The sequence below is a fragment of the Arvicanthis niloticus genome, chromosome 1 (genome assembly GCF_011762505.2).
Source record: "Arvicanthis niloticus isolate mArvNil1 chromosome 1, mArvNil1.pat.X, whole genome shotgun sequence".
Taxonomy (NCBI): Eukaryota; Metazoa; Chordata; class Mammalia; order Rodentia; family Muridae; genus Arvicanthis; species Arvicanthis niloticus.
Genome location: NC_047658.1, coordinates 109,908,196 through 110,036,144, shown reverse-complemented (window position 1 = coordinate 110,036,144; position 127,949 = coordinate 109,908,196). Strand labels below are relative to the sequence as shown.

The window sequence follows — 127,949 nt, the reverse complement described above, 5'->3', positions numbered from 1 at the left end:
ATATCTGATTCCCAAGTGATATTTTCAAATCCAACCTGCAGAGATGGCAGTAACAGGGCAACCCTGCCTGTGTAACATGATATAGAACATGATATAGTAACCACGCTTACTGCCAAAGTCTGCTTCTGGCATTGATCTCATGTTCTGGTCATGCAGGATGGAACATTGCGGTATAACTCTGTTACAGCTGGTATTGCTGGAAGAGAAGACACAGACACCCATACATGCAGAAATGGACATAGGAACACAGAGGCTCCTGGGGAGTGCTGGGCCCTGCCCCAACCCTGGTTCTACACAGCTGTTGAAAATTTGTTTCTGGTAATGCAAGCTCCTGGTTTGTGATACTTTCCTACAGCAGCCACAGGAAGCAGACAGACAACCATTTGCTATCCCTGCTCTCTGTAGCAGAAAAACAGACATGAACTAGTGTTTTATTTAACAAGCAGAGTTCAGAAATAATACAAGGGTCCAGCTAGTGTATGGAAAACAACCAGGTAGCGAAACGTAGGCTGGGGAAGGTCAGTATTTCCACATGCCTAGTAGGACTGGAGAGATGGCTCAGCAGTTAAGAACATAGTTTGGTCCTCCAGAGGGCCCACTTCAGGTGGCTTATAACCTCCTGTAACTCCAGCTCCAGGGCATCAGATGCTTCTGACTTCCATGGGCACCAGCACACAGGTACAATTAAAAAGTGTTTAAAACAGGAGACAGGATTGTCGGATGTTCCCAAAACAAATATGTGGGTAACAGATATGTTGGTCCAATTGCTACACAGTAAACATGCATAGAAATACCACTTTCCTTCCTGTGTACAATTACCATGTCCATTAAAAATGAAAACAATAAGCTGGGCAGTGGTGGCGAACGCCTTTAATCCCAGCACTTGGGAGGCAGAGGCAGGCGGATTTCTGAGTTCGAGGCCAGCCTGGTCTACAGAGTGAGTTCCAGGTCAGCCAGGGCTACACAGAGAAACCCTGTCTCGAAAAACCAAAAAAGGAAAAAAAAAAAAAAAATGAAAACACTATAAAGAGTATGGTTAAAACCAGGCATGGTAGCACACACCTTTAGGATCTCTGTAAGTTTCAGGCCAAGAGCTAAAAAATGGTCTTCCTATAGGCACGCGAGATTGTCACCTAATTTTGTTTGTTCTGAGACAGATCCTCACCCTGTAGCTCAAGCAGGCCTGGAACTCACGATGTAACCTCAACTTGTGGCGATTCTCTCACCTTGGCCTCCTGAGTTACAGGATTTCAGCCATGAGCCACCATACCCAGTTTGTTACCTAATTTCACAACAGGCCATTGCACGAATGACAGACTAGAGAGAGATCCCACCAAGTCTAGCTTAAGGAGTCAATGAGTTCACTGGGCTTGCAGCAGTGTGAGCAAAAGGAAACTAAAGAAGCATGGGCAGTCCCCAAACAGCTGCCATCACTGGCTCACTCCAGCATCACTTCTCCATACATGGAGGATATGGAATCACCCTCCACCCCATCATCAACGTTCTACTTTCTATAGAATAGCATCTGCCACTCTGTGCAGCCGAAGCACCGTTACATGAAGCAGGGAGGTAGGTGCAGGAAGAAGTGGTTGGACTTCCAACCATCATTAGACCTTCACCACATCTTATGAGGAAACAATAATCGACTCGCTCCATCTGAGGCTCTTGAAAATAACAGCCACTCTGTTGAAGATGGTTTTAGGCTGTATGTTGTAACTTGAGGCAGACATCTTGAGGGGTTCAAAGAACTGCCCTTCAGGGAGGTTGACGTTACAGGGTTCTTCAAATTCCTGCTGGGAAATTCCAGGCCAGACACTCAAGTTAGAAGATGCCAGAGCACCCAGAATCACTAGGTACCAGCATGATCCTTGCTATAGTTACAGCCCAACATTACCTTCACATCCTAATCCCTATCACATCAGTGGACCAGAAGCACCTACCCCTGAGGACACCTCCTTTGTGGGCTCCCCTGCATTGTGTAGGGACAAGAGCCAACCTGAGATAAGTCATAGGACCTATGGTATGTTACATTGCTGGCTACTGTACGGCCTTAGCCATTATCCACTCCGGAATCCTTTCCTCCAAAAGCCTGACACTCCCAGATGCAGGGGGTAAGGGCAAAGAGCAGGTGTTGAGAACTGCACAGTCCAATGACTTGAAGCAGACAGCAGCGATGGTGGGAGTTCTGGCTGGAAGTAAAGGCCACGGGAGGGGATTGTCAGCAAGACCTAATCACAGGAGAAGGGTCTGAGGCAGACAGAAGGGACTTTGACATTATTCTCAACTTTATTTGAAACTCTTAAGAGGCCTAGAGGGACAGCCAGGGCATGGACAGCTCCAGATGTAGACAAGTGAACTTCAGGTGGCATCTAAGTAGTTTTTTTGTTTTGGGGTTTTTTTTGTTTGGTTGGTTGGTTTTGGTTTTGGTTTTTTGGTTTTTCGAGACAGGGTTTCTCTGTGTAGCCCTCAGCTGGCCTTGAACTCAGAAATCTGCCTGCCTCTGCCTCCCAAGTGCTGGGATTAAAGGCATGCGCCACCACTGCCCGGCTTCTAACAGCCTTTAGAAGGACCTGTTGAGTTTATAGGTTTACTTAAGACTTAGATGCAAAAAAAAAAAAAGTTGAAGAGCCAGACAGTGGTGGCACACGCCTTTAATCCCAGCACTTGGGAGGCAGAGGCAGGCAGATTTCTGAGTTCGAGGCCAGCCTGGTCTACAGAATGATTTCCAGGACAGCCAGGGCTACACAGAGAAACCTTGTCTTGAAAAACCAAACAAAACAAGGCTGAAAAGGCTGTTAGAGATAGGTGTGGTGGGGGCAGTCAGGCTGTGTAATCCCCAGCTATTTGAGAGTCTAAGAGGATTATGAGTTCAAGGCCAGCTTGGGCACATTGATGAGGCTATTCAAAAATATAGCTCAGTGTTTGAGTGCTTGCTTAGCATGTGTCAAAGCTCTGGGTTTAACTGTATTGGGGAAAACGTTTCCAGAATCTTCAGCTCAGCTTATAAATTGCACAGTTGCATTCCTACTGGCTCCCCTCAACATTCGATTTCCTGAGCACAGGGCTTGTGTGGGACCAGATGTCCCCCGTGGGCTTGGTGTGGTCTGAGGGGCTGATTAAAGGGATCTGCTAGGCTGCAGTTTCTGACTACTGGGACATTGGGTGGTTGGACTTTTTCTCTCATTATTACTACATAAGTGGACAGGAGTCAATGAGAACAGCTAATACTGGCCTCAAGCTGACAATTCACCTGGTCCTGCTCTAAACCCACCCCCAAGCTTCTTGAGGTAGGCACATGGGGAAACAGGCACTTACAGGTTCACCAGCTAGTTAGGAGTCTCACCCAGGAGTCCCTACCCTTTAACTTCTGATGATAGCATCCGAACAGCCAGACAACTAGGACAACCACTAACACCTGCTTTAACATCAGGTGAAATGCACAGGAGCCCTCAAAGAAGAACCTCTTCCTGGTGCCTGTGCAGGTGACATCTGGAGATGGCCCTAGATAAGTAATCCCATCAGGGTGAAATCAGGAGGGTAGGGCTAGGATTTGGACCTAAGAGGAGGCCATGTACAGACAACAGTTAGGATTACAGTATTGCAATCACCAGCCAGGGAAAGCCTGGAGCACCAAGCGGTAGAAGATGCAAGGAGGGAAGCCCCATCCCAAACCTCACTGACGTACAGCTGCCACGTACTCACTTCACTCTTCTAATCTCCAAAGTACATTTCTGGTTAGTAAGCTACCAATTTGGGCTGCTTGGTTGTAGCAACTCAGGAAAGCAGTACAGCATTCTTTTAAGTCCTTGCAAACTGGCAGGTTTTGGGGGAATATTGCCTACCTGCTAGTTAATTCACTGCAGGGGAAGGCTTCACATACTTCCATTAAATTCAGGAGCCAGCACCACTTCCCATGGTGCCTCCCACCTTGTTGCCACCCACACTAGCCCCCAGGTGGGGTAGATGCCATGACAGAAAGTAGGCTTGGGACTATTAAATAGATGGGACTTGAATTTGAAAATGCTGGCCAAAGCAACCGTAACCAGACAAAAGGATTAATTCCTTTTTAAAATTTCATGTGCATTGGTGTTTTGCCTGCATGTATATCTGTGTTACGGTGCCAGATCCTCTGGAACTGGAGTTATAGACAGTTGTAAGTTGCCATGTGGGTGTTGACAATTGAACCTGGGTCCTCTGGAAAAGTGGCAGTGCTCTTAACCACTGAGCTATCTTGCCAGCCCTCCAAAAGACTCATTTCTAAGAAATGAAGACAATTTGTTCATTCATTCCAGTTTGGGAACCTTATTTGCTAGCCAAACTGACATGGCAAGGCTGGGCTGGTACCGCACTCCCTGCTCCATCCCTAGGCAACATAGAAGAAATACCTCTCTGGTACCCTGGTCAGCAGCAATGAAGGCACATAGCCCAGCATGATGCATTTCCTTCCTCCTTAGAGACCTCCACTCCGGTAAAACTGAATCCTTGACTATACCACAGTAAAGAATTTCAGGACAAGTCATAGTGAAGCAAAGTTAGCAAGCATATCAAGCAGAGATAAGAAATGGGATATGCTTTGGATTTAAGTGTAGGCATGGAGTAAGAGACAGTCTTAGATGAAAGACAGTCCGTATTTAAGACATGAGTGCATGCTGCTGATAGAAAGCTAGGCTAATCTACTAACCTTAAGATCAGCTGTTGATGTGTCCCTGTGGCTAAGTCAGATTGTTCAAAGGATGTAATTTACAGCAATAGTTAAAAATTAACTTTAAACTGGGTGATGGTGGCACCCTTTTAATCTTAGTTCTTGGGAGGCAAAAGTAGGTGCATCTCTGAGTTTGAGGCCAGCTTGGTCTACAGAGCAAGTTCCAGGACAACCAGAACTACACCAAGAAACCTGTAGATAAAAATAAACAAAAGACTAAACATTTTATTAACATTTAAAAATTAAGTTGTATCATGCTGTAGACAACACACACACACACACACACATACACACACACACCTTCTGAGCACCTCTCTTAACTCCTATGCTTCAGCCTGTATTCAAATAGCTTTATTAAGCCAAGCATGGTGGTGAACACCTTTAATCCCAGGAGGCAGAAGCAGGCAGATCTCTATGAGTTCACAACCTAGGGCTACATAGACTCTGTCTCAAAGATAAATAATGAAATATTGTTATTAAACTTATTACCAGTTGTTGGGGTCTGAGCATTTTATTCAAGGGATTGAAATAAAGATACACACAGATTGTAAGGTAGCAAGGAAATTGTATCCAAAGGTGAATAGTACTGATCAAAAATACTTTATGACAGGCCCAGAGGCTGCCCTTGAATTTAGAGATCTGCCTGCCTCTGCCTCCTGAGTGCTGGGATTAAAGGTGTCTGCCACCACTGCCTGGTGTCTTCTTTTCTTTTTTATTATTAAAAAAAATAAGTTGGGTGAACTTCTGCACTGCCCATAGCATTATTAGAAGAGGAGTTTTTGTGTAGTCCAAACCATATAGAGTCCCTGGCTGCCAAACTATTTTCTACACTTGTCTGATTTAACCACATCCACTCCCCAAATAAAAATGAAGTACAAACCCGGTGGTGGTGCTGCACAGTTTTAATCCCAGCACCTGGGAGGTAGAGGCAGGTGGATCTCTGTGTGTTCAAGGCCATCCTGGTCTACAGAGCAAGTTCCAGAACAGCCGGAACTTTTACACAGAGAAACCCTGTTTTGGAAAACCAGCCACCAACCAACCAAATTTTGTAATTTTAACTTTGTAAATGGAAAACAATGCTGTAAACCTTTTGGTGTTCAGTAACTGTAGAAACTTAAAATTAATTTTAAAAAAGCTCCGATTTTGGTTTTAAACCCAAACATTAACTTTCCCCAGGGACACATCCCAAGAAGAGCACATTCCAATGACTCAAACAGACATTCCAGGAAGAAAGACCCAAGATAAGAGTTTATTAGCCCTTAACACAGTAAAACCTGGGTAAATAGAAGCTACTTAAGCTGACCTTCTTTGTTAGGTGCAAATTTGGGTTACTTAGCAACTGGGCATGGGACCAGAAACTAAGCTTGGCAACAGCTGTTAAAGTCAGCCCTTGTAGTTACTGATTAAGAGGTAAAACTGCCTTTATGAGCCCTGTGAATATGGTATAAATACTGCCCCCAGGTCTAATTCGGGGCTCTTTTGCCTACAAACAAGGGAGCCCTGGTGTATCAGTATCAATAAACCTCATGTTATTACAGCGAGTCCTGTCTGTGAGTTCTCTGGGGGAGCATGTCCCTTGGTTTTGGATACCTAGAATCCAACATAACCATACTTCATTTTAAGTTTTGTTTCTTTTTGAGACAGGGTTGCATGTTGCTCAGACTGGCCCTAAAATGGCTACATATCTGAAAGTGACAAACTGCTCATTCTATCACCTGCATCTCTTATCTCACAAGTGTTGGGATTGAAGACATGCATGCTATACACCATACCCAGCTTTGTTTTCAACTAGCCAGTTCGTAGATTTTGTTAGGAAAACACACATTATCTGCAAGCAAGTTATTTATTTTATCAGATGGTGTCTATTGCTTCCATAAAAACACCATGACCAAAATGCAAGTTAGGGCAGAAAGGGTTTATTTGGCTTACATTTCTATATTGCTGTTCATTATTGGAGGAAGTCAGGATAGGAACTCAAGCAGTGTTGTTGTTTTAAGAAGAAGTCCGACCGCAGCTCAGAACAGACCACTCCAGACCATGCGGTTCCAAGGGGGAGAAAGTTTATTCAGGGGAAAGGGCAAAGGTGGGGAGAGAAGAGAAGTAGAGGCCGGCCATGACCACGTGGAGAGAGAGGGTGTAAGAGCGGGAGTAAGAGAGTAAGAGGGCAAGAGAAGAAGAGAGGGAGTAAGAGAGAGAGGAGGGGGCAAGCAGCCCCTTTTATAGTGGATCAGGCTACCTGGCGGTTGCCAGGTAACTGTGGGGAGGAGCATACCTGGCTGTTGCCAGGTAACTGGGGATGTGGAGTTTAGACGAAATACTAACAAGCAGGGCTGGAACCTGGAGGCAGATGCTGATGCATAGACCATGGAGAGGTGCTGCTTACTGGCTTGGGCAGCTTTCTTTCTTACAGAACCCACCATCAGCCCAGGGATCATATTACCCACAATGGGCTGGGCCTTCCTGCATCAATCATTTAGAAAATGTCTTATAGTTGGATCTTATGGAGACATTTTCTCAAAGTTCTCTCCTTTCAGATAACTCTAGTTTGTATCAAGTTGACACACAAAACAAGCCAGTACGGATGTGTTTAATTTTTCTATCAGAAGGGTAGTCCCAGGTCAGGCAGGCTTTGTGGACAGAGGGCCAGAAGGCCTTGGGAAGTAGGCGGTGCTTTCCCCAGGCCGGGGAGGGCAGGGGGTTGTAAGTAATCTGGGAAGAGCGCTGCAGACAAGGCCCAGGAAGCTCAAACCCTAGAGACTGTAACAGGTTCAAACTACAAGTCCAAAGTCTTACACACGCGCGCACAGCAGCCCCTTTAAAGAAGCACGGAACTGCGCGTGCGCCTGAACGCACGTCACTACTCTATTTACATATAGCTCGCGGGCTTAGGCTCGGCGCCGTGCCCCCTCAACAGATTTTGATTGGATGCTGCCTCTCCTAGCGCCTGGGTGCAGTTGATAAACAGTTCCATTGTCCATTCGACGCCCGTTTTGCTCGCAGAGGGTGGAGCCTGGAGATACGGCCAATGGCAGGTGGTTTTGTTGGCGACTACGGCGGCGCAGCCCGGGAGTGAGCTTAGGACGGGCGCCACTGCCGCAGGAGGCGCGAGGTGCGGTACTGGCGGGTAACGGCGCGGCGGGCGGCTAGCGAGGGACTGGGTCGGAGGAGGCGGAGGCGGGGGGTGGGCGGCGCGGGCAGGCCGAGGCGCCATGGCGGCGAGCAGAAGCGGGCGGCGGCGCGGTCAGTGGTCCGAGTGGCGGGTGGCAGCCGATGGCGGGCCCGTCCCTCCTCCGTGCAGCCCCGCCCCCGGCTGAAGGTCAGCGCGCTTTGTTCCCGCCGCCCGAGAGCCCACGCGAAGCCGCGCAGGCGGTTCCTTGAGGGGATAAGGCCTCCCCAGCGAGGCGGGCCTGAGTACGCCTTGTCTTAAACCGCGCCTGGGAAGGAAGGGGTCTATTAGGCCGCCGCCTCGCCCTTCCGGGCTTTGCATGCTCTCCGCACAGTGCCCTGGTCAGACCTCACTCTCTGAGCCTGCGGTGGAGGCGGAACCATCGTAGTGACACACACTGAGGCTTCAGACCCGTGCGCCCCTAACGGGTTCAAAGTTGCCAGCAGTACCCTTTCTCCCAGGGGTATCCTTGAGGCAAGTTGGCTTGCACTTCCTCCAACTCTGCTTTCCTGACTCTTGGAGGAATTTCCGCGGTAGCTTCCTGCGCGTACGCTGTCGTACCGAGCGTATGCATATTCCCCAGCAATAAGACTCAAGTTCAAGTTTTTGGTCCAAAAGTTATGTGCTTTTAAGTTACTGCCCCCTTCCTGTCATAGTGTTGCCTCCTCTCGGTGACTAATCTCTGCTTACTACACACCAGAGGCTCCTTTAAGCTCCTGACGTGTCTTAATTCCATTCACAATAATACGTGATGTAGGTGCAACAGGCTGAGTGTGCCTTAGCAAGAAACGGCTGAGTTCAGAAGTGGTTCGGTTTGTGGAATATTTGTAGGTTTGACAGATGAGCATCCCTAAACGGAAAGTCCAAAATGTGTCATAAAACTCTAAAAGAAATGGGGTTTGGGTGGTTCTGATTTTTTTGGTATAGGAGTGTTCGACCTGTATTGCAAATTAAGACCCTGTTAGGTTTAGTGTGATGGTAGCTTCTTGCATCTAAACTCAAATAGATTTAATCTGGCTCAGTTTTAATAATAAATATTTATTATTTTAAACTAAAGTAAATGCTGTAAAACTCAGTCTTTGTTGGTCTTCTTTTCCTTAGTTGACCAATGTTATTGGTTCACAATGTCATAACATCTAAACACATTTTGATGTTTTAGCTTTAAGTCCGGAACTGTTTTTCAGAGTTAATATAGAATCACTGGTGAAAATAATAATATCATTTTTTTTTAGAAATTCTGGAATTTTATCACCAAAGTTCTGGTATATATGTATATATTTTGGGATCTTCTCAGAAATCATGGCCATTATGGCTTGTGAGCTGGCCATTTGGCTTTGTGTAATTGAGTATATAGAGTTTACCAGTGGGCAATAAATAATACTCCTGCAGGGATGGTATTCGTAGGGATGAGATAGTTCACCACTTTGGTCTAACTTTGTACTTGAATCTTAAAATGTCCCAACTAAGATAGATGTGGCAGTATACACCTATATTCTCAACTGCTCTGGAACTCTTTAAAATCTGTCTTGATAACACAGCAAGATCCTATCTCACTTTTTTCCCCTATTTGCCTCTTGTTAGTGAAAGTATACTATGTCCCTGCTTGCTGTCTTCATGCTGGGTATAAAAGTTTGTGTTGTGTTTCTATAAAAATAAAATGGCCAGTACTTAAAATTTTGTTTTTGAAAGAAAAAAATTGCGGGCAAGAGAGTAATTTAGGGGTGGGAGAGATAGCTTAGCAGTTAAGGTCTGTTGGGTGCTCTTGCAGAGGGCCTATGTTTCGAGTCCTGTACTCATAGGGTGGCTCCTAATAGTCTATAACTTAAGTCCCAGGGTTCCAATACCCTCTTCTGGCCTCTGCAAGTAGTGCACAGACAAGCAGGGAAACCACCCATACTCATAAATAAGTTAAACATTTAAGAAAGAGTGGTTTAAATCTGTGAAGGTCTAAGTGCAGCTCTCAGTGTGAAATAGGCAGATAGATGAGTACTTTTGCTGCTTGGATCCAGGCCCAGGTGACCTGTTTTGGATTGGGGAAAAAAAGGCAGTAGTACTGAGCTGTTGGGGACCTCTAGCCAATGAGCACAAGGTTTTTTGTTTACTTAAAAGGAAGGGTAAGTGGATGTGCTGGCTTGTATCTGTATTCCAGCACTTCAGAGGTAGAAGCAGGAAGCTCGAGGCCAGCTAGCACTACTACAGCAAGAAAGATGAAGTGTGTTTAGGCATTTAGAATTGAAGCTGATGTCATTTTGCTGCACTTATTGCTGTAGTAGAGGTAGCACTTATTGCTAGGGAAGTAGCAGGGACTTCCTTCTACCCTCAGCCTTTGTTAGGGACTACCTGATAGTGGTAGCATGAAGGCTTCCTAGACCACACGGGAGACCTGTCATTGAGCATAGATCTGGTGGGTAAAAATGGATAAATAGCAGAGCCTTGGATTGGACTTTTAGGTATTTTGAAGACAAAGTTGATGATAGGGTAGATTTGTTCTCATTTAGCAGTCCGGTCTCCTCTGTCTTCTGTAGAGGAAGCTCACCTGCTTTATTTTGGTCTGCTATTGAATTTTACAGTAACAGGAGGCATATTGTATTTTTATAGTGTGAAGATTACAGAAACTAGCTTTGTGAACTTTACCTTTTGATTTTGACTGCTTGCTGCACAGCCTTAAATTCCTTTTTTCTGTGTTCTGTCAGCTGTTGTAACAGTGTGCTTCCATCTTGTGTCCAGGAAACTCAGTCTAGTGAGGTGAGATTAGCTCTGAGCATTTTTTTTTTTTTTTTTTGAGACAGGATTTCTCTGTGTAGCCCTGGCTATCCTGGAACTCTGTAGACCAGGCTGGCCTCAGAAATCCGCCTGCCTCTACTTCCCAGGTGCTGGGATTAAAGGCGTGCGCCACCACTGCCCGGAGCTTTGTGTACAAAAAGTCAATTATATTTATGATTTAAGTCACATTCAGTTACTTCAGAGAAGCTTTATGGCTTTGTGTCTTATTCATGCACGATCTCCAGCCCATGTCAGGGTCTCCAGTGTAAAGCAAATAGTGAGTAGTCTTGTCCTTCCTGTAGTGGTAACAGGTGAGAGTCAGATGTAGGAGGATACCAGAGTCTTGGGAGGTTGGTTGTAATTTCAGATTTGGGGGAAGAATATAAATGCCTCTTAACAAGAAGCAATAGCCAGTGCCGGATTAAGAAAACTGTTCTAATATCTGCTTGTTCATATTTTCATAACTTTCCCAAATGCTGCAGAGGTACCTCTTCTACCAGGGGAGCATTTTGCTTGTGGGAAAAAAAACAACATAATTTTTCCTTTCTTCCTGAAGCCTTGTGGTTTGGCCTCTAGAAATCTCTGATGAGATGACCTGCTGTTTTCTGATGGAGGTATTTCAGTACATGTAAGCAGGTGTGACTAAGGAAATGTCCTCATCTTGTGTCTCCCAAAATTGCATAGGATAGGCGAAGATGTTCAAAGGGAGATCAATACCATGGTGCTTACATCCAGGGATTAACTGGACTGAGGTATCTGGCTACCTGTTTCATGCCAAGTCCTTTGCTAAGCCCTGAACTCTGCATTGAGTCAGTGGATATGCTCTGCCCTCCTGGAAGTTTTCTTTCTTTGGTCCTTGGCCCCACTGATGAGAAGTTTCAAAAGCACGCAGAAAAGCGCCACCTAGCACCCGCAGTGACCACTCTAATGTACATCTGATTGCTTAAAAATATTATGGACTAACAAGACAGCTCAGCTGACAAAGGTGTCTGCTGCCAAACCTTAAGATCTCAGTGTGTTCCCTGGCTCCACATGGTTAAAAGGAGAGAACTGACTCCTGGAAATTGTCTTCTGACCTCTGTGTACATGGCACAAACAACCCCCTTGACCCCCAGGGGCCTTTTCTGATCCTAAGTTCCAAGTCAGTACTCCTGTAGGACCTGGTTACACATCCTTACCTTCTCTGGATCAGCCTGTCATCTTTCAGACTGTGACCCAAGTCACTGTGCTTTAGAGTTCCTTTATATTTGTACACATACATATGTGTTGGAAGTAGAAGTCAGGACAAATTCTGGGAGTCTCTTCTTTCCTACCATATGGGACCCAGTAATCAAACTCACATTATCAGGCTTAGTGGCAAGCACCTTTTATCCACTGACCCATCCCTCCAGGCCAGTTTAGGTTAATAGTACTCATTTGTTTATCTTGTATTAAGACCTTTGGCTTTTATGAAGACAGATAATATATAAAAGTGTAGTTTTTGTGAAGTGTGATGACACTCCACAGCTTATGCCTACAGGAGTGCCAGTTAGGTGTTCATGGTTAAGAGCACTGGCTGCTTTTGCAGAGGACATGGGTTTGGTTCTCATTACTTATGTGGTTGATCAAAACCACCTATGACTCCAGTTGCAGGAGGATCTGGTGCCCTCCTCTGGCCTCTTTGGTTATTACACATATATGCTACACATGCAGGCAGACATTCATATGCATAAAAGATTTGTTTGATTTCTTTTTTAATCTTTAAGAAGTGGCCAGTTTAAAATTTGCTATAAAGTTTAAAGTTTTTTTTCTGAAAAAAATTTTTTTTAATGTTTGGAGTAAGAAAAAGTAAATGAACCTAAACCTCTGTATTCTATTAACTTAGTATCCCCTGATGACTGTCATAATCTAACTTGATTGTTAGGGTTTTTATTTGTTTTGTGTTTTAAGACAGGTTCTTCTGTAGCCCAGGCTGTCCTCTAACTTGCCATGTAGCCAGCATAACCATACCTTTTAAGTCCTGGAATTACAGCCACTATATCTGGCTCTTGATGCCTTTTAAAAGTAGTTTGCCTACTGAGGCTTTGTGCTATGGCTTCATAAAGCCAGTATTAAACCTGTCATTTTAACCTTAAAAACAGAATGGATGTTTCTCTCAACACCTGCATAGCTCTTTATGACTTTCAGTGTTTGATAAACAGTAATGGATGGTGCTGGAGCATGTGCTGGCACTTTGCCTTGCCTTGGTCTGTGTTCAGAAGATAGAATCACGGGGCAGGATAGTCTGTATGAATATGTCATACAGATGGTCTGGCTTGCTGTACCACTGTGGTGAGACAATTGATCTTCACAATTGCTTCAAGTGGGTGTGGCTTCTCAGTCTTTGTTGGTGAGACTCCTGTGCTGAGGATTGCTGTACAGCTGGGAAAGGATGGTGGCTGGGAGTGTAGTCTAGAGAAGCTGCTGTTAGTCATAGGTAGGTAATGGGGTACTGTAATCGTGTAGCCAAAGTGTAAGGAGTACCAGTGTGTAACCACCTCAGTAACCCACAAATCTTATATGAAAATCTTGCCGTCTAAGTTAAGACTAGCAAGGGGTAGGAAACCACATTTGACTTAGGTGTTGAATGGAGATCATGAACAAAAGTATATAGTAGAAAAGCCTCGTTGGACATCTGGGCAGTAGTGTTTGCTGGCATTGAGAATGGTGAACTTTGTAGGGTAGCTATAGGAATGTAGATCTTGTGGCCAGTAAGTTTGGACTCCAAAGAAGATCTATGGTCTGAGGAAGGTTCTTTGGGGGGTGAAGCTGAGTGTGGAAAGCTGCTGTGTTGCTGTGGGTTTGGTCATCTGCAGTACTGTTGTTGCCTTACTCTTTTTGCTTCTATAAAATAACTTAATTTTTAAAAGACTAGTCATATTACTGGCTGGTTTTGTGTGTCATCTTGACGCAAGAGTTGACACAAGAGTTATCAGAGAGGAAGGAGCCCCAGTTGAGGAAATGCCTCTATGAGATCCAGCTGTAAGGCATTTTCTCAATTAGTGATCAATGGGGGAGAGCCCAGCTGATTGTGGGTGGGATCACAAGTGAGTTGGTGATCCTGAGTTCTATAAGAAAGCAGGCTGAGTAACCAGGGGAAGCAAGCCAGTAAGCAGCACCTCTCCATGGCCTCTGCATCAGCTTCTGCCTCCAGGTTCCAGCCCTGCTTGAATTCCCTGTTCTGACTTCCTTTGGTGGTAACAGCAGTGTGGATGTGTAAGCAGAATAAACCCTTTCCTCCCCAACTTGCTTTTTGGTCATGGTGTTTCGTTGTAGTGATAGAAACCCCAGCTAAGACATGTGGCGTGTTTTTTGTGCATTTTGAGTTTGTTTTGAGACAGGGTTTCTTGTGTATCCCTGGCTGTATGTAAACACTTGCCTGTGCCTACCAAATCCTGGGATTAAAAGCGTGAACCGCCTGCACACATTTTACTTTTAAACAATAAAAACCTAATAGAAGATTCAGCTAGTTAACTGTGAAACAGTTGCTCATCACTCTTGCTGGAACTGTTTTTCCTGTCTCCTGTTTTTCTAGAAGGAGCACAGCTTTCAGAAAGTCTCATATACACTTGGCAAGTATGAGGGGCTTTGTATGGTTCCCTCAATTCATACCCCTTTGAAGTAAGACAGTTGCTTTGAGATCAGGTATTCTTGCAGAGTGGTCATTTTGAGTGTCTCACGGTGTTTTTACAGTGCAGGTGGCATAAAAGCATCATTCCATGTATTTGAGAGACAGTTCAAACATGCTTTTGAATTGTTTGAGTAAGTTGCTGTGAGGATCTGTTGGGTTTACTGTAGAGAGAAGGCAGATTAAGATTCTGTTCTTGTGAGTCTGGTCACTTTAGTGTCAGTAAGAGTGATGTGAATCTAGCTCCGTTTGTAGCATGCATGAAGCCCTGGGTTTTATACTCAGCCCTGCGTAAGCCCAGCATGCTGGTGTATACTTGTCATCCTAGTACTGGGATGTGGAGGCTGAGGGTCAGACATGCAGGGTCATCAACACAAAGCAAATTGAAGGCCAGGCTGGGATACGTGAGACCTTGTCTCAAAAAAAATTTTTTTTAAGTAAAGCATGAAACCTAGATTCATTTCATTTTAATTTTATCTTTTGACATAGTCTCATTGTGTAGCCCTATTTGTCCAAGAACTCTCTATACCTTAAACTCATAATGATCTGTTTGTGCCTGCCTCCCAGTTGTTAAGATTAGAGACATGCACCACCATGTCCAGTGAAACCTAGATCTTAAGTGTACCTGTCTATGAGATTAGACATGCGCCTGCCTGCTCATATAACTTCAGGTCACATCAGGACATTTCCATTTCCTTCACCTGCAAAAAGGTCTCAACTGCCATGACTGGTGGAGTGCCATCATGGTGCTGGCAGAGTAATACAACATTTGTGTGTATGTATGTGTGTGTATGTGTGTGTGTGTGAATGTAATTGTGAACTTTCTCATTTGTAGGGGACAAAGGCATTCGTTCAGATGGCAGAAAACAGGTAAGCCAAAATGGACTTTGTTTACTAGACTTTAAAGTTTGGGTAGGGAGCTAGAGCCCACTGTATTTCAGAAATTGGAATTCAAAGTTAACTAGTTTAAACTTCAAGTGGTAATGTCCTTTTTACTCCCTTTTGTTGGCAAAGAAATTGATCTCAGACCCTAGCTGTCTCAGTTTCTGTACTCCCTAGCCTTTAATTCCTGTGTCCCCACCCTTGGTGCAGTCAGTCATAAATCTGACATACCTACCAGAGATCGGGAAGGGGTTTTTAGTGGGATAGTCAAGGTCAGTGTTGGTTGAGTGTTGTTTTGATTTTTTTTTTAAGTTGGCATATAAAATAGAAGATTTTATCATGGCATTTTCATACATGTATGTCATTAATTTTGCTCATAATTGCTCTTCATTTTCCTATAGCTCCCTCTGCTTTCACGTCACAGAGATGCACTGGATGAGCTTGTAGAACATTGTCTTCAGGAAGGGATGCAGGGCTCTTTGGTAGCCAGTCAGACCTGTGTTTGTGAAGCCATTGTTGTGGTGATGCTGCATAATTGGCAGAGCGCTGCTACCATTGCATCCACTGCACAAGGCCACTTGTGTGCGCTGCAGACCAGAGAGCAGCTTGTTGCCGTTCCAGTGGTGTGGTTTAATCACTACAGATCAGTTATACAAGCAAGAGGTTGACTGCCAAAATAAAAAGTAGTGGGCTTGAGAGATGGCTCGGTGGTTTAGAATGTGTACCACTTTGTTACAAAGACCTAACTTTTTGTTCCCATCACCCACATTAGGCTGCTCACAGACTCTAGTTTGGTGGATCTGATGTCCTCTTCTGGCCTCCATTGGCATTGCACATTCCCACATATGGGCATATTCATAAACATAATTTTTGTTGTTGGGTTTTGTTTTTGTTTTGTTTTTAAGACAGAGTCTCAATGTGTAGTAGCTCTAGGTGGCCTAGAACTCCCTGTGTGCACAAAGATGGCTCAAAATTCCTAGAAATCCACCTGCCTCTGTTCCCAGGTGTTAGGATTGAAGGTGTGTATCATCACATGGGACATACAAGTTCTTTTTTTCTTTTTTTTTTTTTTTTCCTTTTAATTTTAGAGATAAAAATGAGGCAAAGTATGGTAGTTCACAATTGTCATCCTAGGAAGCCAGGGCTACTGAGTTAGACCCTATCTCAAACAGAAAGGGAAATTTAAGAAGCTTTGACAAGGAAGGGTTACAGATTAGACCTATGCAGAGCAGCCTTTCTATTGGGTGTGAGGAAAGAGAGCTGGGTGGATGAGATCTTTTTAGATGGGAAGAAGTCTCCCTTAAATAACACATGCATGTCTGTGTTGTCTTTTTTGTTTGTTGTCTCCCTTACTCCTTGGGGGACAAGGTCTTATTATGTAGCTCTATCTGTTCTGGGACTTATTATGTAGACAAGGCTGGCCTTGAACTCACAGAGATAAATCTGCCTCTGCCTCCCAAGTGCTGGGATAAAAGGCATGGTGCAGCATCTTGGTCTTCACCTAACCTGGAGTCTCTTGCTGTACAGATCCCTAATACACTGGATAAACACTGAAAGTGCCAGTTGGTGCTAGCTCTGAAAGTCTGTTCATAATACTTTGTGAACTTGTTGTTTTAGTCTTTCAGATGGAGGCCCTGCAGATTCTGTGGAAGCTGCTAAAAATGCCAGTAATACAGGTCAGTGCAGTGGATGAAACAGTGATTATAGAGGGTTTCCTTGTGTGACTGGGAGTCTCTTCTCCAGAACCACCTTGTTACAATAATTATAGTAGCAGTAATGGATTTCTGTCTTAAGAGAAAAGTCAGCACTTCATTTAGTGATTCATTTAGAAATTTAGCTCCATGAAAGAGAACAACAGAACCTTATTCACTGGTTCTCACATGACCTGAGTGTCAGGATGTTAACCAGACTTGCATCCAACTTTCCAGCTCATTTTGAAGCAAAACCTGGATGTATTACTGTGTATGTAAATTCACATGCAGTCATGTACAGTGCACATCTGATTGAATACATACAATAATAATGATAAAATGGAAAAAAAAAATCTTAATCTGTCTCTGAGCCAGGTCTACAGACCATAATATAATTCCAGCCCTTGGGAATCCAAGCAAGAGGGTCTTAAGTTCCAGGTGGGCCTGGATTGTATAACAGGGGTATTGTTTGATTCTATTACCTAGTGAAAGACAGTTCCTACTCTCTTGGTGTCTCCTTTTTTTTTTTTTATTTGGGGAACAGGTTCTAAATTATAGCTCAGTATTACAAGTTCAGAACAAAGGCGTGTGAGAAGTAGGTCAGAGTACTTTTTTGCAGGTAGGTTTGGGTAGGGAAAGGGCTTTCCAGGAAGAGGGCAGTCTGGGAAGAGCCATCTCTTTGGATTAAGTGGTTGGATGCGTTAGAAGCTAATTTTGTCCTTGTCCTTGTCTTCCAAACACCAATGGGACTGGGGGACAAGGTGTATGTAACCAGAGTTAATTACCAGCCCCTGAAAGTTGATAGTCAATGATCTCAGGGGCCTAGGGTTTAGCTGGCTACAGGCAGGAACCTTTGACTATCACCAACCACCCACTGGGGTGATTAACAAAAATACTTTTTTGTTTTGTTTTGAGACAGGGTTTCTTTGTGTAACCCTGACTGTCCTGGAACTGGCTATGTAGACCAGGCTAGCCTCAAACTCAGAGATCCACCTGCCTCTGCCTCCTAAGGCCTCCCCACCCCCACCCCACCCCCAAACAAAGATACTTTAAAGATACAAGTCTCTAAACAAGTATTTTACTATATTTAGACATTAGGAGTAAAGATAAGTAGACATGTATTGGGGATTTATATATTTGTTTATTTTAAAGCAAATGTAGTCTGAGGTACTACTGTTTCTTATTATCTGGACCCAACACAGGCCTCTTTTCTTAAACTGAATACTAGCTTAAAAAGCACTAGGGGATGTGTACTACTTTTTTGTTTGTTTGTTTTCTGAGATAGCTCTGTGTAGATCTCTGTGTAGCCCTGGCTGTCCTGGGACTTACTATGTAGTCCAGGCTACCCCCAGAATTCAGATTGCCTGCCTTTCTCCTTCCTGAGTGGTGGGATTAGCATTCTGTGCCACTATACCCAGCTGGGAACATATTTCTAACAGACATTTGTGGTAATAAGGATTGAGCCCCAGGGCTTCATATGCTAGGCAAGTACTATATGGACTACTGAGTTATAGTTCAGCTCTTTCATGGTTTTTTATTTTGAGATAAGGTCTTGTCATGGCATTTCCTTGCTCAGCTTTTTAAGTAGCTTGGGTTGACAAGTCTGAGATCCATGTTGGTGTTTGAGTTCTTGGCTGCTAAATAACTCTGTTTTCATTTTCAACTCCTCATAGAAAAACTCACAGACCAGGTGATGCAGAACCCACAAGTGTTGGCAGCTTTGCAGGAACGTCTTGACAATGTCTCTCACACTCCTTCTAGTTACATAGAAACGTAAGTACATAGCCAGTCAGGCAACAGAACAAGAATCTTTTTGCCTTAGAGTAGGAACAAGTATGGTTTTCTTTTTTTCTCTCTCCTTTTTTTTTTTTTTTTGTTTTGTTTTGTTTTGTTTTGTTTTTTGGTTTTTCGAGACAGGGTTTCTCTGTGTAGCCCTGGCTGTCCTGGAACTTCCTCTGTAGACCAGGCTGGTTTCAGAACTCAGAGATCCGCCTGCCTCTGTCACCTGCATGCTGGGACTAAAGGCGTGTGCCACCACTGCCCTGAATGGTTTTTGTTTGGTTTGTTTTTTTCTTTTTCTTTTTTTTTTTTTTTCTTTTGATTTTACAAACAAAGAGAAAAAGAAACTCTGGAACCAAAGCAAAGACACTTTTAGCTGGTGTGATTAGAAGAGAGAATTCTATGTGGGTGTCTATAGACTTCATGTGTCTGTTCAGTTCTAGCAGGGCCCACATGCCTGAGTCCTTGTCAGCTAGCCTGTGCCTGGTCCTTGTGTGGGAGTTTTGCTTTTGCTCTTTATTATTTCATCCTACTGTGTGTATATAGAGGTCAGAAGACAGTTTAAAGGAGTTGGTTTTCTTGTTCTACCTTGTGATTCTCAGCGACCTAACTCTTCAGGTCATTAGGCTTGGTAGCCCTTAGACACTGAGCCATCTCTTTGGTGGTGAGCTTTTGTTTGTTTTAACTTATGAGTGTATATGTGTGTGCAAACATAACTTGCATGTAGATGCACATAGAAGCCAGAGGCATCTGATTTCCCCAGACCTAGTGTTTTAGGTAGTTCTAAGCCATTCAACATGATGCTAGGAACTGAACTCAGATCTTCTGTAAGAGCGGCAAGTACTATTGAGCCATCTCTCCAGCCCCAGTCTTTGTTTTTCTTTTGAAAGATAAAATCTCGTGTGGTGGCCTAGTCTTGGCTTGAATTTACTGTGTAGCTAAGGCTAGCCTTAAACATCTGATCCTTCTATATCCACTTCTCAAGTGTTGAGATTATAGGTGCATAACACCATGCCCAGACCCCTTCCTCTTTTGTTTTCTTGTGTGTGTGTGTCTGTGTGTGTGTGGTGTTTGTGAGTGTATGTGTCTGTGTGTGGTAGGAAATGGGCCAAACACTATCTGCATATTAGGTTAATGTTTTCACCTGTGACCTACATTTTTCCTCCTTGTTCTCTGTGTAGCCCAGAATAGTATTCAACTTTCATTACTCTTACTGTTGTAGCCTCCTGCATGGTGGGATTGCAAGTGTGCTCTTTGGTCTGTTTTTCATCACCAGTTAAGGCAGAACAATTTTATAAACTGATCCTCCATTTCTGCTTTTGATATATATTTTTTCTTTTTTTCCTTTTTTTGGGGGGTGGAGGGGTGGGGACATGGTGTTTGTACATATCCCTGGCTGTCTGAGAACTTAAGTAGACGGGGCTGGGCTTATGCTCACAGAGAATCCACCTGCCTCTGCTGGAATTAAAGGCTTGAACCACCTTGTCCAGCAAGCACTCTATTTTCTTTTGGCTTGATTGCAGGTAGGGTTTTAGCAGCTCTTTCTAGTGAGGGTGCTTATTGTCTGTGTATATGTAGCTGTTTGCTAGCACCAGGTGTTTATTTCCTGTTCTCTTATAGTTTACCCAAAGCTGTCAAAAGAAGAATTAATGCTCTGAAGCAGCTTCAGGTGAGGTGTGCACACATAGAAGCTAAGTTCTACGAGGAAGTTCATGACCTGGAGAGGAAGTATGCAGCCTTGTACCAGCCTCTATTTGACAAGGTGCGTACTGTTAATGTGCTTGCCTCATGCAGTAACTCCTGTGGGGTGAGACACGGTACCACCTAGAGAATTTGTGACTGTCTTTCCAGAGGCCTGTGTAAACATCTTAGCTTTTGAGTTTGCAGAGAGCCTAATGTGCTGATGGACTCTTGGCTTTTCATGTAGAGAAGAGAATTCATCACTGGTGACGTGGAGCCCACAGATGCAGAGTCAGCGTGGCACAGTGAGAATGAGGAGGATGACAAGTTGGCTGTAAGTTTCTGTTGTGTAGTATTGTTTAATCCTAGTTATTTGTGTGGTATTGGGAGATGAACTCAAGGTCTTGTTCTGCTTCATGGTTTCTGTCTGCAAAGCTTTGTAGAGTGGGACTACAGTAATTCCCTTCTCTTCACTGGGTACCTGGGTTTGTGGTGACACTATGGCATCTGAGGCAGTATGCTCAGTTACCATGACAAGTGAGTTGTGACCCTTTCTCAGTGGTCCATACAACATAGGATTGAAATACAGATCAGGCAGGCAATAATTGATTGTAGTGTGTGAAGCATGGTGGAACATGATTTTTACCCCAGCATTAGAGAGACAGGCAGACAGATTTCTTGAGTTCCAGACCCTCGTGGTCTACATAGTAAGACCCTGTCTCTAGAACAAAGCTAACCAGTTCAAGGCTGGAGGAGGTGGAGGTTATAATGGGTGGGACCTGCACATCTTGCTCCTCAGTGGGGAGGAAGGCACATGTAGAGATGGGCCATCTGGAGCCTCAGGCTGCTCATCCAGCAGGTAACTGAGTGACTAGCATCATGACATCCTATCCGTTTTCTGTGGCAGTCTCATCACATACCATGGAAAGTTCTATGTAGCATGGTACAAAGTTAATTGTAACTTGTATCCTGGTAGTTTGTTTGCCTTTTTTTTTTTTTTTTTTTTTTTTTTTTGGTAAAGGTACTAGGGATGTAACCCAGAGGCTCATAAGCAAAAGGCAAGTTTTCTACCACTGAGTTACACTGAGGCCCCTGTGTTTTGTGTTTAGATAACAGATAGCTTTGGTTCAGTAGAACTATCTTTCAGTGATCTTTTTGGAAATATGTTTAATTTTTATGGTTATATGTAATGCCTTTTTTGGAACAGGGTCTCATTATATAATGTTGGTTGACATAGAACTCACTATGTAAACTAGGATGGCCTTAAACTCACGTAGATGGCATATGCCATTGGCAGAACTTGATTGAAGCTGTGGTTTTGCATTAGTTTGTTCCTAGTGATCTAAGAAAAGCCCATTTAGATGGTTTAAAGATGTCTGCATGTTGTTCTGACATAACAGGCTGTCATTGACAAGCATTGAGAATTCATTGGGTTCAGCTTCCTTTAACCTACCTACCTTCTTCCTGAGCCTGTGTTACAAGTCTCCCTTCCATAGTATACTGCATGGCTTACCTGATCACAGTGCTGGTCTTTGTCCAGCATATCTACCCTCATGCTCTGTTTCTTGGGAACTGCATACCCAAGTTGCTGAACAGTTTGCTGATTACAGTGCTGCTGCAGCAAACAGGTTTTCTTGGGGTTTGTATGCTCCTTTTGTTTGTTTGTTTGTTTGTTTGTTTGTGAGACAGCCTTGGCTGGCCTGGAACTTGGTATATAAACAAGGCTGCCCTCAAATTTATGGCAGTCTTTATGCCTCTGCCTCTCAAGTGCTGGAATAACAAGTGTCAGCTACCATACCTGGCCCAAATTGGGGTTTTCTTCACATTTGTGGTAATGGATGTGACTCCATATATGTGTCTGCTAGAAGCTGTTGTATGATGATAGGAAGCTCACCAAGTCAGACTGAACACTCTTTCACAAGTCTGTGGCAATCTGTTTTCTCCCCTCGATAGGAAATTCATTGTGAAATTACATGTGGACATAATACCATGAATATGTTTTCCAAATCCATGGTTTGGAAGCACAGAAGGAAAAGGAAATTGTGTAATGGCCCTAAAATAATGTCTTACAGTAAGTCCTTGAACTGTGTTAAATTTTGATTTTATTTATTTTTTTGAATCTGTTTTATAGGGAGATATGAAGAATAAAGTAGTCATAGCTGAGAAAGAAGCAGCAACAGTGGAAGAGCTGAACCCCAAAGGCATCCCAGAGTTTTGGTTCACTATCTTCAGAAATGTGGACATGCTTAGCGAGCTGGTGCAGGTGAGGGGCTTCTGCCTGGTGAACAGGTGGGTTGGGGAAGATTGAGGTGATGCACAACTCTTGTATGTTGAGGGATTGGCTGGTGGTAGTTACACACGGCTTACTTGGGTGCTGCTGGGAGTTCCTTTAAAATGAATGAAAAGTCTCCCTTTGGGGACTGGCATTTAGGCAGCAACCCTGATCTAGGGGAGAGCTCTTTGTTGGAGGGGGCCCAATTTTCTTGGGCAATTCTTAGCAAGGCTGACAATTCTGCCAATACCAGAGCTTGAAAGACTGTCTCCTGTACATCCTATAGAGCCCAGCACTGGACACCAAGACCTTATTCACAAGGTTCTTCCTGTGAACACAGGGAATCTGGGGAGAGGTGTTTTCAAAAATCTCCTCACATGATCCATGTATGGCCCAGGGGGCTCATAGTCTTCTTTGGCTTTGTGGGATGGAAAGTATGTATAAAGGAAGGGAGTGAGTCAATAAGTATGTGCTTATTCTCACACCTCCATGTTGGTTCTCATTTGATGTTCAGACATCCCATTTGATGTGGCAATAGATGCATGATAGGCTGCTGGGCTGGCCATTCAGATCAGGTTCATAGCATGGCAGGCATATTGGTGTAGAGCTCCATGTACCTTTATCAGTGTCAGAGATGTGACTGCTTTTGGTGTGCCTGTTTCCAGAACTATCTTTTGATATCTTTTTTTCTGTTAAATTCCTAATAGGTATGGCTTGTTTTTATTCTGTGATGTCAAAAAAACCTCAAAATTGGGATGTGGCCTTTAGCGGGCTTAGTTCTTAGAGGTTTAGATCCTTAAATTCTGGAATCCAATGCCAACCTCAGGGTGAATGAATTAACAATCTAACCTGTAAGTCAAGTCTTCATTCCTTTAGCTTTTTCTCCTGAAGGTGGGACTGTGCCAACTGCAGTGTCAAGTGGTGGCAGGAGAGCATGGGACTTCCCTACAGCCAGCATTGATGACGACACTCTAGAGAGAGGAGCAGCTGATTCTTGGCATGCTGTTGCTGCCACCAGAGATACATAGTAAACAGATTTGCATTGTTTTCCAGAAGTTACACTGGACAAAGACAAGATGCCAATAGGGACAAGTACCCAGCATCTGGGACACATGCAGCTGTGACTGCCGTGAGGTGTGGACTGTTGTTCAGGGTTTTCTCTCTCTCTCTCTGTTAGGAATATGATGAACCGATCTTGAAACATCTGCAGGATATTAAAGTGAAGTTTTCAGACCCTGGACAGCCTATGGTGAGTAGTGACCAAGCTCCTTACCGATTGACTAAGGTGCAAAAGATCTGATTCTTGTCACTCAAAGTTGGGCAGCCCCGAGGAGGCCTGCTCATCAGACTTCTCTTGCATTTGGTAATGGGCACATCTCACCAGTATCACGGACCATATCATGTTCCAAGGCTGAACAGCCAGCTGGATACAGGCTAGTGCCAAGTTGACCTTGCCTTGACTGCTGGGCTGTGGTTATCACCTGGTCAGCCTCTGATTTAGTTGCTGGATTTTCTTGTTTGGTAGAGATGATTGACACACTATACTTTTATATAGGTGTCACATGGGAGGTAGCAGGATATGGTACATGAACTTGTAACCCCAGGAGGAAGGTGGGTTACTTGAGAATAGGAGTCAGGGTCAGCCTGAATCACAGCACAGTGAGATCCCTTCTTAAAAGAATGAGACCATACAAACATGAACAGCATTGGGTCAGAGATCCAGGTACTAAGAAAAGTAACCTGCCTGGGGTTAGCCTAAAATAACCAATGTAGATGTGATGGAAACTACCCCATAACAGCTTCAAACATGGGAGGTGGTCTGGCCTCTGGGAAAATGGGCTTCATCTAGGATGTGCAGGACTGATGCTTGCTGAGCCTCACCTTCTACTCAGGAGCACTGTTCGTAACCTGTTAGCCTTCCTGTGGCTGACGGGTTCCATTCCAGTGCTACAGGATTTCCAGTGACACATGACTGACTGATTGGCTAGTGGCATTCAGTTTCAGGTCTTGGAAACACGCACACACACTGTCTCTGTTCTCTCTCTCTCTCTCTCTCTCTCTCTCTCTCTCTCTCTCTCTCTCTCTCTCTCTCTGTTAAGAAGAGATAGGCAAGAAGTCTTGAAAGAGGAAGCTAGAGGTTTTTGTCTTCTCATTTCTACCCCAGGCCCTGGTTACCAGGTGAAGATAGGACAGTGGGTGGCATTTCTGTATCATCAGTCCTTGGGGCCAGCTGTATACATCTCATCCCTCTTTCCTTTATAAAAGTTAACATTTGTCTGTCAACTCTGAAGATTGGGCCAGTGTGTTTGCTGCCTCTCTTGGTCAGGGGCTATCGTCTTAATTCATGTGGACACAGAAGCTCCTTCCCACCCAAACAAAAAGAGAGATCTGGCTGTGCTGCCTGATCTCTCCCTTTTCTATACAGGCAGGTTTGAGATTCTCTGGTATTTTACTTTCAGTTCATCCAGATTAAATTGTACTTTTGCCTTCGTATGAATTATTTAATTGTTGTGAGATACAGTCTTGTTGTGTAGCCTGGGATAACCCAGAATGTAGACTAACCTGACTTCAAAGTTGTGGCCCTCTTGCCTCTGCTGCTCATGTTCTAGAATTACAGGCATATGCTACCTTGGCTGGTTGTTTTTGTTTGTTTTTGAGATAGACTATTCACATATATCTTAGGCAGACCTGAAAGTCATTGCAGTCTGTCTCTGCCTCAGCCTTCCAGGTGTTTAGAATATAAAGCATGAACCCACCTACTCTCAGCTAGATAAGATTTTGCCTGCCTGCCTGCCTGCCTGCCTGCCTGCCTGCCTGCCTGCCTCCCTCCCTCCCTCCCTCCCTCCCTCCCTCCCTCCCTCCCTCCCTTCCTTCCTTCCTTCATAGCCTGTTTGATTTCTGAGGACTGTTTCTATACATTCCCAGCCAATCTTAGCTTCCTCTGCATGTTAGTGGGGGCTGCACTCCCTGCTGAGGCAAGGGTTACTGTGAGCATGATCAGCTAGAGTGTGTTGAAGTTAGGCCCAGTTCTTCCTTCCAGCCCCATGCTCCCAGAAGTAAGACTCAGACACAAAATACATTTGGCTATATAGCTAGGTTCTTCTCTGACTAGATAAAACTTAAAATATCCCATTCATTTCATCATACGTTCTGCATGTGGCTGGTTACCTGTGCTCAAGTACCATGCATCTGTCTCATCACATTTTCCTGGGCAGTCTCCTATCTGGCTCTATCCCATAATCCTTTCTTTTTCGAATGTCCTACCTCTATTTCCTGTCTAAGCCATAGGCCATGGACCAGTGACAAGTTACGCATCCCTACAACACACGAGATATTCTCTCTGCCAGAGTGGACTGTTCCCCACCACCACCACCCCGGAAGTCACAGATAATTATTATGGAGAATGTTCAAAACATAAAACAGGCCAATGTAGAGAGCTTGCCTCTACATACATCAGATCTCTCACCTTCTGGTGCTGTTTCCTGTTTGAATTTTGGATAGAGTAAGCACAGTAAAGAAAGCAAAACTGCCTCTTCAGGGGCTCCTTATTCTGAGAGTCTGTAGGGGTGTCACATAGTCCTTCCCAGCTGGGAAAGTATATGTGTTTGTGCTCCAGTTCATGGGCAAGCACCAGTGAATCTGCTTTGTCTTGATAGCTGACTCTTACTCTTTGTGGGTCAGAGGAGGTATGTCTGTTTCTCTTTATGAATAAGTTGAGGGTGAATCATATCACCCTAAAATTTTTCTGGTGGAGTGAATTCCCAAAATCAAGCTGTTAGGTCAGGCACATTTAAGTTTTTTGGTTACACGAATAGGCATATGTCCCAGAGCACTGCCCAGTCCCACAGAGCTTTTTGTTTTGATGCATTGTGCCTCAGAAAATCATCTTGCTTGGTTTTGTTTCTATGTTTTTCTGGTTTTTTGTTTTTGTTTTTGTTTGTTTTGTTTTTGTTTGTTTGGTTTTGTTTTTGGTTTTTTTTGTTTGGTTTGGTTTGGTTTGGTTTTTGGTTTTTTGAGACAGGGTTTCTCTGTGTAGTTCTGGCTGTCCTGGAACTCATTATGTACACCAGGCTGTCCTCGAACTCAGAAATCCACCTGCCTCTGCCTCCCAAGTGCTGGGATTAAAGGCATGCCCCACCACTGCCCGGCTGTTTCTATGTTTTTTTTGAAACCAGGTTTCTCTATATAGCCCTGGCTGGCCTTGAACTCAGATCTGCCTGCTTCTGCCTCCCAAGTACTAGAATTAAAAGTGTGCTCCAACACTCCACATTTTATTTTTTGTTTACATATTTGTAAATTGGCTGCTTTTTTTCTTGTTGTCATTGGGCTTGATATACCTGTTTTTCTGCAAATATTGTCTCCCTGTATGCTCTCTGAAGTACTGTGCAACTTCAAGGGAGCAGTTGACTGTCCTCTCTACCTCCCATGAAGAATCCTGTTTTCACTCACTGCAAGTCACAGAATCTGATCCAGATTTCAACCAGAGAGGGACTGGAGAGGACTGTTGATTTTAGTAGGAGGGCTATGGCCTATGTGTTGTGAGTTGGTTCCTTAAGTTCTTTGTGCAGATGTTAGATAGTTCTTACTGTGGATTTTTGCTTCAGTCTTTTGTGCTAGAGTTTCACTTTGAACCTAACGACTACTTCACCAATCCTGTCCTGACGAAAACATACAAGATGAAATCAGAGCCAGACAAAGCCGACCCGTTTTCTTTCGAAGGTCCTGAAATTGTGGACTGTGATGGGTAAGAACATGCCTTTCTGCAATAAAAGCAGTAATGGTTTTTAATTTTAAAATGAAGAGTCAGGTGTAGGGGTATATGAGAGTTCAAGGCCAGGCTAGGCTACATAGAAAGATCTGTGTACAACAAAGAAAAAGATCAGAAATGGGAATGATGTAAAAAAGTCTTAGAGGCCAGAGAGATGGCTATGTAATTACAAGGCTCAGAATTCAAACTCCAGCACTTATATAACAAGCCATGTGTCTATAACCCCAGCTTTGAGGATGCAGAGGACAAAAAGATTGCTGGGGACTGAGCCCTGGGTTCAGGAAGACCCTTCGTCAAAGGTTTAGGTGGAAGAGTTAGGGGAGGACACGTGATACCCTCTTCTGCCTGGTCTCTTCTGTCTGGCATTTGGCCTGTGCATGTATGCAGAGGCGCGCGCACACACATACACACACACACACACACACACATACACACACATACACACATACGATTTATACTTAGAGCTATACAGAATTTTTTTGTTTTGTTTTTGAGACACGATTTCTCTGTCATGGAACTCCCTCTATGCTGGCCTCGAACACAGAGATCCACCAGTCTCTGCCTCCTGAGAGCTGGAATTAAAGGCGTGTGCCACCACTCAGCAATAATTGTTTTAAAAAATATATTTTAAAGTCTGGAACCACTTAAAAGCCCTTCAGAATTATATATAGTAGCTTATGGTTGGGAAGCTGCAATGTGGACATGGCCAAAACTGGAAGGTGTGTCATGTCTTAAGAGTCAGATATACTTGGAAGCCTGTCCTCGTTTCTCTTTGAATGGGACCATGTTTTGAATTCTTTAGGTAACCAGGAATTAAAGGTTTTTGATTGTTTTTTGTGGCATTGGAGATTAAACCCAGGACCTTTACATAGAAGACCAAGTGCTCTACCACTGGCTTGTGTCCTCAGCCTCAAGGTTTTTTAAGATTTATTTTTATTTAATGTGTGTGAGTGTTGTGTCTGATGTGTATCTGTACCGTGTGCATGTTGTGCCCACAGAGGTTGGGCATCAGATGCTCTGAAATTAGAGTTGAGGATAGTTATGATGCCACTGCATGGTTGCTGGGAAGCAAATACTGTTCTTTTGAGCCATTTCTCCAGCTCACCCTGAAGTGTTTTTGGATTGTTTTTGAGACGAGATGTCATTAGGTAGCTCTGGCTTGCCTAAGCTTGTTCTGTAGACTAGGCTAAACTTAGAGATCCACCTGCCTCTGCCTCCAGACTACTGGGATTAAAGGCTGTGCCACCATCATGTCCAGCAAAGCCCCAAACTCTTAAGAGAAAAAGTGTTTGTTGAGTGGTGAAGTTCACTGACAGCTTTGAAATATGGCACCGAATTTGCCACCTGATAAATGACAGTGTCAGTTTCTAAACCACTCAGTAGAGCTACAGCTTGAAGTTGACTCCTGTGGTTATGTCTCACTGTTTAGGAAACTGACTATTGAAGTAAAACATGAGAACCATTTCAGTGCTGTTAATGTCACTAAATGATTTTGGGATTCATTAAAGTCCTGCTTGATTCAGAGGCTTGGAGTATTCAGGGTTAGGTTAGGAGAGATCTTTTTCCAGGGCCAGTTTGTTATGTAGGAGAGGGTTTGGCCTTTCCATGTGTTCTGAGTAGACCTCATTCAGCTGCCACCAGAAGTGAGACAGTGGCCCCTGCTGTCCTGTTCACTTAGTTGATTTCTGAGTTGGAGTACATGAGTGGTAACCTTAGGTGTGCTCAGACGTAACAGGTGATGAGTTCTTGAGCGTTCTGTGGACTTGACAGGGCCTTCCACAGAAGACATTTCAGAGACCTTGTGGAAGAATGCTATTGTCATTTCAGAGCTTTTGGGCATTGGTTATCCAAGGATGACAGGACCAGGCCAACTCTTGTAAGCTGCCATACAGATGGACTTTGGGGTTCTTTTCCCTGATTTGCAGATGAGTGGTGTCAGATGTTCCATGGGCTCTGGCTTTCTTCCTAGATAGTAGTGGGATTTCTCTTGGGGCAAGTGTCTATAACAGCTGCCTTATCCCTGCAGGTGTACAATAGACTGGAAGAAAGGAAAAAATGTCACAGTCAAAACCATCAAGAAAAAGCAGAAGCACAAGGGCCGGGGTACCGTACGAACCATCACCAAGCAAGTGCCCAATGAATCCTTCTTCAACTTCTTCAGCCCCCTGAAAGGTAGGCAGGGGCAGCTCTGTGTGCTGTGTTCCCTCATATTTGGCTAGCTCCTAGAAGATGTGTGTGCACTTGAGGAGAAGAAAACCACTTTTCTGGGCATATGGAGGGAATAGGCCAGCTTCCTAGGCAAGGAGGCAGGCACAGATTCCCTAGGACCTTTCCTGGCTTAAGCTAGTCATAGTTACAAACCTTCTGAGTCACCAAGTCAACTCCTTTTTCTTTTCTTTTCTTTTCTTTTCTTTTCTTTTCTTTTCTTTCTTTTTTTTTTTTTTTTTTTTTTGTTTTTCGAGACAGGGTTTCTCTATGTAGCCCTGGCTGTCCTGGAACTCACTCTGTAGACCAGGCTGGCCTCGAACTCAGAAATCCGCCTGCCTCTGCCTCCCGAGTGCTGGGATTAAAGGCGTGCGCCACCACTGCCCGGCTCCTTTTTCTTTTCTTTTCTTTTTTTTTCTTTTTTTTTCCCCACGAGAACTTGGGAGGAGGCGGGCGGGAGCGAGCGGGATTCGAACGTGCGCAGAGAGAGAGGGCACAGACAGACCCGTACCCTCTGCAGGCGGACACCTTATGGGCTGAGCCACCGCCGGTTCGCTTCCTTTTTCTTATAAATTCAGTTTTCTCTAGTTTTATACAGTTTGACAGAGCACAGGGCTTTACTTGGAAATCTGTGTAATGAACATAAATAGATAGTTTTAAAGTTTGTAAAGGCTAGAAACAGAATTATAACAGTGAAGGTTTTTGTTAGTTTTCTGAGCTATGTAATGAAGATTGGACCTTGAGCCTAGTAATAATGACTGCAGTCTACTTGGGGACTCCCATCTTGGCTGTCCCACAGTAATTCTATAATTGGGAAGGTGTTTGGTCACACTCTTTCTTAGTGTTAAAGAATTGTCATTTTCCACGAAGGGACCATTATTGGACATAAATATTTATCCCTGCTGTGAAGGTTATCCAACATAGAGTTGTTTGGGGGACCTTAGGCAGTTTCATTCCTGGATCTGGGCACTTGACTTTGCTTTGTTCCAGAACTTGCTGCTGTTGTCCACCATGTGTTCCTCATGGGACACTTGGATGATGTTATTTTAATGGCCATTTTCTGTGATTTAACTTTGAACCCACAAAATACAAAGTATGTTATGTTGGTAAATAAGAATAAGCTTAGTGCTCACGTTTCCTGTGTGAGGAAATTCCATTAGAGCACACATCGACACATGTTCGGACTAGGCTGGCTATGTAGAGCCCAGGAGGGTCCTTGCCTTTAAGAGTCAGCTTCTCAGTGGGCATAGTGCACATGCCTTTAATCCCAGTATTCAGGAGGCAGAGACAGGCAGGCAGATGTCTACATAGTTCCAGAACAGCTAAAACTACATAGTGACACCCTGTATTAGGAAGTTTCCGTAAACTATTCTTTTTTTATTTTTTGTTTTTTCAAGATAGGGTTTCTCTGGGTAGCCCTGGCTGTCCTGGCACTCATTCTGTAGACCAGGCTGTTTGGGACTCATAGATCTGCCTGCCTCTACCTCCTGAGTGCTGGGATTAAAGGCAAGTACCACCATGCTCAGCTTCCTAAAACTGTTCCCAAAGGAACAGTGAAAGAACCCATTGATAAGCAGATGTGATTTTAGGGGTGATGTGTTTTAGTGGCACAACTCTGAAATGAGCTCATTCAGTTTCCAGCCTGCATTTTAAAGAGAAATGAATATAAAACTGTAAACAGTGCTTTCAGGAAGTTAAAAGGAAAAAAATGAGGAAGTGGCTACAGTTTAGCCAGGTAACATAGGATAGTATCAAGTGATGAGTTCTAGGAACAGGAAAGGAGGATGGTGGCCAAGGGTTACAGATTTGGGAATGGAGATACCATTAGTGTAGTCCTCATTGACGTTTAGCCTACAGAATTGGCCTAGAAGGCTTATGCTGTGGTGCTTGTCACTAGGGAGACCTGGTCCAACCCTCAGACCCTGTTCCTTGCCTACATGGTAACAGCCTCTTGTGGGTGGTGGTCATGCATTCAGTGCTGTGCTTTGTACTAGTGAATGCTGCCAGTCTGTAACACCAAATGACATGAGCCCTGTGAGAAATGCTGGCATCACAGGTTTAACAGAGATTAGATCTACATTAGATCTACTCCAGCACATTGCTAGTCGAGGTCCAAATCATCTGTCAGGTAATAGTTGCTTGGTTTCATGGGGGTGTGGTAAGAAGCCCACATCTTCTGTTTGACCTGGTGAATATCAGCACCACTTTGATGGTCTTGTATGTAGGCCCTCAGGGATACATCACCTTTGGGTGAAAGGCTGCAACCCCCTGCATGATCATCAGCAGAATGCACACTCTTCTCTTTCCCCAATAGCAGATAAACATGCACCATTCAGCATTGTACATTGTGCAGGGTCAGTCTCTGTATGGTGCCAATAGGGCAGCTGATTCACCTACCTCCTACTCATCCTTCAAACTCTCAGCTTTTTTGACCCTCTGCCTTATCTAGCTGAAATTATGGTAACAGATGGAGCTTGTGAAAAATGTTCACAAGGTGCCTCGGTGCCTCATTGGGGTCTGAAAGCTGCCAGCTGGGTTCTCTTCAGTGTGGATGTTAAAACATTGGTGTCACTGTAATATAACTGTGTTTTCTTTTCTTCTAGCTTCTGGAGATGGAGAATCTCTGGTAAGATGTATTGTCAAAAGCCCTGATTTTCTGTCAAGTATTTCTTGAATAAGCACTTGCTCTTTCTGACCCATTCTTCCTCCTTTAGTTTCTGTAGTTAAGTGAAGTCATTATACCTTGGGCCATGGGAGAATGCTTTTTTTCTATGCCTGCCCTTTAGTTCTCAGTAGAGACCCCAATCCCCAACTCTGAAGCATAGGACCTGTGGCAGAGCTGCAGCCCACCTGCTGTGTTGTTTTCATGGTATTTTGTAGTGTAATTTGAACATTGGCTTTAAGGTCATTTTAAGTGGCTTTGAATGTAGTGACTGTTACCCAGCAGTGCAGATCATTCAGAAGTAAGGGTTTGAGGGGAGGGAGGGTACTAAACACGTCTTTACCCCACTGAAATGAGTTAATTATTGGTTTTCCCTCTCAGGATGAAGATTCCGAGTTCACCTTAGCCTCTGACTTTGAAATTGGGCACTTTTTCCGTGAGCGCATCGTGCCACGGGCTGTCCTCTACTTCACTGGGGAGGCCATAGAGGATGATGACAATGTATGTGGGGCAGGGGGGTGGTCACCTCAGTGCTTAGACCTATGGGTGCTCAGACACTCTGAACTGTGGCCTGGAAAGCCTGGAGCTATATGTATTGCTTCATTATCTAGAGCCAGGGCCCTACAGCCCTCTTGTGACGATAGACTAAAGGGAGGAGAATCCTAGAAGCTGTAGTGAGAGAGGGGGTATCCCAGGAGGCTGTCAGTCCTCAGGCACCTGGGAAGCTAGCATGTGACTTGTTTAACCTTGCTGTCTTAAGACCCAGAGGATCAAACTGCTCTGTGGGAAGCCTGAGGACTTGAGCAGACTTGAGTATGAGGAAGCCCTTCCTTAGGGAGATTGGGCCACACCAGACAGTTACTAGCAGTGGATTTATACTGGCATATGTCATAGTGGTGCCCTGCAACAGAGGCTCCTACCCTGTGTGATGTGTTCCAGGTATTCCTTAGTAGGCCATGATTTTAATGTGACCTTCCTCAGGTTCTCTTGGTGGTTAAGGCTTGGATTGTCCCCAAGTTATCACAGTCTGTAGAGGTCAAGTTGTTAACCTTTATTTGAAGAGCTCATGAGTCTGTTTGAGCTTTAGGTGGGGAGTGAGGTGATCAGGCAGGTCCAGTGACCTGTCTCTGATACAGGGAGGGCTGCCTCTCCTGATTCTTCTGGCAGGTGTTAGCTTCAAGGTCTTGCTTGTTCCTTAGGCAGAGATAGTTGTGGATACTGTTTAGCATTGGTGGTTTTCTACAGAACGGAGGCATGGGTTTTAGGACAGTCTAGTTACACAGCAGTTCTAAGACAGCATTCTCAAGATGGTGGCAGTAGAGCTAACATTGCACCACTGACGTGTGCTGCTGTAAAGATAGAACTGATGTTGAAGTTAACCAGAGTCACTGGAAAGTTTGCCCCTAGTTCAGTGGTCTTCATACTTGACACAGGGTCTGAAAGGCCTAAGCATAAGTGTGAGACTGCATGTGTATATATGTGCAAGTGTAAGAAACACATTACTACTAAGAACCACAGACCAGAGGGTTGGGGGGGGGGGGGAGGTAGGGAGCAGCTGTCCCTGTCCTGCTGTGTACTGTGCACATGTGGGAGGTGAGCTTGGTGCAGACCTTTTTGACACCACTAGGTGATTTTTTTTTTTCCTCAAGATAGGCTCCTGAGAAAAGAAATGTACTTGAATCTTAAGATATTGACACTGGGCTAGTTCAAACATAACTTCCCTCTTGGATTCATGCAGTACAACTGTCATCCTGGCACTCAGGAGCTTGAGATAGAATTGAGTGTTTTGAGACTAATTTGGGCTATATAGGGAAGGCTTCACATCTGAAAAGCAAACAAAAGGCCTGTCTTTTAGAAACCTGCTTGGATGCCGTAGAGGAAGACACTCTTTGTGGCTGGCTTCTACTTTGTTGCTTTGTGGTGCCAGGAGGCCAGTGGGTTCTGGCTTTTTGAAGTTGTACTTTCATATTGTCTCAAAGGAATATGTGAGTGGTCTTATTTTATAAGTGGCAAATCAGCTGCCTTCTCATGTACCAGTAGCCAATGGTACTGGAGTGACCAGCCTTTAGGAACTTGCTCATGTTTGGAACTTGAAATTATCTGACAAAAACGTGTAAATATATAAAAAAGAAACCTAATAAAGGCTGTCCCACCCTGCTGAGGTGTAAAATGGCAAAATTTTTGTATGCAGTTAAACAGGTGATTAACTTAGTTTAGCCTTGGTTTTAGTTGGGTATTTGTTGCTGTGATGAAATACCATCACTGAAAGCAAGGTGGGGAGGAAAGGGTATGTTTGATATCACCTGGATCTTCCATCATCCAGGGAAGTAAGATTAGGAACCTAGAGGCAGAAACTGGTGCAGAGACCATAGAGGAATGCTGCTTACTGACTCGCTCAGCCTGTCTTCTTCTAGTACCAAGAACCACCAGCCTAGGGGTGACACCACATACAGTGAGCTAGGCCCTACTGCTTCAATCATTAATCAAAAAAATGTGCTGTTGGCTTGCCTATAGGCACATCTCATGGAGGCATTTTCTCAGTTGAGAGTCCCTTCTCCCAAATGAATCCAGTTGCCCCTGTTTCTGTCTGAAGATAGGGAGCTATCCAGCATGTTCAGCCCACAAGTCTTGTCACCCCTCCCCATCCTTAACTCTTGAGCCCCTTTCTGTCCTGGGAGGCCCCTCATACACACAGTGCTGATCTGGACCTGCAGCAAGAGCATGTGCCTCATGGGTACCTAGATGGAGCCATCACTGCTTCTGTAGCAGCACCAAGCTTCATGCTACCTTTAGCCTAGCAGGGTGCTTATCAGCTTGGTATTGGGGATACGTTATAGTTTAAAATTTTTAAGTTGTTTTTCTCTTTCCCTGCAGTTTGAAGAAGGCGAGGAGGGTGAAGAGGAGGTAAGGAAGAAGTCACATACAGTATTGTTACTCAAACCTTGTGTGGCTTTGCCTTGTCTGCTTGACGTTAGGAAGTCCAAGGGCCTCACTCTGGTTTCAGTTGCCATTTTGAAGTCATTTGGTTTTGGTGCCCATAGATTTTTGACCCTGTAATTGCTTATAAAGATGTATATTAGAGCTGGAGAGATGGCTTAGCACTTAAGAGCACTGGCTGCTCTTCCAGAAGTCCTGAGTTCAATTCCCAGCAACCACATGGTGACTCACAACCATTTATAATGGGATCTAATGTCCTCTTCTGGTGTGCCTAAAGACAGTGACAGTGTACTTATGTTATAATAAATCTTTTTTTTTTTAATGTATATTAGTAACCATTTAATAAGGAATGTCTAATTTTTTTGGAAATGTTTCAGAATTATTTGTGAAAATGAAAAGATACAGAGAGTAATTGTTAGTGATTGGCCTTAATGCAGGACTCTGCTGTGATTTGCTTGTGCAAAGGAGACACCATAGGAAGCTGAGGTTCTGGATTAGTCTATTCAACTAATTCTTTTTTCTTCCTTCTTTTTAAAGAAATATTTTTTTTTAAGATTATGCACATCTGTCTAGGCATGGGTGTGTGCTTATGTGCTCATTCCTGTGCAGAAGGCATCAGATAGATCTAAAGCAGAAGTTTGCAGTGGCTGTGAGCTGCCTGACATAGGTGCTAAGAACTGAATTCATTCTCTCTGCAAGGCCTGTTTGTGCTCTTAAGCATTGAGTGTCTCTAGTTGTGGCCTCTTTTGTAAGAAAAATTGGCGTGTGTTGTATAGACTAAGCTGTGTGTTACTTTGTACAGGTTCAGGTGATGCCCTTTGGTCACACTCTAGTCATCACTGTTTTGTCTCTTTAATACAGGAATTGGAAGGTGATGAAGAGGGAGAAGATGAGGATGATGCTGATGTTAACCCCAAGGTTAGTTATTTGGGGTCGTCCTGAGCCTACCAGTATTGCACAGTGGGGCTTTTGAAGCTGTTCCCACTTTGAGGCAGTGATGCTAAGAATACACATGTCAGAAAAATCCACAGTTGAGGAAGGCAACTTATGTGCCTGGAATATTAGGTGTCAGATTCAACCAGGTACTAACTCAGCTTTGTAGACTGGAACATGCTTCCTGCTCTTCCCTAGAGGGCTGTTGTGACAGGAGGCAGCCATGTGCACCTGCAGAGCACCTGATGTGGATTTTGTGCTGTAATAAGGAGACCATTAGATTATTATCAGAATTTCTGCTGAGAAGATTCGGAAAAAGCTTTGTATGTACATACACATATGCATAGTGATTGATTAAACAGGACAAGAAGACTGGCAAAAGAAAAGACAGTCTGCACTATCAATTTTACCTGGAAGTTTGGGGTTTTCTGTGTGGTCTCAGGGGACTGTTCATTAGGGGGCTATGGCACCCAATGCCAGGATGCCCTGAGCTGCTCTCGTGCAGCCATACATACTTCCCTGTGTTTGACTGTGGGGTCTGTTGGAGTGCATCCCTGCCTGGTGTCCCTGTGCTTTGTGTCTCTGACTGACTAGTTGCCCTTGTTTTCCTGTTGTGGAGTGTGTGCTAAGAGCTGTCAGTGCAGTGACTTGGTGTTGTGGCTACTGTGCTGCTGGGAATGCATGCACACACTGGGAAGTTCCCTGGGGGGAAATGATAGAGCTGTTGCCACCATCACCAATATACTCTCCTCTAAAGGTCACTCTTGGGTCATGGAGACTGTACTACCTGGTGAGCCTCGGGGTGTTGGCTGTTCATGCTCTGTGGGCAGTGGATGGACACATGGTCACAGTGCAGTTGGCAGGGACCAGGGCAGCTTGTCACGTGCATATTCCACCTTGGTGCACCTTTGCTGTGTTCTGCTTGTCTCACTTAGCCTCCATTGCATCCCCTCTCCTCCCATTTCTTTTTCCTGTTGGTTTCCCTTTGTCACGTTGCAGAGCCTTCTGTCTCCGCTCATGTCCCTGTATTTGAAGAGAGCCTCTCACCCAGGTTATCATATGATTAGTAGAAAACCCTACAGACACTTGGCCTTTTGCATTGTCTAGGGGTAGAAAGAAGCTTCAGTAGTAGTATAGGCAATGGGGTACAGTGGAGAGCTGTTGTTGCAGTCAGTCCAAGGGGTGGTCCTTCTGCCCTTAGGTCAAGGTTTGATTGTTCTGTGGCTTCATGTGCACCCTCCAAAGAGGAGGGTGACTGGAATCGTCACTAAAAACTGCACACAGTGTTGTCTGGGAGTTGTTTATTATAAGAGGGCATAAGGTTTGACCTCGGGAAGGCATGCAGCTCTGCTGTGCTGAAGCTGCTCCTGCCCCTACTGGAAGCCCTTGTATCATGAGAATGTGGCTGTTGCCTCCTGTATAATTTTGTGCATTTCATTTTCTTTCATGCTGACAGTTCCTTTCAATTTTTTTCCCCATTTAGGTGTAATTTTTGTGTTAATCATTCATGCGTTTCTAGGTAAGGTGGAATCTGTTCATACCTAACTTCCAAACTGCTGTCTGTACTTGATTCGTTGCATTACTTTGACTTCTGGGACATAGAAAGGTGTGATCCATTACATTGTATAGGAGCTAGGGCTGCCTTTGTGCCTTGTGAGTGGCACTTGTACTGGCTCCACAGTTAATGCATTTGTAAAACCAGCAGAACAGTGAGGCTTACTTAGCTCCTGCCTTCAGGGCCTGGTGTTTTTCAGTAACTGGGCAATGGGCTGTACTTTGGGGAACATTGTCACTGGTAACAGAACAAGAGGCTCTGGGGGTCAGCAGCTGACAGGATGGCAATAGGAACCACCCTGGACAAAAAGCCCTGACAGAAAAGTACCTGTTGTGTATACTGCACCAGACTTAAAGACACTGTAACTGTAGTTGCTCTGGATTTCTCTAGGTGTCTGGTGAGGGTTTATATACTCTACCAGGCATTGTGCAGACCAGTGAGTAAACAAAACGATCAGGTCTGGTGGCCTGGTGGCCCTGCCAGTATGGCCACTATAAAGATCCACCTTGGTTTGGAGGATGACAGAGCTAGTTGCAGACATGGTGTGGAGCACCTTGTTTTTCCTGTTTAGTTTGGAGAGCACACTCACCTATAAGTAACTAGCAGTGAGGGGAGGAGGCCCTTGCCAGTGACAAGGTCTTGTCTTCCCTGTGGAGTGCTCACATCTGTTACACATATCTAATGCAGTAAGAAAAGGAAGAAAGGCCAGGCAGAGTGGGAGGCACCACAAGGATCCCATGGGTAGGCCCCTACTTTTTTTTTTTTTTTTTTGTAGACAACAGTTTATAAGGAATTGTCCAGAATGACAGCAGTCCAACAGAGCCTTGGCCTGTTGTCTTTGATGGGCTCACTCTGGGACCTTCTTCACTGGAGCAGTTAGGTGTCGTTGACTGTCAGTGTTAAAATAGCCCTCTTTATCAAGGCCATAGTATAGTAGCAGTCCATGGTGGGTATCCACCTCCAGGTAGCTTTGCTGTGGGCCTTGCTCTCTAGTGCAGCTGACATAGTGGAGTATAAGTGGCCTCAGTTCCATCTTTCCCGAGTCCACTATGCTCTTGATAACCCCACCTATGTGGTCCTGTGGTGATCAGGGTTTTAGCCAACTTACACATTTTAAGTGCTAGTGCTGAGGGGCCAATTTGTCATTAAGATTTGTGATGTAGCAGATGCTGCAGTTCAGCTGTAATTTAGTGTCTGACTGTGTCCTTCAAGGAGTTATTATCCCAGCAGGAGTGTAGGTGGACACTACTGCCTGCTGCCTGACAGGAGTGGGGTCTGGGCCTGTGGTTTCCCTTTGTAAACCTGCTGCTTCACTGTTTGCCTTTCCAAAGTCCTCTTCTGCCACCTTAATAAAGATTATGCTCCTTGGCAGCTTCATTACCTAAACTGCTATGGTCTATGTTTTAGATTTTTACATCCTCAAGTTTTGGTTTTATTGAAAACAAAAATTTTACATTCCTGTGGTCAAAATGCCACTTAAGTAATGGGATAAAGGTCAGGATGCCTGTGTTCTGAGGCAGGGTAGGGAGGCACCTACTCCTTGCCCACCGGTTTTCTACCTGCAATGCCTTTATTTTTCTGTGCTGGGGGGAGACCCCAGTTGCACCCCAGCCCCTAGAGCTCCCACTCCTTCCCTTGTGTGCATTGCTTGCTTTCCTCTTTCCTATCCCTGCTGTACTCGCTTGGGACATCCTGCCTCTCTGCTGCTCTCTAGGTCAGTGGGTTTGACCTTGCCCACTGTGTTGACTACCTCTAGAACTAGCCTTGGCTGTCTTCTGACAGCTTTTGCTTGATTGGCATCTGTATTGTGCTTCTCTAGAGATCTCTAGATAGAATGAATCTCTCTATTATAACTGGGATTTACTAGAGTGGCTTATAGTCTGTGATTCAACTATTCTAGCAGTGGCTGTCTCCCAGCAGAAAGGTCAAACATCTGATCATTATTTGGTCCATAAAGCTGGGTATCTCAGCTGGTTTTGTATGTATGTTGGCATCACAAAGAAGTGGACTCTAATGCCAGTGAAGGAGTAGACTGGCCAGAGAGTGAGGGCAAGCAGGCAAAGAGAAGAAACTTTCTTTTTCCATGTCCTTTACATAAACTACCACTAGGCCTAGATTTAAGGTGGCTCTTTCCACCTAAATAATCCAATCAAAAAAAGCCCCCCACAAGAGTGCCCAGCAGCTTGGATTTGAGTTATTTCCACATACAGTCAAGTTGACTACTGAGAGCACAGCATCTCTGGGCTTGAGTTCCTTGTTGACTTACAAGGCCCCTGAGAGATAGGTAGGGGTGGGATCCCTAACCTCGAGGGCGCAGTATATCCCTGTTTTCTTCTCAGGCTGGAGAGATGTCTCAGTAGTGACGAGCACTAGTTGTTCTTTTTTTTTTTTTTTTTTTTTTTTTTTTTGGTTTTTCGAGACAAGGTTTCTCTGTGTAGTCCTGGCTGTCCTGGGACTCACTCTGTAGACCAGGCTGGCCTCGAACTCAGAAATCCGCCTGCCTCTGCCTCCCGAGTGCTGGGATTAAAGGCGTGCGTCACCACTGCCCGGCAGCACTAGTTGTTCTTACAGAAGCCCTGGGTTCAGTTTCTAGCATCCACACAATAGCTTACAACCATCTGTAATTCCAGTTATAGGGGATCTGATACCTACCCTCACACAGACATAAATATAAATACATTTTATAATTGTAAAAAGTAGAGGTCTAACCAAGCCAAGGTTCTCTCTTGTGTGCCTCAACACTACATTTTTGCCCCTGAAGTGTGATGTCTCGAGGTGGATTCTGGTTTCATCTTACACAATTCTGGTGTTAAGATACATGCTCACACAATACAGATTTTTCTTCAGAACCCCCTAGCCCATAGTCTCTCTCTCTTTTTTTGTGGTTCTTTGAAACAGGGTTTTTGGTTTGGTTTGGTTTGGTTTGTTTTTTGTATAAACAGGCCCTGTCTTTCCTGGAACTTGTTTTGTAGAGCAGGCTGGACTTGAATGTTCAGAGATGCCTGCCTTCACCTCCTGAGTGCTGGGATTAAAGGTGTGTGTACCACACAGAATAGCTTTTTAATAAATTTATTGGGGCTGGAGAGGTAGACTTAGCTTAAGAGCACAGGCTGTTCTCCCAAAGTTTAAGTGCTAGTGCTGAGGGGCCAATTTGTCATTAAGATTTGTGATGTAGCAGATGCTGCATGGCAGCTAACATACAGTTCTCTCATACTAGTCCCAAGTAATCTGACCACCCCCTCTTCTAACCTCTGATGACACTAGGAACATATATGGTGTGCAGACAAACATATAGGCAAAACACACATTTTATCTTAGCACTGAAGATGCAGGAACAGGCAGATCTCCCTGAGTTCAAGGCCACCTTGGTCTGCAGAGTTCCAGAACTGCCAGGGCTACATAAGTGAGACCCTGTCTCAAAACAAAAAAGTAATTTTTTTTCCCCAGCACTTGAGAGACCAGTGCAAGCAGATCTTTGTGGGTTCAAGGTCAGCTAGAGCTTCATACATAGTGAGTCCTCTAAAAATAATAGATTTTTTTATGTGGTGCCGAGGATCAAGCCCAGGGCCTTGGGCACACCAGACAAGCGCTACACTACTGAACTACATCACTAGCCTTTGTTACTTGGAGGCATGAGTCTCACTGTGTGGGATAGACTGGCCTTGAACATGAATTTCTCTGCCTCAGCCTACAGGTTACAATTACAGGTTATATAATAATAATATATATATATTTACAGGTTATACCACCATGATTTTTAGTTGTAGTTCCCAGGGATTCTGGGAAGCAGATGAGTTGAGTACATATCTTAACTCTGAGGCAGCAGTAAGTAAGGTCCTTATTTGTCCTCGGGCTTTTATTGTCCTCCATACAAAACTCCCAGATCTTGAATGTGTTTTAAAGACACCAGGTTTGTGTGTTAGGTTAGATTGAAGTCACCTTGCTCTTCAGACAGGTGTGGTTTGGACCCCTGTTCTGTGAGACTGATAGACATGGCTCTTCATAGGAGCTGGCCTCTGGCCATTTGCTCCTGTACTATGAACCACTGGAGTTGAATCTCTTCAGGTATTAATGGTAAGAACCAGCCTGCTGGGAAGGACTGACTTACCTGCATGAATGCCCAGGACAGGGCTGCCCTAGAGAGAGGTAATTGCTGGCACAGGCAAGTGTGATCTGTACCAGTCACAAAGCCTCTCATGTGGCTAGTTCCTTTTTGTGGCCCTAGCATGTCTCTGACTAGCACATTCCGAGTTAGACTTTACATTAGAACAGGAAAGCAGACATCTGGAACTCTTCTCTGGGGAGCTGACCTGTTTCTGTGTCGGCTCTTAAAGTCCATTTGGGGGAGCCATCTTTTTGGTAAGAAGAAATGGGCTCGTTGAATCTTGGTTCTTGTGTGATGGGGAGTGAGTGATACTGGTTTTATTCTCTTTAAATCCTGTATTCTCCTTGCAGAAAGAACCCATCCAGCCACCAGAGTGCAAGCAGCAGTGAGAAGCAGCGACCCTGTGGGGCCGCCTCGTGGATGGCTGTCAGGACCGCAGGCCACAGGCAGGGGCCTCAGTCCCTGCCAAAGCAGAATTTTGTTGACAGTGCTGTGACATCTAACCATTTCCAAGTGCATGATTCCTCTCCCCCTTCCCTTCTTACTTTGCTAAACTTGTACAGTGGAGACTGCTGCAGTTCAGAATAGGAGATTTAGTTGTAGCACCTGCAGCTTTGGTGCCTGAAGATCACTTGGGGTGGGCTGAGGTTGTGCCTGGGATTGACAGAGCCTGGTGATTGTGTGCACCCTGCCCTCCCCTACTGAAAAGCTCCCATGATTTCCAGCGGCTGACCTGCGTGGGAAGCTGCTCCAGCTGCTGTGCCCTAGTCATCTCCCAAGCACTGTAGAGGAAGCTGTGCTCGCCTTGGAGCATTTTTTTTCTTGCGTTTTGGTTTTAGGGGTGGGAGGGTTGTGGCACACACCTCTGAGGCCAGAGCTGTTGGGTTCACCCTCGTACTTATTTATTCACTTGTGCTTGGGGAGCTTTGAACTTCACTGTCCTCCTCCCACTTATGAGACCACATTGCTGACTTGATCAGGAGGCTGTGACACCCAAGTGGAGTGAGGCCCATGGAGGAAGCCCTGCTGCTTCCTGTCCCCAGCTGTGCTGTGCCATGCAGACTACATGTTGTTGTTGCCGCTGGAAGTTGGCAGGCTGTAGCCAGGGGGCAGAAGTCCTCCCTCACTACAGGTCTCTGGCCTGTAGAGTACAGCTTCAGCTTGTACTGTGCACACCAGAGCCACACCTGGGTTTTAGTGACCAGTTGGTGGTTGGTGTGTGTTGGGGGGGGGGGGGGGGTGGGGAGGGGGTGTTTCTGAGTGTGTGGTTGTGTCTCTGGTAGCCAGGACAGCCATGTCCACAGTGACCAGCCATGTAGAGCGTGCTCAGCCTTACCCAGTAACACATTTGTAACTGAATACGGTGTTTTCAATTTGTACAGAATAGTTAGAATATTCTATTAAAGTTGTGAAACACAAAGTGAGATTAGTTTTTGTTGTTACTGTTTGTTTTTTTTGACAGCCCACTTCCTCCTTCTGACTGCTCACAGTTGGCCACACCCTGCTGGACTGAGCTTGAATGGCCGGACCAAAGACTCCAGTCTGCAGACTTAACTCTTGGTTGATGAGCCTGTGAAAACTCATTCTTAGAAGAGAGCTGTTTGACTGGAACCAGCCTGGGGCTCTGGGAACATTTTGCTACTGTAAGAAAGGCCTTAGCAAATGACCCTGGGGCCTTGAGAGATGGCTCAGCAGTCAACAGCACTGGTTTCTTATCCAGAGGAACAGTTTAATTCACAAACCTACATGATGGCTATCTACCTTCTATCTTGTTAACTTCTAGGGGCTCCGACACCCTCTTCTGTCCTCTGTGGGTACTGCATGCATGTGGTGCACAAATCTACATGCTGGCACACATCCATACAATAACAAATTAGGAAAACCCCTCTGGATCTGGGACTGCACCTTGTAGATCAGGATCTAGGAGAGATACATTAAAAACAAACAAAAAAACCTACAAAAAGATCATAAGGAACTGTGATGCTTTTAAATTTGGTGGGGGAGGGATGGCTTCAAGATGATGTTGCTATATACACCCCTCCTGCTTTAGCCTCCCAAATGCTGGGAAGTCAGACTGGTGGCCATTTCTGACTGAGCTTAGTGGGGGAAGACCTCATCCCTGGAATGCCTGCTTTGCAGGCTCAAAGTTAGCTACAAAAGTGATTACCTTTCCCTACAAGCCCAGTGTCTGGCCTGCCTACATGGCTGCCCTGTCCGTATTCTCATAAGAGCTACAGGACAAGGCTGTAGGAGTAGTCAGGCTTGGAGGTGGGCATGCACCCTTCCTTCATCCCGTGTCCTTCCCTAGGGAATCCTGCCTCATCTGTGAGGCTGTGAGGCTGTGATGCTGCTCCTTATTATTCCCAGCCCAGCATAATGGAAATCACTGAACAATGGACACTTCCAGAGTCCATCTGAGCCAATTAAGTTTCATTTATAAGTGTGCATTTCACACATCATTAGATTAGGTAACTGTATTAAAAATGATGTGCTTGGGTAATTTTCAGGCATGTTAGCCTGCAACTCAGCTAGTGTCACAGCTACATAAAAGGGTCGCTTTCTGAGCTGGCCTTGCCTCTGGCTCCTGTTTTACCACTTCTGGGCAGTAGGTCTCAAAGAGAATCAACAATGGCTACCAGCAGTGTTTCATACCAGGGCATCTGCACTCAAGTGAGGTGAGTGCCCTTGGCAGACATCCACCAGGTGAAAAGTGCAGTTGTGCCCAGTATTGTGACAGACTTCTTAGTGATGAGCTGTGACAGTGTGAGGGCACAGCAGGAGAGCAGCTTGGGGGATGACCCAGAATAGATGTTGGTTTCTTTTCCTTTCTAGGGACCACCTGCTTGGGACTGAGCCTTGTAGCTCTGGTCAGAGGTTTCATGCTGTTGCTTGCCCTCTGGCGGGTCACAAGATTGGGAAGATGGCCCCTCAGCATGGAGCCCAAATCCCTGACTGGCTGGCCACTATTAGGTGTTCAGAGACCCCTCTAGTATGTATTTAATCTCAGCTGGAGGTTTCTACCCTGCCTTCATCCCAGATGAATACACATGACTTTTATAATAAACCTTTAAGGCACTCACTTGAGCTGGGCAGATACCTATCCTCTACACTGTTATGTCTACCTCCCTGCCAATAACTCCAAGATATGACATGTTCTGAATGGGCCCTCATCCTGACTGGCCAGTCCATGTGGCCAGTTTTATGATTCACCTGCCTCATTATGTCTTCTCCACCTCTCTCCCCTTATGTTCCTCAGACTTCCAGCCCTGGAATTGAAACCTCACCTAACTTTCTTCTGCTCAGCTCTTAGGCTGTCAGCATCTTTATTCAACCAATAATTTTAAATTAAGGAGGAAGGTCATATAGCATTACTTTGTGTACCTGCAGGTTCTCTCAAGGCCTTGGGAGTTAGTATTTAGCACTACAATGCATAGTAAAAGAACAGACCTCAAGGAGATTTGCCATCCACTAACCCCAGCAAGAGACCTGGGGTGGCTAAGCCTCCATCCCCCGGCACTGGGCTGTCAACTGGAGTATTCCAAATGAGACTTCTAAACAGCCAGCTGTGTCTTTTCCCTCCTGCACAGCAGCAACTCTCCCCAGGCTTCTGGGGTCAGGGGCAGAGCCAGAACCCTGACAGTTCTGTTAACTGGGAAGGCAGTGGCAGCATCTGTGTGATAGACCCTAGGCTATGAAGGGTAAGATGGCATTTAGCCACAGATAGCCCCTAGAGTCCCAGGCTTAGGGATGCTGTGTTGCCTAGCTGGTCTTTCTCACTGAAATGTCTAGCCTCAGCTCTTCCCTAGGTGGAGCTAGATAGTGTTATCTTGCCATGGTCTACACTTAGTGGTGAGGGTTGGGTGTTATGCCATGGAGGAGCTCTGGCTTCCCTACATGGGTCCACCTGCTACTTCTGTCCTCAAATGTTTGGCTATTGAAAACTGACTCAGGACTAAGCTCCCAGTGAGTGCCACCACCAGCTCCAGCCTACTGGAGATCTTGGCCTTCAGAGGGTTCCTGTTAGTGGGGCTAGGCCATCAAAACAGTCTCCAACATTGCCCCAGGCTTCCTGCCAGCTACCTACAAAATGGGAATGAGGCTCTTTGGCCCAGGCTTGCTCTAAGCCAGTGGTGACTCTGCAGGCAGAACCTACACATTCTTTCACCCCAGACTGGCCCTGACCCCACCCACAAGCTGGCACTGGCCTGGCAGGTGTCCTAGAGCCCTAGGGCTCATCTGGCCTGCTTTCTAGAGTGTGTGGAATGATTTTCAAACATGGACCTTGAAGTCCCAACAAGAAGTTGCTGCTCAGGGCACACAGGCCACCAACCTAGAGACAGTTCTTGGTCTCCAGTGGCTGAAGAATAAGGCCTGAGAACACCTGCCAAGTCCAAGTCACTTTTATGCTCCTGGGTGGAGCCTTTGTGGCAACAGTTGCCTGACGATGCTGACTCATCTCCCACAGGTGGAGACCGGATGTTGTCCATGACAACCTAATATGTGGTGCACAGGGCAGATCACACTCTCCCTATGGGTGCTTCAACTCCAGTGTCAGCTAACTCACTTCCCAGGACTCCACTGTCTAGGCACTGCCCCTTACCATACCAGCCTTCCCAGTCCACCACTGGAGGACAGACAGTGTCTACCCTCTGCAGGATGCCTGCCACTAGGAAGCCTGAGCACACCTTTGGGTCTCAACCTGCTTTAGTTCTGACTGGACTGTCACCTCCAGAGCCCATGTTCATCTGGGGAGCAGAGAGCAGGTGGCTCCTATGGCTATTTCATGCAGAGACTCAAACAAGCCCTACCCTGCTGGCCATACATTCCCAGTTTTGCTGTGATGCCAGGTAGAGGTCTGGTCTCTGGGGGTCACTCACCTCTGAGGGTAGAGCTAGGTGGGCAGCGAGGGGCTTGAACTCACTTATCAGGTCCATTCTGTGTAGGACAGGTGCTCTCAAGCTGGCCTCCAGGTATGTAGAGGTGGCAAGAGTCTGCATATGTACTCAGGTAAGGGAATGACCCTGGGTCAGGAGGCAGGCCCTTAGCCTGCCTTTGCTGAAACCTAGTGGCCTGCTATACTGACAGCCTTTCCAGCTGCTTCCTCAGCACAACTCAGGACTGAGACAGCCATGATCTGGATGCCAGGGCCATCAGGCACCTCCATATCCCACTTCACTGCTTCTACACAGGTTGTGAGTGGAGCCAGGAAAGCCTACCTCAGGCTTGCCCTTGGCCCTGACAGGGCTTCTATCAGAGCCCTCCACCAATATCTGAGGAACACCAGTGAGCCTTTGCCCATATCCCAGAGTGCAAATGACTGTAGACTTATGTCTACAGTAATTCCCCAAGTCCTGAGAAGAGTGGCCCTGTGAAATGCTGCTAGCTAGCTAGCTATTGCACCTGTGTGCCTCAGGATGGTTACTCAGACTGCCCTCAGACCTGCTGGTCATGTGACTTCCCACTGTGGAGCTTAAAACACAGTTCCACAAATATGGCAGGGCTTTGTCCCCTGCAGACTTCGGAGGGTCTTTCCATCTACTCTCAGCTCTGTGTCCTGTGTCCCTAGGTTGTAGCTCTGTCACTGGCATCTGCCCAGTCTTCACCTAGACTCTTCCTCTCCATGTGTCTTACAGGACAATAGAGATGTCCTGGTATTTCTAGCCACCTGGGAAATACATCTTTAGCCTATAAGGGCCACCACTCAGCCAGGTGAGGTGGGACCAGAAGTGCTCACAGAGACCCCAGTTTGGGAGTCTCAAACAGTTAAGTGCTATGGTGTGTGCTATATAGGGCTGCCCCTCGGACCTGTCTCAGTTCTGCTTCCACAGTGAGTTCTGTTTGCTCCTTCAGCTCTTTAACCAGAGGTCCTGAGAGGACAGGACTCATGAGACTCTGCCTCCCTTTTCTGTCGGGAAGGTAGGTCTGCTCAGCTACCCAGGCCTGGCCAGCAAGACCCCACTTCCCAGCCCTTTAGGCTCCATGCGAACAATCCCTGAGAAGAGTGAGTCTGTGCTCCACCTGCCAGTGTGGCTCAGGGCACCCAGGAGCTGCATCTTGCTCTTGCAGACCTTATATCTGGCCCATGCTATTGGGTAAAGAGTGGCTCACATGAGCTTTTGACTACCTGTCTTCAGAATCAGCTGAGTGCCTTGCCTGGTTCTGTCAGACATTTCTATGTGCTACCTTGCAGGGCTGACGACCTCTGAACAGGGCCTTGAGAACTTAAGCAGCAAGGTTACTGTAGGCGGCAGCGCTGACCTATGTTGTGAGCACCTGTGAGCCAGTACCACTCCAGAAAAATGAACCAGGGACAGCTCTGTGAGGCCAGGATGACAGCAAAAATCTGAAGCCAGGTAGGGCAGGTAGATGAACCTCTGCCCCAGACCTCTGGCTTTGCTTAGACTACAGCTTGGGAGAAGGAATGATCCAAGGCTGGCCTAACTCATAGGTCCTAGAGTAGGGGCTATGCAGGCCTAAGATAAGGTGGTATTAGGTGCTGATTCAGGCTCCTGCTGTGCACCCAAGCACCCATACTTGAGAGGGAAGCCTCAGACACCCTAGCAATCCTAGAGGAGGCGAGGTGAAAATCTTGAAAGCAGGAAAGCCATTCATGAGTGCATAGTACAGAGGAAGTGGGTGGCATTCAGTCCCAGCACCCCGCAACATGCCCATGATACACAGTTTCTTCACAAGCTGGTTGCTTCACCAGGCTGGTCCTGCTTCATGGGCTGGCTTGTCACCACAAGGAGGTGACCTCATATGGGGAGTTTCAAAGAGGTGCCTCCTTCTCCCAGCTGAGCCGGAGCCTCACCTAGTTCAGCTCCAGTGCCAAGGGTCCAGGCCAGAATGTTTAGTGACACATGGCCCACTGTGGCCTGCCTGGGTGGCTCATAATGTGTTAATTCAGATACTGTCCCAAAAAATATTAGTAAACTTGGCCAGGACTGACGGTGAGAGACTTAGCACCCCTCCCTGACCTTCTGATAGGTCCTAACCTAGCACGGTCCCACATCAAGTTAAGGGCACTGACTACAATAGAGCTAGGCTGTTTGTTTTTTTTTTTTTTTTAAACCTATTTGTTTGGTGCATGTGTGTGTTTGTGCGCACATACACTCGAGTCCATGTGATCAGAGGACAACCCACGGGAATCAGTTTTCTCCTTGTACCATGTGGATCCTTGGGATCCACAGGTTGTTGTCAGGTTTGATGACAAATACTTCAACTTGTTTAGGCATCTCACCAGCACCCTTCCCCCTTCTAAAAAGATTTGTTTTTGATAGGCATGGTGGACACATCTTAAATCTCAGCATCTGGAGCCAGAGGTTGGCAGATCTCTGAGTTCAAGGCCAACCTGGTCTAATAACGATTTCCAGGACAGCCATGGCTACACAATGGGACCCTGTTTCAAAATTAAACAAAGGAGGGTGTGTGTGGGGGGAGGTGGCTGGAGAGATGGCTGAGTGGGTAGGTTAGAGCACTGGCTGCTCTTCTAGAGAACTAGATTCTGTTCCCAGCACCCACATGGCGGTTTACAACTGTCTAAAACTCCAATCCCAGGGGAACTGACATCCTCTTCTGGCTTCTATGTGTACTGTGTGCGTCACACAGACATACATGTAGGGTACGCACCCATACATATAAAATAAAGGTAAAGGAAAAAACAAAAAAACAAAAAATTCATTTATGTATATTCATGTGACTTGATGCCACATGTATGCAGTACCTATGGAGACCAGAAGAGGGCATCCGATCCCCAGGCATTACTAGCAGTTGTAAGCAGCCTACTGGGTACTGTGAACAAATCAAATTCCTAGGTTCTCTGAATAGCAGCCAGTGCTTTAACTGCTGAGCCATCTCTTCAGCCTTTAGTTAGACTTTTTGTGTTTGAATCCTATGCACTTCTGTGTCTCACTAGTTGAGTCGTTTTGCCTCTCTGAGCTCGCTGTCTCAACCCCATGGCTACCTTGTAGTGTAATGATAACGGAAAGGAAAGGACCCCAGCTTGAGCATGGAGCAGGGCCACACTGGACCCTCCTTGGGTGTCAGCTGACCTAGAGCCCAGGTGCAGCATCCCTCCCAGGAACAAAGCCCGATCCACACCAAAACTTATCCTCGCAAGAAAGTGAGGCCTGGTCTTAGCACTAGGGTCGCTCTTTGCTGTTGGGAACCTGAGTGGTATAATTCAGTTGGTAGAGCACTTGTGTAGTGTGCGTGCTGGGTTCAATCCCTAGCCCTGCATAGGAACAGGAGTAGCACTGTGCAGCTGTAAGCCTAGCTCTTGGCAAGTGGAAGGGGGATGGAGGCGCAGTTGAAGGTTATGCCTCCTGAATCCCAGGCCAACCTGGTCTCCATGAGACCCTGTTTCAGAAAAGAGTAGCAGGGCATGAGGTATATCTCAGTAGTAGGTAGAGCTCTTGCCTGGCACACAGGGCCTAGGGTTTGATGTCCAGAATCATCTAATTAATTAAAATTTAACAGTTTTTTTTTAATGTTTATCTTGATTCTGTGATTTTATGAATGCTTGCTTGTATAGACATCCGTGCACCACATGTATGCAGTGCCTGAGGAGGCCAGAAGAGGGTGCTAGATCTCCTAGAACTGGAGTTAGCCAGTTGTGAGCTGCCAAGATCCCCAATCCTCTACAAAAGCAGTCTGTTCACTTAACCCTGACCCATCTCTCCAGCTCTTATTTTAAAGTTTTTTTTTTTTTTTTTTTTTTTTTTTTTTTTTTTTTTTTTTTTTTTTTTTTTTAAGAATTTATATAAAAGGAACTGGGGGGCTGGGTGAGACCTGCAAGACAGCTCAACAAGTAAAGGCAAGTAACAACCTGACGACCTGAATTGGGTCCCCAGAACGCATGGTGGAAGGAGAGAACAAACTCCTGAGACTCGTCCTTTTCCCTCCATGTGCTGTGGGACAGGCACACCTGTGCACATACGGAGACAAGTACAGATACTGTAAAAACAAATTAGCTCTTGCTCTCTTGTTCTTGCTGACACTCCTTACCCTCTCTCCCCCATTCCCCTCCCCCTCTCCACGTGCACATCAACTACCTCCTCCTCCTCCTCCTCCTCCTCCTCCTCCTCCTCCTCCTCCTCCTCTTCTTCTTCTTCTCTCTCTCTCTCTCTCTCTCTCTCTCTCTCTCTCTCTCTCTTTCTCTCTCTCTGCCTTTCTCTCTATGCCCTGAATAAACTCTATTCTATATTATACCGTCGTGTGGCTGGCAAAGGTACCCCTTCCCCCCCACCTTACCGCACTTCCACCAAACATATTCCTGGTTTCTCTTTCTTTTTATAAAATACAACACTGATTTTTTTTCTAATAAATAAAAAAGTAAAAAAGAAATGAAAAGAGGGTACTGGGTGCTGTAGCTCAGTTAGCAGAGCGTTTGGTCAAAGGTCTGTGTTTGGTGGGTCTGCACTGCATGAAACTAGGACGGCCAAACACCTGTAATACCAACACTTAACAGGTGGAGGCAGGAAGAGCAACGGTTTAGGGTTGTCCTCTGCTACACAGCAAGTTCAAGGCCAGCCTGGACTGCATAAGATCCTGTCTCAGCATACTAACAACAAAAAGGTCTGGGGTCCCAATGCCTCTCATCTGGGCTGTTTCCTGATGCCTAATCCAACAGCCTGAGAAGCAGGCATCTCAGTCCCCTTATCAACTAGATTCTTATTGACATGGCCATACCAGGCCACAGGAAGTCTAACAGCTGTCCGGTGACCAGCCACGGGACTCTCTGTTGACAGAGGGTCTAGTGTTGTTGGTCAGCTCTACCCATCTGGACAGCAGGTCAGCAGAAGCTGTCATGCCTCACACCCAGTTTGGACTTTGTCTGAGGGGCCTGGTGTTTGTGGACATAGAGATCTCAGGAGGAGGATGGACAGAGGGCTTTCTGTGTTCCGCGCACAGCCTCCCAGTTCCCTTCCCCACTTCCTCCCCAACTGCAGGGCCCTGCTCCTGGGTCAATCCTAACTTCCATAGAGTAGTGGGGCTTCCAGGTAAAGAGAGGAGTTGGGGTGCTAGGGATCAGCCCCAGTCACCTGCTCCCCGCTCTCTTCAAGTGCTCACCCTCCTCCCCTGCCCTTGGGGCTGGCCAGGCCCTCTGTCCCTTGTGCTTGTTCTCCAGTGACACAGGTTAGAATCTTCCGTCTGTATCTCTGGGATGGTGTTGTTAGCTAGGACAGTGCTTGGTGCTTAGATAGCAAACCCCACCCTCCATGATCTTCTGGGGACCCTTCCCAGATCCCCATAAGCACCAGATCTCTGTCCCCATTCCCATGGCCAGTGCCTCCACTGGGAAGTAGGGTTCCCTTTGCCACTCCAGCATGCAGAGGTGCCTGAGCAACCCCAGATGTCTGAGAGGCCTGAGCAAGAACTCCACTGAGCTGCACGGAGCATGGAGAACAGGCTGGAGTGCTGAGGAATGGGGACCCAGCTGGAGAGAGTCCCTGTTCCTTCCCCAAACTTTCAACTTTGTAGAGTGGCCTCTTAGCTTCACTCCTGGAAACAGATGAAAGGGAAGCACAGGCCATGGTGTGTCTAAGCAGCCTGGGGAAGGGACACTAGGGAGAGGTGGCCTTTTCCAGGAGTTTTTCTAGCCTGCCACTGGTCAGGTTTGGGATACCTCCAGTGTGAAGTCACTACCTATCTCACCCTAGGGCTCCCAGAACACTCTCCCATCTGCTCTCTGGCCTGCTCTCATCTGAGGCAGGTGGGGCTGGCTGGCTCTCTCTGTATTTTTGCTCTCTTCTTCCTCCGTAGGTATCCTGGACACGGCTGTTCTTCCACACACCCCTCAGGGCCCTGGGGAGAGCTTTCGAGGCTCATTTTTTCTCGGGGACCCTGAAAGTCAGGCCTCTGTGTGTAGTGGGATCAGGAGTGGGCTTGGGGCTGCTTGTGGAACACACAGTGAGAGCCAGCGGGAGGTCCATGACCGCTTTGTTCTTGATTTAAAAAGGTTTTTTTAAACAATACTTTGATCTCTCTCTCTCTCTCTCTCTCTTTCTCTCTCTCTCTCTCTCTCTCTCTCTCTCTCTCTCTCTCTCTCTGTGTGTGTGTGTGTGTGTGTGTGTGTGTGTGCACGCACATGCATATGCACAAAGATCAGAGGGACAATTTGAGGGACTCAGGTTCTCTCTTTCCATCATGTTGAAGCTGGCACAGTGGAAAGCACCTGCCTTTACCCACTGAACCATCTTGCCAGCTCTCTTTTTGGGGTTTATATTTACATTTTATTAAAAAAAACTAGCTCATTTTATGTGTTTGAGTGCTTTGCCTGTCTGCCTGCATGCATGCATGTGTGCCTAAGGACATCAGAAGAGGACGTCCTTTGGGGTCACAAATGACCCCTGTAGGGGCTGGGAACCCAACCCAGGCCCTCTGAAAAACCAACAAATACTCTTAACTCCGGAATCCATTGGTCAGTCTCAAGTTTCTTTCTTTCTTTCTTTCTTTCTTTCTTTCTTTCTTTCTTTCTTTCTTTTTTTTTTCTCTTGGTTTTTCGAGACAGGGTTTCTCTGTGTAGCCCTGGCTGTCCTGGAACTCACTCTGTAGACCAGGCTGGCCTCGAACTCAGAAATCCGCTCAAGTTTCTTTTTATTTTTAAGATTTATTTTTATTTTAATGCGTATGTATGTGTGTTCTGGGGGGAGGGGAGGGCAGGAGAGAGCTCCCTGGAGCTGGAGTTACAGATGGATGTGGTTGTGAGGTACCCAGCTGGAGCAGGAACCAGACTTCGGTCCTCTGCAGGGACAGCAAGCATTCCTAAGTGCCGGGCCCCCTCTCCAGCACCCTTTCAGTTTTGCTATGAGGCTTTGGTTAGTCTCGGCATCACTGTAAAACCTAGACTGACCTAGATTGGTCCTTCCTGCCTCAGCCTCATCATTTCTGTATAAACTTGCCTTAGAACAACCCCAGGCCACCGAACTGGAGTTTTAGGCTGCCAGTCTTACTGTTTAAATGGAGGAACCTGAGTTTTCACCGGGAGCCAGCCCGCCTAGAAGCATGGTGTCTGGTTTTCCAGCAGCCGGGGTGGGGGTAGGAGTGAGGGTGGGGGTGGAGGTAGGGGGTGGGGCTGAGAGTTTTCTTGCAGTGCCTCTGGCCTTATCCCACCCCAGCACCCCTGCCCCCATCCCACTGTAGCAGAGGACTCCTGGGGTCCCTCGGCCAGTCCCTCCCCCATCCCTGGGAACCCTGGAGGAGCAGCGTCTGCTTCCTGCTACTATTAAACCTTTAAAGGCAGAGGGTAAATAAAATCGTGTACTGAAAGGCGATGACTCAGCCACCCCCGCCGCCCCTGGCCCTTAGGTCGGTCCCCGAATTCCCCAAGTTAGCTTTGATAGCCTCCGTCCCCCGTGAGCTTCCAGCATGTCGGGGTTGTACCGTCGCAGCCCAAGGTGTCTGTTGCCTACATTGGGGCACACAAGGAAGGAGGCAGGTCTTTCTCTTCACGTGGCTGAACACTGCAGGGTGATGGTCCTCCTCCATTTCTTCACTGCCTAACTTACCAAAGGTCATTGTCCCATTTTAAAGAAGGGAAAAGAAAATCAGATAATTTCGAGGCACAATTCTGGGGAGCAAATTGGGTGATAAAGCCCGTTGGGGCAGAGCTACTTCCCAAGAAAGTCTAGTGGGTGGCCTTTGGATGCTCGCCCAAGGTGGGAGGAGACGGTGTCCAGGGCGTGGAAAAAACCCGTGGGTCCACGATCCTCGTACTCAGGAGTGTTGGGTCTCCCCGTGTTGGGATTCTGAACGTTGTCGTTCTGTCTAGGGGTCGGGACGCTTTCCCGGGCTTCCCGGCACGTGAGTCACAGCGGGCAGAGACCGCTGAGGTGCATTCCTCTGCAGGCAGGGCCGGAGCCGGGCGGGGAGGGGACTACAAGTCACTCCACCTGGCAGCTGGGACGTTGGGGCTGGAGGGAAGGCTCGGGGCTCCAGTCAGTGAGGCGCCAAGCAGTTCTCGCCCCCCACCCTCCGTCCTCCGATAAGCGGTAGCTTCTAGCAATGGGTAAGGGGCAGCCTGGGGCGGTTGGTGGGGGGCAGCTCCGAGAGGCTGCCTGGGTAGGAGAATGCCCGACTCCGGGGCGTGTCTGGGCCGCGGGGCGGAGTCCTTATAAAGACCACGCCGAGGCCACGGCCGCAGCAGTGCGAGCGCATTTGGTGCAACCTTTCGAAATGGCTTCGAACAAAACCGTGAAGACCTCCGATGAGATTCTTTGCGAGGGCGAGCTGGAGAAGCGAAGCGACAGCCTGTTCCAGGTCTGGAAGAAGAAGCGCTGCGTGCTCACCGCCGACCGCCTGCGTCTCTTCTCCGGGAACAGCGGGCGCGCCAAGGAGCTGTGCTTCAACACCATCCTCAAGGTGGACTGCGTGGAGCACACCTCCAAGTACGTGTACTTCACCATCGTCACCAACTTTTACAAGGAGATCGACTTCCGCTGCACAGGCCGGAGCTGCTGGAATGCGGCCATCACCATGGCGCTGATCGACTTCCAGAACCGTCGGGCGCTGGAAGACTTTCGCCGCTACCGATATCCGCGATCTGAGTCTGAAACGCAGTCCGAGGCGGAGAGCGGAGAGCTCTGGGTCCGTGGTGAGTACCGCCCTCGTCCGCGTCATCGGAGTATGGGGCATGGGGGTGAGTGGATGGAGGTCATGCCTCCCAGTAGGGAAAACTTCGATTTTAAAAGCCACGGGGGTGGGGGGAGGGTGTGGGGGAATCCCTTTGGAGACCCTTTGGAGAGGGGACCTGGGACGCGTGGCAGGAGCTCCTCACCCCACCTGGAGACTTAAAGGCTGCACCCGGGCAGCTCCTGACTCAGTCTTTTCCCTACAGAAACGCACAGGACCAGTTGAGCCGGGAACCAGCCCACGCTGCCGCATCAGACAGGAGCCCAGGAGCCCAGGGTATGGATGCCCCGGGTGACGCCGCCGCTGCTCTTCACCGAAGATATTCCCGTGCTTGCTGAGCCTTGCCCCGCTGTGCGGGTGCGCTAACTTATTGGACCGTATTTATATTGGTTACCTGCTTCCAACCCACCATTCCGTGTTAATATTTTTTATACCATATTTTCATTCCGAATAAACAATGCCATTTCTCTTTTTTTAAACAACTGTGTGGTCCGTGTAGTTCCTGCTGGGGCGTATTGTGGAAGGGTGGGACAGTGAAAGGGTCTCCTATCCTGTGTTATTCCCTCTCCACATCCCAGGAACCATTCAAAGTGCCTTTGAATGAACTGTCTTCTGGCAGTGGGGCTCACAGCCTTTCCAGGTCAGGAAGTACTCTGGGTGTGGTTCGGCCACCTTTTGTTCCTGGGTGTGGCTTGAGAGGATACCGCTGGTGGCCGGGATTGCTCAGAGTTCACTCACTAGTTAGCACCTCCTTGGACATCTGAGAGGTTGCTCTGTTCACTAGGGTGGCTGCCTTCGTTGTTCCCTCCAACCCACAGACGGTCAGTCCAGCAGTGGATTCAAAGGACCACTGATTGCTTTCATTGACAACCCTCATCACTGGACCACAGTGGCTTGAGACAGCCCTCCTGTCCAGAGCATAGGAACAGGGATAGCACACTGTGTACACCTTTTGTCATAGATGGGAGGCAGGCCTGGCTGTCTCCAGCGATGGGGCAGTGAGGCCCAAAGCTGTGGCCCTCGTGTGAAGTCTGAGAGTTCCCCAGACATCTGTCCTATCTCTACCCCACTTCTCCTGTCACCTGCCAGGTATCAACTCTGACTCCTCACCTGGCTGTGTTCCTGTAAAGAGGCTCAAGGTCTGTGTCAGGTAGGCAGGCAGCCTGTGACAGAAGTAAATCTCTTCCTCCAAGGTTTTACTGGAGGATAAGCCCCAAAAGGCAGAGCGACAGACACTGAGTCCCTGCCCAAGCAGGTATCAGCCATCCCAGGCCTCTCTGGCTATAGCAATGCCATGAAGATGGGGCTGCCACATGCCTTCCAGCTTGGCCTTGGAAACCAGCACTGGCAGAGGGAGAATCCCCCCTTTCTCCTTAAGAAGGAAGGCTTCGTACTAGAGTTGTTTTTTTTTTTTTCTTACAAGGAATTGTCTGTTAGAGCGAACGAGGGAGGGGCTTTCTAAGAGCAGAGTGATAGCAGGTCCCAGGACCCTTCCATTCCATTCGTCTAAGGACCTCCCCCACCACATCTTTATATGGTCAAAAGACCAAGCTCACCAGCCCCTGCTGCTGGCTTAAAGGAACACTGTGTCCTGAGGTGGCAGGTGAACAGTGGATGGGCCCCACGGTTTAGGGACTGTGGAGTTCTGATGTTTGAGGATTCTAAGGTTATTGGGCCTTTTGTTGCTTGTTTGTTTTTGTTTTTTAGAGACAAAGTTTCACTGTGTAGCCCTGGCTGTCCTGGAACTCACTTTGTAGACCAGGCTGGCCTCGAACTCAGAGACCTATCCACTTACCTTTGCCTTTGAAGTATTGGGGTATTAAAGGTGTGCACCTTTAATAAACAAGCCCAGCTTGTGTGCTTGTTTGTTTTTAATTACATTTTATTAATTATGTTTGTGTGTGTTTTGCTTGTTTGTTTAGTTTTCAAGACAGGATTTCTCTTGTGTAACCCTGGCTGTCCTGGGACTCTCTCTCTGTGGACCAGGCTTGATGGGCTAGGCCAGTGAGTGTCCCTGGTGCAGCTCTAAGGCTGGGGAAGGTGGTGGTGGAGTTATGTGCTTGGTTTTTAACAGCTCCCCCTCAAGCCTTGTTTCCCTCCTCCTTTTCTTTCTCCTCTTCCTCCTCCTCTTCCTCCTTTTCTTCCTCCTCTTCCCTTTAAAGACAAGGTCTCACTATGTAGCCCTGGCTGACTCAGAACTAACTAGTTAGTATACAGACCAGGCTGACCTTGAAGCCAGAGATCTGCCTGCCTCTGCCTCCTGATTTCTGGGATTAATGGCCTGCACTAACACAACTGGCTCCTGTCTTTTAAACCGACCTGGATTTATGACCTGGAAATGGCAGGTCTGTGCTCCCTAGAGCGAGCCTTGGGCCCAGCTGTAGTCCCTCCTCCACAAAGCCTTCTGGTTTGGCTCCATCCTTGACCCCCCAAGCTTGCTACCCACAGATCTAGGCAAAGCCCAACGAACTTAAGAGAAAGAGGTTCTTAAGTTTATTGCCTGACTGGGCCAGGTCACTGGGCTTTGTGGTCACCGGGCTTTGTCTCCCTTCTGGGTCAATGGCTTCTTCCAGAGGACCAATAGGACGAGCAAGTTCACCATGAGCTGCACATGGCCAAAGATGGAGACACCATAGCTACGGTACAGCAGGCCACCTAGGGTGGGTCCTAGAGTGCGGGTCAATGGATGCACAGATGCAGAGAGGCCCAGCATGGTCCCTGGGAGAAAGGGGGAATAGCAATCAGACCCTGGGCAAGTCTCTGGACAGGCTACCTACCTTCTGGCTATAGCCCAGCCTTCTGCCCATCCTGACCAGCTCTGCACATTGTTCACAAATGGCTTGAGACACTTTGCAGAGGACTTGTCCATCCTCCTCACAGCTGCCCCTCCACTGCAGCACCCTCCCACCCCAGTTAAGCAGATCATCCTCATCCCACAAGGTCAGTTTCTCTGTGTGGATGGGGCTGAGCCTCTTTCCTGCCCTAGCTATTTCCCAGGCAAGGGAGGAGTCTGGGAAAGGGGTCAAAGGTCAGGAATAGTCCACACCCTCCCAGACCTGTTAGTGTAGACCTGATCTGCATAGTTTGGGCTCCACCCAGGACATCCAGGGTGCTGGCTCTCACACTTTCCCCAAACGGTGACTGAGATGGCCAGTGAATTTGGCTAGGGAGCGTCCCCTGAGCCACTGTAGGGTTCTAGGACTGGCGTTCTAGCTGGGCATGGTGTCCCTACTACCCCTCATATGGCCCTTCCTCTTCTTGTCCCTCCATCGTCCTCCTGTGGATTCAATGGGTCTCAGAGGGCAGGGCCAGGGTTGCGGGCAGGCTAAAGAGATGTGTACAGGTCCCAAGCTAAGGACACCAGTGTCCTCGCCTGAGCACGTGAGCCCACATCTCACACCTCTGGTCAGCTTCTTAGGGTGGACATGCCTGCACAGGACCTTGTTAAAGCAGCTGTGAGCAGAGGACGGCCCTCACTAACAGAGTCCCCATCTCACCTTGCATCCCCAGATTCCGGGAGTCCCAGTCTACCCTGCCTCGTCCTGCTCCAGAAGGTGGCCGAGTTTTGCTGCTCACTTGGCAGGTGTGTGTGTGTGTGTGTGTGTGTGTGTGTGTGTGTCCTGAAACCAGGCTTTTCAACTCAGCCAAGACAAGGGCCTGTAAGGCTCCACCCACACCAGGGCTTGCTGTGGGGAAGCTCAGGTGCAGTTTCTCTCACTGCCCACACGCCTCCAGACATTAACTGACAGGGCAATTACTGCCTCCTCTGCACCTCCAGTTCCCAGGTAAACCAGGCTAGGCTCTTCCCAAGCTAAGGGGTGGTGCCACAGGCATGACGTGGCCTTGGTGGCTTGGCCTGCTCCTTCTGGTCAGCCCCACCCTCCACTCGCCTGGCCTTAACACCCCCTTCCTCCTTCCAGAGAGGCTTCTCTCCCAGTCCTTTGGAGCTGCTGCTCTGACAGCATGGAGTAACTACCCTAGACAGCCTTGAGGTCAGGCCCAGAAGATATCCCTAGCTGTGTGGATTTGAACCCTCTATTCAGAAAGCTTGAGCACTGTGTTGTCAAAGACTGGGAAGTCTCTCCTGCTGTTCTCCCTGTCTGGCCTCTTCACTACCCCAGCACCAGCTGACCTCCTAAGTGGCTTCTGTAGGTCCTGCAGGTCCATTTCTTTGCTCATCTGACCCCTGCCTGGACAAAGCCTTTGGACTCTCCTCTTTTTAGTGAAATTCTGGAATGGATCAGAGCCAAGCCAAATGCCTCCTCCAGGAAGCCCTCTACCTGTGCCCCGACTGACTATGGACTTGTCAGCAGCGCTGGGAAGGGGGCAGGATCTTTACCAGGACTCTTTTTTCTTGTCGCCCCCATCTTATCTGGCCCAGCCTATTGAGAGGAATCCTGAAAGTTGCTCCCCTCCCCCCTATGTACAGCTCACCTGTGTCTGAAGCGGACACAGCCTTGGTCAGCATGCTGTCTGTGACTACGTTGAGAGTACAGAGACTGAATACCAATCCAGGCATCAAAATGCAGAAGTGGAACACATTGGACATCAGCGCCTGGCAGAGCAATGGGCAGGGCCATGCTGAGTGGGGATGTTCCAGAGCTAGATAGCAACCCACCCTGAGGTCCCACCCACAATGCTCTACCTTGGAAGATGCCTGGGCTGGGGAGGAGGGACAGTGCCAGGTGGCAGGCCAGGGACTTGGGCACACAGAAGACATGTGTGGAGGATGGCCTGAGACCTGCTTCACAGGATAGCTGTGTGTGTACACATATGCTCGTGCATGCGTGCGTGTGTGTGTGTGTGTGTGTGTGTGTGTGTGTGTGTGCTCTCACCATGCCCAGTCCCACGACAGCAAAGACCAGCACACTGGATCGCAGCAGGGCTTCCTCTGGAAAACGGGTGCTCAGTCTCCCAATGACCAGGCCTTGGATCATCTAGGAGGGGGAATGAGGGGAAGGGAAGACAGTCTAAGTGAGCAGTTCTCAACCTGTGCATTTCAACCCCTTTGGGGGGTGTCAAATGACCCTTTTACATGGGGTCTCTTAAGACCATTGGAAAACACAGATACTTACATTACAATTCATAACAGTAACAAATTTACAGCTATGAAGTAACAAGAAAAAAATCATTATTATTTTTTGTTTGTTTGAAACAGGGTTTGTCTGTGTGGTCTTGCTATGCTGGAACATACTCTGTAGACCAGGTTAACCTTGAATTCAGCAATCAGCCTGTCTCTGCTTCCCAAGTGCCATGATTAAAGGTGTGTGTCACCACTGCCTGACTAACAATGAAAATGGTTTTATGGCTGGGGGTCACTACAACATGAGGAACTGAATTAAAGGGTCACAGCGTTAGGAAGGCTGAGAACCACTGGTATAGAAAGACCTTGACCTGGTCTTCTGAAAGAGTTCTGTCAGGAGAAAAGATATCCAGAAGACACACTCGTGAGCCTCTCTTTGGCAATCAGACCACTGAAACAACGGAACCCAAGGCATTGGAATTGCCCCAGGAGTCTCACGCTGGGGAGGGAAAGGCTGAAGTCTGGAACCAGACAGAGGGAGCTTGTCTCCCAGAGACCTCCCAGAGTTCTGAGAACTTGTCAGATCACCTTGCAGGAGAGAATGGAGCGGAGACAGTGATGGGTCAGTGACGGGCAGGACCACACCCTGACCAGGACTCTGCACTCTTCCTGCCCTCTGTTTAAGCCTGAGCCTCATCTCTGGACCCAAAGATAAACTGGAGGGTCGCTGAACCTCTTTGTTCCTCTTCCCATTGTGGTCACACTGAATGAATCTCCTCTCTCTGCTTTTAACTCTTTAGTTGACCTACTGAGAGGATAAGCAGCTGAGGCAAAGTTGTTAAGGCTACAGGGCCTTAGCTCAGATCCTGACAATTCCTTCAAGGGAAGGGGACTTCTGGACTGGTGGCTGGGTGACCCTCACCATCTGCATCCCTTGAGAGGCCCTCCACTCCAGCAGGCACTGCAATGCTGAGCCATGCAGTTCCCAGAAAGCCACAAGATCACAGAGCAAAGGTTCTTCTCAACAACAACAACAACAACAACATCATCATCATCATCAACAACAACAACAGAAAGAGAATCCAGCCAGGGAGACTCAGGGACACCAGAGACATGACTCAGCAGGCCAGGTAGCCCAGGGTGAGGCTCCCTATCTCCTTTCTCAGATAGGAAGTGCCTGTCTTTACCAGAGAAGGAAGTGTGTGGGACCAAAGGCCAGATTGAATAGAGTCAGAGCAAGGAGCTGTCAGGCTGCTGGAGCCAGTGGTTGTAAAGGTTCATAGAGGTTAGACCCAGGCTTCTGGAGCCCAAACCGGTCCAGCCACAATCCCTACTTATGCTGGGCAGACCCTGGTTGTTTCTTACAGAACCATCAATGTCTTAGAAAAACAAATCCTCTCTAGACTGGTTTTATGGGAGCATTTAATACTGGCTCAGCCACTTGGACCTACATCCTGACTAACCACCCCAGCCTCAACTTCCCTAGTAAGTTGAAAATAAGCTTCTAGACACCATGCAGACCTCACCGTTATCTGGAAAAAAACAGTGAGTTAGTCAGCCAGTCTAGAAGGCCACTTTCCCTCAGTTCTCCCAACTGTATCCTCTGGCTTCCCACATGCCTAGTCACCTAACCAAGGCAGTCACTGCTGCTGCCCCTCTACCTATCAGCTAAAGCCTATGGTTCTCCCCTCCTTTACTCAGTCTCCCTACTACTCCCAGTAGATTGGCAGGCTACTTTTCCCTGTGAATGTCACCAAAACCTTGTGTGGTGCTACCAGGATCTTTGTCCAAATGGAGCTCACATCCCCTGACCCTAACCCACCATCCACTCCTCCATTCCTTGCTTTTTCTTCTACCCATGTTCTTTCCCTTTTTACAGTGACTCTTTCTTACTCAGCGTCTTATTTGTTATCCTAGTAGCTCTGTACTGTCCCCACCTCAGTACCCTCTGAATGGCTAGTGTCCTAGAACATGTCTGGGTGACAATCAGGTATCAGGGCTACCATAGGAGTCTCTCTTGAGGAGTCCTTAAAAGACATGGTCTGCTAGCTGGGCGGTGGTGGCGCACGCCTTTAATGGGCACTTGGGAGGCAGGGGCAGGTGGATCTCTGAATTTGAGATCAGCCTGGTCTACAGAGTGAGTTCCAGGACAGCCAGGCCTACACACAGAGAAACCTGGGCTTAAAAAACCAAGGCAGGTGTGCGTATGCCTGCAAACCTGCAGGAGCCATGGTCCTGATCCCATATCTTAGGACTCCCTGCATTCCTCTCCCCAGAGTTCCCCAGACTCTGAGAATCTGTAGGAACATATGGAGTAGGCAGGATATGGCTTGAATGGAATCTTTCTTCTCTTCAGGGAATTTGGTAATATGGTTGGGACAGCCTGATGTAGTTGGGACATGCCTGGCCCTCAGTCTTACCCTCTTGCTTACCCCATTCCTTGCTTGTCTTGGGGCCCAGAGCTTTGACACCCGGTCTTCTGCTTCCCCTTCCCTGCCTTGTGCCAGGTTCCTAAGTCATACTCCTCTTTCTAAGCTTCTGTAGCAATCCCGGATTACCAAACTAATGTGTCACAGCCTCGGGGGACATTAACTATAGATCCTAGAAGAATCTGTCTCCAAGGGTCTCCAAGGACTTGGACTTCAAATGAGTACAGGCTTGTGTGGTCTGGATGCAAGCAAGTGGCAAGCAGCCCATTCATTCATTCGTTTTTGAGGAAGGGTATTTTGTAGCTCAATCTAGACTAAAAATTGCTCTGCAGTAAAGTAAAGGATGACTTTGAATTTCTGATCCTCCTGCCTCTGCCTCCTGAGTGTTGGGATCACAGGCTTGCACCACCATGCCTGGTTTATGAAGTGCTGAGGATAGAACCCAGGCTTTGTACAGGATAGACAGGCATTCTACCAACTGAGCTATATTCCCAGCAGACAATCTGTCTTGAATGAAGGTCTGCTTAGCCATGGGTCAGTATTGTGGGTTTTGTTTATTTCTTTTATCCCCAACAGTGTGACATTTCTTGCTGGTGCAGATTAGAGACTTTCCTTGTCCTTGGTGTGTGTGTGGGGGGGGGGTTTGGCCAGAGAGTAGGCCAGCTTTGGGCATGGATACTCAGGGAACAGATGTCCCAGAGGCTCCAGGAATGCCACCAAATTTCCAGAGTAATCTGGACCCTCCTCTGCTAGTCTCAGAAGAGCTACTTCTGTGCACCAGTGGTTAGACAGTCAAGTCATACTGTACATCACCACCTGCCATGGCTATACATCACCACCTGTCTCTGCCACCTAGGGTATGGTCAAATGCTAATAGGAACCAGGGAGCTGGTAGCTGGCTTTGACTAGGCTGGCCTTGGGTTTGGAGCTAAGGGGCCCTGAGGGGCTGGCTGAGAGGATGCTTGACCCCTACCTCAAACTGGCCCAAGGGTACCCCTGACCGCCCAGCAACCAGAAGCTCCTAGCTCCCAAAGGGATAGCATATTAGATGACTATGCCTTGCTCTTGAGGAGATTCGTGAGTGCCCAGGATCTTCCTATGACATCCCAGCCACTTCATGGAACATGCATTGTAGTTAGTATCACTTGACTAAGAAAGGAAATGGAGCCTGGAAACTTGCTATGTTACCCAGCTAGGGAGGACAGACGCTGACTCTAGACAGAACCCTATCATAACACGACCATTTCTGTATCTTCAGTCCCTCCAAGTCCTGTCTACTGGCCCTCATTGAGGCATGTACTAGATTGACATGTTGTACGATGGAAAGCCAGGAGGTAAGTGTTTTCTCTCTCTGTGTGTTTCTCCATGGGTACTCTGTGACTCAAGACAGGACCCCCTTTTTCCCAGGTGGTTAAGGAGGAAGCCAGGATGGCCACTCAGGCAGGTCTCCCAGAGAGTGATACTGGGAAAGCAAGTCCTCCCTGGCCTGCAGCACTCTCTACTCATGCCCACTTACCATCTGGAGGATCCCAAAGAAGGACATGAGGTAGCCAGCCTGTGCAGCCTCCAGCTGGAAGAATTCCATAGAGATGATGGAGAACGTCACCATGAAGAGTCCTGGGTAGAGGAGCAGATCAACTGTGGTGTGGTGCCAGGCCCCAGTGCAGCACACATCTCCCTCCTGTGTCCTGGCCAGGGACTTGCCTGACTAGAGAGGACATGTAACACCACCTGGGATTCTATAGAAGGTGACTCCCTGGGGGGCTGCTGGGAAGTAGTTCATGTGAGTTACAAGGTGCCAGGGGACCCAGAAAGTCATGGGAGCCCTCAGAGGCCCTTGACATGTAGGTGTGTGTGTGTGTGTGTGTGTGTGTGTGTGTGTGTGTGTGTGTGTAGGGGGTATGTTTCTCAGGTTCCAGTCACTAGAGCTGAAATACACAGCCTGGATGGATGGGTGGACCCTATTCCAGCTGGCAGGGGAGCAGCTTCTTTGTGGCCCCTTCCAGCCCTGCCAGGGGTTTCAGTCACAACCACAGAGCTTCTGGGTCAGGAAGGAGCTGAAGCTTTGGGATTTTTAGTACCCCTGAGGCCATAAGGAGAACAGATCAGTGGTAGGGCCCTTGCCTGGCTTTTGTGAAGCTCTGGATTCTATTACCAGTACCACAAACAAAACCTTCAGACTGTGGTGGTCTCTGAACAATAGTCTCACTATGGCACATTCAAAGCTGGGAAGACTGTATATGGGGTCCTGTGTTCCTTCATCATATGGTTAGAGAAAGAATCTCCAGCATCTGGGTGCCTCTCAGACCTATGTGGTACCTCACGAAGCCAGGCCTGAGTGGTGAGGCTTAAAGATGAGCAGGATTCTGTGGGCTGTGTGTGAGGTCCTGTGGTGGCAATTCAGAAAGGGACCCAGAGCACAGCAGGGACACAGAACACAGACTCCCTTCTCCTCCCTTTGTGCTAGCACACAGCTGAAATCTACTCTCACAGGGTGTGCTGGAGGCCCCCACAGGTGTAACTGGACAATAAGGACTCCTAGGCAGAACAGAGCATCACCTAGATCTGGGTCCCCAGCCTTGGTCATCTCAGACTGTAGACACGAGTGGGGGTTGGGGAGTGTGACTCACCTGAAGGGAAGCCAGAGATTACCTTGACCAGGAATACAGGCAGCACACTAGGTAGCAGCAGCAGGCGGGTGATGGCCTTCAGGTCAAATACACTGGCCTTGGTTCCACCTGGTCACCAGGGGGTATCAGTCAGAACACTGGTTGTGGGGCTCTGGCTTCTAGCCTTGTCCCCCATGCTTAGAGCTGACTACTCTCTTGGCAGCCTTCTCCCACAGCCTCTGAGGGACAATGGGCCACATGTTGGCCAACCAGGTGTTCAGGAAAAGATGCACCTGGCATCAGGTAGTTCTGCTAGAACATTCCTAGATCATCAGCCTTCTTGATAAGGGTGGTGGCTCCCAGTCCAGCTGGAAGGCAGTAGTAGCCAGAGAGGCATGCCTTCATACCCAGGACACTCTCAGCCATGGGCTCCCAGCTATGCCTAGGTGTCCCCTGGGGCCCTACACTTTCTTCTTGGATGATAACCTCTTGTCCTAAAGAGTCTCCAGGGTTAGTCTCCATGTTAGTCACTGGGCAGAGGCACAGAGGTGACCGACCCTTCTCAAGAGGCAGCCTGGCCTATATTTGCCTTCTCTGTACCTCACTTCCTTCCCATCCACTGAGCCAGTAACCTCACATGGCTCTGGACACTCAGCACCTCAGAGACTAGCAGCCACCCTGTACCCCTGTGTCCCGTATATTCTCTGGCTTTTCTAGACTTGTCTCCTTGCTCAGGGCCTTGGCTTGCCTGAGTCCTGTAAAGATGCCCAGCTTGTCCTACCAGGAATCTGCAGCAGGAAGTCCAGAGGAGATCCCATCCCCTCTTTGAGTCCCTTGAACCCCTTGTCTAAAAGGTCTTCCCTCCATCCCCAGTAGCAGGATTCTGGCTTCTTGGGCAAAGTGGTACCTATTGGCCCAGTTTGTGGGCAGGTGGGCTTACCCTGACGGGCTGACTGGACACTGGCCTCCTTGGTGGTAGCAGGGACAAAGGTAAAGCTGAGGACAGCTCCTAGGAGGGTGACCACAGAAGCCAGGATGGCAGGACACTGGATCCTAAGGACACAGCCTGGGTCATATGGTATGCTGTTGTATAGATACACGCTGAAGCAACCCCCACCCCCACCTTGCTCCTTCGGCTCCATCAAGACCTCACCTACTAAGGTCCCTGCTACTTGATCCCTTAGAGCACATTTAACAAATGACAGAATGCCTCAGCATGCCATCCCCTCCCCCCCCAGGCTCTGAGAGGTGGGGGTAGGGAGAGGGGTGGAGCAGAGCTGTCCCAGAGTCCGGAGGGAGGGTTGCACTGCTGAGGGAGGTAAGTGGCCTTTCTCAGGGTGCAGTTGGTTCCCAGGTTCCCCAGGGTCAGATAGGCTTGTGGGTATCTCTGAGGACAGCTTTAGAGACCAGAGACCAGGTGCAAGGTCCCCTCCCAGTGAGGACGGGCTGGGCACTTGGTAGTCTTTAAGAAATCAACTTTCTTCCTTCACAAGACCCTTGACTATACTCTAGGGAGCAGTGCATGCCAGGGCTGGGGGAGTTTGGGTTCTGTGTCTCAGGTCCCTAATGAGTGATTAGGAAACCCTCCTCCCTGCCAGAGACTCGCTGTCCCCTTGATGCCTTACAATGAGTCATGGAATAACCCAACTTATTCAGTGGAACCTGCCCCTCTGGGAAACACAGGCACGTGGGGACAGGTTGTTCAGACTTCAGAGTCTCCTCTAGCACCCAGCCCAACCTTTCCTCTGAGTGGAGATTTCTCTAAGCTAGCCAAGGACCCTAGCCTGTAACACTCTTTTCTTCTGATGCCTGCGCTCCTGAACACTACATGGGCTCTTTCCCCCAGCCAGCCCCCTGGTTTCAGCATGGTACTCTTTACTGTATGTTCAGAATCTGGATCTCACGAGCAGATAGACCTAGGCTGGACACTGCATTGAGGGTCCGGCAGGTAAATGTGAGCGGCTGTTCATGCGGACTGCCAAAGTATCGCTCCAGATCTCAGCAGCCCCAACCTGCTCAGGCTTCTGGATGGACGTGAGTGCAAGCTGGGGACTGAGAAAAGCCCTGAAGCCACCAAACAAGGCCAGTTCAAGCTGCCTGCACTCCTCCCCATCACAGCCACAGGTGTGCACATGCATACACAGACATGTGCTTACCATAAATACAGAGCATGTCTCCCTCACACAGAGGCACACCATATTCAAACACATAGGCACACACAGGTAGCTTTGCAATGATCCTTATGTACACTTGCAGGCAGGAGGTAACAAGGAAACTATCGGGGGCCGTCAACAGAGATTAGTTCTCAACAGCTCTCTTTGGTGTGGGGCTGGCGACTCCCCCTTGGTGTTTCCCTACCCACCCAGGGCAACTGGACATCTCGTTCTGGTTGCTGCGGTTCCTCAGTGGACACCTTCCTGGACCCCAGAGTGAGACCACCTCAGGCCCCATAGGATTGACAGGAAGTGATGGCTAACGTTTGGAGGAACACCCTCCTCAGTAGCTCCGCCTCAGAGTCCTTTCTTTTGGGGGCTGGTCTTTGAAGCCCCACCATCACTGCATGAGGCCTGGCCAGGTGGGGATAAAAACCTGCTTTTTAAATTAGATGCTCCAGGAAGCACTCATGTGGCCACCCATGATGGTATTTTAGTAGTCACTGACAAATGAGGGTCTGTAATAGGTGCTAAGCGCCTTCTCAGATCCCGTCTTCTGAGTGGTGACCGGCAAACCAAAAAGTCAGTATTTCCCTGAAAATACAAGTCCTGAGTCTGGAATACTCTGCGGAGTCCCAGGAGAACCTAAGCCCACAAGTCTCCCAGAGTCTGAATAGACTGCTGCCTATGAAAGCTGAGGTGCCACTCGCTCAGGGCTCAGGGCTCCACAAACACAAAACACTGAAAGGATAGGCAAGAAGGAAGGCCAACACTGGAGGTGAGGCTGTGCGGCTCAGTGTTGATGTTCTTGCCGAGTGTATGCTAGGCCCTAAGTTCAATCCCCAGTACTGGGGCCTAGGAGTGAAACTCTGAGCCAGTGAAATAGTTCAGAGAGTAAAGGAAGGCACCTGGAGTTTAAGCTCCAGACTCCACGTTAGAACAGGAGAATCAACTCCTGTGCACTGTCCTCTGACAAGCACACTGTAGCACATGGTCACTCTTGCGCTCTCTCTCTCTCTCTCTCTCTCTCTCTTTCTCTCTCTCTCACACACACACACACACACACACACACACACACACACATGATGTAATAGAAAAAAAAATCAGGGGACTGGAGAGATGGATCAGCAGTTAGGACTCCTCACTGCTCTTTCAGCGGTCCCAAGTATAATTCTGAGCTCGCAATTGCCTAGCACTCCAGTTCCAGGGGCTATGACACCTTTCTCTGATTTCTCTGCCCTCACACTCACATGTGGCATTAATACACAAATAAAAATAAATGTGCTTAGGGGGTAGAGGCAGGCATATTTCTGAGTTCCAGAGCTACACAGAAAAACCTTGTCTCAAAAAAAAAAAAAAAAACCCAACTAAAACTAAAAATAAATAAATAATAAATAAAAACAAGTAGGTAAAGAAAGAAATTACACACACACACACACACACACACACACACACACACACACACACACACACATTTAGTAATGGCTGTCTACAGAGCCTTGGCTGGTGTAATACTTGCTGTGTAGACCCAGCAGGCTTCAGACTTGCAGAGAAGCCACCTGCTTCTGACTCTCACCTGCTTAAGACACGCACCTTGCCTGGCTAAAATTATATCTTACATTTTTTTTTTTAACCTAAAAAGAAGTAAAATTGTAGGGCAGCTAAACCCTAGGGCTTTCAAGATCACGGGATATTGTGACATCTCTTCAGGGCCTTGAGGTTATCGCACCCCAGAATGTAATTCAAAGAGCTTTCCCCTCAGGGTCCCGCCTTTTGACTTGCACAGGTGCAAGGTCACACTGCACAGGTTCCTGGATTCATTTTGTGCCTCATTTTCTACCTCTTCTCTTTCTTTCTTATGTTCTGTCTTTTCTTCTTTCTCTTTTCTTTTTACTTTCCTTTCTTTTCTCTTCTCCTCCTCTTCCCTCTCCTCTTCTCCCTTCCCCTTCCCTCCCTTCCTCTCCTCTTCCCTCCCCTCCCCTCTCTTTTCCTTTCTCTTGTTTTGTTTTGTTTTGTTTTTCCGAGACAGGGTTTCTCTGTGTAGCCCTGGCTGTCCTGGAACTCACTCTGTAGACCAGGCTGGCCTCGAATTCAGAAATCCACCTGCCTCTGCCTCCCAAGTGCTGGGATTAAAGGCGTGCGCCACCACTGCCCAGCTCTTTTCTCTTTTTTAAGACAGGGTTTCTCTGTGTAGCCCTGGCTGTCCTGGAACTTACTCTGTAGACCAGGCTGGCCTCAAATGCAGAGATCTGTGGGTCTCTACTTCCAGAGTGCTGGGATTAAAGGCATGGGCTACCAGCCAGCTCTTTTTTTTTTTTTTTTAATGAATAATTTATTTTTATTTGATGTACATTGTTGTTTTGCCTGTATACATATCTGTGTGAGGGTGTTAGATTCCCTGGAACTGGAGTTACAGTTGTAAGCTGCCATGTGGTAGCTGGGAATTTAACCCAGGTCCTGCTTGTTTGTTTCTCTCTTTTCTCTCTCTCTCTCTCTCTCTCTCTCTCTCTCTCTCTCTCTCTCTCTTTCTTTTCTTTTATTTTGAGGCATGGACCTGCTATGTAGCCCTGGCTGGCCTAGAACTCACAGAGATCTACCTGCTTCTGCCTCCTAAGTGCTGGGATTAAAGGCATGTACCAGCTGGGCATAGTGGTGAAGAGGCAGAGACAGGCAGATCTCTGTGAGTTTGAGGCCAGCCAAGGCTACATAATAAGACCCTGTTTCAAAAACAAAACAAAAATCCAAAGGTAAAGAATAAAAATATAAAAGCATGTGTCACCATACTTAGTACATTTACTCTTCTTTCTAAGTTGAGCCAAGACTTCAAGGACATCAGCTCAGCCTCTCATTGTCCCTTGCCCCGTCTTTCCATCCACTGGATGAGTGGAAACTCAATGCGTAGGCACATGGTTACCTCTGTCAGAGAACTGGAGTCTTCCATGGACACTGTTCCTGTCTCTGCCCTGGCTACCCGACTGCATTTCCTCAGTTGCAAATGAGGGCTGGACCACAGCCCTGACTGTCTTCTTCCTACAGTTCTCCTGGCTGTCCTGGAGTCTGGCTGCCCACACTGGCAGCCACTGGGAGGCTTCTGGCACTGCAGCCATAGCTCATCAGACAGGAGTCGCTGCTCTTCTTCAGGGCCTGTTTGTACCACTGAGGGTGGCCCTGGCCCTCTGCCTGGCCTAGACTCTGCCCAACCCTATTTGGGCTCCTGCTGTGTTCTAGGATGGTAATTCCTTCCTCACCATTCTGGACTCCTGCCCAGTGTTTCCGCGGCTCTGAGAGGGGACTGTAGAGCCAAGGTTCTTGGTGCCAGGAGCTAGCGTGCAGGTGTGGCTTAAGGCCTTCAGCTACACATTTTGTCTTTCGTAACTCAAAGGCCAGTGTGCATGTGGTATCTTTCCTAAGAAGTGGGCCAGGGGACTCCAGAGCACCACTGAACACCCAGCCTGGGGCTCAGTGAGAAACTCACCTGCACCACCTGCTCCGTATGTGCCAAGCCCTCAAGCCCGGTGGCTAAGGTATATCTGAAAACAAAATCCTACAGGTGGGAGTCTCCTATAACCCCCAGACAAGTTTTGAGTCAGCTCAACCTAGTGCTTTCTAGCCCTGAGCGCCCTCCCAGCTCCTTTTCCCACCTCTCCATTGTGACATAGGACTCCAATCAAATGACCAGTTTCTCCTTGCCTGGAGCCTTTGAAGACTTGAGGGGCGAGGAGCCTTTGAAGACTTGAGGGGTGAGGAATAATTCCCCTCCTTCCTGGTTTTGAAAGGCCTGTGCGCTAAGGCCTCAGGGACCAGATAAGGTTTTGCAACCAATGTTTGGTATCTCCTGGGTATGAGCAGGGGTCACAAGCCATTTGGTATCCAGGAGGAGGGTTTGCAGGTGGCCACTGTTATCTCGGGCAACCTGACCCTCAGGGTCTGTGGGCTAGATACCTTGCAGCCCTACCAGACCTGGTGGCGACGGCTCAAACTCCTCCTCTTTGTGGGTGACTTAGAGCCCAGACTCTTAGGCTACAGGCCCAGCTGGGCCAGTGATAGGCTAGACGGCCTTACTGGGACAGGTGAAGAAAGTCTCTTTTTGCTGTGGCCCTGGGCCACCTCCCCTTGGGTTTGCTCTGCCCTCCCCAGGGCCTCCTTGTCTGAACCCCATGGGACCTGCAAGCTTGGGTTTGGAGAGGTGATACAGTTGAGGCTGGTAACCACCTCAGCTTTGCTTACGGCAGTGATTCTCAACCTGTGAAATGCGACCCCTTTGGGGGGGGGTCAAACAACTCTTTCAGATATTTACATTATGAATCCTAACAGTAGCAGTTTCAAAAGCTTCAAAATTTACAGTTATGCAGTAGCAACAAAATAATGTTATGGTTGGGGGTCACCACAATGTAAGGAACTGTATTAAAGGGTTGCAGCATTAGAAAAGTCGGATACTACTAGCTTACAGGGACCGTCTACAGGCTGACCCATTTGCCAGTCATTGCTGCCCCAGATCTTGGTCACTGACTTCACCTCCACAGCCCTCAGGATTGAACTTAGATGTCTCATTGTTTCCCAGGGTCTTCTCCTATCAGTAAACCTGATGGCTCTATCTTCAAAAGAATGAAATCTGTCCCTCTTGGGCAGCCCTCATCCCCAACCCCCAGGCCTGGTCTCCCTGAACCACCTAAAGCACTCACTGCTTATCTGCTTCCAAATGACCAGTACCCCAAATAGCAGGAATTTTACTATATGGCCACTGGGGACTACATAGGTCTTGTGCTCCATACTGAGACAATATTAAGGGTATCCTCAACACCCCCAAATGCCCCTTTGGACTTGCTCCCATCTTCCTGGCTCTGGCCACTTTTAACCCCTAGATCTTTTCAAATAACCAGGACATTCTGTTTACAGGACTATGCCTCCATTAACAGGCACCCCAGCTCCTCTCTGGCCCCATACCATGGCCCTAAATGTGCTTAGGTTAGAGCACATTCTTTTTTGTTTGTTTGTTTTTTGTTTTGTTTTTCGAGACAGGGTTTCTCTGTATAGCCTTGGCTGTCCTGGAACTCACTCTGTAGACCAGGCTGGCCTCGAACTCAGAAATCGGCCTGCCTCTGCCTCCCAAGTGCTGGGATTAAAGGTGTGTGCCACCACCGCCCGGCCATAGAGCACATTCTTAATATCTGAACTGGGCCCTGAGAGCCAATGGCTCAGGACCCTCCCCAAGTCCGACCCCAGGCTGTGAGATGTGGGGGTTCAGGGTGATAAGTCATAGGACCACCCTCAAATGCTGATGTGTGGGTAGTGGCTCTGGGCTCAGGACTCTCCTTGGGCAGCTCAGCTTCCTGGTCCTGAGCAGTAGGCTGTCCTAAACCAGTTACACCAGTGCCCGCCCCTGCAGGATCCAGTGCCAAATCCACTTCCTCCTCCCACCTGCTGCCCTGGGGTTCAGAGATGGGCATGGTTGGGATCTTCTAAGAGGACAGGCTCCCAGAAGACAGCCAGGGGACAGGGAGCCCCCTATGTGGGCTTGATTACCATCAAGGAAGAGGAGGGTAAGGTATAGGTAGGTGTCTCTTGCCTGAGGCAAAGTCAGGTGTCAGGTAGAGTAGGCTTAGGTGTGGAGGGGGGGGGGTGCTGGGAGGTGGGGTGGAAGGTAGAAGGCTAGGGAAGGAAGTCTGGGTCTTAGGGATGCCTCTTTGGCCTCTATGGAAATGAGAAGTGACTGCAAATGGGTTAAATATCTAGGCCTCCGTGCAAACAGGTGAGGGACAATCACACAGCTGTGTGAATCCTGGAGGGCTTCTTGGCTATGGGTGTGGCTGAATGGGACAAAGACAGACCCTTCAGCCATAAGCCACAAGAGAGAAATTTCCATGGACCTCCCACAACTTTGGACAGCTTGAGGTCTGATCATGAGGGTTTCGTCTTACATGAAACAACTTGAAGACCCCCACTGTCACTGTGCACTGCCCCCAGGTCTGGGCACTGGACTGCCTCTTTTCTTAGATCTCAGTTCCCCAACTCATTAAATTAAAATGCTGAGGTCGATCGCTTTCTATAGAAATGTCTTGGTTATAAAGGGATCTTGGGATAAAAGCAGCCAGTGTGGTTGATAGAATATCCTGGGCGGTGAAGCAGAGAAGAGCATCTTGGGAGCAGCTGAGAGGGAAAAGGGAGCCAGTGGTGTCCTCTGAGTCAGTGGCTGGGATATAGAAAATGCATGTGAGAACAAAGGGTATGAAAGGATCTGGATGGGCAGACTGCTGGTGGACAGTGTGTGGCTGGCAGTGACTGTACCCCAGCAGGGCTGCTCGGTACCTGAGGGTGAGGTCACCCCTGCAGCATCCACATCACTGGTAAGAAAACATGTAAGAGGGAATGTACCTCTGGCGGCAGGAGGGTGACCCCATGGATACTGCCTACCCCTGGATGCCTACATCTTCTTCTCCCCTGCACAACCATAGTCTTCCTTTTCTGACCCTCCTGTTCTTTCCTCCTTTCCTATGGCCCACCTATGAATTCCAACACAGAGGCCACAGGGACAAGTCTCTGTCCCCTTCTGGGACTTGCTATTGCAGCTTAGGTCCCTGTTCTCTGCAAGGCCCTCAACTTGAAAGGCCAGGAACATCCAGGGCACCCTGGAGGACGTGCCCATTACTGTCCACCACTGGAAGAGGTGCTCAGGTATAATCTCCTCAACAGTCCTTTGGCTTAACAGTTCCCAATGGGACCTTCAGCAGTTCAGACCCCACAGGACAAGCCCAGTTAGGAACGCATGATTAGTGTTGACACTTGAGTTTGCATTTCCCTCCCATCCATGGGCAGAAACCGGCAAGAATCTGTTCTTTGTCCCGACCCCATGGCCATCTCTGGTCCAGTCACTGTTCTTACTGGGACGGTGCTGAGTCTTCATTTCCACCCCACCCCCATCTCCCTGTGTGTGCTCTTCCTTTCTCCCTCCATGGCTTGACTCCTCCCCTTCCTTGGCCCCTGCAGCCACTAGGCTACCTCACTTCCCTGGACCCTGGGGTTTTTACACCCTGGGCTGACCTGCCTTACTCCTTTCTTGAACTGGGTCTCTGGTCAAAATTCACCTGCTTAGAAATTCTGACAATCACCTATCCCCTCCCCCACACCTCAATCCTGATTTCTTTCTTTCCGTATCTTCAATCCAACTTTATAACATCTGTGGAAAATGTACCGTCTTTTCTATCAACCCACTAAATAAGACAAAACGTTATTTAAAAAAAAAAAAAAAAACTGTAAAAGAGCTGGATGTGGTGGTGGATGCCTTTAATCCCAGCACTTAGGAGGCAGAGGCAAATAAATTTCTGTGGGGTTGAAGTTAGCCGGGCCCACATAGCAAGTTTCAGGCTAGCCAGGGCTCTCCATAGTGAGACCCCTGTGGGGGTTTTTTGTGGGTTCTTTTGTGTGTGTGTGTGTGTGTGTGTGTGTGTGTGTGTGTTGTGTGTTTCTTTGTTTTTTTTTTTTTTAGATAGAAAAGATAAAGAAAAAAGTAAAGAAGCTGCTTGGCCCAAACCCAAATTCCCCCAGGGCTATCACTTCTTGAAATCAAAATATGTGCTCAAGTTCAGGAATTCTACTCAGAATTGCATCGTGCTTATCAGCTACACTGCTTTAAATCAGCCAATCACGTATGAACACTGAGTTCAACATAAAAACACCAGACTGAGGAGCTCTGACCACTCACAGTGAGGCACAGGACCCCTCTGCATTAGGAGTAAAATCCTAGGAAGATCCCTAGCTGTGGGCTTGCCTGCTTGACTAGGTGTGACTATGCCCCCCTTCTGCAGAGGTGAAACCCTTTTTTTTTTTTTTTTTTTTTTTTTTTTTTATAGAGCACGGGGAGGGGAGTTGAGAGGATAGTAGAGACAGAGAAAGGCAGAGAGAGAAGGAGAGTAGAGAAGTAGAGGCTGGCCATGAGCATGTGGAGAGAGAGGGGGAGGGGAATAGGGAGGGGGAAGGGCTAGAGGAAAGGGCAGGAGCAAGAAAGCAAGAGCAGAAGCGAAACCTTTTGCCCTGCTGGTCATTTTCTTAGGACCCTAGACCCATTTCTCAGACATTCTAGAGACTTAGACTGTTTTATTTTCTACTGTGCCCCAGAATCTAACCCCACAGGGGGTACTTATTAGATGTTTAATTGACACTACTGAGCAGAGAACCTCAGGTTCCCATTCACGTGTTAAGAGGACATTCAGAGCCATGTCAATGGGCCCTGCCATGTGTCCCTGCAGACCTTCTTGCCGAGCTGTGTATGTCCCCACTGAAGGGACAGACAGAAAGGAGAGCCCACCACAGACCATCTTGGAACCACACTGTAATGGGGTCATGGTGTCAGCCCATGCCTGGATCTCTAAGCTCAGGCATTACCAGATTCCTCTACTGTAACTGGGGTTGGTCTGAGGACATTTGGGGAGCCCAGGTTACAAGCCCTCAGGAGGCCCTGGCTTGGGGAGTTAGTCGAAACTCTGAGAACCTATAACTGGCATTATTTATTCAAGAAAGCCTTGTCACAACAGAAGTGTCCCTCTAAAGCACAAAAATTTAGGCTCTAGGAAAGCTCTATCCAGGAGCACACACCCTTGACAGACACCTGTCCCAGCGCCACAGCTCATGTGGTTTTGGGGTGAATAACAGGCAGGTGCTGGTTGAATCTTAAGGTCTGACTGGAGTGGTGCAGGAGGTTTGGGGCAAGGTGCGAGGGAACGCCCTAAGTTCAGCGAGGCTTTTCTCCCAAGAGGCTCTCAGCTACTTAAAGATATCTGGGTCTGTCTCCTGCAGTGGGACAACCCACACAGACCATCCTAGAATCATGTATTGGGGTATCTTCCCAGGGAGGAAAAAGGAGCTGAGTTCTCAGGACAGGGCCAGGTGAGAAGCTCGAGGACAAAGCTAGGGTCCTACATAGTGAGCTTCTTTCCCCCCCCCCCCCACGCGGCACTTTTGGGCTCATGGACATCACTGTCGCGCCCCCTGGTGGCACTCCCTGGTGGCGATGCCACCTTAAGGCCCCATCCACCCTGCAGGCTGGCTGGTCCCCAAACGCTTGTGATTTAGGTGGGGAAACCAAGTCTCAAGAGAGGTGATGCTGCTGGTCCGATTGTCCGAGCTCGAGCAACCTGCCCAATGACTTCCCAGCTCCCCATCTTGCTAGGTCACTTACCCGTATGCAGTGCTAAGGGTCCCGCCAAGCAGGGAGCCTAAGATCATTCCAACGCCAAAGCAGAGACCCAGCCGGCCCAGTGCTGTGGGCCGCTCTGTGGGCGCTGTCATATCAGTGATGACCATCTGGGCAGCTGCGGGTGGGAAGGGGCTGAGCTGGATATGACCCCTCACTGTGGAGAGCCTACCCAGGGGTCCAGGCCACGTTCCCAAGCTCCTTCAACTTGGCCACGTCCCACAGCCCCTCCACCCAGACCATATTCCCAAAGCCCCTCCACAGTACCCTCCATCCAGGTCACATCTCTACAAACCTCTCCACTCTTAATCTGGCCCGCCCCAGACCATACATCATCTCTCCATCCTGAGACCACCACTCTTACCCCATTCACTGGCTACCTGCCCCCTACCTGAAGCCACAACCTCATCTCTCCCCTCTACCCACTTAGAGCTAGGTCTACCCACCAGTCCCTACCTGGAAGTGTGTGCATGAGAGCGGAGGGTAGGCGGGACGCGAAGAGCAGGAAGACACCAGGCAGGGCTGGGCTACAGGAGGCCACCAGGAGCAGGTACAGAGCAGAGGCAGCCAGGAAGGAGAGTGAGAGTGCTGCTCGTGCCCCATACTGGTCTGCGAACCTGGGGCCACAGGGCAGGTCAGTTCCCAGCAGCCAGGAGCCCCTTCCCTCACTCTCCACTCAGGTCTGATGATAGGCTGGGACACTGGTGAGGGACTACCCAGGGAGTATGTGGGCACGTGTGTGGGCTTCCACCAAGGTGGTAGGCCTACTAGTTAGAGTTCAGGGTGTCACTAATGTGGCACCAAGGATACTTGCAAGTCAACTAGGGGCTGGACCTCTCCTGCATCTGCCCTGTCATTGAACAGGGATGGTGAGGACCTGTTAGGACCCAGACTCTGAGGGGTGGTAAAGGGTCTTGTGGGTTGAGGGACCTGGATCCCTAACATACTGTACCTGCCAAACAGAGGCCCACCCAGCAGCTGAAGTACTCCAAAGGTCGTCTGTAGGTAGCCAAAGGAGATGGAATCTAAGCCCAGAGTCCGGGACAGATACTGAAAGACAAGGAGGGTCTGGAGTTAGGACTCCTTAGGCAGATAAGGGTGGGAGGAGCAGAGAATAATGTCATGGGAGAGGAGGCCTTCCAAGGGGACTCTGCTCTTCCTCCTTGGCCAAAGACTTCTGGCCTACCCCCCTCTGCAGGGCACACTTCAAGTGGGTCACAGAGCAACATCCATCCTCAATATTTTGTCTTCAAAGCTTTATAGTATTGTCCTCTGGCCAGCAAGCAAGTGCCCCCAAACTCCTTAATAACCTCTGGGATGTGGCCCACTGCCCAGCAAGACAGTCTGCTCTGTGAATTCCTTAGGACTCAGCCCCTCGTGTGTGTGTGTGTGTGTGTGTGTGTGTGTGTGTGTGTGTGTGTGTGTGTGACTATCTGATAGGAGAAGTGAGATGGCAGAGCCTTTATAGAGAACCCAAGCAGTCCTGGGACCCCAGGATATTATCCCCACCTCAACTGCATTTCAGAAGTCCGGGGTACTGTCTCCCTCCAAACCTGTGCCTCTTCCCTTTCTCTTCCCATCATCTTGGCCCACCATCTTTTCCCTGAGTTTTCAGCCCTATGCCAAGGATAGTACTCCTTCAGCTCCCCTTTCTTGTCTTGAGGCCTTCCTGGTAGGCCTCCATTCCAACAAGGTCATTCGACAAGGACTCTTCCTAGTGCCTTCTTGTTCAGCCCTCCTTAGAGCCTTGTGCCTGCTCCAGCTGCTCTCTCTCTCTCCCACCTTGCCTGAAGCAGCTACTTTTCCTCATTCCTCTCTCCTCACACAGTCAGTTCAGGACAACTCCAGCAGGGCCCTCTGATTGGCACCTGACTCAGGTGGCTTGCTTCTCTCTCCGTGACCCTGTGTCTAGACTGATCTGGGTCTCCTACCTAGACTGTCACTGGTCTCTGCTAGCTTCCTTTCAAGTTTGGAGAGTTTGTAGTCACCACCTCCTCCCCGCAGAGCCCCAGGCATCTTCCCACTGCCAGCATACCCCTCCTCTATTTTGTACCATGTCTGAAATCATCTCCAGCATAGTGTAGCAATCACCGAGCATCTGCCCATCTCAATCCTGATTGGCTCCTTGACCACTGTTTCTTACATTTTTTTTTCTCTTTCATTTTATTTTATGTGTATGGTTGTTTTGCAGGCACATAGTCTGTGCACCATATATGTTGTAGTGGTCACAGAGGGCATCATATCCTGAGGACTACAGTTCCAAGTGATTGTGGGCCACCATGTGGGTACTGGGAATCAAACCCCCATCATTTGTAAAAGTAGCCAGTGTTCTTAGTCAGTTAGCTCCCTAATGGTTTTGTTTTGTTTATTTGTTTTTTGTTTTTTGTTTTTTTTTCCACTGCTGGCAGCATCTCTGTCCTCCTGGGATTGGGTCCAAAGTCCCAGTGTCATCTCTGAATTCCTTTCTCTCACCCTCACCTGCTGTAGAACTGCCACCTTCTCACCTCTCCTCAGCTCTCCCTAACCATCGTGGAATCTTCAGCATCTGACGGGTGTGGTCCTGGGACCTCAATGCCTCCTCTGTAGCTGCAGGTTCAGCACTGCCCCAGTGCCCTTGCTTTTCTGTCTGCCTTCAGTCCTTCACTCTTACATTGCCTTCTCAACCAAAATTTCCTGACCCCACATCTGCCATGTACTCTCAAACTCCCAGTACCCTCAACCTTTCTCACTCCCAACCATTTCTTCCTGCACTGCACAGTGTAACTATTAAGCCATCACCACTTAAACCCCATCAGCCGCCAGCTCCGAGAACCAGCTGTTGGTCCTTTAAGGATAGGCTGACCAACCAAGGCCTCTCTCTGGGAGCCACTGCAGGTCCTGGTACCAACCCTCCTTTTATGAGAAGCAAGGCCCCCACATTTCAGGAAGGAGTCTTGGGCTGGGACCCGTGCTGTATGAGTAGAGCAGAGCTCTGCTCGACCTGGGAGGGATGACGAACAGTGGAGTCCTGAGCTGGAAGTGCCTGCCACTCCCAGAATGGTGACAAAGGCCAGAGCTACCTCTAACCCACATCCCAGCTGTCCACAAGGTCAGCTCTGCTTCTCTGGGCTCCAGGGAGCAGAGGAGTGGAGGACCAGAGAGCCAGGATTTAGATTATTCTTTTTGGTCTTATCGCCCTGAACCTTGGACTTTGGGGTATAATGTGAGCAGAGTTTGGTTTCAATCCAAATTCCAGTGTGCCTGGGCATCTCCCTTCTGCCTAGCTTGGCCCACTGACCATACTGAGGGCCAGGTCCATATGCTGAGTAGGGCCCAAGCCTAGCACAGAACCAACCTCAATCCGATACTCCAGCTAGCTTGGGCTTTGAGAATCTCTGAGGGATCATTTAAAGGTGGTCTGTGGATCCAGGTTAGACGGAAAGAGGAGATGGACAGTCAACCTCTGAGTTTTAAGCTCTCTCAGACGCTGCCACCTTGTGGGCCAACTCCATAAACGTTTGTTGAGTGACTAAATGATAGTGAAAAGTGGGAATGAACCCAAAAGGTGTGAGTGGGCGCTCTGTGGTCAATAGTGACTCTGCCTCACCCTTCCCTCATCCAGGTAGAGCTCAGCAAGGCTCTTGTGAGATCAAGTTCCTGTCCTCATATTTTGGTGGTGGGAGAGAAACCAGTGGAATGGGTAATTTGGGATAAGCTATCTAGTGTGGACATAAGAAAACAGAGAGGATGTCCAGCAGGACAAAGGGATGGACAGACATGATGTCAGAAAGAACTGGGACTGCATTCAGCTCTTTGGGACAGGAGCTGAGCAGGGGTCAGGCAGAGATGCTCTGAAAGAACAGGGCAGCAAGGGAGGATGGTTACAGGAGGAGGGTTCTTTTTTAAGAAGGGCAGAGTGGTGGTGATGGGGTGATCAATGGGTCCGGTTCCTGAGCTGATCCAGTATCAAATCCCACCTCGCTCCCTGCCATTGCCCAGCAGGAAGACAGTGTGCGGCTCCTGGTGAGGAGTGTGGGTGTTACTCACTGGTAAGATGGAGAACTGCATGAAGAGACACGTTAGCTCCAGGGCCGCCAGCACATAGGTGAGTATGATGATCCCCTGCCGGGGCAGAGCAGCCATGCTGCCAGGGAGCTGGCCAGACATCCTGGGCACGCGGTATCCAGAGCCCTGGAGGGACCTGAACCAGAGCAGGGCAAGCCTTGCAGCAGGCAAGGGGCAAAAGTCCTGTTGATTCTGGCAGGATGCTGACTCACCAGGTTGGAAGGGGTGTCTGTAGGAGAGGGAGAAGACAGTGGCGGACTGCAGAGCTCTCCAGCTTCTCCAGCTACCACGACCTTCAAGAATGGGTCAGCTACCCTTCCCACCTGCCAGCTACTGGTTTAGGTCATAGTCTCGATAGAAGAGAAGACAGGGCATCCGACCCTGCAGGGGGCACCTCAGCCTGAAAGGGGGCATTTAGCCAAGACCCAGGTGTCCTCCTCGGGGAGACCCTCATGCCTTATTTCTAGAGGAAATGCAGGCAGGTGTGGTTTCCGACTATTGCTTTTGGTGGGTACAGGGATGATGTAAAATCATGCAGGGGCCCGTTTGGCCCCACCTTCCTTTTTCAGGGACCTGTCTCCAGCTCCAGTGTCTGGAGTTGCAGTGGAGTACAGACTACGGGACAAAGCTCAGCTGTCTTCAGACCTCATCCTTGCAGAGCAGCTCAGCCTCACAGTAGGGTGTTTTCCTCCCTCCTAACTTCCTCCACGGGTGGGAACCGGATTTTGCAGCCAGTCTGAGCCCCTCTGAAAGTTTTGCCTGGTTCCACCGTTAGGGCCCCACTGCCTTTGCCCGACATCTCGTCAAGGGCCCCGAGCTGAGGCATCTTGGCTTCTGGAAGCTCAACAGGTGAGCTCGGGTACCTGCTTTCGCCGGGAGAGAGTGGGCTGTATTCCGGGTGGGTGAGCCCTCCCAGGAGCTTCTTGATACAGGCCCTTCCGTAAGTGAGCCGGAAAGGCCCCACCCGACAATAGTTGGATCCTCCCACTTCACCAGGGCTGGTCCTCCCGCCCGGGAGCTCGCTCCACCCACCCTGAGATCTGGGGTTGCCCGCAACACAATCTCTGAGTATTCATTGGCCAATCAAGACACGCCTCCCGAGGCTCCGTTTCACACACCACCCCCCTCCCCAGCGAGGCTTGAGAGATTCCCAGTGTTAGGCTTCGGCCCTGCACTGGACTATGGTTCCGAGGAAGTTGGAATTCGGACCCCTCATGCAGCACAGGGTGTCTGTCCATTTAGGGTTGGGGAGGGAAGACAAGAAGGAGGAGGAAGAAGAGGAGGGGGGATGGCTCTGGGATCCAGGAGAAGAAGGAAAAGCAGAAGCCAGGGAAGGCACAGTGATACTACACTTGTGTGGGCAGTTCTTGGGTGCCAAATCTCTCTCCACTGACCAAGAGGCTCCTGGAAGCTATAGAAATGCCCCCCCCCCCCCAGCCCCTCCATGTCATCCTGTCTGCACTGTTCATGCATTTCTGAAGGGGCAGCACTCTGGCCCTGATGACACCGCTGAGGGAACCCGGGGAACACACTCTTCTGATCTAGTTTGGCCCAGGCCAGTACTATCCATAATCATTCCTCTCCAGACAGATTGATCACTGCTAGGAGACACGACGCTCCATTACAGGCCCGCCCCCACCTCTCTACCTCGCAGCCGAGTAGGGGGTCAAGCCACAGGCCACAATATCAAAATCAGATCTCCTTTGCTGCGTGCTCACCCCAGCTCAGCAGATCAGAAACGGAGGAATTGTGACAGGGTGGGACAGACATGGGGTGCCCAGGGATGCCCAGTGAGAGCATGCCTCAAACTGGGCAGTCAGGGGCACGGCCATTGGCATTCTAACCAATGGGTCAGACCCAGGGCTCTGTTCCCAGGTATGTGCAGTATGTTTGGGGTAGATTCCAGTGGGAAAATTGGGATGGGAGACGTGCTTTGAGTGTGGACGCAAGTGTTGCCAAGTCCTCTGCCAAGAGGTTCTAGGAACCCATCACCGGTCTCTGAGGGTTGGAGGAGACCCAGTTAGCCAAGGCTTCCAGGAGGGATGAAAGGAAGGCTGATTACGGAAAGGAGAGAACTTGGGGGTCAGGAATCTCAGGACTCCTGGGGAAAGACCAGAGTCCAGGTCCTTCTGGACTCCATGGGAGTAGAAATGAAGGATAGTTCCTGTCAGGTCAGCTCTCTACTTGGGTTAATTCTTACCCAGTGTGCAGGTGACATCTTTACTGATGCCAGGGTTTTGGGGGCAGAGTTTGGGGGGGGGGATGAGTAAGACTGCCTCAGGACAGCTGGGGAGGGCAAAGGTCCTCCAGTGTTCATGATAAACAACAAGGGGCCAGGCTACTCACCAACAAACAGAGCTTGCAGTTGTGGGAAACAAGTAGGCCGAATGATTCTAGCTTTTGTGCTTGTTCTAAACAGGTTCTGGAGGGGTAGGGCACTTCCTGGTTGTGAGGGAGTGTGGAAAAATTGCCCTTCTAGTTAGAGAGGAACAGGGAACCCTAGAACCTGGAATTGCCTCCTGAAGAGGAAGTAGCTTTCTCTAGGGACCAGTATCACTCACATGGGGCCACTGTTCTGCCAAGGAGACCAATCCAGACAGCTGTAGAAAGGGCTGATTCTTATCTGGGTCCGGGCTGAGAGGCAGCTTCTCAGCAGGCTCCTAAGGAGGGCACAAGTGTATCAGGTGTAGGTCAGGCACAGTGTGACAGGGCTCAGGGGTGAGCTCAGGCGACTGAGAACACCTGATAGGGCTTAGCCTTAAGGGGTCCTGTGGGGCTAGGGGCAAAAATAGAGGGGTGTGAACATGGCCACATGTGCAGAGATAGTGACTACTGTGTGCTGGGGTTCAGGACAGCCCGGGCCTTCCCTGAGAGGACAGGTACTGCCTATATAATTTCCTGGCCCTAATGATGTGTCTGTGAAGCAGGAACCTCCTTCATCCCATAACCATTGAGTACCTACTGTGTGCAGGCTGTGACCTATTTAAAGGAAGATAGTATTATTTATTTTTTGCCAATTTCGTGCATGTATACAATGTATCTTGATTGCACTGCACACTTAATTTTCTCTTCCCATTTCCCGTCATAACCTCCAATATATCTCCTTCCTCTTTCATTCTCTGTCTGTCTCTGTCTCTGTCTCTGTCTCTGTCTCTGTCTCTGTCTCTCTCTCTCTCTCTCTCTCTCTCTCTCTCTCTCTCTCTCTCTCTCTCTCTCTCCCTCTCTCCAGTCTTGTTAATGCCACGTGTTGGACTGTCGACTGATCCCGTTGTCTTGATCTTGTTCAGGTAACCATGGCTACAGTGAGTTCATGGATACAATAACCAGAAGACAGTATGTCACAGCCTTCCTTCCAGTCCTCTGATCCTCTGGCTCTTACATTCTTTCTGAGCCCTGAGCCTTGGAGGTCAGGCTGATACAGACGCCCCATTTAGGGCTGGGCTCCCAACAATCTCGTATTCTCAGCACTTTGAGTTATGAGTTCCTTCATTAGCTGTTGCTCACTGCAGAGAGAAGCTTCTCTGGCTAAGACTAAGAACAGCACTAATCGATGTCTACAAATGAACATTTAGAAGGCAGTTTGATAACACTCACTTAGCAAGACAACAGCAGTAGATTCCTAGAGCCCGTGACCTCCCACGCCATGTCTTTGACTGAGTTTATAGTACCAGGGATGAATTCCCTGCTGCGAAGCAGGACTTGGTCCAAACCAAGAGTGATTGGCGACCCCCAGAACACTCACACCATGATTGCACCAGTGGGTATATCCTGCTTGGTGGGTTGGTGTTGTAGCATGCAGGGTTATTGCTGGGTAAGACCTTGGATGGCTTCTCTCTCCCTGTGGCCTGCAAAGCCCCTTCTAGCACTATGAAAGCTAGCCAGCAGGGAGGGGCTTTCAGGTCAGTTCCAGCTGGCTTCTCTGATGTCCTGGAATCAAAATGCATTGAGCAATGGGTCTACGTCCTTTACGTAGGTCCATGTATGTAGGTGCCTGTAAAGGTCAGAGGTCAGTATCAGGTATTATTTATTCCTCAGCAGTCTTACTGGGACCCCAGGGATTTCCAGTCTCTGCCAGCCTCCACAGCACTGGAATATCAAGCTGCTTCTGGGAAAACACTCTCCTGACTAAACTGTTTTGTCAGCAGTATACATCTTTTACTTTTTTTAAGACGTAATTTTTATTATTTTATGTATGTGAGTACACTGTTGCTGTCTTCAGACACACTGGAAGAGGGCATTGGATCCCCTTACAGATGGTTGTGAGCCACCATGTGGTTGCTGGACCTCAGGACCTCTGGAAGAGCAGTCAGTGCTCTTAACCACGGAGACATCTCTCCCGCCCTAGCACTTTTCATTAGCTTGTTTAAAGTGTCTGCGTTGAGGGAGACAGATAACACCTCAGCGGTGTGTGTATTAGTTACTTCTCTATTGCTGTGACAAAACACCGAGAACAAGACAACTTAGGGAAAAAAGAGGCTATTAGGGTTTATATTTCCAGGGGCATAACCGTCCACGGTGGCAGAGCTGAGGCATGGGAGCTGGGCCTGGAAGCTGACAGTGCATGGCCTGAACTATAAGTGGAAGCAGAGGGAGTGAACTTGAAATGCTGTGAGAACTCTCTAGCTCCGCTCCCCTGACACACTTCTCCAATGAGGCCACATCTCTTAAGCTTTCCTGAAACAGTGTTACCAACTCTAAGCCAATTACTCGAATGCCCAAGCCTGTGGGGGTACTTCTCATTTAAACCACCACTCTTTGACATCCCCCCATAGGCATTGTGGCCATATCATACTTCAAAGAGCATCTAGTCCAGTTTCAAAAGCCTCCACAGTCTCCCAGTCTCAACAATGTTCAGGAGTCTGCAGTGTCTTCTGAGACTCAAGGCAATCTCTTGACTGTAACACCTTGCAAAATAAAAAAAAGCAAATGACAGACTTCTAACATACAATGATACTGAATATGTATATTACCATTCTCAAAGTTACTAAAGGGCTGTATGGGGACACAGCGCGGAAATGGCATGAGTCTAGGACCAAGTAAGATGGAAACCCACCAAGGACAACTCTAAAGCCTGTAACACCAGTGTGTCATGTCAGAGGATTTAGAGGTCCCTACTTTTCAGATTTTGCTGCCTGCAGCCTACTTTTCTCTCTTGGGCTGGTTCCACTTCCTGTCTGCCGCTCTTCCTGACAGATATACTATGGCTCTGGCCTTTCAGGGCCTCTTGTCTTCTCAAGGCTGTCAGGTAGGGCCTCTCCTGTCATACATTGCCTGAAACCGTGGAGAAAGATCTCATGACTCCTTCTCTTTTGTGACTTTAAAGCCAGCACCACATGGCCAGCACCTTGAAGCTTGCTGCCAGCCTGTGGTAGGCCGTTGCCCCTACACAGCATGTTGACGGCAGCTTTGATTACACTTGTTTTCCAGGAACAGAAAATTCCTTATGCTCGCTTTTACAGTTTGGAGGCTTAGCTCTATTCCGGTGCACATGAGGCCTCTCCTGATGGCGCCCGTCTGCAGCTTTTAGAACCGCAGCCCCTCTTCCAGCACACGCCTTGCCTGTAGTGCTAATCTGGCCAGTGTCCTTCCCTCTCCAAACTACACCTTTTGCATTTCTTTCCACCCCCTTGTTATTTTTCACTGTAGATCTGCCTAAGAGTAATCGCTAATAAACAGGCAATAGAGTCAGTATCAGACTGTCTTGAGGTCTTCTCTGTCAATAAAATTACCCTATTATTTTTAAACTTAGCCTCAGGCAAACTCTGAAGACAAGGACAGAAAGCAAATTCATTCTTGTGGTCAAAATATCACAGGAGTCATTTCTAGCTCAGTTGCTAATATTGTTCCCTTCTGAAATCTCTTGAGTCAGGCTGCCACAGTTCTCTCGTTTCTCCTGGAACTAATGTCTTCCAGGATATTAAGATGGCCTACTAAACTCTATTTATCACATTTAACTGCTTTCTCTCCACCCCCCCACCCCAATGTCTTCCACATTCTTTCAAAAACCCAGAATGGTCAGGCCTTCATAGCAACAACTTACTCCTGGTACCAACTTCTGTATCATTTGCTTTTCTAAGCTGTGAAAAAAAAAAAAAAAAAAAACACCCCAAGGAAGACAACTTGTAAAAGAAAGAGGTCACTTGGGTTAATGTTTCCAGAGGGCTGTGAGTCCATGATGGTGGAACAGACTCATGACAGCTGGAGCTGGAAGCTGAGAACTCGTACCTTGAACTGCAAACAGGAAGCAGAAAGGGTGACTTCCACATGGTGTGAGCCTTTAAGCTCACAAAGCTTGCCCCCAGTGACACAGCTCCTCAAAGGCCTCCTAAGCCCCCGAAAACAGCATCACCAGCTAGGGACCACCTATCTAACACCAGAGACTATGGGGGACATCTCATTGAAACCATCAAACCTGGAAGTCATTTTCTAACTGGCAGTATTGGCTTCTGGTCTGGTCTGGTGTCGGTTTGCAGAGGGATATATCCTGGTTGCGGGAGCTGCTGAGGAGCTGGGAGACAGCCACCATAGGCAGCTTCTGCCATGGTCCAGCTGGAAGGGGATGAGGCTGTGGGTCTTAGTTAGGTCTGTCAGGAGCTGACCTGAGACACTGGGTAGCAATTAGGGAAGCTAACTCCATTACCAGCCCTGCTGCATGGAGCTGCCCTCAGTGGAAGACTTCTACTGAAGGATGAGGGCTCTGGGCTTGTCGGCCGAGGGAATAGATTACAAGGGAGTGGACAGTGTGGGATTGTGTCTGAGTTTGCTTATGACTGCTGGGCTAGAACTCAGGACCTGTGTGCAGTTAGGTGTGTGCTCTACCTCCTGTGGCCCGACATGAGCATTTTCCAAGAATTTTCAATGAATTTTCTCAAAAATTCATTTGAGAAGTCTGGAATCACCTCTGTGACTTTGGGAATAACATGGTTTTGATTGGGGGTGGGCACAGAGAAGGGGTAGGATTCGAGGTAGTTGTAACAGCTCTCTGCTCGGGCTCCTGAGGTCTCAACCTGCCCCAGGTTCCTTCTCTGCCAAAGTGGGTGAAGTTTCAGACCTTGGCCAGCAGGCGGCGCCCAGGTTTACAGCTTGCTCTCCTGCTCTCAGAAAGCTGCAGCTTCTCAGGCTATTGGTGCTGGCGCCAGGAAACAGCCTGTAGACTGACTTGAGGCGACAAAGTAAAGGATCCAGACTAGGCCTATGGGTTCCCATCATCTACTAAGCCCCACTGTAGGCCTGTTCCCTGGGAGTTTATACGGTCCCGTTGACACTGATAATGGAGACTGATTACGGCTTCCCCAGAAGTCTATAAAAGTGTCTTTTGAGCATCAGAGTGATAGCTGAGGTGCAGTCTGCCGAGCCTGGTCCCATTTTTCTAACCCAGACCAGATGACCAGATATCAGGGTAGGAGCTGGTAAGGCTCATAATTGGTTGGGGACACTTGGCTTTCTTTATCGGAACGGAGGGCTCTCCTGTCTCTTATCTCTGGAAGCCACACAGACCACTATGGCATCCCTGCTGGGCTCCTAATCAGACCAGAGAGCAGTGTGAGGGAGCCCTGGCACTCGGTGCTGTATCACCTTCTGGATGCTGCCCACTGCATCTGGATTTTCACCCTGTCTGTCCCAAGTGTTCCCAAGCTCTGATCTCTATGTGCCAATAATTGTGTTTAATCTTTGGGAGAGACAATGAGGCAGAGAACTGCCCCTGTGTCCCAGTGAAGAGGGACAGGGTTTATTTTTTGTTTGTATTTTTAAATATTTATTTTTATTATTTTAAGTTAGGGGTTGAGTTGTGTGTGTACATGTGTATGTTTGTCTGTGCCCGTACATGTGAGAGTGACTGTTCATATGCAGGTCCCTCTAGAGGCCAGGGTCATAGGCTGTTGGGGTCTAGGCAGGTATGAGCTGCATGACGTGGGTGGTGGTAACCAACTCAAGTCCTCTGGGAGAGCCGTATGTGCTCTTAACCTCTGATCCATCTCTCCAGACCTGGTATTTTTTTTTTTTTTTTGAGTCAGGCAATCCTCCTGCCTCTGCCTCCTGAGTGCTGGGATTACTGGTGTGAAGAGCAGTTTTCAGTGTTTCCTTCCCTTGCCACCCTCTCCCTCTCTCTTTTGAGACTGGGTCTCACTATGAAGTCCTGGCTGGCCTGGAACTCACTGCGTAGACCAGGCTAGCCTTGAACTCAGAGACCTGCCTGCTGCCTCTGGAATGCATCACCATACTTGGTTAGTTGGGTGGGTTTCTGAGACCTCTGCTGCCCCTAGCCTAGGCCCTCAGGTACAACTGCTCAACCCAGGGAACAGCCACTGAGGACAGGAGTCTTTCTGTTCCCACTGGCTCTGGAACACATTTTCCAAACCAGGGCAGCCTATCAGAGCCTAGCCATGGGTTCTACCCTGGGTTCTGCCTGGCACAGTCATACATGGCCTCTCTGAGTGGGTATATCCCTTGCCCAGCTGGGCACAGATCCCTTTAGTCTATCGATGTGACACAGAGTAACACCTTGAAATTCCTTCTGTCTCCAGTCTTGCTGGGCCTTTACTGGGGCTCCTTCTCTCTCTGCCCACCTCCTTCGAAGCCCCCGCTCCCCCTCCCCACATACCCAGAGGGCTCAGCTTCTAGGCATAGTTATTCTAAAACAGGTGTTTCTCCTCTGTGCCCTGATTTAACACGCAGGGAAGAACATTGGGATAATCGGGCACAGGCTCAGACCCTCCATGTTCTCTAGGGCTGGAATCCAGGCGTAGTTAAGGCTCAGCACCAGCCTACTGGAAACTGGGCGTTGTTGTTGTCAACAATCTCAGCACTAAGGAAGCTGAGATAGAGTTGTGAGTTGGAGACCAGCCTCGGCTTCACAGAAGACCTCGTCTAAACAAAATCTCACTCAAAATAATAGTCTGGGGTAACACAAGGTGGTAGCAGAGGAAGGTGGGGCTCAGCACAGGGACTGCTAACATGCATGGGGACACTCACGCAGGGCTCTTCAGTCAACACAAATGACCAAGTTTAGATAAAGCATTTGCCCTCTCCAGCCTCAGTTTTCCCATCTAGGATGTGGGGGTGAACCTTGCTCTCTGCCTCATTGACTCTCCCAAAGATTAAACACAATTATTGGCACATAGAGACCAGAGCTTGGGAACACTTGGGTGAAATTCCAGATGCAGTGATCAGCATCCAGAAGTGGATACAGCACCGAGTGGCTGCACTTGTGTGCAGAGACTGAAGGAATGGGCCACTGCTGACTTGTTGGGGGAGGGGTTGTGTTGTCAGAGCTGGTAATTAGGCTGCGGATTAGGGGACCCCACGTGACTACTGGTGCAAGTGCTTTTGTTGTGGTCTGAGTCTCCCTTAGCGCCACCCCCCACCCCCACCCCTGGGATCAAAGGAAATGTACAGTTTTCTTTGCAACACAGTGGGAGGGGGGTCACCTGGAAGGGTCTGCGCCTTCCTCTCCACGTTGTTAGGGGCGACCAAGGGAAAGAGGTAGTGAGGCACCGTTGAGGGGAGGCTTGTTTTGACAGTTCACATGCCTCTTACTTGGTCCTCAAGCCTCTATAGGAGCCTCACAAAGGAGAAAGCAGAGGCACAGAGAGGGCCACATGCTAGCCCGAGGACAGCCAGTAAACAAATGCAGCTCTAATTGAGCCTTCACCTGCACTTGTCTCTCCCACCCCCACCCCCATCAAGTGTGGTAGGGCACTTCTGACAGCCTTCTGGGATGGGACCTCTGACCTTCGCTGCCTGGCTCCGGTGGCCTCTTCAGAACCTCCTCTCTTATTTTCTCATTCTCTCACAACCAGCTGAGAGGGCTGGGTGCTCACAGACCTGGGGTTCTGCCTACAGCCACCCTCCTATGAAGAACCAATGATTGTGGGGCCCATGTGTCCTGAGGGCTGCTAAGCCTTCTCTGTTGTTCCTCGAATCTGAAGGCACTCCTGTATCCACACACAGGGTCACCTAGGCCCAAGAAGGGGGTGTCAGGAGACAGGCCCAGCCATCTCTAAGGCTTGGAGTTTTGTGCAGGGAAATTTAGGGGAGAGAAACAAGTCAGTAGCACTGGAGGCAGGCTAGGTTGGGGGAGTGGTTGTGGGGGGTGGTAGTGAGAGAGCAGGTGGGGCTAGAAAGGAGGGGTGAGGATGAGAGGGGTGGGGATGGGGAAGGCTCAGAATGGTGGAAGAAAGACCCCATTTCCTTTGGGCTTTTCCCCCTCTGTCTTTTAGTCTTAGTCTTTTTTTTTTTTTGAGACATAGTCTCACTTTGTAGCCCTATATAGACCAGGATGGCCTTGAACACAGAAATTTGTCTGCCTCTGCCTCCCAAGTGCTGGACTTGACAGCTTGTACCACCACACAGGACACCTTCAGTCTTTAGAGCAGGCTCTTTGACCCTGCATCTGGCCTTCCTTTCCTTTGTCCTGCTACTTACCAGTCTCCAAGGAGAAGACAGGCTCACGGGCTAATGGCCGCTTTGGCTAAGGTGTGAGTCATAGCTCTGGCTCCCCATGTACAAAGGCTTTTAACAATTCTTACTGGCTACACTGGGGAAAAGCATAATCATGAGGGCATGCAGCCTCAGAACAGCATGAGCCATGTCAAGTCACCTTCAGGTGTGAGGCACAGTTGTGTGGGTGGGCAGCACTAGCTTTCTACAAGCCCGGTTGGGGGGTCCAGTGGGTGACACACTCTTGCTGAAATGTGGTTTTAGACCACCAGGGGGCAGAAGGACTCCAGCCTTGGTCTTGAGGTGGCCGGAGGCCTCTCTGCAGTAGCCTGTGGTAGCCACTCTTACCTCCCACCCTTGAGCAACTCAGATAGGGAAGAACCCCTCACCCCACCCAGCATGGGGCCTGGAGGAGACATTGTGAAGATGGAGCTGTTCCAGGTGATGTTGGTCCAACTTGCAGCCTGGTAACTGCTGTCTTAAAACACAACGCAGGGAGGCCTGCATGGAAGGGGGTAGTAGGAGCTGTGTGAAGGCAGAAAGGGAAGACAGCCCCCTGGCCCTGACCGTTCAGGGCCCGGGTGAGCATATTCCATTTATGGCGGGATCCTGAGCAGTCACCCCACCTCTCTGGCCTTGGTTCCTTCACAGGGCTGTTTCAGGATTGAGTGAGGTCACATGAAGTAGGGGCTCAACTACCATCTAGAAGTCTTGTGGTCCAGGGACACAGCTCAGTTGTTAGAGTGCTTGTCTAGCTAACACACCCCCAGCACTACAGAAACCAGGCATGTGCTGCATATCTGAATCCTGGCACTTAGGAGACGGAGGCAGGGGGATCAGAACTAAGTCATCCTTGCCTACATATTGAGTTTGAAGCTAGTCCACCAGAAGACTGTCTCAAAGTAAAGTATCTTTTGGCAACTCCCTTTACCCCTGAGGTTCTGTCTGGGGTGGGGTGTCTCTGTCTCTGTGTCTCTGTTTCTCTCTCTCTCTCTCTCTCTCTCTCTCTCTCTCTCTCTCTCTCTCTCTCTCTCTCTCTCTCTCTCTCTCTCTCTCTCTCTCTGTAGGGTGTGGACTCTCTTTCTTACTATCCCCTAGCCTTTTCAGCAGGTCCTGGGATCCTCTGACACTGTAGCTATTGGAAGCTAGGCCAAAGAGGTGACTTGGAGGGACCAAGGGATCCTGGGCAGGAGGTCCTGATTGTGAGTCTTACTAGTACCAACAAGAAAGGGGCGTGGGGGAAGGGAATCCAGGAGTACAAGATATACGTTTTCATTTCCTTGGCAAAGCGGGCCGCTGGACCCGGGAACCCAGCGTTGCACACGGTCTGTGGAAAGAGTGAAGGCTGGGGGTTTGGGGCTGGCCCAGTGTTTGACTTCGATTCGCACCAGCCCTTTAAACTCGCTCATCCCCGAGACGGGTATCAGGATCCTGGGGTGCCCAGTGGTCCTGGACTTCTAGAACACTGGGTCCTGGGTCTAGTCAAGTCATGCAACTGGGCGCAGGCTCCCCGCCTCCAAACCCCGGCGGGCTGCGGCGAGGCGGCCGCCGCACGTGTCTGGGGGCGGCTCCTGCCTGCGGCTGTTCCTTGTTCGTAGTCTCCCTCTGCAGGGCCTGCCCTGCCCCTCCCACCCATTCCTGGGGAGTGAGGACCCCCAGCCCGGACCCCGAGTACAAGGCAGGCCCTGTAATCGGAGCCTGGGCCGCATGTGGCCGCGTCACCGGAGAGAGGCCGGCACCTGCGGAGGACGTGTCTGGCAACCGCCCCAAGAACAGCCCGTCCTGGGGGCGGGGCGAGCCGAGCGCGGGAACTGGTGCGGGAGGGCGTTCGCCCTGCGCCCGCCTGGGGCCCCGCCAAGTGAGTGCAGGGAGCTGCTTACTGCTGGGGGCGGCGGGGTTCTTCTGCAACCGCACACACCCCTCCAGCCCAACCAACAGGGCAGGAGTTGGAGGCTTGGGGGGGGGGGGACTGTGTGGGGGACATTCCAGGGGCTCCCGCCATGCCATCGCAAACAGAGTTAAACTCCATCAAGGGCTCGGTCCAAGTGTTCGTTAAGATCGAGGCCAGTGACTCTCTGACTGCTGAGTGATCTCAGGCAGGATGCTGAATTTCCCTGAGCCTTTGTCTTTGCCCTGTTCTCTCTCTCTCTAGGGTGCTGGATGAAAGCAAGAGGGGAGCCCAAATCAGATGCTGGTCAGAGCCCGCACTAGGCTAAAAGATGGAGACACTTTTGGACTTCTTGAAGGTGCATCATCATCAGGAAGGCAGCTGGACCCCTGCCGCCCACATGGAGAAACCCCAGAAGGACTGTGGAAGGACTGCTCTTTGTCCATGACCCTCCGGGAGTCTCCAGAGGCAACAAAGTGTGTCACCCAGCCCTTCGGCCTTCTCCCTCTAGTCCTGACCCTGGACCTGCATTCTCCACCTTCCTTGATGGATGGGTGACATGTGGCTCATGGTTTCATGGAAAATTCTTCAAGGCCTTAATTTATCTGATATGACAGCTCAGGGTCTTAGAATCTGAGAAGGCAGCTTTAAGGGCCAGAGGGGAGACAAATCTTAACTCTACACTTGGTTACTCCAGGAGGGCCCCAGAACCTGGGGCTCTGGGTCAGGGATGTGGATGACCAGGAGAGCCATCCACGCAGGCAGGAAAGGGAGGCATGAGGCAGCCAAGAAACTGGTGTTGCCCAAGTCATCCACTAGGGGGCAGCATGAAGCCAAGGACAGGCCTCCTGGACTCGGACTCTGCTCCGGCTAGGGACTGGAAGACCCTGAGCACCCGGCTTGGCTTCCTCAGGGTGCCCGGAGTCCCCGTAGCTGACTAGCTATGCGGGTTAGTGTGAGTGTGATCCCGGGACGTTCCGGGAAACTGAGCTGGTTTAGCTGCTCCAGTCTCCTCTAAGAATTAAAGGGCAGGAGGGCTGGGGCCAAGAGCCTTCCTGCATTACAATTCACTAATCAAATCTCAGAGTTGGTTCGAGGAACTGGAGGGTGTAGGTTAAGCTGGCCTTAATCACCTAGGAGCCACAGCAAGGTTTTAATATAGCCAGCCCATTTCCTCCTCGGAACATACTGTTGAAGTGTCCGCCTGCCTGCTGTGTGCTCTAGCTTCAGTCGGTAGCCGCACCGTGGACTCAGCTCCTAACTTTTAGCGATTTAGGACACAAAATTTATTTATCTATTTATTCATTCATTCGTTTATTTTTGGTGCTGGGGATGGAACCCAGAACCAGTGTACGTACTTTTCAAGTGCTTTACCGCTGAGTCACTCCCCCTAACCCCCCTCTACCCCCCCCCCCCCAGCTTTCAAATTTTATCTCGTACTCCAATCACTGGCAGAGAGGCTGTGCGGGAGCCTTGCCACAGCCCTCTGTTCCCCATTCGGCCAGCCAGGTGGGTACACAGAAAAACAGCTCCCATGGCTGTAATGTAATTGGGTGCACAAAGAAGTTTCGCCAACAATTGGTGGCAGAAACTGGTCTTTGAATTTGGATGTGTGCTTTTTTTTTTTTTTTTCTTTTTTTCTGGGTGCTGCGGGAGAGGCAAGAGGTGAAGTATACACACTCCCCAAGGGTATGGGTGAAGACTGAGGGAGAGACTCATTCTGCTCACCAGGTCCAAGGGAGAGAGGTCCCACAGCACACAAGAAAGAAGTCAGGAAACGTGTGCGCGATGAGCCCGGGGAACCAGACCAGCACTCCATCCCCCAACTCTCCGAAGCAACACAGTAAAAATGTTCTTGTTTCCTTTGGACGTATTTTTAATGTCAAAAATAGAAGACGATTCTTGTAGCCAGACAGATGTTTACTTACCTACAGGTCCCTTGGGTTGGAGGGCTAGGTGGGGAACTTAACCCTGCTCCTGGAAGCGGTGTGCCTAACAGGTCTGTTGATGCTAGCTCGCATTGATGGAATTTCACCGTTACAGACTTGCAGAGGGGTCACTTTTACCTGTGTTGAGACGGACAAATAAGCAGAAGAAATAGGAGTAAAAAAGGAGAAAGTGATACAGGCAACCCGGGGTAGGGGTGCCCTAGCCAGACTGATGCCCAGTGAGGTAGTCTGCACTACAACTCAGCTAGTCCTGGAAAAAGCTTCTCTCAACAAATAGGGCCTGATAGCTCCACACCACAGGGAGTGTGTTTAGCTCTCTCCGCAGCTTTGGCCTGGATTGTGGGCAGGGTGGACCTTCTCTATCCTTGCCATCCTTGTCAGCTGCAGCATGGGCATTCGGACTATTGGGGAGACCCCAGAGGCCAGGTGCTCATTAACAAGTGTGGTCCTGTGCCCAGGGTCTCTGGAGAGGCCCATGTGGCTTTGACACAGGGATAAAACAAAGCTCTGCCTCCTTCTGACCCTGGGCTAGCAGATTTTAGTTAGCTTTTAGCCAGGGGTTCGTGGGGCCCCTTGGAAGCCTTCATTATTTTTATTTTACTCAAGAAAAATACTGTGACATACTGATGTCCTGAGAGACTTGTAGTACCGTGTACTGAGAAAAATATATCATTACAGGTCACAGGCACTGGTCCCTCCACCAGAGCAGCTTCCAAAACCTGTCTCTCACCTGTTCCAGGACAACCTGTTCAGTCTGGCCCCTGGCTTCAGGGTTTGACTTGACTCCATGGTTAGTACAACCTACCTAACCCTGTACATAGGATTCTGTCTCAGAATTCTCACAGGCATCTCTGCTGGGAACTGAGAGCTAGGGGCTCTGCAGGGCCTTTCAAGTATGTCCGGAAGTCCTAGTTCTCCAGGGCGGGGGGGGGGGGGGGGGGGGGGAGGGGACCAGCTCCTGGCACATGCCTGAGTCACCTTCTCGACTCCTTGCCCTAAATAATGAACTCCTTTTGGCGGCGGCGGCGGGGGTGGGGGGGGTCTGTCAAGCCGCGTCGGGTGTGTTTGTGTGAGTATCCAGGGCCCCTCCAAGAGGCACTGCTGTGGAGGAGGGGTGGGTCATTCCCTCTTTTCTAGCACAACTACTTCCAGCCAATTAAAGTAGGCAGAACTGGGGGGCCGAATATGGCCTGACCCAAATCTAAGGTCCTGGGCATCTCTATGAGTGTCGGGATGTAGGTACAGGCCAGGCTGGGCCCAACTTGTGTCTCGTTTCCTGGGTAGGTGGGCCTATTATAGATCAGGCTACAGATCTTGGTTCAGGCCCTTAAGATCTCCAAAGTATTGTTCCTCGGGAAAAGAAGGGAGGTGACCCCTGTCTCTAACTCCGTGATAGAGGTTCTTAGGGCCAGCAGGTGTGCAGATGCCTCGAAGGCAGATACTCAGGCCTGGGTGTAGAGGGTGGATCCAGCCATGGTACTGCCAGGGCCAGGACCCAGCTGGTAGTGGTAGGTTAAAGCGCTAATCAGTTGGCGCAGTCCTAGGGCTAGCGTGGGCCGCGGGGACCGAGGGACCTGCACAGACGTCCGCATCGCTGAGGGGCTGTGCCCAGCTCCATGGTTCGAGGGGGCGCGCGCGTCGCGGCTGCGCGAGCCCCCGCCTGCAGACAAAGGAGCCCGCGGGGGGCGGGGGGGATGGGGCGAGGGGGAGGGGCGTCGCGGTGTCACGTTACCGCCCGCAGAGCTCTTTAACTCGAGCCCCGCCCCTTGTCCCGCGCAGCCCGCTCGTCGCTCGCCCGCCAATCAGCGCACGCCCGTCTCCCGCCCCGCCCGGCCCCGGGGGTGTGTGCGCGCGGCCAATGAGCGCGTCGCGGGGGCCGGGCCTCTGTGGGCGGGGCGGGGTGCGCCCTCCAATCGCTGCGGTGTTGTTGAAACTGAAAATACTACATTATGCTAATCGTGAGGAGGCCCGCGCGCCCGGGGGTGGGGCCAGCGCGTATAAAGGGGCGCAGCGGGCTGGGCGTTCCACAGGCCGAGTGCGCTGTGCTCGAGGGGTGCCGGCTAGGCCCGACTGAGAGCAAGCGAATAGGCAGGCAAGCTCCGAGGGGGCGCGGCCCAAGCTGGACAGGACAAGCGATCGAGACGCAGGAGCCGTCCATCACCAATCAGCCAGGTAGCCGCTGCGTCCCTAGGCAGAGGTGGACGCGGGCTGTGCAAGGGGTCTCACCCACGCCCAGCCTCCGCCCTCCTCCTCTCCCCTCTTCCTTCTCCTCCCGCTCCCTTCTTTCTCGCTGCCCGCGTTTGCACAGCCTTCGACCATGGGCATGTCCGACGTGTACCTCCGCAGCAGAACAGCGATGGAACGCTTGGCCTCCAGCGACACCTTCCCAGTGATAGCGCGCAGCAGCGCCTGCCGCAGCCTCTTCGGGCCTGTAGACCACGAGGAGCTGGGCCGCGAGCTGCGGATGCGCCTGGCAGAGCTGAACGCCGAGGACCAGAATCGCTGGGACTTCAACTTCCAGCAGGATGTGCCTCTTCGAGGCCCTGGCCGTCTGCAGTGGATGGAGGTGGACAGCGAGTCTGTGCCCGCCTTCTACCGCGAGACGGTGCAGGTGGGGCGCTGTCGCCTGCAGCTGGGGCCCCGGCCACCCCCGGTGGCCGTGGCTGTCATCCCGCGTTCTGGGCCGCCGGCTGGCGAGGTCCCCGACGGCCTAGAGGAGGCGCCTGAGCAGCCGCCCAGCGCCCCAGCCTCGGCCGTGGTCGCGGAGCCCACCCCACCCGCGACCCCGGCCCCGGCCTCAGATCTGACCTCAGACCCGATTCCGGACATGACCCCGGTCGCGACCTCGGACCCGACTCCGGACCCAATCCCGGACGCGAACCCGGACGTGGCGACTCAGGACAGCGAGGAGCAGGTCCCTGAACAGGTCCCTGAGCAGGTCTTTGAGCAGGGCGAGGAGTTGGGTGCTGAGCTGGGTGCTGAGCCGGGTGCTGAGCTGGGAACTGAGCCGGTCTCTGAGCAGGGCGAGGAGCAGGGCGCGGAGCCGATCGAGGAGAAGGACGAGGAGCCAGTCGAGGAGAAGGATGAGGAGCCGGTGGAGGAGCAGAACGGAGAGATGGTCGAGGAGCAGAACGGAGAGCCGGTCGAGGAGCAGGACGAGAATCAAGAGCAGCGCTGCCAGGAGGACCAGCCTCTCTCTGGGATTCCAGGACGTCCTGCAGCCGGGACTGCTGCGGCCAATGCGAACGGTGCGATCAAGAAGCTGTCGGGGCCTCTCATCTCCGGTGAGCCCCGCACGGCCCCGCCCCGGCCCGGCCTCGCTTTGTCCGGCCGGCCGGGCTCTCCCTCGCCCTCGGGGGCCTCGCCCGGTCCCCGCCTCCTCCCGTGGCATTAAAGGGCCCGCGGCGCTTAGGGCGCGGTTGCGCCCGCACCCCTTTCCTACTGGTAGGGGTGCAGCTTCAAGGCTCCCGAGCGTGCAGTGGGAGGGCGAGCCTGGCCGCGACCCACTCGGATCGCGGTCTTTGGCTCGGGCCGCGGGAGCCCCTTAGGGAGCCGTGTGTGCGGCGTGGAGGGGGTTAAGTGCGGCGGCAGCCCCGGGGGGCTTGGCCGCGGGACAAGGGGAAATGCTTACACAGCACATTGCGCGGCGACGTAAACAAAGCTGACCCGCCGCGGACCTCGGCGCGGGCGGGGATGGCGCCCCCACCCCGGCCCCGCGCCCTGCGCACTCCGCGGGTCCCCTCGCGGGTCTCCGGGCCGGCCCCGCCCTGACCGGCGCGCGTTGTCGCCCGCAGACTTCTTCGCCAAGCGCAAGAGAACTGCGCAGGAGAACAAGGCGTCGAACGACGTCCCTCCAGAGTGTCCCTCTCCAAACGTGGCTCCTGGGGTGGGCGCGGTGGAGCAGACCCCGCGCAAACGTCTGCGATGAGTTAGGTGAGTCTGGCGTCCTCCCCCCCCCGGGGGTCGCGGAGGGACCACCCCTGGGGGGTTCCCGCCATGCCTGCTCACCTGAGTCCCTCTCCCCGCAGTTAAGAGCCTAACGGCCAGAGAGAACTTGCTGGGCATCTGGGCAGCGGACGATGGAAGAACTCTGGGCTTCGGCTGGGACCTTTCGTTCATGTAGCAGGAACCGGAGATGGCTGCGCAGAGCAGCCCACGGTTTTGTGGAAATCTGAAAACTGTGCAATGTATTGAGAACACTCTGTACCATGCATGTGCAAGGAGTACGCTGGTCCCAAGGTGTAAAGCTTTAAATCATTTATGTAAAATGTTTAATCTCTACTCGCTCTCAGTGCAAAAAAAAAAGAGAGAGATACTAGAAAACGTAGAACGAAGGAAGAAGATGAGAAAAAGGAAAAAACATGTATATTTGTACAAAAAAGTTAAAAAATTATGCTAATTTAATATTTGTATTTATCCATGCGTGGACCCCTCTGTCACGCAACTGCTGGGTTATTGATTATTACCAAAGGCACTAGAAATCACCAGCTTCAGATTACCCACAAATGTAAATCTACTTTTATATTAGACTCTAGGGGAATGGTTGTTGAGTAAAAGCCCCCACACGTTCATCTTCAGTTAGCTTACAGTGTCCCCCACTTTATTAGATTGCTCTTAAACTTGGTGACCAGACTGTCGAAATGGTTCCTGTACTGCCTATACCAACTGCCCAGGGCTCCTTGTCCGCCAGGTTCTAAATAAAGAGGCCCAACAAAAATCACACTTGTAGTCTTCTTGTTCTTTTATGCTTTTGTATCTCAGAGCCCAGGCAGATGAATACGGTGGGTGGGGGCTGGGGCAAAGGGGTGTTGGCCAAATATTGCCACCACTTGACAGAGTGTTGGCTGCTTACAAGGAAGGGGAACAACTTTCACAGGACCTACTGACCTGCTACTCAGGAGTTTGGGAAACAAGTGTCTGTCCCTAACAGACCCCCACGTTTTTGTCCAGCCAGACCCTGATGGGCACTTGCAGGGCTTAGAACAATGTAAACTCCCATGTACGTGTAGAAATTCTCCATGCCAAAGAACGTATTGGCCCCTCCGTCCATAAATCAGAACTTCCCCAAGAATGGGCAGTGTGACATGATAGTTTGATAGGGAGTGAGGAGGGGTGATGACCAGATATTAGGGGAGAACACAGGGTGGGGCGGACTGGGATGGGTCCTGACTTAGTTTCTGTGTGAGAATTCAATGCTGTGGCTCCTACATCCCCATGCCCCGTTTCCCACCAGTCCACTGGATCCAAAGAGACCCCTTTAATTCAAAAAGGGGAGGATTCTTTATACCTGGCCTATGAAGTGATGGCTTTCAAAGGAGAAGGTGACATAAAACAGACGAAGCCCTTGCAAAGTTCCGTGGGCCAAGAGAGAAGAACTCACGCACATTATCAGGGTGTACAAAGCTGGACCAAGATTTTACAGATGTGCAGGGGGTGTACGATTAACGTAGCCTTCTCCAAGTACCTTAGAGGCCCAGTGTGCTCAGGCTTTGATAAATGGCCCCACCCCATTGAGAGGACAGACCTCAGGGAGGGCAGGCCTTGCTGCCTGCAGCAGCCCTCAGCTTGCTAGTGGCCCAGGAATTAGAACCCAGCAAAGAAAGCTACTTACTTCTATGTGTCCATGGGGGTGGGGGAAACTCCCAGCATTTACCTGTGTGCTAGAGCAGCCCTTTCCTCTGTGTCTTGAGGGTGGCCATGGTACTTGAGGTGCTGGACAGCAGAGGCATGGGTTAGGTCCCAACTATCAGAAGGATCCTGGGCCAGAAGCCTGGCCGATGAGTCATGGGGACTCAGGGACGGCAATGAGCTATGTGGCACACACACAGTGCAGAGAGGCCTGTTCTCTGCCATTATTCTCACAAACACTAAACCTAGTAACCCCACCTGTAACCCCACATTCTGTGTTGCTTTGGGGGTCCTTCAGAAGCATCCAGGGCTGTGTGAGAACACAGAGGCCATTTAATGGGTGTGGCAGGGTCTGTAGCAGATACTCAGGATACCTGATCTAGGAAGCAACATCACACATGTGACTCTGAGCCCATGTGGCCCCAGCCAGGCCTGTTTGACCTTGGGAACAAGTTTCTCTATTTGAGCTGGGAAATATTCGGTGTCCTATGGCTGTTGCCTTAGGCATGCAGGAGGTCGTGTGGTACTGCCCTGTCCTGTGCCCAAGACAGAGGGGTAGTTGGTAGGTCTGTAGAACTAACCAAGTGGTAATGACACATGTTGGTGGGTAGGAGGTCTCACTGGGAAGGGTCTAGATGGGGGTGATCCAGGACCCTTCAACAGAACAGCCTGCACCACGAAGGAGGAAAAGGAAGAAGGGCAAGTGTGCAGGAGCAGAGGAAGAGGAGCAAGGGGTGGCTGGAGGGAGGGGCCGTCAGGCTCTAAGGGGCCGCCTGGAGCCTTGGTGAGACCATCATATGGATTATGCTATTGAGGGTAAGTGTGCACTTTGGGGTGTGACTGACGGGCCACTTTTGTCCCTTGGCCTCCTGAGTCTGATTGACAGGCTACTGGTTGGATTTTGTGCAAGGCATTGCTGAGTGAAAGCAAAGGGTTCCAGTACAGGCAGAGAGCAGGGAAGCCGTCAAGAAGGAGGGGTACAGCAGGAGGGTACTGTGCTACAGAGGCTAGATAGCTAATATACCAAAGGAACGGGGGTGCCAGAGAGCACAGCAGACTGAAGCTGCAGTTCTAGAAACTTGCCCACGCTGACTGAATAAGATCAGTGGGACTGGCAGAGGAACCGCTGGAACTGCGCAGGGCAGAGGCCCTGAGGCCCTGGGGTGGGATTCCTGGAGCTGGAGTAGAGGCAAGCCTTTGAGACTGCTGTGAGATGTATTTAGCTGGAAGGCCTGAGGTTTCTAGAGTTGATGTGAAGAACTGGGGCAGGAGCAGTCTATCAGAGAGCAGGGAAGGAAAGGGCCAAGCTCCCTGCTTTGAGACGTAGGTTGCAATTCAGGCCACTCACCGCCCTGATTTCCCTTCTCAGACAGGCCTCGAGAGCAGGTTCATTATCGCAACAGCCCAATGGTGAGGTATGAGCACCCATTTCACAGATGTGTGGACTGAGGCTTTGAAAGGCAAGCTAGTTTGCCCAGTATCACTGTTGGTTAGGCACAGGAGAGAATGGACCAGCACATAGCCTGGCTGCTCTCTAGGGCTAACAACACTGATCTGGGCTTCTGTCTTTTTGTTTTTGACACATTGTCATTAGTGAAAGTTCGCAATTTACATTCAGGCTCACTTTTGGTGGGTTGTGTCAGTTACAGGGTTAGACAAATGTGTGATGCCCTATGTTCACCATGTGATCAAAGAGAATCCATCTGCACTCTGCCTTCATCCCCAGCAACCCTGATCTTTCTGGCTCCCATAATTTTGTCTTTGCAAAACAACTGTATGCACCCTTTTTAGACTAGCTGTGTGCATTCAAGGCTCCCCGTGGCTTTTCCGTGGCTTCCCTTTCTTTTTAGCACACGATTCCTGTAGCTGTAGCTATACTAGTTTGTCCCACCTCCCTTTGAAGGGCGTCATGGCTGCTTTCAGTTTAGGCGAGTTTGGGTCGAGTCCCTGTAAACATCTGCATACATCCTATTTTTCAGTTCATTTGGGTAAATACCAAGGAGCTTGACCTATGGAAGGAGCCTGTTTGGTTTTGAGAAAAAGCACCGAGCTGATTCCTAGAGGGGCTACAATCTTCTGATCCCAATGACAACGAGGGAGTTCCAGTTGGGGCCTGGTTTCCAGGGCTTCTTCTCTTTGCACTATGTCTACCACCAATTCAGGTGAACCAGAGAACAGAAACTGGCTGGCAAAATGGCTCAGCAAGCAAAGGTACTTGATGCCAAGAATGATGGCCTGGGTTTGGTCCCTGGGACCCAGGTGATGAAAAGCAAAAACCAGCTCCCACAAGTTGTACTATGTGTACCCCATGTGTATACACACACACACACACACACACACACACACACAAACAATGTAAGAAAAATAAGAAAAGAAAGAAAATCTGTACTGGGGATGTGATTTATCAGTTAGAGAGCTTTTGAGGCTGTTCGAGGCCAAACATGATGTTCCAAAATAAAAAACCCCAATTAAAAAAAAAAAACTCTTGATTTAATCTATAGTAGAAAAAGAAAATGGAAAGTCAAACCTAGAATCAGGTGTGTATGGCTCATGTCTAGCGCCTCAAGAGCTCCAGGTCAGCCTGAGTTGCAAGTGGGAACCTTGTCTCAAAAAGAAAGTAATTTAAAAAGGATAGAAACCTTCTTCCAGTTTGCACATGACCAAGACAACATAATTAAAAAATGACACCGAGATCTGAGGCTTTATCTCTATTCATTGGCTTCCTTGACCTGGCCTAGAATGAAGAATCAGAGCTGTTGTTAATCCTCGAACCCGCTCTGAGGTCACTTGCAGTATTACCAGGTTATCTGCTGCTCTTCCCTGCAGGGGCGTCTGCCTCTCCTGTGCTCTCTCAGACATTCGCACATGACTCTTGCTGCCTAGCGAAATATGACTGTTCTATGTTGCTTCTAAAATGTTCTGCCATTTTGTCTCTGTCTTGGGACTGTCAACATTGAAGACTGGCTGCTCCTTCCCAGAAGACAGAGCAGAGAGTTCAACCACAGCCCACTAGTCTGGCTGTCATAGAGAGGAAGAAATGCTCCTTGCTTTCTGTCAGCCATTGAGGGTGTGGGGCGTGCTTGTTATGCAGCACTGTGAAAACCGAGTTGACAGATACACTTTCCAGCTTACCATCTATAAGGACAACAGGAACCTGGTGACACTGTCTTGGCATTCTGGAGACTTGATGCTATGTTTTGCACAGCGTTTGCATGTATCCCCCAAGGGCTCATGGGATAGAAACTCTGTCCCCAGGATTTTGATGTGAAGAGGTAGAGGAGATAGTTGGAGGTCCTTAGTAAACTGGAAATAGACCGTTGGAAAGGATAGTGGGGTTCTTTGTCATCCTCTGGCTTCCCATCTTGTGACGTGATTTCTTCCTCTCCCAGGTACCTACCATGAAGCTCTCAACAGAAACTAGCAGGTCCTGGTATTGTATTGTCTCCTAAAACCTACAGAACTCTGAGCTAAGCAAATCTTTTCATTTGATAAAGTATCCAGTTTCATATACTATGTTATAGTAACAGGATATGAACTAATACCAGTGGAAATGTGTCCAGAAATGATTCACAGACTCTTGAGACTCAGACAGTTCCTACCAATACCAAATCCAGCTGTAGAGATACTGACGATCTTGGGATGTGTGATGTAGATTAGCCCGGGAGTACAAAGGGGAAGTGGCCTCACTCAGCCAGCCTTATGGACTTGGGAAGAAATGCTTTGATCTTTACTGCCCTTAAAGCTTTGGAAATGATTTTTCTCCTTTGTCCATGTGGCTTCAGTACTATCTCTGATCCCATGCTGTCCATCCAACTTTTGCCATGGCTGCCTCCGCATCATGCAATACCACCAACATGGAGTCAGGTGTGGACCACAACTGGCGTCTTCTCTTCCACAGCTAACAACTATCCCAAGTCTTTTGTCAAGTCAAGAACCAGTCTGTGCTGTGTGGTTGAGACAGTACCTGTGGTTATGAGTTGGGAGTCTGAGGAGAGCTGGGGAAATAGTGTGGCTGTGTTTCATGGGGTGAGAGTGCAGACAGGGCCAGAGACCATGTGCTACTGTGTTTTGGGGGGGAGGTCCCAGGCAGAAGTGGAGCGACCTCTCAGCCTGGCCATGGAAGTGGCATCTTGTTACCTCTCCTGCATGTGATTCTCAGCAGAGAGACCTCCAGACTCAAGAAACATGAGGCAGAGTTTGCTTCTCAGGGGTGAGAGGGACAAGAATTCATAGCCATCATGGCAGAGCAGCTCTTAGCGTGGGGTTGACTTCAGGGCATAAGGTAGTTGTTATCTGATTTTCAAACAGAAGCATTTTCTCCCCTTTGAAAAGCAAAAATACTCAGCAGAAAACAAAAAACAAAAAACAAAAAACAAACAAACCAAAACCAACCAACCAACCAACCAACCAACCAACCAACCAACCAACCAAAGAAACAAACAAACAAAACAAAACCCAGACTTCTTAGTGAGTTCAGTGCACTTTCAGGGAGGAGGGCAATAGAGGTAATAGGGGGTGGAATATATATATTTGTGTATATATATACATATACACACACACACACACACATACATACATACATATATCCCCACACACATATATATGCATGAAAATTTTAAAAACATAAATTAGGGTTAGGAATGATTTCATGGTTAATGTGTTTGTCATATAAGCACAGACAGAAGGACTTCAGATCTTCAGAGCCCATATAAATGCCAGGTGGGGAAAACTTAGAAGACAGAGACAGGGGATCTCTGGAGTCCAGCCACATCACTGAGCCCTAGGTTCAACTGAGAGACTCTGCTTCTCTGCCTCAGTGAATAAGATGGAGAGAAACTGAAGACTCAAAGTCAACTCCAGGTCCAATGAGCACACATGCACACACGTGTATCCACACATTTGAACACATATGCACACAACATACATGTGAACAAACATTCATGTGCATTACAAATGTGTGTGATACATGCATATATGTGCACACACACATGTATGCACTCCATACATGAAAAAATAAAAAATTAAAAAGAAATAGGTTAAATTTAGAAGGCAGCAAGAGTCAACAATGAGTAGAGAACTCATGTAGTATGTTATATACACACAGCTTTTAACAGATGGTAACCATGATTTACAAAGAAATAAAAAAATATGACAAGATTTAAAAAAAATCTTGGGTCTGGAGATGCTGTTCTGTTCATTGAGATCTTGTCTGGCATACAGGAAACATTGAATCCCATCCCAGCACCACATCGACAGGGTATGATGATGTATGCCTGGGATCCCATCTCTCAGAGGTAGAGATAGGAGAACCAGAAGTAGTCATTGTTGTTAAAATAGCAAGTTGTGCCGGGTGGTGGTGGCGCACACCTTTAATCCCAGCACTTGGGAGGCAGAGGCAGGAGAATTTCTGAGTTCGAGGCCAGCCTGGTCTACAGAGTGAGTTCCAGGACAGCCCGGGCTACACAGAGAAACCCTGTCTCGAAAAACCAAAAAAAAAAAAAAAAAAAAAAAAAAAAAGCAAGTTGTAGGGCAGCCTGGCTATACAAGACCCTGTGTCCAAAAAAGAAAAAAAAATTTTGTTTGAAATTCTCAAATGGCTTTCTGCTTGCCACAATGTGCACATAGGCAAAATGTGCACATAGGCAGGAACCAAATAACTGCTGGCACAGGTTGGCAAGGACACTGAATCCAGTGAGACAGCACCACCAAAATACTTAGCCAAGGCACTCACTGGCAGCTTTCTGCCTTTGTTTCTGTGTTGTGTGTATGTGTGTGTACATGATACATGATGCACATGAACCTATGCTTGTGCCTCGTCACACAGCGCATATATATATATATATATATATATATATATATATATATATATTTGCACACACATCTGTTTGTTTTTAAATCTGATTTTACATTTATTTATTTTATTACATTTAATTTTTGTGTGTGTATGTATGTGTGTGCTCACACATGTGGAAGTCAGAGAACAACTTGTGAGAGTTGGCTCTGTCTTTCCACCATGTGGATCTAGAGAATTGGATTCAAGTCTTCATGCTTAGTGACAGCCGTCTTTATCTAGTGAACTTTGATTCTCTTGGGCCCTACAGCTATGAGTGGGCATATGTGTGTATTTGTGTTTGTGTGGAAATCAGAGGACAACTTGGAGGAGTCGGTTCGCTCTTTCCCTGGTGTGGGTCCCAGGTGTGGAACTCGGGTTGGAAAGCTTGGCTGCCTCAGCACCATCTGGGCCTTAATGTTTCTTTTTTGATAACTTTGTATCTGATCTTGAATTTTTCTCAGCAACTTGGATTGCTTACACTTCCTGAAAGCTTCTTAGGGAAGTTTAAAAACAGGGCCAGTAGTAAGTAGTCTAACAACAAAATAGCACCAAGCTCCCCTCGGCCTCTCAACAGTGGTTACATTTTACTCATCTTAAACTTCTGTTTCCATTTCCGTTTTTTTTTTTTTTTTTTTTTTTTTTTTTTTTGGTTTTTCTGTAGTGAGGTGAGAAAATCCCTGTTTCCTGCATATGCTCACTGGATTTATGCACCGCTGGCTTTGTCCAGCAAGTGAGTCCTTTTCTAAACCACTTTCAGGGGCTTTCATCAGCCTTGCCTAATCCAGGACCCTTCATCAGTGTTGCCCATCTAACACTGTTCTCTATAAAACCCTGTGCCAACTCTTCGGAGATGCTGGGTAATTTTGTACTCAATACCACTGTGTATCCACTGTCCTACTTCCTTGTTGTGTGGCTTCCCACTAGAGGAGGGCATCCCAAGTATACTTGCCCTGGAGCCCTGACTGGTCCTGTGTTGCTGCTGAGCCTTGAAGTCATTGATTGATCCATCTTTAGTGACCAATAGGAACTACAAAGAGAGTAGCTCATGGACGCTAGTGATTGAAGGAGCCCGAGAAGACGAGAGACAGACTGGGGTTCGTCAGCTGCCGTGAGCTGCCCTTTGAGATCATAATGGTTTGTATGCAGTTAGAACCCATCTTCTCTTAGTTAAGCATGGTGGCACAGGCCAAGAGGCAGGGGAAGGAGGATCAGAAATTCAAGGTCATTTTCTACTACATAGTTCAAATCCAGGCTGGGCTACATAAAAACCCCACCTCAACATACATACATACATACATACATACATACATACATACATGTAAAATTTGGAAAAAAATAACTTTTTATTCTTTCCCTTGAAACCACCTACTTGATTTCCCCAGGGGCATATTGGCAGTCCTAGGGACTGTGGGCAGGGGCTTGAGTTGAGATGGATGGCTCATGGCTAGGTGCTCAGAGCACTCTAAGCTCCGTGGTCAGTATTTATGTAAACAGGGTTTGTAGCTGTCCATCTCACATTGGCTGTGGTGCGTCCAGCCTGGCTCTGGGCAACAGAGGCTGTAGCCATGCTGGGCTTTTCCTGTTTTGTGTTTCGTCTCCTTGCCACAGTCTGACTCTCCTTGCCTCCCTATGGGTCTGACTTCTTGATCATGAAAAAGGCAGACAAGTCTGTTCCCCTTTTTGATGAGAAGCATAGGATGCAGAGTTCAGTGCCAGTGTCCTCAGGGTATATTAACTTACTCTGGTCTTCATGTAATTTCCCTAGGTGCTCCCATCTGTAAAGAGTCCAGGGATCCCATAATGATAACTCCATCCTCATCCTTGTCTGGTGTGAGGCCTAGGAGACATTTCATGGTCTCTGCAGGAAGAAGGGAGTCCGAGCCCTGTTTCTGGAGGGCTTTCATGTTGATGGTCTCATAGGGGTTAATCCTTTGGCCCTAACATTTCACCTTCAGTTTTGGACCAAAGTCCAAGGTTTGGATGATCAGGCCTTAACCTTAAAGATGTAGTGAATGCAGGCCTGAGAGGACAGGGTGAAGATGCCTGATATTCAGGGCTGGGCTGGGAGGTACCTGTGTCCAGAAGGCCTGTGTGATAGATAGTATTGAGCATTAAGGCTTGGGAGAGTGTACTCCATCATGAAGTCTCAGACAACCCTCATTTCCCTTGCATTAGCCACCATCTTGGAAGTAGAGAGGAACTCATGACAGTCGCTAACCTACAGATGCTTTGTCCTGGACGTGCAAGCTATTCAGGTGTCAGAAATCCTTTCAGCTTTTCATATACAGCACAATGTTGAGTGTTTTGTCATAGTGCACAGGGTAGCCGAAGAAATAGCTTAGTGGTAGAGCACTCATCTAGCTTGTGCAAGGCCCTAGGTTCAAACCCCACCATCACCTAAAAAGAAGTCATACTTCATAGGGATGTGATGCCCAACAACAGGCAATGCCCAGTTCCTGGCCCCTGGTGAGAGATCTGAATCCTCTGTCTTCCCATTCACAGCTGAACCTTTTTTGTTTGCTTATGGTACCCCAAAGGGTCAGGGAATTTGGGCTTTGCCTTTTAACATTCCTGGGTTACATTATGCAGTTCGGAATCTGCCCTTAGATGTTCACATTGGTTTTGATGGTGCTCTGCTTCAACTGAGAGCCCACCTCATAAATGAGGAGGGAGGAAGGGTGAAGAGAAGAGCTCAGGGTGGGGGAAGAGAAGAGAAGTTTAGAGCTCAGAAGTAGACCGCTTACTTAGTGTGTGCAAAAGTCCCTGGGTTCTGTCCCCAGCATCAAAAGAAAAAGACAGCAGACAGGAGGAAGAGGAGGAAGAAGAGGAGAAGGAAGAAGAAGAGAAGGAGAAGGCTGGGGTAGGGGGAGGAAGTGAAGGTTCTGTGGATACAGGCACTTGCTGCCAAGCCTGACCACCTGACTACCCTGGGGCCCCACATGGTAAAGGGAAAGACTCCTGAAAGCTGTTCTCTGGCTTCTACACATGCAGGCTTTAGTGTGCATCCCACACACTAAATAGAAATATAACACAAAGCCTTTTCTTTTTTAAAAGAAAGAAAAGAAGGAAACAGGGAAGAGAGGGGGAAAAGTTAAATTGCCACACATGGTTGATTTGTCTTTTTTTTTTTTTTCCCTCAGTTGCTTAGTTCAGGGGTTCTTTGCACTTTTATAGCTGTGTTCTAGGGTTGGTAGGTATTTCCCTGATCCTGCCCTTGTATGACACACTACTCTGCCTGACTCCACGCCTCAAGAGCTTTAAACACCAACTAAGCTGGGCTCTTGTGTCAGGCCTGTCTGCTCCCATCAGTCTGTGTGAAGTGGTGGAATGGGCAGAAATAGCCCTCGGAAGGGGAAATAACATAGGAAAAATGAATAATGGAGATGGTGAAACACCTCAGGGGAGGTACAGGGCTGCCTTTGCCTGCCACGGACAGGACCATCCCTCCCAGGGAACCACTGGAAGAAAGGAGGCGAAGGCAGATAGCCATTGCACACAGAGGATTGAGCCTTTTTAAACTGGCTGCTGGATGGGGTATCAAGAAGACCAGCCACGCAGCCATGACAGGCAGCCACAGCAAGTGTCCCGAGTTGGAGTCACTGGAGGTTAGAAATGCCCAAGCAGGAAATGAGATGCAACTTATAAAAGACATCAAAGGAAATGGGAAAAATTCTTCTAATATGTGAGGGATGCAAAGGTGGGGGAGGAATCCTGGCCTTTTAATAGGGCATGGGGGAAGGACAGAGATGACACCAGAATGTCAGAAATAACCACACCTTTGATCTTAGACACCTGTGTGTGTGTGTGTGTGTGTGTGTGTGTGTGTTACACACACACCCTGTGCCATCAAGAGACCTGCTATGGCCCTGCTTCACCATGCCAACTCCTCTAGCCTCCAGGATGTGGCCTGTGTGGCTGTCCAGTGGGGTGCATGCAGGCAGCCAGCTTGGGGCTGGTGCTGGCAAGGACTAGGGGACTGAACACATGCCTTTTCCTGGAAGAAAGTCCTGGTAGGTGTGTGCCAATGCCTGAAGAGTCCAAAGGGAGTGGGCCTGCCAAGTCCTGCTCTCATTGAACAGAGATGGAGTGTCCAACAGAAAGGGTGTTTATGTTGAGAGAGGATGGTGGCCATCCTTGGATGCAGCCAGGGGTCTCATCCTCCCTCTGCTCAACTCTGGCCCCTCTTGTCTCTTGTGTCATGTATTGTTTGCAATTTAAATGTGGCTCTTCTAGGCACACATGGTGGCTAATGCCTGTAATCTCAGTACTTGAGAAGCTAAGGCAAGAAGCTCATCAAGAGTTGGAGGCTATCCTGGGCTATATAACGAGCTCCAGGTCAACCTGGAATAGAATGTAATCCAGTTTTATAGGGGAGAGAGAGACTCAGTATTCAGGAGGCTGAGGCATTTCCGTGAGTTCTTGGCCAGCCTGGGCTACAGAGTAAGACACTGCTTCAAAAAGGCAAAATCAACTCAATCCTAACCAACCAAACAATAAATGGGCTCTCTAGCCTCACTCCTGCCCTTCCTGTGGCTGTCCTGGGGAGAAACCTCCTCCATGAACCTGGGTGACCCCATGGGAAGCCTTAGAATGCCAGGTCCTTCCAGGTGGCATTTGGCACTTCCTGTCCACCTCAGCTATTGTGTTCTTTTCCAACAGGCAGGGGGGATACATGGGGAAGTCCAAACTTCTTAAAGTTCTCCCCAGCCCGATCAAAGCTCTCAGCCCTCCCAAGTGTGCTCTGCGGTGTGTGTATCGTGCATCGGAAAAGACTAGCCCCTCCCCGAGCAGGGTCCCTGGAGAGGACCACAACCCTGGGCTTGCTTTCCTTACTGTGAGGGTTGTTGGTGCTGTTTGCATAGGAAAACTTCCCAGAAGCGTTGAACTCATTCCGAACCTGCTCCACTTCCCCACTCAACAGACACAGGGAAGTTGGTTGGAAGTGGACCCAGATCAGCAGGCAAGGCTTCAGCCGGTTCCCTCCTGAATAAGTAGTTAGAACTAATACAAACGGCCCCAGCTTAGCAAAATGAGGAACGCAGCAAGGATTGTTTTTCCCGGATCCTGGGGGAAACAAGGAGACCCACACTTTTTCAAGCTCCCAACACTGTGAATGTTAGAATCGGTAACAACCGGGGCTCAAAAACGCAAGGATTCGTTTCTGAGGCTGCCTCGTTACACCCCAATTCTAGTGGGTCAGAAGTCTCCCGGCGGGGTGCGTGCCCTGCAGGAGTGACGGCTGCAGCCGGAGGCCACCCCAGGACAGAGGGAGGCATAGTAGGCCTCAGCGGCTCAGTTGGGGGTGCAGGCAGCTGCGCCCAGGCAGAAGGGCAGACGCGCGCCACGGTGGCTCGGATCGCTCTGCCGGGACCGACGACCGAGCCTCCCCCTCCCGGCCGAAGCAGCGCTGGGCCGGCCGGTCCTCGGGGAGGGGCGGGAAGGCAGCTGGACCCGGCGGCGATTTATGGGCCTTTCAGGCGAGCAGGTGCCTCCTCGGGCCGCTCATTGTCTCACGGGCTTCACAATGGGACTGCGGCAGCCGTAGAGCCTCCCCCGCCGCGCCTCGAGGCCTGCACGGGCGCCACGCCGGACCGGGGCGGCGCAGGAGTCCCGGATCCGTTCATCCATCCTTCCATCCTTGCAGCCAACCATCCGTCTTTCCATCCTCGTATCCATCAGTCCTTCCATCCGTCTACCCACCTTCCCATCCATCCATGCTCTGCCCCCCACCCCATACACCCAGGCATGCATGCATCCCTGCACAGCGGCCCCGCACTCCCAGCGTCCCAGCCCGCGCGTCGCCTGGCCAGGCTGGACTTCGGGGACCCCACGCCCCGACGGTACGCCCGCGGCTGCGGCGCCCGCTCCTCCTGCGCCGTCGGGCACCGGGGTCTCCGCCGGGCTGGCACGGCCAGCGCCGCCGCGTCCGGGTCGAACACACAGGGGCCCATTCTTCTGGGCTCCGCGCAACCATATGTCAAATCCGCGTCGACGCAGCAGCCCCCCGCTCATTCAGGCGCAGAACGTCCCGCAACAGCGAACAATCGCAACTCTGTTCGTGTCTATTATGGATGCGAACCGGGCGAGAAAAAAAAAAATCATTTAACGCCAAGAGATAGCCAGCTAATTACCAACCATATGTGAGCCCGGATTCAAAGCCACGCGGAGTTCATTCTGAGTCCCGGCGACTTTATTAGGTATAGAAGACAGATGTCCCGACAGCCCACGCATCACAGAAAACCGTGTCAGGGAGTTTTTGAAACGAGGGGAGAGATCTTTAAACATTAAAGGCCCAGCCTGCTGATGGACTGGGCCAGGGTCCTCTGGGACCAGGGCCCTGGGAGTAGGATTTGGCCACCGGCTGTGCCAAAGTCTTGCCTGGCTGGCCCAGGGGAGGGCCCCTCCTTTCCCTTCGCTGTAGGCTCAGGTGTTCCGGAGGCCCCTTAAGATTTATGGTATCTATCAGGACTTCGGGACTACTCTATCGTGAGCTTAGAGTTCCTTTCTCTTTCCTCTAAGGGGGTTTTTAGTAGGGAGCTGTGTTAGTAGGGTCTGGTTAAACTATCTAGCCTGGGCCTGCCTAAGCCGGCACACAGTAAAGTTTTGCTTGGAGTGGAAGGAATGAGTGGCTTGGTGAATGAGTGAATGAATGAATGAGCCCGAATGTGGCAGCCTACCCAACTATGAAACTCCCTGGGAATGGGGGTGGCAGAGTGGGTACAATAGCAAGGAAAGCACTTATGATTCCTTTATCAAGAAAATAGTCTTGGAAAACAAGCTTCCAGTTCTGTAATGATGGGAGAGAAGGGAGCAAGTGAGCTGAGAGAGGAGAGAAGGCAGAGAGAGAGAGAGAGAAAGAGAGAGAGAGAGAGAGAGAGAGAGAGAGAGAGAGAGAGAGAGACTCACAGACAGCCGCACACACAAAGAGACATACAGAGAAACAGAGAGATCTTCCTGTTTTCCATGCAATGTAATTACGTCCCAGCTTCCCCCCCCCCTTGTTATTCTTTTAAGCCAAATGTCTGAATAAAAGGATTATGCCCCCCCACCTGCGACTGACTGTGCTCCTGTGAACAGGCGGGAGCCTAGATTAACTGCGGCCCATGCCTTCTGAATTTTTTCTATGAAAATAAGTGAGGTCAGCTGCCACTCAATTGTCACAGAATATATATTTGAGAATTTAAATATTTGAATCAAAGGAAACGACCGGGCTTTACATCTATGACCAACCCGACCAGCATGTTCCCCGAATCCCTGTACAAAGGAAACAGCTCCCTCCAAATGAATTGTCTCCTCCAGGAAGATTCTGCAGAAGAGGCAGCCAGGCTCTCTCCCTTTTGTTTCTGGTGCTTTTGTTTTGTGTTGTGTTTTTCTTTCTTCTTTTTCTTCTTCCCTCCTCTATCCAATACAGGAGGATGTTTTCTGAAACCTGGGGACTGACTTTGGGACAGAAGACATGAAGAAACATTTGTGCAGATTCTCCCAGAACAGTTCACATCCACGACCACTCTGACATAAAGCAAAATTTAACATATGTGGGCGAAAAAGCCGATAGCAGGGGAGGCCCCATGTCACTAGGACACAAGCAGCTGATCATCTAAGTGCAGTTGGGGAGGACTGGCTCATACTCACAGCCTAGGCAAGGCTTGGTCTTTGAGCGATTAATTATCCTGGATCTTCAAGGCAATAAATCTCTCTAGTCCTCAGGCCAGACTCTGTTAGCATTTAGCGATTAAGAGACACAGAGCCTGCACATGGACTGTCTCGATCTGTGAGGATGGCATGGGGGGACACTGTCATGGTCCCCCACATAACATGTGTCCCTATGTGTTAGTGTGAGACTTCTAAAGGACATTGACTAGAGCCACCTTAACAAAATTGCAAAAAAAAAGGTCTCTAAGCTAGGGGCAGGTGGCAGCCGCTCTTGTCCAAGGTCCAGAGGCCAAGGCTGTTGTCTCTTTGAGCAGGAATCTCCTTTGTGGGCTGATGGGATGGAGGCTGGGTTTTCACAGGAAACACCACAGCCAGGGGCTTCAGCAGTTGCCTTGTCCCATGTCCGGAGGTTGGGAGTCCGAGAGGAAGAGTGAGAGGCTGAGGAGCTAGCCCCTCCTAAAGCCTCTGTCCTTAGTTTACAGACTACATCATCCTGTGTCCTATGTGATTTTTTTTTTCTGGGCAGCTATGCCCTGATCTCCCTTCCTCTCACAGATTCCAGTCAGAGTGAGTTAGGGCCACCACAAAAGACCCTGGTGCCTCTCCTCCCCAGAGGGTAGGTCTGGAAGCAGGCTTTGTGTGGGTCTCCATCCTCACTGAGAATGAAGGCACCTTGGAATCTGGCCCTTACCGAGAGGTGAAGGAGGAAGAGCTGACAGACAGAGCAGGCTGACTGTCCACTGTGGTCCCTAAATGCCAATCTGCGAGTCCTGTGCTTTCCCAGGTCCAACCCTTCTACGTTAGATCCTTGTACCTTCCTCAAGCTCCTCTTCTTTCCTCCCCCCTCTCTTTCTCTCTTTTTCCTTCTCAAATATATTCTCTCAACTAGAAGACTTTCTTAAATTCAAAGAAGAGCCTAGCAGGGGCAGATAAGTCAGATGGCCTCCACAGTCCAACAGGATGGCCAGGCTGGGCTTCATACTTTCTGTTCTTTTATCAGTCACATTGCTGCTGTGTGACCCAGGTGGGGAGATTGACCTCTCTGAACCTTGACCATATTGCTTTGTGGCAAGCCAAATGCTGACCTGCCTCTTCAGCACAGTGAGAAGGAGCTAATGAAAATGGCTGAACAAACACTCCAGGCATTTAAAAAATGTCACGTAATTGCAAAATAATAACAATAACAACAATATACTTTGGAATTTTGCTGGAACTGAGAGCAGGCCCGAGTGGAATTTGGCATTAAGTGGTCTGCTCTGGCCTCTGTCCAATGGGGTCTAGTTACTTGGGCACCCCAGGAAGGCATTCTGAGGAAGATTTCTTGTAAAATTGTCCTGCCCCTGGACTCCCCCATGTGCTGGGGCCCAGGCACCCCCACTGGCCAGAGGCCTGGGGCCAGTTTGAAGCATTGTTGCTACAAATCCAGGTCATGTGGCTGGCAAGTCAGTAACGTTTCTTATACATTTTTTAAAAATACCCCAAACAAAAATGTATTTCTCTGATTGTAAAACTATGTGCGTGCTGGGGGGTGGGGTGGGGAGGAGAGAGAAGCAAATACAGAGAGGTGCTATTTCTCTCGGCGGAGTATTGTCTCTGCCATAGCCTGATGTCTGGGGACCTGCACACTCTTGTCTGTATGGTTTCTCTTCAGAGGAACCATATTCACATTTGAGGTAAAAACCATGTACTTAGTTAAGCCTTAGAACATACATATGTGCACACACAGAAATGGCTCATTGATTTTTGATAGAGTCACATACGAACAAATTGGCTATAAGCTGAAAAGAACACAAGCTCACAATTCAGTGGTAAGTTATAGAATCCAGAGGACATCGATCGGCCCACCTTCGCTTGCCCCACCTACTGAGTTGCTCCCCACACTCTCCTTAGCCTGCAGCCCAGCAAAACCATCTAACAAAGACCTCTTGTTTGCTTTCTTGTGACGGGATCTTATGTAGTACAGGCTGGCCTCAAATTTGCTATGTATCCAAGGCTGGCCAAACTCCTTGAACCCCCTGCCTTCACCTTCTGAACGTGGGGATTTCAGGAGTGCATCGCCCCTGTGAAACCTCCTCTTTCCTCTTTTTATTAAAATAGGAAAGCATGGAGGACCCCATGCAGTTTCTTGGATATTATACTGAAAATAACATTGGAATAGTTGTATGGATTCAAAGTTGAAAGTGTGGTTTCTACTGAAGGGCTGTGACATTTGCAGGCTCCCTAGGGAAGCAGTGCTGAGGGAGACATAAGTCCTTTTCTTGTCTTTTGTGAGTCAGGGTCTGAGGAAGGCCAGGTTTCCTGGAGCTCTCAATTCTCCTATTTCTACCTCTCAAATGTTGTTGTTGTTGGTTTTTTTTTTTTTTTTTTTTTTTTTTTTTTTTTTTTTTTTGTTCTCTTTGAGGTAGGTCTTGGTATGTTGTGAAAACTGACCTGGAACTCACTATGTAGGCTAGGGCGACTTAAGATCCTCTTGCCTCAGCCTCCTAAACACTGGGATTCCAGGTGTGTATCCCCGCAGCCTCTGCAACTGTTCAGATTGGAAATCTTTAACCACAATGTGATGTTTAAGAGGCCCAGAACATGAGAGTGTTACAAACAGAACATGTGAAATGCAGCTCAATACAGCACATAATAGGTAGCCTGCTAGAATCCAAGATTCAGCAGAACTGCTGGGATGTGCTTGCTGCCCTGGGGCCTGTGGAGACAGGCAGCTGCGTGGAGCTCATTGGTTACATAGTTTAGCCAATCAGTGAGCTCCAAATTCTGTGAGGCCTTTGCCTCTAAAAGTCAGGTGGGTCTCAGGCCCAAAGGTCGATCCAGAGGCTAGTCCCAACACCCTGATTACTTATACACTAGTGTGTGTGTGTGTGTGTGTGTGTGTGTGTGTGTGTGTGTGTGAGAGAGAGAGAGAGAGAGAGAGAGAGAGAGAGAGAGAGAGAGAGAGAGAGGTTGCCAAGGAAACAGGGAGCCACTGCCACTGAGTCTATGTCATCTTGGTGTGCAAGATGTTCTACTGATGCAACTGAAAGCCTTGAAATACCAGCCACTCCCCATGATGTGGCATGAGAAATGCCACAGTAGTTCTACGGTGGTGGTGTACGACTGAGTGGCCTTAAACCTAAGATGTGGTAGCAACAATCTCTCAAAGAAAACAACGTCCATAACGGTTTCTAGGAGTGTTGGATTGTCGCTATTGTAGGCACTAAAGTCTCCTGTTTAGTCAAGTCACCACAGGCAGCAAATCTTCCAGAAGAGACCATGATGAAGTCAGGGAACACATCCTCCTGGGAATGAGAAGCAGAGGCTTGCTTTGGAGGCTGCAGTGATGTCCCTCCGCTCTTACAAGTTTTCTTCTTTCCGCCCGAAGCCAAGTCGGTTGACCAGATATCCACCTCTAATCTAGGCTCAGCATCCTTCCTCAGTCAGGGCCACCTGTGACTCCCAAAGCACCTGCTCACTGTTCTGTGTCTTCCCCAGTTTCTTCTCTTCTCTGGTTTCCACTCATGAGTCATCTCATGAGTTTGTGTTGGTGACTTCAAATCCTCTGTGGTAGCAACACTGCTGTATGATAAAGCAGCAGCAGCAGCAGCAGCAGCAGCAGCAGCAGCAGCAGCAGCAGTAGCAGCAACAACCACCCAACCAAATAACCGAAAAAGGAGGGGGGAGGGCTTGATTTCTAATACTTGAAAACTCTTAAGAGGGCAGTGCTCTAGTTTTGAATTTTTCTTTAAGTAAATATATTTAAAAGACAAGGTGGGGTGTGATAGAGGAAGGTACCGGACAACAACCTCTGGCCCCAGTGGGCATTTATACACACTCCTAATATATGCATAAATGAATACATAAATAAATAAATAAAATTGGAGATGCCCACCACCCAGAAGGGTGTTAGGAAAAGGTCAGCTTCCAGGTGGCAGATTTAGAAGCTTGTGTGGAGAGGTGACAACTTTATGAGGACGAGAACATTCCCCGGAAGCTCCACCTTTTTATACGCATTGCAGCTACAGTAGGTGTCCACTGAGGCCCAGGCCAGGCTGTCCATCCAAGACTCACTGAAGACTCGAAGCAGGCATGGGGTCTGGCATTACTGAGTAGGCCCCCAGAAGGAAGATGGCACCTCTGACTGTTGAAGGGACTGCAGGGGCTGGAAAGACGGTAAAAGGAGGTCTGTGAATTCTACATTAACAGGAGACAACTTCCATTTCTAGCCTTGAAAACTTCCATGCTGTCTCTTGGCTGTCCATTTCCTATGAGCTATCTATCTCCTATCCACCTAGTGTCACAGTTGGCAGGAGCTTTCAGGGTTAACATTGAGGGTCAGCAGAGTCCTTGGGGGCACGATATTCCTCAAGGCAGGAGCCAAGGGAGGTAGGTATGACAAAGGATGAGGTCCTTTACCACAGTCCAGGATGTTCAAAGGACACCAGGGAGGAGGTACAGGAGAAGAGGAGTCCAAAGGCTAGGTGTGTAGAGGCAGGATGGGATTTAGTCAGTCCAGGCTGCAGTAGGGGGCAGGGGAATGGAGGACTGGAGTTACAGCCTGGCCCCAGGCCAGGAGAGTAAGGCCTTGGAAGACAAACTGAATTCTGGGTGCAGTTGGGCCAGACCTCCCATGTCAACTGACTTCAGAGTGAGCCAGTGCAATAATTAGGATCCATCTTCTCTTAAATAGATGACAGAAACACTGCCCACTAAATGACTAAATGACATGTCAAGAGAAAGGGAGTGGAGCTGTCTGACCCATGGAAGATCATGGTTGTATGGTGTTCTGAGGCTGGTTTGTCATCATGCTAGTAAATGGACACACCACAAGGGGACTTGCCAGCCACTTTCACTTACCCACCTATCCATCCACCCATCTATTTACCCACTTATTCGTCTATCTATCCATATCCATCCATCCATCCATCCATCCACCCATCCATCCATCTTACCCATTTATTTCACTCAGTACTAACCTATTCTTTCATGTATTCGTCCATATATACACCTACCATCTACCTAAACATCAACCCACTCATCCATCTGGCTAGCCATCTATCCACCCACCCACTCACGCACTCAATCATCCACTCATGTACCATCCATCCCCGTACCCACCTATCCATCCATAAGTGCATTCTGTTCCGACAACCTAGCTCAGTCCCCCTGTCCTTTGCTCAACTAGGTAAGGCTACAGGAGGTGAGGCTGACACCCCATCTCCTTCTACCCCACATAGTGCTTGCCCAACCAACCTGGAAAATAGTTTGGGCGTGGGGGAGGCGGAGGCGAATTTCTGCTTAATTGCAAGGTGGGGCCCCGGGGGGCCCCAGTTATGGAAGACCCACATCTGCAGCCGAGGCAGCCAGGCCTGGGCGGAAGGGCGCAGGCCGAGGGCCTGCCCGGCAGGGGGTCCCGTGTCCCCACCGCCCGCCTCCCCCACCGCCCCGCGCGCAGTCTGTTTGGAGAAGAAAGCGGGCCAATTTGTTTTCATTCAGAGTCACTTAAGATCCCATTTTGGAGAAATGAAAAGAGAAAAGCCCGCTTCCCGCGCCCGGCCCGCTGGGTGCTTGCCCGTGCCCGGCGGCGCGCTGGGGGGTGGGGCGGCGCCCCTCCCCCACTTTCATTCCCTCCCCTCCCCCACCGGCCCCTCCCCACCTTCTCTTCCCCTTCATTCCCCCACCCTTCTCCTTTCCGACCCCCTCCCCCAGTCACCTCCCCCACTCCCGGAGTCCCGCAGCCCTTTAGCCCCGCGTCCCGGCCTGGCCGCGCTCATCTACATGGCCGGCACACTCGCGGCCCATCTGCGGAGGCGCAATTAAACGCGGGGGGCGGGGGGCGCCCGAAATTAGCATTTCCGCGGCCATCTGGCGCGAGGAGCGGGCGCGGCCGGACAAAGGGCGCCGGGCGAGGGGAGAGGCGAGTGTGCCGCGGCATTGACCTGCAAATGAGGCTTTGTCTGTGCATTAAAGCTCGCCGGACCCCCGACCCCGGCCTGCGCCCCCACCGTGGCCCCCGGCGGCCCAGGCCGGACCCGGCACCCCGAGGCCCGTGACCCCGGTGTGGCGCCTGCACCCGACGTTGCACCGCGGCCTCCTTCATAGGCCAGGCCGGCCCCTCAGCCCAGCAAGGCCTTGGGAGTTCCTCAGGTGGCAGATGCCCCAATACCTGCACAAACCCTACAGGGGTTGGTCTGGGACTTGAAGTGCTGGGAACACACCGGGCAGCCACTTGCACAGGTCAATCATTCTCTGAACCCAAGTAGCCATAAGGGCCAGAGTCTTCTGCCTTCAGCATCAAGGAGGTCCAGAGTGCTGGAGCTGCCAGGTGATCTGAGATGCCTCCGAGTGCAGACCAGTACTGCAAGGACCTCGGGTCTGTGTCAGTGGCTTGTGTCTCCTACAGGCCTTACCAGGTCCCTGGACTTTCTACAGTGTGGCTCACACTGGAGATCCTTAAATGGGGTCTCCATAGCATATCCCATGACTTCCACTGGACTACGGAGCAATGTGAGGCTGCATGTGGGCCTCAGTTTCCCAAAGTGGACAAATGGGAGTGTTGGGGGTGCTGATTCTGGGTGAGGACTGTGTGGCTCAGTGGAGAGGATTTTCAAGCAGAGGGCCAACAAGAGGAAAAGGGTTCCTGGCACATCCTGGGATGAGCAGAGAAGGCATGGGGTCTTGGATTCCGTCCTGGGAACTGTAGTGATGCCGGAGAATAGCAGGTAGTGCCTGCGTGATCCTGAAGAACCAGCTGTGATTCAGGATTGCGGTGTTGGAAGGACAAACCTAGCCCAGATGGAAGATTTCACTGGCACTGTAGTAAGAATTGCTTATCAACTTAGCCCCTCTGAGATTAGAAGAGGGTATTCAGAGAATCGAGGATATATGGGCATGTGGCAGTTCCTGGCACAGCCTGGCATTGAACCATATGCCTGGCATTGAACCATGCCCTTGGTATTCCAAGGGATTGTAGTTCTCTTATCAGTGATGTGGCTCAGCATCTGTGCCCATTCCTACCTGTGTGCCAACAAACATCTGAAGACTTGTTCAGAAATGCAAAGAAAACCCACTGTGGGGATGGGGAAGATGATGGCATTGTTTGCATGAAGATGTGAGTTCCATCTCTTGGGGACGTGTGTGTGTGTGTGTGTGTGTGTGTGTGTGTGTGTGTGTGTGTGTGCAAGCGCTAGCATAGTGGCCCATATTTGTAATCTTTGTGTTGCAGAGATGGAGGGAGACAGGTGGAGTCTGAGGCTTGCTGGGTGTGAGGTGGAGGAAGAAACTGGGCCTGGAACAACAGAACTTCCACCCAAGCCTTTCAGTCTGTGTGCACAGGCTGGGGAAGCCCTGCCACCTCAGGAGCTGGGAGAGTGGCCTGGGGTTGGAGAGGAGGGAGTGTGGCACCTGACACTAAAGTAGATGAAGGAATGAATAGCTTCAGGCCTGGTCAACATGGGTGAGATGGCGAAAACAGGCCCAGTCAGCAGGTCCTGGCAGCAGCGGGGGCAGTGTTTGTCTGCCTTGTGGGACATCCCCGGGCAGACTGTGACCAACAAGCTTTAAGACTCCTGTTTGTGGGGATTGATGTCTAGCATGTATAAAGAACTCAAGAAGCTAAGCGTGAAAGCAGAAAGCACTCAGAGAAACAGACTAGCAGAATGAGCACTTAGTGCTTAAGAGATGAGGAAAAAATGGCTAATAACACACAAAGCATTGTTTACTTTCGCCAGTGACCAGGGAAGTGCAAATAAAAGGCACACTCAAGGTTGGGGCGATGACTCCATTTGCATAAAGATATGAGTGCAATCCCCAGAACTCATTTTTTAAAAAGCTAAGCTAGGCTTGTAGTCCCACACTGGACAGGTGAAGACAGGGCCCAGCCGTCCTAGCCTGATCTGCCAGCTTTAGGCCAATGAAAGACAAGGTGGACGGCCCAGGAAGAATGACATCCTGGGGTGTCCTGCATGTGGGCAAACTCCAGCTACACTGGGATTCCATCTCACCCCAGTCTGAGTGACAGCCATCAAGAACAATAACGAACACTGGCCAGGCTGTGAAGAAGAGTTCCCTTGTACACTACACTGCTGGCCAGAAGGAAACTGGTCCAGCTGCTCTGGAAGTCAGCATGAAGGTTTGTCAAAAAATTAACAACGGGTTTTCCATATGACCCAGCTATATACTCCTGGTTGTTTACCCAAAGGCCTCTAAGTCAACACATCACCAAGATACCTACTCATCATGGCATTACGCACAATGGCTGAGGTATGGGGGCAGCCTAGGTATGCAAGAAAAGGCGACTGGGAACAGAGAAGGTGCTTTATATACACAATGGGATTTTTTTTTTTTCAGTCTCAGAAAAGAATGAAGTGAGGTGGTTGGAAAGAAAATGGATTCAACAGGAGCCAATCACATCAAGTGAGCTGTGTCAGTCCCAGAAAGACAAATGTTACAAGTGTCCTTTGTGGGTCCTAGACTTCAGAGATGACATAATCACATATGCACCGATTGATGGTAGGAAAATAGAACCAGAAACTCCGGGAACAATGGGAGGGAGGCCGTAAGGGAGGATGATGGGGCCATGGCCATGTAGTAGGATAATTAATAAAGATGACCACGACCTGGAGCAGTAGCTCAGTCATTAAGTCTTTGTCTTGAGAGCATGAAGACCTGTCTTCAGTCCCTAGCCTAGCCTACTTGGTAGGCTTCAGGCCCAGATGAGACCCTGTTGGAAAAAAAAAGAAAAAACAAACAAACAAACAAACAATGGACCAACCAAGGAATGGCATTCAAGGTTGACTTCTGGCTTCCACACACATGTGCATGTATTGTGCATCCAGAACATATATGTGCACTTACATCTGAATAATGACACACAAAATAATAATAATGAACTGGCTGCCTGCTGGGTGTGGAGTTTGTATAACAGGGATCCTGAGTGCATTTGGTGCCTGGGGCTCTAGGGTGTGAGCACACTGGGGATCCTCTATGGGAGGGGTATAGGGAGCTTTGCTGTGGGTGTGTAGACCTATGGTCCTGGCAGTAGGGCTAGTAGAGAACAGGGAAAGCCAGTTCTTCTTTGTCCGTACTAGGCACCTCCTATTCTGACCCCAGAAACAGAGTCTGGTGTGCTCAAGGCTGTGAGTGACCACAGCCTTTTGGTAGTTGTCCTCAGGAGTTCTTGGGTCCAGTTTGAGCTGGCTTCCTGCATGTCAGCATTCCTTAATCTCCAAGGGTTCTCCTTGTCAACTGTCCCTGTCATCTATTCCGAGGATACTACTTTATCTGTAGGGGACTATATCTGTTGGAAGCCAGGGAGTCTGGAGTCACTTTGGAGGGCTTTGTGTTCAGTTTTGTAGAATGGTCAGGAGTTTGACAAATAGAGAAGGAAGGAAGGGGCAATTTGGTCTGAGGTGGTGGCAGTGGGCAAGTTGGGGCTGCAGTAGGTAGAGATCAGGGTGCTGGGCCTTCACTGGGCTCTTCCTGTTAGGATTTCTAGTCCCTGCTTCCTACCTCTTACCCGCAGGGCTTTCTTTTCGGGATACCTAGAGCTGGTACGGCTGCAGGATGATCAGCTTCATAGAGGAGCTGAGTGGAGACGCAGCCAGTCCAGTTTTCCCAATCCTTAGGAGAGGCTGCCTGGGAGCCTGGGGCTTGGGGGTGAGGGGGAAGTCAAGCTAGAGGGGCAGTCCAGCAGGTAATAGGAAAGGGCACAGGTCTCAGCATCCAGGCCTGCCTCACTCAGCTGGTGGGCAGTGCCTCAGTGGCTCCAGTCTGTGTTTATCTCCTATACTTATTAGCCTCCGGCTTCCTGCCCAACTGGTAAATGGCCTTTAGGCCTGGTCTCCGTTCATTTGCTCACTTGGTGAACTGAACACTGGATAGAATAGCTCTCTCCAGGGCAGGGAAGTTCCTAATCCTGCTCTGGGCTGCCCTGTCTGTGAAGGTCTGGAGGTAACTGTCTACCTTACCCATGTTCCCTGTTGTCCTAGGCCTCAGGGTGGGGTCCACCCCTCTCCTCTCCTCTCCTGGTGTGGGCCCCCACGATTTCATTAGGCTTTCATGGCACTGGACCTACGTGGGGAATCAGTTGCCACGTTGGCAGGCTGGCTCCTCTGAAGGCTCAATGGGCATTCTGCCCCGCCACCTTCGGCTGTCATCTGCTGCTGGGATTCAGTTTCCTAGAGCGGGTATGACTGCAGGTGGATTCTGGAGGCCCTGGGACTTCATGGCTCATAAGGCTGGCTCCCTGGGGAACAGGGCCCAGAGTACTGCAAGAAAGCAATCTGCTGGTGGTGACCCGAGGCCTCTCTGCTCCTGGCAGCAAGAGAGACTACTCAGGGCAAGGGTGCCAGGCCTTGGCATGGCTCTCTGGAAGCCGGGCCAGCTGGGTGCTGCATAACGGAAGGCCTTGGATGCATTCAGGACACAGGACTGGTAGAGAGCTTTGAGGACATTCCCAGGCTGGTGGCTGAGGGGAGGCTAGAGGGATTTGTATCTGGGGATACGTGCGTGGGACTGGCTTCTGTTGGCCTTCTACAGCTCCAGCTCTAGAGGATTCCACTCTGCGCACTTCAAGGGAGCTACTGGTGTTCTGGAGTTGTATGGGTGGGAAGTATGGTTTCCTCCAGTCTCCTAGGACTTTCTCTTGAACTCTGTGCTAAACAAGCCAAGCGGATTAATCAAAGGAACACCCTCGTTTTAATTTCACAGATACGTATGCACAGCCCTGAAGAGTCAGCTGACTTTAAGGCAGAGCCCCAGAGGTTCGGGGTGTTGTGTGGGTTGGCAAGCTGTCTTGCTATTCAGAACTGACTTCAGGTATCAGGGGTAGCCTGCCAGCCTTAAGAGCATCGAGGGACATTGTGTCCTGTAGCCTGGAGGTTATCAGCATATGAAAGCCACCTGCTTCACCAGTCAGCTTCTGACCTCCATCCTGGTAAAGGGCAGAGATTTCTGGATGGGCTACAGGGACCCAGGGGACCTCTTCCAGGTATTCAGTTTAACATCCTGTTCTTAAACATGGCCTTTCTCCACCTTTTGAATGGAGAGTGACCACAACAGCATCCAGTGAGAGTTGTGGAGGCTGGGAATAGGGGAATGTGTGGCAAATGCTTTATAAGGTCAATAACCACTCTGGTCAATGACTATAACCACTCTCCCACCCACTTCGTAGGCTGCATCTGTCCCTTCTCCTTCACTCAAGGGTGGAGCCACTGTTTTGGGTGGTTTGGGTTGAGCCACTCACTCATTTGACTCCCCTGTGCAACTCTCCTAAGTGGCTCCACACGATCTGGCTAAGCCAGATGGGACATTGGGCCTTCTGAGCTACCCCTCTCCCCAAATACCTGGTGGATCTTTCTTGTCCCTGAAAACAACGAAAAGACATTCATGAGCCAGAGGCTGTGACAAGCCCCCATCCCCAGGTAAAGCTCACAGGTGCCTCAGTTTCTTTTCCTGTAAGCCCACAAGCACTGGTTCTCAGCTACTAGAAATTTGGAAGGAGGTATCAGTTTCCTGAATAGAGCAGGCCACCCAGGTTTGCCTGGGCCATATGGTGACAAGCTGGAGGGCTGGAGAAGAATAAGCCTTGTCTTGGGCACCATAGCACAGGATCTTGGTGGGCCCCTCGCTGCAGAGCCAGCTTGGCTTGGAGCAGACCCAGGTTGACTAACTGTCCTTGTTCTGTACACCAAAGTCCTTTGACAGGACCCATAACAACTGACCATTGTCCTGACAGTTCCCTATTAAGGAAGATTGCAGAGGGGTCTCCAGACATCCCCAGGACAGGCCTGGCTCCTGAGTGATGCTGGATTCTCTCTCCCTTGTCCTCTCCTATGGCCCACATCATCCTCATGCCTTGGAGACCCCTCCCTGGTGTGAACTTGCTCCCAAGCCTGTCTGATCGCTTCTAGCTTTGAGTCTTCTTAGTCATGCCTCCCTGGGAGCTATAGGTTGGAATGTGGGTTCCCCATGTTTTTCTGCACCAGGCCCCACTGGCCGATCCTATGACCCCTAGGGTGCCTAGACTGTGACACAAGATGTTTTAGCATAGCCATGGGTGCCATACTTACCTGGAAGTCTGAATTGCCACTGGACGAGGCTTAATCTGGCGATTCCACCAAAAAGTGCTCTATCTCACGGGCTTCTGCCCATTCTGCCTGATCCTTCCTCTCTCTATATTATCTTCCCCCCACCTATGTGTGTGTGTGTGTGGGGGGGGTTGAAGGTAGGAGAGGATAAAGTCTTAAGAAACAACCAGAAAGAATTCTATGGGGTTTGGGGAGTCTCATTAGTTGTCCATATATAAGTGGCAATTTGAGGATCTGTGTGGTAGGTGCTATGGTACCTGGAACCGGTGGGCATGTCCTGAAGGGCTGCAGCTGCTTCGAATAGGCATGGTGCGTAGAGACTTCCAGCTTGTGTGGGCTGCCAGAGGCGCTCAGGCCACCTGGGAACTTTTCTCCATCTTTTCTTCAGCCTGGTCCCTGACATCCCAAGACCCTAGAAGACATCTCTACCTCAGCCAGGTCATCTCTCCATGTCCTGAAGCTTTTAGGCTAAGCATCTAACATCTCTGTCATGGTTCTTTATTTTTTTTCCCAATTTTTTTTTTATTAATTATTTGAGAATTTCATACAACACACTCCGATCACATTCACTTCCCATTCCTCGAAGGCCCATCTTCCTTCCCACCCTTGCACTCCCCCCTTCCTCTCAAAAAAACAAAACCCAACCCCCCAAGCCCCCAAGTCCAATTTGTGTTGCCCATATATATTCACTGGAACCTGGTCAAACTCCCAATGGCCAACATGTTAAGGAAAACTGAGTCTTTCCGCATCTCTCCCCCACAGAAGCCATTAACTGTGAAGAGCTACACTTTGGCATCTTTACAATGCTTACGGAAAGACTCTCTTCAATGGCTTCATGTCTGGACTATTTCTTTTTGGGTGAGGAAGGGGAGAGGTTGGCGCAAAATGTCTTCAGTGTCTCTCATTTCAAGCTATAAATCTGTAGACACTGATATCACAAAGATACCTCCCTGCCCACGGCAGCCAGTGGCAGCACAGATCACGGACACCAACATGTTTGCCAGGGTCTGTTATGGTTCTTTACACATATAGGTGCTGGGTCTTGGTGTTCTCATGTTCCAGGAAGAGAGGCCTTACTGATTAAAGGCCCTTCTGTCCTACGCCTCTGTTCTTTCCAGTGCTTCCTTCTTGTTCCTGAAGGACACCCAGCTGTCATTCACTGTTATGGCTTGGTGGGAAGATGAGGCTGTGGGTGTGACTGGAGTAGGGATGGAGGGGTTGGGAAGGTTCGAGGGTCATGATGGTCCTTAGTATGTCTTGATGTCCCCCTTCCTATACTCTGGCCAACATCTCAGAAGCAATGAGAGCACCAGTCTGGTGCCCTGGGTTCTCTTGGGTTGAGAAGCTGCTGCCTGGGCCTGTTTGAACCCAGGCCTGGAAGCAGATGACTGGGGGCTGGGCTGTTCTCTGGTGCTGCAGATATCAGTGGGGGGTTGGAGGGAGTCTGAAGAGTGATGGAGATGGTTCCCTGATGTGTCATGCATGGGGACTGTAGGAGGGGATTTGAGGAGAACATTGCTGTTCCCTGGCACCTTGGAGTGCATCACAAGGGCACTGAGAGGACAGCAGGAAACAGAATCAAGCTCAGGCCATAGAAGAACTGTCCGGGAAAGAAAAGCATCTTGTGTCCTAGTGAACTTCATCTTCTATGCTCACCAGTATCT

The 127,949-nt window shown here is 49.2% G+C and overlaps 4 protein-coding genes, 1 long non-coding RNA gene and 1 other non-coding gene across 16 annotated transcripts; 5 read left to right on the top strand and 1 right to left on the bottom strand.

The window, feature by feature from the left end:
• Positions 1-7,610: 7,610 nt before the first annotated feature.
• Nap1l4 (nucleosome assembly protein 1 like 4) lies at positions 7,611-43,170 on the top strand. Of its 3 annotated transcripts, XM_034508527.2 has the most exons (16): positions 7,611-7,811; positions 15,113-15,147; positions 16,777-16,835; positions 18,524-18,623; positions 20,250-20,391; positions 20,557-20,643; positions 22,441-22,572; positions 23,759-23,830; positions 27,186-27,325; positions 29,376-29,521; positions 32,158-32,180; positions 32,598-32,717; positions 35,091-35,120; positions 36,015-36,071; positions 37,570-37,605; positions 42,097-43,170. In XM_034508527.2, the coding sequence occupies exons 2-15, from the start codon at positions 15,134-15,136 to the stop codon at positions 37,573-37,575; spliced, it is 1,128 nt and encodes a 375-aa protein (XP_034364418.1). In that variant the 5' UTR covers positions 7,611-7,811; positions 15,113-15,133; the 3' UTR covers positions 37,576-37,605; positions 42,097-43,170. The 3 variants fall into 3 exon arrangements, with proteins under 3 accessions (XP_034364418.1, XP_034364407.1, XP_076770088.1); XM_034508516.2 differs by lacking the exon at positions 37,570-37,605; XM_076913973.1 differs by lacking the exon at positions 15,113-15,147 and having other exon boundaries at positions 7,753-7,811.
• LOC117701441 (small nucleolar RNA SNORA54) lies at positions 24,474-24,600 on the top strand. Its single transcript, XR_004605732.1, has one exon. It is a non-coding gene; the product is annotated as a small nucleolar RNA SNORA54 (small nucleolar RNA).
• An 11,132-nt stretch (positions 43,171-54,302) lies between the features above and the next one.
• Phlda2 (pleckstrin homology like domain family A member 2) lies at positions 54,303-55,854 on the top strand. The gene is made up of 2 exons (XM_034520580.2): positions 54,303-55,340; positions 55,584-55,854. Exons 1-2 carry the CDS (start codon positions 54,752-54,754, stop codon positions 55,601-55,603), a joined length of 609 nt encoding a protein of 202 aa, XP_034376471.1. The 5' UTR covers positions 54,303-54,751; the 3' UTR covers positions 55,604-55,854.
• Positions 55,855-57,848: 1,994 nt separating this feature from the next.
• On the bottom strand, positions 57,849-80,944 carry Slc67a1 (solute carrier family 67 member 1). The gene is made up of 10 exons (XM_034493631.2): positions 80,806-80,944; positions 77,732-77,829; positions 77,236-77,396; positions 76,765-76,897; positions 66,380-66,492; positions 65,461-65,568; positions 64,347-64,447; positions 60,214-60,315; positions 59,813-59,933; positions 57,849-58,096 (listed from the first exon to the last, which is right to left on the bottom strand). Exons 1-10 carry the CDS (start codon positions 80,923-80,925, stop codon positions 57,909-57,911), a joined length of 1,245 nt encoding a protein of 414 aa, XP_034349522.1. The 5' UTR covers positions 80,926-80,944; the 3' UTR covers positions 57,849-57,908.
• An 84-nt stretch (positions 80,945-81,028) lies between these two features.
• LOC143434664 (uncharacterized) lies at positions 81,029-96,014 on the top strand. 2 transcript variants are annotated; one of them, XR_013104318.1, is made up of 6 exons: positions 81,029-81,128; positions 81,393-81,498; positions 81,599-81,672; positions 93,416-93,627; positions 94,883-94,994; positions 95,779-96,014. It is a non-coding gene; the product is annotated as an uncharacterized LOC143434664 (long non-coding RNA). The 2 variants fall into 2 exon arrangements; XR_013104316.1 differs by having other exon boundaries at positions 81,067-81,128; positions 81,362-81,498; positions 93,416-94,100.
• Positions 96,015-96,888: 874 nt separating this feature from the next.
• On the top strand, positions 96,889-99,820 carry Cdkn1c (cyclin dependent kinase inhibitor 1C). Of its 8 annotated transcripts, none has more exons than XM_034490823.2 (5): positions 96,889-97,272; positions 97,409-98,026; positions 98,123-98,384; positions 98,895-99,033; positions 99,129-99,820. In XM_034490823.2, exons 2-4 carry the CDS (start codon positions 97,418-97,420, stop codon positions 99,026-99,028), a joined length of 1,005 nt encoding a protein of 334 aa, XP_034346714.1. In that variant the 5' UTR covers positions 96,889-97,272; positions 97,409-97,417; the 3' UTR covers positions 99,029-99,033; positions 99,129-99,820. The 8 variants fall into 8 exon arrangements, with proteins under 8 accessions (XP_034346714.1, XP_076770065.1, XP_034346704.1 ...); XM_076913950.1 differs by having other exon boundaries at positions 96,894-97,272; positions 98,123-98,348; XM_034490813.2 differs by having other exon boundaries at positions 96,899-97,272; positions 97,409-98,038.
• Positions 99,821-127,949: the final 28,129 nt, after the last annotated feature.

Coding starts and splice junctions, on each gene's coding strand:
- Nap1l4 (XM_034508516.2), top strand. Junction 23,831..27,185: donor CAGACCCTGGACAGCCTATG/GTGAGTAGTGAC, acceptor TTTTTGCTTCAG/TCTTTTGTGCTAGAGTTTCA. Junction 32,181..32,597: donor CTGGAGATGGAGAATCTCTG/GTAAGATGTATT, acceptor TTTCCCTCTCAG/GATGAAGATTCCGAGTTCAC.
- Phlda2 (XM_034520580.2), top strand. CDS start 54,752: ATGGGTAAGGGGCAGCCTGGGGCGGTTGGTGGGGGGCAGCTCCGAGAG. Junction 55,341..55,583: donor CGGAGAGCTCTGGGTCCGTG/GTGAGTACCGCC, acceptor TTTTCCCTACAG/AAACGCACAGGACCAGTTGA.
- Cdkn1c (XM_034490760.2), top strand. CDS start 97,418: ATGGGCATGTCCGACGTGTACCTCCGCAGCAGAACAGCGATGGAACGC. Junction 98,385..98,894: donor GTCGGGGCCTCTCATCTCCG/GTGAGCCCCGCA, acceptor TGTCGCCCGCAG/ACTTCTTCGCCAAGCGCAAG.
- Slc67a1 (XM_034493631.2), bottom strand. CDS start 80,925: ATGTCTGGCCAGCTCCCTGGCAGCATGGCTGCTCTGCCCCGGCAGGGG. Junction 77,830..80,805: donor TGCAGTTCTCCATCTTACCA/GTGAGTAACACC, acceptor CTTGTCTTTCAG/TATCTGTCCCGGACTCTGGG. Junction 65,569..66,379: donor TGTCCAGTCAGCCCGTCAGG/GTAAGCCCACCT, acceptor CCTGGTGACCAG/GTGGAACCAAGGCCAGTGTA.